Raw genomic sequence first — 142,012 nt, forward strand, 5'->3', positions numbered from 1 at the left:
ATACATTTTTAACACAATCCTCTATAACATTTAGTAATAATGTTTGTTTTGTTTGCCATTTCAAAGTGCAGCGTGTGGCTTTTTCTTTTTCAGTGGTTCAAATTCAGTGCAGAAAAGAAAAAAGGACGGGAGGATTTGGTTCGCTGGCAATGTTTCCCACTGTTCCGTGTCACAGCAACGCCTTGTCCTTCCTCCTTTCACTAAGACTCGGGAGGGGGCATCGGGAGGACATTTTTAGACATGAGCAGAGCAGTGTGTTGCTATGTGTTCTGCCGCTGTCAGCACCGGTGGCACCAACAGAAAGTTACATGGCGGGAGACAATGGATTTTCAGTATCTAGGAAAGAGAGACCAAGCAACACGACCAAGGAACACTTTGCTTACTAGCGATCCAATATCCACGTATAGCTCATCGGGGACACTTTGAATGCCCGTCAGTAGCAACTAGAAACACAATTTGAACTTAATCTAAACGTTGTCTAAAAACACAACCATATAAATAGTTAGCATAGCACGGATTCCTCCAAAGCGTTCAAACGTCAATGTCACGTTAACAAAAGAAGAATAAAAGACAAGCATGGATCCGTATGGATTCTCAGTTTGGCCGGAGGAGTGCACGGTTACTTGGCATGAGAAGCGAGACACAATGATCTGCGATTTCGACCCCCTTTTATTTGACGATGTTGTCAGTCTGTTTGAAAGCTTTTTTTTTTGTTTTTTTGAAGAAACCTTTTTGCTGGTCTTGTAAAATGAAAGTGAACGCAAACAAAAACATATTATTGCACAACACATACTTAAGTTGTTGGGAAGTAATGGCACGTCAAGACATTTTATGATGGTAGGTTTTACTTTTTTATTTTCTTGTTACATTTTACAAATCACCTAATCCCTTATTTATTATTTTCCTCGCTCCTCGAAATCCAGTTCAAACTGGATTTGGTTCTGTACCCCTACATGGACGGCTGTCCAAATGGTCACACAAAGGCCACAAACCACTTCTTCATTTGTCTTTACATGATGTGAATTGTCCCGCAGCAACTTTTATTCTTATTATGAGTCAGCGAGGACATTTTTTAATCATTTTTCATCATTCCTACTCAGTCACGTCAGGCTGATCATTCCTGAGTGTCCAGTTTGATGAGTTATATCATTTCAATTTCAACATTGAGCCCAAGAAACCCGGCTTCTGATGGAATAATAAGTTCAGTTCAAAACATGCATTTCAACCATCGACTACCGTCTGCAAAGCAATCCTTTAGTCGAGCAATTTGCACTCCAATAAAGGAGGAACACGCCAAATAAGCCCCAGCAGTTTCCTTACCACTTACATTTTAAAGGTTGTTAATTCTGCTTTACAATTGGCACAAATTAAAATGACACAAATTTGGTGCAGATGTTTACATTGTCCCCTGCTGTGTAAACGCCTCAAACCACAATATGTTCTTTTAATTAATGATGTGATTTCTCCCTTCTGCTCTTGCCGTAACAACACTCACTCAACAACTTGGATACGAGCAAATCAGTAATCAATTTTAGATTTCCAGATACAGCAAGCTTTTATTCAAGAGTTACCGAGGTGCAAAGATGCTCCACGGAGATAAATCAGCGATACATGATAGAATTTCCCTTACCTTTAAAACGTATACTAGATTTATTAGTACGTACCCTACTGCACAGTTTAACATGGTCGGCCTTTTCAAGAACATACCTCCAAATAATGGTAAGGAGGATGCTCTTGAGCAGATTGAGCTGGATTAGACTTCTATTAGTCTGTATTAAGGAAATGTTACATGTAAAACCGCCAGAAGCTCGGATGCATGCAGTGCACCTCATGGGCTCATATTTGTAGACGCGCTAACTCATCGAGATCTATAGAACCTTCCACTCTCCATCTTAATCAATTTCTCAGCTCCAGCGGCAGAAATGGTATCGACTACATTAATGTGGCAACACATCAGTAATGGCAGTTATGGAGGAGGAGGGAGGGTGGTGGGGGGGTAGCAGCATGCCATTTGTGGCTTTATCAAACTCCTATTCACATCCCCGACATCGCTAGTGGGTGGTTTGCCGGCTTGGCACACAGAGTCAGAGTGCACCAGAATCAATAGACTGAACAAAGAGGAAGTTAAGATGGCTCCACTGGAACATGATGGAAATACCTCTCTTTCTCCCTTCTGCTCTTTCAGAGTTCTTGGAAATGAGGAAGCAGGAAGCAGTGCATTCAATCTGCCACCGTCCATTAGCTCAAGAAAGATGTAGGGCTGTCCGCATTTTGAAGGTGAAAAGAAAAAATAGTGGACTGTATTGGAAGCGTCAACTATTGCATGAGTTGCAGAAATTGCGTCACTCGAAGAAGGTTCGGCTCAATCTCTTACACGTAACGCACGCGTATACACATTCACGAGAGGAAATCAGAGAGGGAGGGACAGTGTCCTTCTCTTTACGAGGGTCTGTGGCATCTCTCCCTTCACTCTGTCAGTCAGTAAGAGAAACAGATCTCAGCTGCAGGAAATAGTCCAATGGGCTTGAGTCCCTGCAAGCCTGTGCATTCCAACCACAATGGAAAGAAGGCAAAGACGAAACAAGCTGTCAAACTTTCCTTAAACTTGCAATCTTTATTGATTTTATTGTACTTTATTTTGCTATTTGTGTCCAACGAGAAATGCGGTTTGTTTGTATGTGTTGTGATGTCATCGGTGGGAGGTACATCCCCTCCCAGTGGTTGCAACAGGGACTACAACCCATCATGGCATCTGGGGAATTAACTCCAATTCCCATAGTCAGCAGGGCTGGCAGGCTCAAGGCTGCTGTCCAGCTGAAAGAGATGAGGCGGATTACCCTGAGGGGAGGTTGGAACGTTTTTGTTGGAATTAAGTTTTGCTAACGCAAGATAAATACAGGACCAAACCACTGTTTGTCGTCTTGATTTGAGCACCAACGCCTCACCTTACGATCCCGACGGAATACACAGTGTATTTAGAAACAGGGAGCAACGGATTTTCAAAAGAGTAATGAAAGAATACTGCGTTAACTCGCAATAAAATAATTTTTGACCTCAATGAATTAATGCGTTGATGCGATACGAATGCGCAAACGTGGTCCGCATTAATTTTTTCATATTTCATATTTCAAAACGTTTCTCGCTGTCAAAATTGGGATGGATCGTATGTGGGTTTATGTCAAATCATCTGCACGATAAGTATGGCAAAAAAGATGGAATTTAAATAATGAATCTGTAATGTATAGGCATCTCTAGGCAGGACTGTTTAAAAGGTACTAAGCGAAAGCTATACAAAAAAAAAAAAAAATCTTATCACGACCATAAACCAATCTGATGTCCCCTCATTTCAATACAATCTGGGGCAGCAATCGGCTCTTCGGATGCAAATGGAAATCCCATTCAGTCGCACACACCCGATCGCAGCTTAAGACTATTTTTTTTTTTTTTTGTTAATGGCAAATCCAGCACCTCTGGCCTTCAGTGCCACACCTAAATTGCAAATCAGCCACGACACCGCAAGCCCTCAACATCTTGTTGAAGAAATTATTTATGTATCACACCAGTACTGGCCATAAATAAAAGATACCATTCAGTCTGTTCCAGAGTTACAGAAGCTTTGGAAGAAAACAGTTTTTCCTCATATTTCCACATGCCGAGAGGTAAGTGTGGGTTTGTGATGGTCCCCAGTTGTCATTATAGAGGAAAATAACATGCCATTAGAATATCTAAATATAAATTGCACGCAGAAACTGATATAAATGTCTCTTCAGGAACAACCATTTAGTGTTTTTTTTGCTCAACCGTATTTGAAATAGGTAGAAGACAAGCTGCGACCGCACCCCACATACCAGAAGTAATTGAGTTTAGACTCAAGCTGTACTCAACTTTTCACATAATAAGTCATGCTGTGAAAATCATACACATATTGATTGAATGATCTACCCTTCTACCGCATATTCAGAGGGGCGGTAATTCAAGTCATATATTACCGCCGGTGAGAGGTGCAAACTACGTTCAAAAATGAAGTGCAACACGTTTTGTTAGTATAGCATTATTTTCTGAAGAGCAGCAAACACCGAACGCACATCCAAATACCTGCACTCATTGTTATCTACATGTGTACGTTTTTCACAATGGTGACATCTTGAAACGAGGACGTCAGGAGTAAGTTGACATGGCACCGTTACAGTACTGCACAAACACAGATAACAATGCCTGCAGGTATTTTGATGAGTTTCACTGCGCGCTGCCCTTCATACTCCCCTTCTCACGAAAAATCGTCCATTTTGTAAATCACAAGTCTTCCTTTTCAAAGGGTGCTATTTCCTGGGTAAATTGAGGTTCCCTTATCAGTTAAGGTCGGCAGCAGAATAAGAATATAAACCTTCTATTATTGCTGCAAACTTGCCACATCCTGACATTCTTTGGACAAATATGTTATTTTCACCTGCGTATTTGTTTGACATTTGTAGCAAACTGCTGGTTAATCCAGTGTATTAGAAGAAAGAGAGGCACAGCTGATGGTGGTGGTGGTGGTGGTAGTGGCAGAACATGCCAAAACAAAGCACTGGGATAAAGAACCAGTTAGAGAAGAAACAGACGGACCTAAAGATAGTCAGAGATACAGAACGACAGAGACATGAGAAAGAGGCAGAGAACGGGCGCGCACGCCAAAGAACAGAAAAGTGATTCAAGTCACAGCCGCGAGAAATAAAGGAGGGAAGACAGAAGCCTACATCACACAAGTCCACCATGAAAGATGGTTCCCTGATGAAAAGAGGCAGCAGTAAACACCCTTGTTTGGCAGACCTGGAGGAAGGGAATGGAGGGGGGAGTTGGGGATGGGGGGGGGGGGGTGGGGGGGGGTTAAGAGACCGACGTGCCCTGCCAAGGCGGCGTCCATGACGAGCTGCGCCACCTTGTTAAACCCGTCCGCAGGAGTCACAGGCAGATGCTCTGCTTTTTCTATGATAATGGCCGTGCTGCTAAGCGGCGGCGGCGGCAACGCTTTCACGCTCCTTTGAATAACCGCTGACCTCAAAGCTGTCACTCGGTTTCGCGCCAGCGCTGGTTCCCGCCTCGCCACGCTCACGAGGGGCTTGTTTTAATGCAGGCCCTCAATGCGTGAGTATTAATCTGAATCAAATGTGCAAAAAAATACCTTTCTGGCGGGATGTGGTATTTATACGTTTGTGTGAAGCTTCTGCGCTGCATGTGGGAATTAGATCGAGGAGCCAAAGATTCGTGATCACCAATTAAGCCTTAAGTTCTTTTAAAAACAGGCTCCCCAGACTGTGCAAAGTGGCATGAAGGATATGAAAGTGTTACCCATTAATGCACATTTATTCACCCTTTTACATTTAGCAGACCCACCGCTGTCAAGCATCAAAGCGCAGTCAGCCCACGGAGCCACAAGTCTTGAGGAAGTAACTAGGGTGAGGGCGAGATGGAGGGGGAAACAGAGAGCTAGACGGAGGAGAAGAGAGCAGCAGCTCTCAGAGGGATTAGCTCATTTAGACGGCTTTGATCTGTGAGATCTTAATTGCCGGGTAGCACTGATTGAGTCCTCACAGCGACTTAGCAACACACTATCCATGCAGGGAGTGAGGCGGGTGGTCTTGTACTTACTTCGTCATCCTTATTTTATTTTTATTTTTTTTCTCTTGATAAACTCATCCCGATTCCTGGACATTATCTTTTTTAATTGCCTGTCTATTAATGACAAAGAATAAGCGTCCGCGGTCACAGCAACGCTGAAAGCTGCATCCTAGAACGGTTATATGACAGCAAAGGAAAGATCACTCAGATTTGTCAGAATCCAAATTGTATGTCTATGCAGCTAGCAGATGCAGATGTATATTTTACTGGATAACTGACCAATTTAACCAGCTGATTGCGCCAGATACGCCTTCCTAAACAACCCAGCTAATTACAGAATGACTCAGAAGACCTTTCCCAGAAACGATCTGATCTTCCACTGGGATCGAAGGGATACAGTTGAGATTTCTAATGACGCTTTGGAGTTCAGTGAGGAAGAGCTTTTCTCTAATTGAATTTCTGCTTTTTCAGCCACCTGTAACCTTACGTTCCACCTTCACAGAGCTCCTTTTGTTCTCTCATTCTTACTCCATTGAATCTGGCCAATCATCATTCTTCCCAAATTCCATGAGGTAATCCAACTTTGGATGCTGGGCTTGAATTGTGTTTGTGATCCTCTGGACACTGCTCAGAGCCAACCACATCACTTTTAATAACTCATTTTTGGTCAGAATACTATGCTGGTTTAAATACCTTGCATTTGAAAGACATTTTGAATTCTACCTTTCTTTATAATCTCTCCTTATTTAATCTTCATGGTTAAAATAAATCCCTGACAGAAGATGACAGAAGAACGAAGTGGACATTCACTATACTGTACCTGAGAGATTGGCGGAATCAGAAAGGTTCTGCAGATTTTAATCAAATGGATTTTTTAAGTCTCCGTAAAAATGATATCACAGTAATAGTATTCGGTAAGTAAACTTCTGATTTTTATAGCATCATAAGGCCATTGAATAGTTTGTTAGCTTCTATGGGATGTTTTTACTCTTTACATTGTTCTCTGCCGTCATAGTTTTAGATTCTGTAAGGGTTGTCGGTCACAAGTCAGCAGTTGAATACAAATCTCACAGATAAAGTCTTTCGGAGAGTCGAGCCCTTTTCAGAGGAACGGAGAGCTCACCGTATTTGAGGGCAGATGCAGCTTCTGCTAAATCCCTGTTTAAACCCCATATAGAGATCCAGAGGGGCTGACTGGCAAAGACGAGGGGTTAAGCAGATCATTCAGACAGATGAAGATGATGCATGGCTTCCTCCCCTCTCTCCGTCTGCCTTTTGTCTCCCTCTCTGTCTCAGATCCACACACATATACCCCGACACAGCTTCCCCTCTGCACTTTATCTACTCCGAGAAAGCTTGCACACCCATTTCTCCCTCTCCCTCTCCCTCTCTTTCTCCCTCTCTGGATGCTGTCCAACTTCTCTGTCGTTGTCTTTCATCTCTTCGGCTAAGACAGGAACGGGCAGATTAAAGAGAGGAAGCGAATTAAGGGAGCCATTCTTCCTCCCTCTTTGTGACCGGTGTGGGGGGGGGGGGGGTGGGGGTTACGGTTAGCACAGCAGAGCCCTCCCTCTGCTGAGTTTGGTCATTAGAGAGGCTATTCTTAGAGGGGGGGGGAGAAGCCTGAGGGAGAAGCCTTGGGAGTGTCCAAGATATTTCTTTTGAAAACCATAAAATAAAATAAAAATCAGTTAACACGTTCAATTATTAAGTCTTTTATAACCGTAGATGGAGAAACTGACAAACATGCCAAGCAGCACTAATGATTAAAACAGGTAGACAGCAGCTAAAAAACAGCGCAGACATTAAATCACAATTACTGGATTTTAAAAAAAGACTAGAAATTGTTTAAAGGATTCAAAGTAATCCAATTGTGAAATGTCATGGCAATAAAAAAATGTTGGAGGAAATGCATAAACTGTATCCAAGAAGAGGAAGATGCAACCGTCTAACATTTAGTGAGCTAATAAATCAAGTGAGAAATCGGGTCATTTTCTCGTGAACTTCTGTACAGTTGGATTCCTATTTGGAACCAGACGAGTCGCCTCCTGCTGGCCATTAGAAAGAATGCACGTTTAAGGCACTTTCACAGCCTCAAAGATGTGAACCCTGATATTCTCTCCTTAACAACCTTCCTGTTTGTAAAAACATGTGTATGTATGTTGATATAGAATCTAACACCTGACTTGTCTGACGCAGCGGCGTGCAGACTGAGCTAGAACCACAGAGCACTCATTTACTCCTCGACAGGTGTGACGTTTCCCTCCAAACAGAACAAATGCATTGGTAACAGGTGTGGTGGTTTTGATTAGTGAAAGGTGTCAAAATGACCGAGAGAGTAATAGACAATGTTGAAAATAGTTTGCATATTGAACATTTTGTGTTCAAATTGAAGTATTGAAATCTTCACAGCGTTGACATGTTCCTGTAGCGCAACCTGCTTTCTGTTGACCTTCTTTACTCTTCCGATTGTTTAGCCATTATTTGAGCGGCGTCAGTTCTCCGCTGCACCTGCCCAACTCTGACAGAAGCAACCATAGTTTGTGACGCACCCGCAGAGCTTTTGCTCCTGCAGTGTAACATCTGTCTGAGGGAAAATAACTGATTGAATTTAAAAAGTACAATTCATAGAGTATGCATGAATTAAATATTGATGTCTCACGCACATGGTTAGCGGGATGTTAGGGTTTGAAGGAAATGCCCTTGTGCTACCTTGCTCTACAGTGAACAGATGTTACATCACCTTTGAATCATTTATTCTGAAACCCCCCCCCCCAACCAAAAACTGCAATAAAAGGAAAAATCTCTGGAATGTACAATGCCTCTCTGTTCTTCGGTGAATGATCAAAAGATGACGCGGCATGCAGTAAAGTATCGACCTATACTTCCAATTAGCCACACCATCCATCCCACACACATGGCCTTTAAAAAAGTATTTGGCTTATTGCTTTTGTGCATTTCTTTTTCTCTCTGGCAGGTTTCACATGTGTGAAGCCAGACTGAGCCTCCCTCTTCCCTTTTGCTGCCATTAAATAGGATTGACCTGAAATATCATCAGTGTCAAGTGACAAGTGTCAAGTGTGTGTGTTCCGTCTTCCTTTTGATAATTGTTTCTATTCACGAGCAATATCATAGGGCCACCTGTTTGGTCTTCAATGAATACTTTTGAATATTTATTTCAAAGCAATTATTTAACTACTCTTGCTGTAAGTTATTTGTAAATTAAATATATACATTAGCTACAGACATCAGCCTTAGTTTTGCCAAAAATGTAAACTACTAGAATATTTTACTTAAGTAACATTCACAAGATATTTTCTAAAATGTTGGCTATGGTTTGTTTCAAAGACCAATTCACTAATAAAAAAAGTGCACTAAAATGTCACCATGTGCTGATCACACCAGAGAGCCCGTGTGTTTTTACCAAATTGCTTTCCCATTGCTGCTCTTTGCCCCCTTTGCAATACAACCACCTGACAAGTTATTTCAGTGTAAAGCCAAACTGGACTTAATTACCAAAGAGGACAAAAAATGGCCTCTGCTGAAATGTCAATACGCCACACATAGGACAGGCTGAGACAACACAGAGTTTAACAAACAGCACAATGAGGGTCGCAATTTAATCACAACTTCTAATGCATGCACGCACATGCACACACACACAATGCAACGTTCCTAAACAATATTGATGTTTTTGCTCTGGAGTTACATCATCGCCATGTTTGTTTTACTCACCTGTCTGTCTGACGGCTCTGTGGGAATCCCGAGTCCCGACTTCTATTATGTGATTGTTTTCATTCTGCACGGAATATCACGAAGAATGTACGAAAGTATAATCAATGAGGATAATACGTATATAATAATAATAATAATAATAATATAATAAATACTAATTCGGATTGACTGCCAGTAACCCGCAGAGTCTCCAGGAAATCTCTTCATATGGAACAAACAGTGGTGGAGTTTGTCGTTTTACATTTGAGCAGGAGGGAACAATTGAAGTTTTTACATTTTCGACGCCCTTCCGTACAATTAAGATGCTTTTAAAAGAAGGTAGTGATTCAAATAAGCAATGATTGATAAGAACTCTTACACAATAGGAATAAAATCTTTATCAGCGATGGATTTACACTTTAAACAACATTCAGCCACAACTACTTTGTCCCAAGATGTCTCGCTCTATAACCAAACCGTTCCTTCCTTCTTTTCAAACAGTGTTGAATCTTTTTAGCGATTGCATTTAAATATCACATGTCACAAATACCACCGTTTATTGTCAGTCCAGTGATTTCAACTGTTTTTGACAGAACGCTGAGTACAAAAACGAGTACAAAAATCTGTGCGGCGGCCATGTTCCGACAACAGTCCAAGCTCCTCGGCTGCTGCACTTCAATTAGGCGAGGTACCTGGACGCTGCGCTGTCAGCAGGATCCGTGTTCCAGTCGTGCGACTGAGTCGCCCTGGTATTGAAACGCAATGACAGCGAAGGCGAGTCTCACACCAGCCAATGGAGTCATCAATAATGAGACAAGGTGAGCTGAAAGAGTGGGTGAAGGGTTATCTGGCTACAGCACACGCGCTTCCCATGGGGCCGCAGGGAGTGTGTGTGTGGAGGGGGGGGGGCAGACGGGGGCCACAGAGAGGCAAGATATGGCCCGACGCTCCTGGAATCTGTGATTGGACATCTGCTCTGTGTGAGAGTCTGTCAGAGGGCAGGAGAAGGTCTTTGAGCGCATCTCCGCTTCCTCTTTAGTCTAACACTTTCATCACAGAGATCTGACTTGCAGGGCCCGCCGAGTGTCTGAGGAGCAGGGCACTCGCCGCTAAACGGACGCTGACGGCACTCGTTGCACAAAATCAGTCCTCTTCCTCCACGTAGGTCGAAGGGAACCAGCCCATCTTAGAGGAGACAAAACAGGCAGCGTCAAATATATATTCAACAGGATATATATTTTTTATGAACTTATTTTTATTTCCTCACTGTTCCTCCCAATTTTGAATGAGCCCCCAACTCTACTCTTCGTTGATCTTACAGTAAGGATGTTCATTATGCACACACATACAGAGAAGATCAAAACCACTCTGCATGCCGCTGCCAAGAACACTTACCGTCCTCAATTATGTCCAACATATAAAACTTCATCATGGTCAAAAATGACTGATTGAACTTTAATCAGTTTAAATACTGACATGTTTGTTACTTCGCTGTCATTTACTGCAATTAAGACAATTAAACCTGCATAACACTTAAAAAAAAGGAAGTAATCTTGAGATAAGAGGCCATGTTCTTCTTGAACGTAAACACAAGGATATTTGAAATTTCCATCAGTATATAATGAGAATTTCACTGAATATAAATTAATAGATTTATTTAAACATGTTTGGAACATTTCCAAACCTTACTTTTGGTTCTGAGAGGGTATAAATAAATAACTTGTATTTAAATGAACTGACAACAAAACATTAGGCCACAACACATTTGTAAATGTAGTTCTACAATAGCTGCTACAGTACATTTAAAGACCCCAGATGGCACAAAACACCAAAGTAAAGATTAAATGTATAAATCTTTTTGCCACAATGATAGGATCCTACAGCAGACCCACCCGGCCGTCGATCTCTCCCTTCCACCACCCGTTGGACATCTTGGTGTAGATCTTGATAATGTCTCCCTGCAGCAAGGAGAGCTCCCGAGTGTCTCTGGAGCAGAAGTCATAACGTGCCACTGCGACGCCCACCACCCTGGGAGAAAACACTGGGACAGAGGCACCTTGCGTCACTACATTTCACAGAGATTCTGATGCTCCCAGACATTTAGAACGATCTCTATAATTGTGCAGCTCTCTCCTCTCATTGGTCCACGTTGGACCACATATAATATGAAAGTAACCCAAAGGTATGTTGCATAGATGCGCTTTGATTTGTCATCTTTGGGACACTTCAAATGGAAGGTATGCTTGCTGACTAATTGGAAACTTTACTTTGAACTGATCATGATTTTATATTTGAACACAACTTTGACAAAAAAACATTTTTTGACTGATGGAAAGTTCACAGGATAAACTCGGCTCAACGTAATGCTGTTTCTCTACAATAGTATATTGTCATTATGGGGCTTTGCATGTTTGTAGTCTGTATGAGGTTAATAATACAATGACATAAAGCACATTTCTCACAGGTACCATCCGCAGTAAATTGACTATGTCTCATCTCTTAAGGACGATAAGGAAGCAAAGAAACTCCAACTCTTAGGCCCGAGTGTAAAAGCAAACAGTCATAAGGGAGAAATATGTACATATGAAACATGCACAGTAAAAAAGAGAAGGCATTGGTTTTTCATCATCATGTCTGGCCCAATTAAAGTTAACGTTGAATGCAGCGCTTATCAGGTTGTACAAGGTTATTCCTGCACGTGCAGGTCGGGGCCTCACGTCAATTGGGAACGCAGGTGTGCGTAACTTTGTTTACCTTACCTGTGAAAAATAGAGGTGACACAGCTGGGAATATATGGTGGATGAGAGGAATACACCCCCCCATGCACAAACAGGCGCATCATGCCAACACAGATGCTTAAGCACACACACACACGCATGCATGTATATATGCTTATGCACAAAGAGGCAGACATGGACAGAGGTTGACTGTTGTGCTGGATATGTGCCGTAAAATGGAAGAAACGCACACTATTCCAATGTGGGAGCATTTAGAGGCATTGTTAGCTTTATAGTTGCACTTATTTGGGTCTGGTCTCTATTTCTATTGTGTAACATATTTGTTTCAAGACCACTTTTAATTAGTGATTATGTGACAATGTAAATGCAAGCAAAGATGGTAATGCCGATCTTCACATGGGAGACATTGTCAAATTGTCAGAAATTCACAATACAATAAAATACTTTAAAAGAGGGTGACGTGTTTTTCCACGCATTGGCAACTCTCAATATGACGCAAAAGCAGAATCATTAGACTATATTACTTAACAGAGGAAGGAAAAACAAGAAAGTTTGTCTTTGGAAACCTGTAAATGTGGGCACACAGGAAGGGAGAGACAACGTGAGTAGAAAAGATGTACCTGTACCTGACCAGAAAGGCGAGGAGGAGGGAGGAACAAAGCTGCAGCCGCCAAGAGGAACTACAGAGAAACGGAGCAAGTGAGGGCTGGATGGGGGGTTCAGGCCTTGGTGGAAGTCAAGAGAGAACAAAGAGAGAACAAAAGCAAAGTAAGTTTGACAGAAAGAAAGTATGAGAGAGGGTAATAGAAAGAAAGAGAGAGAGAGAGAGGAAAAGTTGGTCAAAGAACAAGCAAAAAGCAAAGACTGTAGCAGAGAAGAGTGAGGGGGGGGGGGGCAAAAATGCTGAGACAGCATCTGCGGTTTCAGATACTGACCAATAGAAGGTGGATAATATGTACCGGTAGTTAACATCGATACTTAACTTAGAACCATATCGATTTATTCATGTACTATGGTCTGTTTGTTTAAAAAAAATATACAGTCTGAACGACTAGTTACTGGCTGATGTTCTTGTAGCTCAATGGGAACAAAACCCTGCAACCAGGTCTCAAATATTGCTGACGGCCTCCTGGGAGAAGTCGGTGCTGTCAGCATTACGTAGCAGCATATCACGTGTCCAACGGTCTGCATACCTTTGGCTGAGTCGTGCGGCCTCTGTAATCTTCCCCCAATCTTACTGCACACCGCAGCAATAACACCGTTTTGAGCGAGCAAAAGCAGCAGCATGTGGGGGGTTGGGGCGGGGGGATAAGTATATGTTTAGGCACAGCACGTCGCCCTGACAAAGCCAGCCAACGACTTCTGTTTCCATATGAAATCCCATCGAGCCAGCGGACCCTTCCACTCAGAAAACCACCTGCTGTCATCACAACCATATGGTTCGCTGAGTTTTTCCTCTTCCCCACACGGATTAGTGAATGCAAGCCAGAAAGGTGTCAACTGTTTGTCTGACCGGAGGGCACGCAAACAGCTATACAAACACCTGTAGCGTGCAGGAAGTGTATACAGCAAAAACATAAACAATATGTAAATAAAATATAATATAATATATATAATAAAAATATATATAGTATGTGTGCAAAATGATTTGATACTACACTTGATACAGTTCAGTATGATCAAAGTAAACTTTTGCTTTTTTATCCTTTTTTTTGCCATATTTTGTAAAGCGTCGACTCATCAACCTAAGAGAACATATATCTTAAAATCCAATCCCTAACATTCAAACACAAATATAGACGGAACAAATTAAAGATGCCGGCTTCGCTTCCTCCAGACAAATCACTCCAAAGTTTTGAGGGGTTTTCAATAGTTCTGCATCTTCTGATCGTTTGCTCAGCCTTGCATTCTGTTTTCTTTGCTTTGAGGTGTCTGATTTGGGATTCAAACCATTGTGTGTGTGTGTGTGTGTGTTTGTGTTTTTTGGTTTTGGCATGACATCTGTCTTTCCACGTAGGCTGTTTACCAGACAGAGAACGCGGTGCCCACACTAAGTCTGTCTATGGGGGTGGACGACTTAAGGCAATAATAATCTATCCCAGAATGCATTGAGGATCTGTCAAGGCTTTCGCACAGAAGGAAGCGCGGTGAATGGCAGCGATGCACAAACACACACCTCTCGCAGAGCTGCTTTGACGCCCGATGCGCTGGTGAGACCGTCGCTGCCAAAGGAGGCAAAGAGGGACACGGATGGAGCAGAATCTCACATCCGAACAGACACAAAAGGCTAACTTTGACTTTGTTCCTGTGTGCGTCTGCTTGCTTGCTGCTGCTGCTGCTGCTGCGGCGGCGGCTGCTGTGGTTGTTTACGTGCACGCCCCAATTCAAGTTATGACAGTTTACCTCCAGCAGCTTTCCGCTCTTTTACATCAAAATTATATCTGCAAACTTTTCACAGTTTTTTGCGGAAAACAGGCGCAGTCCCTCCGTTGGACCGGGGGTATCCCCTAGGTGTGTGTCAGCAGCGGGCCTCCTCCGCCCGCCAGCCCGAGTGAAATGACATGTCCTGTCAGGAAAATCGGGAAGCCGCCTCGGAGCTGAGCAGCATGTGGAGCGCGACGTTTGGAGTCGCAGGCTCCTGGTGCTTTGCCTGGGGCGTCGGGGCCTAACAGGGACCTCTCTGCCGAGCCGACTGAGCAGCCATGGCTCCTTTCTACTTCCTTGACTCGTTGTCTCCCCCACTCCTTCCTCGGTCTTTCTGTTTCTCCGACCCCTCCCCTATGTGCCCCCACGCTGACTTTTAGCTCCATTTAGACTGGGTATTAACTGGGAAACAGTGGTGGAAAGATGTTGGTCTGCTTTCTTGCTGGGACTGCTTGATATCACCCTGATGGTAATTCCTTTGCTTAGCATAAAAAGAATATTGGCCAAATGACATGTGTGTGTTTTAGTCCCGCTTTACACTAAGCTAGGGTTAGGGTTAGGGTTAGTATATATCATTATCTGTATTTACTGGGAAGACAGAGTGGTATCATCCAACTCTTGGTTAGTTGAAACAAAAACATGAACTCTATTACAAAAAGCTTCAGATGACCCTTTTAGTGTGGCCGTTGTCTTTTTACTCATAACCCCCATATCTCTTTAATTTTCTTTACTCTCGCTCTACCTCCCATTTCTCTCACTGTTTCCCGTTCTTACATCATTTCCTTCCTCCCTTACTACAACCTTTTTGCCTTTTCCACCTCTATGATCCGTCTCTCTCTCTCTCAGACACCCAATTCCTAACCCGCCTCTTCCTGTATTCTGCTTCTTCCATAAGACCTTTCTCCTTCACGTGCCTCCTCAGAGTGAATGACCATCTGCTTCTGTGTCCGACCAGGCTGATATCAAAGATGGTACTTTTCCTTTTACAACCAACCAACCACTCTTTCTGTAACAGTTGAATCAACTTTTTGTAGTGTGATTTCAACTCTGCACTTTGCAGTTTGCCTAACTCCGGAAAATTAACTCTAAGAATTTTGCTGTGTGGTGGCAACCCTTTGCCTCTGCCAAATGTGGATGTTTTGTGAAGCAGACTCACTGCCAGCTCTGGTAATGGCCTTGGGCAGGCTTCCATTGGACAGTTCCCTGAATGGGACCTGCAGATTGGTGTCGAGACTGCTGAAACCCTCCTTCAATGAATGCCGCCTGTAGTATTCCACCAAGTCCTGTGTAAAACAAGCACAAGGAAAATGAACATATCCGTAACAAGAATAATGCAGTGAGTGAGGTAATCTCCTAATGAATGGATGAGTGTACTCATTAATGCTACAGTAGTACAGTCAATCCATGCAAAGTTAAAACCTTTACCAGCACAGTCTTGAACAGCTGACTCTCAGCGATGTAAAAGCAGCCGTCCTTGGTCAGAATCTTAATGTGCTTGACTTTATCGTTGAACCTGTGGAGGATGAATAAGACATAGGCTGCTAATCAACTATGGATGCTTCCCCATCAATCCAGTCTCTATGGTGAACCGTCACGAAGGTCCGTCTCAGAGGACTGCCGGTTGCCACGCTGAGCTGCGCCAAGCAACTTTGTTCGACAAGAACATCTCCGGTTTTCTCTGCTGTGGAAATAAGATCCAACACACTCTAAATCTTATAATAATGGAAACATTCAAGGATTACTGAGCTTATAAAGTGAATTAATATATTGTTTTGGAAGGTAAACCACTCAGCTTTTAAATAATACTGTTTAATGCACACCAGAAGAAAACACAAAATCAAATCAGCAGAAGAAATGTATTTTGTAAAATAACTAAATGTATGGTTTTAATCCAATAATGGTTTCTTTGCTAAACATTTCAGTAGTGTAGACAAACTGTTCAAAGTAGTAGTAATGGGCTGATTAGTATCATGTGTGGATGGCCGCTAGCTGGTGCTTTCCGTAAATGAACTACAAAGTAGGAATTTCTGAATTCCCAACCTCGCCAACCTGGACTGAAAATGCTGCTCTGCGCGTGTTTCATTCGTGTCTCATTACCTTTCCAGCAGTCTCTGCCATCGACCTATTAAAATGTGGCTATAGTGTTTGTATGTGCAAAATACTACATAATGTGTTCTCATCAACTGGTATTCCTTACAATGGCTAACCTGCGTGGTACTGACAATGTTAACTTCGGACTTGTTTTGATGTCATTCCCAGATCCATTCTACCATAAAACGGAGCGTCTTACATAACATCTACTAAATCTACAGTCTATAATATCTGCCGAGCAAATGAAGAACCTTCTGTATAAACTGTAAAATATGCAAAAGTCCACACCGGTGTAATGTCACCGCCATTATATAATTAGTACCTTTCACGGAAAACATCACCTTACCAAAAAGAGCTGCTTACTGAGCTCAACTATATCGAAGTATAATAACTGTAAAATCAACCTTAGAGTATGTGAGAGTGTATGCTATAGGTTTAATTAAAGAATGACCTTTTCGTTGTCAACTCAATACGAGAGTTGCGTACCGACCTTGAAAACACACACACACGCCGTTCAGTGCACATACAGTCGGCTTCAATGGGGCTCTACTGTCATGCCAATCGAAAGCACAATGTTGAATATTACACTTCCACCTGGTGATGTACAAGTTACACTGAAAAATTGATCGGCACTGTAAATCTCCCAGTGCAATGTATAAGGCACGAGGAGCATATGATCGTGTTGCAAATTCACATACAGTAAACATTATTAATACATGGCGAGCAATACATTATTGATTTATGTTGAGTTATATGGAGCAGAACACATGGAGACGGATGAGGTTTGGTGAGTATTCCCTTCCTCCAATAGGCCCCCAAGGCTGCGCACGCAGACACACACGAAAGTCATTCAATGCACGCACAAAGTGTGTGAACACTTCCAGAGGATTAGTAGCAGCTCACATGTAAAGCTCCATTATCGGAAGCGGCCATTCTGATAACGATCTTAAGCAGTGAGACGGCCAATTAGGATTGGGTTGGGTTGGGAAAGCCGTCTTGTTCATCCCAGTTTTGAATGAGGGACGGTGTGAGTCAACCAAATGGGCCGGAATGGTGTGTCACCGACTAAACAGTCTAACATCCAAACACTAGGAGGGCAGCCTCAATCACGACAATCTCTTGGAGCAGTCATTTCGAGTCGGGGGACTTTTCTATTTTTTTTACGACGGGACGATCTTTGATGCAGCCTGAAAGATATTCGCCGGTTAAACGGCCAGTGTTGTATTTCAAAAGACGGCTACGGATGCACTCCACTTGCAGATAAAGCAGCCATGTGTCGAGACCTAAAAGGATGGATGACTTATCTTGAACTCCAACGCATCTCTAACCTCTTTTTGAAATACATTTCTCAGACTGACAGCCAAAGATCAAAAAGTACGATGCAAAGCTATCGGGCTCTCCTTGATCACATGTCTGGGCAGAATAAGACGGACAAAAGACAAGACGGTAAAATAGTTAATCTAATTCCACCTCCTCCTCATGCTACATTCAGCGGAGCCGCGTCAACAGAGCCGACCGTCGCGGTAAACTAAAAAGAACCTCAACAATGTTTGGCATGATGCAGGTTCAAACAAACCCGGTACACAGATGTATTCAAACCGGTGAATTCTCAAATCATCTCAAAAAAGTCTACTTGCAGTGGAGAAACTTTTCTTTTCTTAGGTTAAGGGATATTCATCTCACTGTAACTGAAGCAGAATTTAATCTTTGATTCTCACATGTAGACACACACATGAGACGCTTAAACCGTCCTTCTCAGGCATTTACAAAATACGCAAGCCTAACTTTAGCAACAGTTGGAGTCAAATCTTAGTAACCCGGTGTGCAAAAACAGTAAACTGCTAAGTGACTGACCAAGAATAGAATTAAAAGCAAAATCATAGATTACTTGTTTTGAATTGAGGTTGATCCCAAACAGGAAATGCATTAGCTGACGTTATGGCAAAAACATCATGCTGCTGCAGCTTCATATGACCATGAGAGTTCGGTGACAAAGACATTAGTCTAATGCACTTAATTGATTCTATTTTAGCTCTCATGTGAGCTAAAGGTACTAAAGTAACTTCATGAGTAGCAATACTTTCTGACTCATTGCACCTTCTTCATCAAACCCAAATCCTATTTATCAATCTAGAGCTAACTTTTCATTCTGAAAGTTAAATCCTCTGATAAATGTCGTAAGATAATTACTGCAAACCGTTCATTTTCAGGGGCCCTGAGTTAAACAAACAAGAGCATGAAACAACATTTCTGTGAAGAACAGCATGAACTCCTTCTGCTGCGGCCCATCCATTTTTTTTTACATTTGATCAGCTGCTTGTTTTCATACACAACACCATTGTTGTGCTGAGCTATTATTTGCATGTGGGCATTTTTTTTTTTTTGCTTGAATGATTCTCGCCTCTCTGAGTAAGGTGTTTCTAGCCCACACTGCTGCTGACTGTACGTGTTTTCTTTATTCCGCCGTCATTGGTAAACTGCAGCGAGTGAAAATTGTGGTTTAAAATTGAGAAGAGAAGGAAACAAGCCGTCGTGTCACTTACTTTATACTAATGGCGTATTCAGTGCACTCTTTACTCCTGTGTCGAACCAGATACGTGCCGTTGTCCCGGTCCAGCAGCTCCACCTCAGCCTGGTATCTCTCAAAAGGACCTGCAAACCTGAACCACCCATAAACAACTACTGCCCTTAGACTGCAATCAACCATTCTGAACACGAGGATGACAACAGTCAATACAATCAATGAAGAGTAAAAATGATTAGTGGTTGAGCAATCTACAGCCGTTTGTTTTCCCCGCTTACCAGAGCTGTGAAGAGTAATCGACGGGTTTGGGAAGCTGGCATGGAAAAGAATTGTGGTTATTTGTTGCTTTTATGTAGTTGATATACGAGGGGTGGATTTCCTTTGTGGTCTCTCCGACATAAAAAGTGCCGTTGAAAAGCAAGGCGTCAATACAAGCAACTTTGCACCAAATGCATCGTAATCACACTAAATGTGTGTTATTGATTACACAAAGTATGCACACTTACACACGGGCACGGCCTCACAGCGTCACTTGGGAAGAAGCCAATCTTGCTTGTTGCCAGAATTTTTCCCTGCAACAACAACACAGGCTGTTAATCGCATTATAATTGTCTGGGAGCTAATACACTGCTTTCTATCTCTTTCCCTCCTTTCTTCCTTTTCTCTTCCCCTCCAATACTTTGCTTTAATAAATCCTCAGCAATTAGCACACAACCAGCACTACATCTAATTTACAGCGCAAGTTAATTAAGGTTCAAACTCTGCCGGCAGTTAGATTTGTACCGCATCAAAACAAGAGCCTCGTTTAACACTAAATAAAGGATCTTATTCTGGTCTTTGAATATCCAAACGGTGACTAACAATTGCATGTTTGCTAACCTGCCTCAAGCACAACACAAGCTTTAAGTGAAATGAATTCATTCCTACAAAGCGCAGAGAGACCTTTTTTCTCGTCTACCACGATTTTCAAACAAACTTTCAAACCTGCACCAACGGATAGACGGATAGATCTTCGGTCGATATATATATATATATATATATATGACATATATATATATATATACAGTCTACAATAAGATAAGATCATTTGAGTTACCAGTTTTGAGTTCGAGGTCAATTTGAAGTCCATTGAATCCCAATCTGAGAAGACAGTAAGTGTCCAGGGCATATGGAGCTCCTCATTCAGCTTCCTGCCCTGCTTGTGCTTTCCTCCTCACTCCTCTTTATTAGAGTATGAAATGCTTTTTGGGACCGTGCAAGCCGCGGCAATAACTAGATTGTAAAGCGAATCTTTACCCATCTCCATGATTCATTCTGTGTAATAACATTTCATCAAAGGCTTTTTGAGAACCCCTCTCTATTTGTTATGCCTTTGATAAGCGTATGATAAAGATTAAACTTATTACTCTGAAGGCATAAATAGGCAGCCGCCAAAGGATCAAATGAAATTACAGTGATTGATTGTATTGTTCTGCCAGGGGGTTGGGGGATAATTGGCTCCTGGGTAGCAGGGGATATGAATTCTCAATGTTCTGTAATTCCATCCTCTGGCACCACAGGCGACGCTGAAGATTAAAGGTACCCTGTGGAGGTTTCATTATAAACAAACAGGGTTTTCTTTAGATTCAGTGTTTCCCACCAAAACGCATTGTGCGTGAACCTAAGAGCTACACAAACTTGTTCAGAGCACTTGCGTCGCTTTCGTTTTTGCATACGTTGAAAATGAGGTCTTGTTTGTAGTCTTGCTTATCATCTTCTCTTTTATTTACAACACACTGCAAATACTAGAATGATTTTATAATTCCTCGCACCTGTCTCATTCATATCATTGCAAAGATATATATACTTTGATGGATAGCTTTTTTGTATTATAATTATGCACAGGACACAAATAGGCATTCTATTATGAGCATAATAAAGTTTAAGTCCTTTAATTATCTCCTCCTAGCCTAGTTACCATGGTGACAAACCGTACATCAGGTTTGCAGCATTGCATTCTGTTTGCCGTTCTATCGGCTTACAAGAAGTCTACTCTCATGTCCTCACCCTGCACCTTGTGTCTCTGCCACAACAGAGAGAAACATGGAGCATAGGGAATCAGGCTAACCGCCAACTCCCAGCCGTGCCGTTGGCAAAGACTGCAGTTTGATTGGAGCAGTACCAACTGGAGGATGAAGCTTTAATGCCACCGTAAAGCAGAGTAGGAAACGTTAGGGAGGCTTCCATGAGATCCCGGATAAATCGACCATCCTTTCAAAAAGAAAAGGATAAGGTCAAAACCTTGTCAACCATAAACTGACCTCATGAGACGGTTGCTAAATGTGCCTGTATATGAGGTTGTGCACCAACCATTAAAACATCCTCCAGAGGCTCCAGTATCCGCTGTTTTATTGTCTCAGTGTGACACTCAATTACTCAACTAAAGCCACTAATTGGTTAGATCATCTGTTGAAGGCCGTGATTCAATCTGAGGAGTGAAAGAACAGACATATACCCTATTTTTAATGCAACTGTGCTTCTGAAGAGTTCATACAGAGCTTTGACTGATATTTATGGCTAACACTGAACTCATAATAATACCACATTATACTTGACAGGACACAGGCCAACCCCTAAATCATTTGTAATTTATTAACAATAATGGCCAAAGGGAGATAAATTGTGGATGTCACCGCATTAATACGTTTTTTCAAAAGCTTCTGCAGATAGTGGGACACCCAGCGGTAAGAGAGGAGAGAAGACGCGCAGCGCGGCTTCAAACCCGCGACACTGAAGAGACGGTGCGTTATTCTTTCACGGAGTCGCAGATGTTGAGATAAAACCAACATGAGCTGAGTGACACGCACCTGCCACCAGGAGCTGTGCACGTCGGCAAACATCAGTTCAATGACATCCCCCGCATGAATGCCAAGTGGGGGCCCGCACTGTGGAACGGGGATGCCACTGTAGTCTCTGATCACCAACATCCTGGGTAAACCTAAAGAGACAGGGAATGAAAACACATTTAGGCTCACACAAAGCGTTTACCAGTCTTAAATACAGCAGGTCCAAGAGTAAAGCACGATTCATTACTTTTAGGTAAAAAACAACTGCAACCATGTGTGACATAAAGACACAGACCCCCCTGATGAGATCTAGGAATAAATATGCTGTGCAGCTGTATTCGGCTAGAAACGGGGAGTTAAACTTTCTGTTTAACTACGTGGACCTCTTACTCTAAATAGAGCAACCAGTGCACTGGTCGACATGTCAAACAATATCTATGTATTTGGCAATTCTGGCCGTTTTTTTTAGTATCATTTTTTACTTTTTTCACCAGTCATGTTGTACAAAACAAATTCCCTTGCTGTCATTGTCTTATGTAACACGCTTGATCCCCAACATGCACATACATGTCTCAATCAGCAGAATGGCACCGTACTAAAAAAGCAGCGATTTACTCTTGCGGGAAATTAACCTGTACACTGCAGCTCCAATCTTTCCTCGGCATAGGAGACAAACACAGCCGAGACCAAACCCCCCCACCCCTCCCTTCCAACTTAAAAGACACAGCCAGACTCACACGGCTGGCCCCCTCAGGCACATCTCCCTGCCAGCCATGGCTCCCCTGCAAAACCAGCCCGGGGGAGCCATTGGCTGACGCTGACCTCAGATGAATTAAATATCTAGCATTCATGTTTTTAATGAGAACAATAAGCACGGCTGTGGCTGTCTTTCTCATAAAGCCCCTTATGGAAATTGATTCAACACAAAGGCACAGCTCAGCGGTGGAGGCCGCGGCATATAGACCGCTGCAAGTGCTTTTCTGCCAGCTTCTCCTCCGCCGTTGTCCTCATAATGATTCCACCCACTCCAATTCATTTCAACGAGGTTTCGGGTTTAGGCATCACGGCATGCGGCGAGAAAAGGGCTTTTTTTGTGCATTGGGAAAAGATTCTTTCTGCATCCTATTGTTAATTTGTTATTCTCATTCAAATATGTCTGTCAAAAGGAGACTGTTGTTGCTTATTTCTTCCTCGGAACCCTGTGTGTGAGCAGGAGGGCTTCATCCTACTTACTTTCTTTATTTAGGTTTGGGGAGTTGAGGAACATCTTCCGACGCGACAACATGTGAAGTTTAGCTTTAAACCACTGTCTACTCCAGGTCTCATGGTGGCCTCCAAACAACTATCTCCTTTTTTAAAAATCTGTCTGCGTTTCTGATCTGTTGCAGAGCCACAATGAAAACAGCTTAAGAGGCGGCACGTTAGGTCTTAGCAGGCTCAACAAAAGTGATGAAGCGGTCAAGCCGTACTGACCTGGGTCTGGTGGTGTGGTGTTTTCCTGTGGGTGAAGAGCAAACGTGAGAAAGAAAAGGCAAGGAGAGATTAATGGAGGGGCAAAGAGGATATAGAGAGGCCGTTTTGCAGGTACAGTCTGACCTGAAGAATATGTCAAACTTTTTGTATAATCATCTGTGTGTTATACTCTTTAGATGTGTGGTCTAACCATTTTGAAAGTGAAAGACAGACATCAAGAAAGTGAAATCATTATCCTTATTTTGTCTACAACGCACCAGGGAATCATAGAGGGTTCGGTTATTAGATTAACACAAACTAAAGAAAGAAGAATGTCTGCGAGTGAAACTGTTGTGAGAAGTGTTAAAGTAGGAAGGTCATTTAGCCGATCATGGGTTTTGAAAGTAATCATTTGTGTGGACAATAAGATACACAATGGTGAGAAACTTTGTCATAGTCCCATCGGGGGTTTTGTGACAGACAGAAGAGGATTCTGATCTATATATATCAGAGCAACATTATAATGCACAGCTTTGTCTTAATATATTATGACTTTTTTCCCATGAAAATTAAAGTTATTTCAATTCAAAGATGTTACTTCCTCAAACAAAAGACAGGAGGACCATAATGTTTTATTTTTATTTTGAACTGCCACCTGCATTTTGTGTCTCCGTTTACAAAAAATAAGACCAATCATCAATTGGTGCAAAAAATGTGGACCGCAGTTTGACGCTCAAACTTTTCAAATAATTATTCCCCACACAATCCGGCTTCAATGCACCACCTCAACTTTAGTGAAGTGGTGTAATTTTGTCCACACCTTTTTAGGATCCCACTAATAAATCTAATAAATCCCACTACAGCGATAGTTGTACCACCTTTACATTTAAAGACGCGGTAGAAGATCACATGGGCCAGCTGATATGTCTCGATAGGAGTCTGGCCAATCAGAACTGTGTCATATTATCTCATCCACTATGTTACGCTTCACTTATTATGTTTGTGTCTTAAGTCAAAGAGAAGAAGCAGTCGAGGACTTACCTTGGGTTTCGGCTTGGCAGGATCTGCAGTCATGTGAGAGACAGACACGGGGAGAAGAATGCAAAATGAGTTTGTGGTGGCTTCCTGGCATACAACCTCAACTGTCAACCTCTGCTGGCCCCCCGTCACGCCCCAGAATGCGTAAAGACCCACAGTACGTCTGCTCAGGAGGCTTGTCCAGGGCCTCTAGCCGTCTGTGTATTCACGGGACGGGTAACGTACCTGGACGAATACGCTGCAAAGCTTAACTTCTAAATATAATTATGGCATAGCTTCAGCTTCAACCCCTAAACATCAAGTGTAATTTGCAGTTTTTATAATAACAGAATTAAACGTTTCTTTGAGGGGGAAATGAAGACAATTGAAAATGTTAGCATGGCAAACTAAGGGAAGGTCAAGGATCATCCAGAGGGATGAATAAAATATATACAACAAATATTAAAAATAGATAAAGAGATCCTCCTATAGGGAGTAAAAATGCGCTTAGTGAATTTCAGAGAGTTTGATATTTTGGCATACAAGTCGAAATATAGGCCCAGATGGTGGCGCAATAGGAGAGGTCAGCAAGAAGTTGACATAAGGGACATAAATATACACTATTGGTTCTCACCTGTTTTCCCACAGATTCCCAGTCGACCCAGACACTCCTTATGGGCTCCCAGCTTACATTTCACACACTGGTAACCTTGGTTAAAGATGCCCCTTCACACAATAAAACACAGGATATATGTCACGTGTAACAGCCTCCTTATGAGAAATACCATGACATTTAGAGTTTTCGGGGTTCGGTCACAGCCGAGATAAGAAAAATAAAATGGCACAGAAAATGCCCTTCAGCTTTCTAAAACTATAAAACGATACTGAAAACTGAGACAGCTAACAATGGGGAGTACTTGGTTATTTAAATTGAAACACATCGCTAACAAAATATAAGTGTATTTTCTTTGGACAACAACATGTGTTGAGTTGGAGTTGATTTTCACCCTGTCTCCGGTCGACGGGTACTACCAGCTCTAAATCATTGTCCGAAAGAGTATTTACATAATGTATGAACATTACCTGAGCAAGAGGTGGCAGAAACTACAGGAAGTGATCCTTTCAAAGGTGTGCATTTTGAACTGGTGGGTGTTGTGGTTCGCTTTATCCGGTCGAATATTGGATCTGGGGGAAAAATAACAAAGTATGGTTAAATAAATTTGAGATGAAAATAAGGGTCTCCAACCATGCTGGCAGCTCTGTGATGCTGCATGTAGGCCCGTCTGTGCTTTGAGCTAAATAAATAAATGATAACTTCAGCACCCCTAGTGTTCAGAAATAAAATACTAATGTGCTAATGCAACGTGAACAATCTTAGTCTAGTGCGTTAGCATGCTAACTTCTTTTATATATTTTAATATTACAGAGGTTAAGGGGAATACAAATTAAATATTGGAAAACATAAACGTGAGGTGATCAAAGACATAGATATCAAGCTCCCAGTGGAGCAAGAGAAGCAGTCAGGCAACCAGATTCATCCTCTGGAGACCATGAGTGTCAGTACAAAATCGTATGGTAATCCATCTATTTTTTTTAGCTATTTCCATCTAGAACAAAGTAGAGTCATGTCAGTGTCTCTCAGTGGAGTGGAGTATTTTTTTCTCAATAGTGTCTTTAAAAAACAAATAAATAAACGCATTGGTTGTGTGAAAAAAAAGCTTATTTATTTCTTCACTCTAGCCTTTTCCTTCCTACTTGTGGCTGCAATAAAACCAATTTTATCCCCAGTGTATGTTTACTTGTAAATGAAGAGGGCTTGAATCAGCTCACACGGATCCACCACGGAGCTGCATGTGTTTAAATGTGAGACGGGCAACAGAAATAAGCAACATTTCTGGAGCATGGACAAAAGCTTTTTTTGCATTGAATACACCGTTCTAGGCCATAAGCGTTGCCATGAGTGCTCCCATAAGTGAGTCCTTCATCAGGAGCCCACATCCTCTTCAGAGGAACAATTTTCCCTCTCTGAATGGACCCCTTCTGATGTCATTACTCAATGCACAGAGGCACACAAACAGTAGACACAACCCCTGTATCTGTGCAAAAACAACTGTTTTCAGAAGACAGGGGTGGAAAATGGTGATTTCTTTTCTCATTTGAAATAACACATTAGGTTTTTGGAAATATTAAGGTCCTCGTAGTCACGTCGGTCTGTGAGCTCATGTGTGACTAGTTCAGTTCAAGTTAGAGAAGAAGAAGCACTGCAACTGCACATTGATGTACATCCCTAAAAACTGTAGTGCAGTGCATATACAGAAGAGCGAAGTGACAATGTATTCGGGAAGGCCATAGCGGATAGTCAGCGTGCATATCAGAAATACTGTTTTCATACACATCCACCAAAAACACAAAAGCCTTTGTTCAGTCAATCAGCGTGTAATATCAAAACATCTTGCACCACTGAATCAACATCACAAAGGAATGGAGACGACATGTCAGCCCAACTCCCGCTGTTGCAAAATAATAAAATAGAGATTCCTGCATGAACAGTTTTTTTCTACTGTGTGTGTTTGTGTGATATTGTACCATTGTCAGCAGTGTGTGTTTGAATATAGCTAAGACCTGATCAAACAGAGTACATGAAAAGTCCTCTCTTGGGCTCCGTATAACATGCATGCAAACAAAGACCACTAAATATCATACTCTTATGACCAGGTGCATCTATCTATTTTTTTCCTGTGTTTGCATACTTACATGGCCATTTCAAACTGTTCCAGCCACTTCTTCTTCAGTTCCCTGGTCTTAAAAAAGAGCTCAAAGCCTGCATGCCCCTGCTGGTGAGTCACGTAAAACCCGCAGCACCACTGTGGAGGACAGGAAGAAGGCATTTTGTCATGAATACATATGCAGATTCGTGCTTGTATGTAGCCACTTCCCTGGTTACACATACGTGAGTATCTGACATTGTACTCTTCAAAGATATGGGTGGCACGAGAGTTCAGTGGATTGTCTATCTTTTTTGGAGTCGTATTTATATCATATAGCACAGATACCTTCTGCAGGATGTTGAGATTTATTATAACTGTGAACAGTGCGTGATACGTAATGGTCATACTCTTTAAAATACTGGGTGATGCATAGCGAGTTAAATGCTGTTTGCGTTGCCACTGTTGGAAAAAATATAACAACTTCTAAGCTGTCATTTTGCAAGTAACGTAAAAGTGACAGGAATGTGGGCAAGATTTTTATTGTCAAATACACACCCCCTGTGTATAGAAATTCTTATGCTTGCCTTTTCTAGAAAGCCGACCAATTTAAAAATTAAAATAAAAATACAATATTTACATAAATGTACATGAAATAAAAATAAGGCAGAAATGAGGTAAGGGGAAATGCGCAAAACTGAGCAGGTTTGTGTGCAATATAAATTAGGAGTACAGTACACTTAGCCGGTAAGTGAATGTAAATGTAGAATCGAACATTCACAACAGTTCTGCACAAAAAAGTTGAAGTCAATGCGGCAACATTTCTGAAACATTTCATAAATCTTCCAAAATGCTGTAAGTTGATGATGATTCCTGACAGTTTTTTCTCTTTAGCGACACATTCACAGCCTGCCACGTGCTTCGACGGTCGGCCAGAGAATACCCGCTAGTACTGCAGCACTTAACGCATTTCAATCAATTCCCAAACCCTTTCATTTTTGCCACCCTAACCTGTTCCAGCTTGTTGTGTCATTTCCAATAACAGAAAAAGTGGTAGGCTTTACCCGGCAGTGATCGGCCAGCCCTGGAAGGTCCTGAGTGTTTTGGAGCTCTGGCGAGTGTTAAATCATTGATGACTGTGTGGGAGCTCAGTGGCACCACATTCACACTCTGAAGTTTCATTTAGCAGAAAATGATATATAGCTTCGAGCAGCCTTGGAGGACTGCACACATTCATCACCTGATATTAGCATCTCTGTCCGGTGGTGTGTGTGTGTGTGTGTGTGTGTGTGTGTGAGTGTGTGTTGAGGTGAATGTAACGTATGTAGCTTATGTAGCTTGAACACATAGTTTCTCTTCGTCTGTGGGTACATGTCTTTTTCTGAGTTTCTGTGTCCTGCGTACTTATGTGCAGAAAAGACATATCCAAGCAAAAGTTTGTGTCAATTCATATTTGTGTCAAAACACACTGTTTAGAGGAAGATGGTGGATTTTTTAAACCGTGAATAATGTCAACCTCACACGGAGTCACCAAAAAACACATCAAGACCATGATCAGGCTTGTTAAAGCTGGATAATCGCTGGACAGCCACATGTGCCACACAGACAGACAACACTCAAAAGACACGCACATCATGGTGTGAACAATCGAGTAAACGAGGATGATAATGGGGTCCCCTTGACACCACAGAACCATCTTATTCTAACAAACTGACTATTTCATATCTGCAGTCAGCACCAGTGGGAAGACACCATCTGTGGGCAGCCCCCCCCCCACCCGCATAAAAACAGTGTACTGAATAAACCGCGTGGGGTGACTGACCCTCCAACAGGACGGGAGAAAACATCATCGTGGATCACTCTCATTAGGCATCCAACGTTGTTTTTTCTTAATCTGAAGCCAAGATTTGGAATTCCGTCATTTCTCTACATTATTTGTGCAGTTTACTGATATGAGCCGAATCACAATTTGAGGTAGATATGGACCCGATCTTCAATGCACCGTAAAGTGGACAAATACTAATATGCAAGGGCATGATCCTTGTTCGTTGAAGTATATTGTGCTTTGCAGCCAACTGACCTTTTTACCCTCCCTGTCGGTGGTGGGGTTGTTTGTGATCTTGAAGTTGTTGAGGTCAAGTATGTCCTTCATCTCATAGTTGTCTCCTCTTCTCTTGCAAACAATGACAGCCACATCAAAAAGAAATATGTGTCTGTGAAATAAGAAGACAGAATGTTACTTATTAGTAAATAATAACAATGTGCTCTTTAATTATGGTAAATGTACTCAATAGCTGAGTGACCTTCATCAGTTGTTTAGTGTGTTTTTCCTGTCTGATATCCAAATTTCTTTTTAAGTACAATGAAGTTGAAATAGAACAACCTGTCCTGTTTCCTCTTGTCAACACTGGAGACCATGCGCACCTCTCCGTCACCTTTTGGCCGACCGTAGCTGATAAGAGGCTGATTCTAAAAGTGAGATAAGAGGGTAAAAATGAATATGTTAAATTGAAAATGAATTATGCATAATATAAAGGCGTTGAAAGAAATGCATTAATAAGTCAAATTCCCATAATAAATTGGTTCAAATGTGTTTCCATGTTACATTTCCAGCTTTAATGTGTTCTGCACTGAAACCTCTCAAAGTCTCACAGAGAAAGTAAAAAGCTGTTTAACTTTATATTTTAATGACAGTATTAATTCCTTATTGGGATGCTGCTGATACAAACACAGGTTTGGGGCTGCAACTAACAATTATTAATGAGTTTGCTGATTCTCTTCTAAATTGATTATTAGAGCATAATGTCATGTAATCAAATGCTAGTTTTTGTCAAGTCAGCATCATTACTGTTAAGAAAAGGAGCAAATCAAAATTGAGGAGCGGGAACAAGGGAATGTTAAAAAAAAAGGAAGCAAGAAGACTTCAAAACTAACAGGAGCTGATAGAAAAAGATTTGAATTTACCAGGTTTTCAATGGACCTCTGGTACTGGTCGATCTCCCTCAGTGTCTCATTATCTCTCTTCACCTCGTTAACAAACTGAGCAAGGTCCTGGGCAACAAACACAAACACAAACTGTTCTGCACATTGAAAGCAATGGTTTGTTCATTTTGGCAAATACAAATACACATATCCACATAAATGACACTTTTTCGCTTTCTTGATAGATAAGATCAATACCACCCTCGCATCTGACCGATCAATGTGAAGCTGGAGCCAGGACAACGCCAGCATGAAGGCTTTTCAAACCAAACTGTCAAAACTGGATTTGAGCAATAGTGGACGACATAAAACCCTATTCTTACAAACAGATGTAATGTTTATTACTTAACTTTGTAAGTTCTTTTAGGCAAACAACATTTCTGATCTCAATGCTAAGCTAAGCTCATTTAACCTACAGATATAGTATGTTACGGGCAACTTGTGTATATTCATGTGGAAGGCAGCATGTTTTCTGTGCTTCTCTGAGCTGAGCGTGCACACCATGTAAATATCTTTATTTTATAAGCATTAAACTGAGAGTGGTCCCTTTTTATTGGCCTTAAATCGGCCGTCTATCCAGCATTGGCTACCTTTAAAGACTGGAAAAGCGAAGCCCTCACCAGTGTGGTGTTAAAAAAACAATTTACACCCACTTGAAGCAGAGAACACTGAGTGATTTATGACTCCTTCTTTTGCCTTGTGATAAAAGTTGATAGTTGAATGGCAGACGTACTTTTTCCACTAAATCCTCCAGCTATTTGAAAGTATTTTCAGACCATTTACCATCAGTACTGCACTTACTTTCATGGCATCAAGAGCAATCTTCAAGTTGCTCTTGTCAGCGGCATCGTGGGTGTGTTTGACTAGTTCCTGTAAGAGGAGGACAGAAAGGAAAGTAAAGGCTGTGTTCACACACCAAAGACGCACTTGAGCAAACACGTTTAGCATAAGTAGTTGGGTTATTGGTAGAAATAGATCCCTTTTTTATTTTGGGGGGACTTTTAGCTGATTATGAGAAAATCCTTCAAAAAGCTGTACGTCAAAAGTGAGATGCTTGAATGAAACACAGTATTTTTACTCAAGTAATGTTTTGCTTATTCTTACAAGTACAAATATGAAGAACTTTTAATTCCCTAGAGTATTCCCATTGCATTCTACAACATCTTAGTGTACCTTTTGACCACTATACTTAATACTTACTTTGCAAGTAAAGATTTAACTTGCATGAAACAGGCTTTACGTTAACCAGCTGCAACATGAAAAAGCTCATGAGTGGATCAGTAATAATAATCAAATCATGTGATGTATAATGAAACACTTGTGCTGTTTTGTTTGTTTTTGTAAGCTTTACATTCAAGTAAAGAATGTGAATAATTGTTTCTTAATTGACGCATTGCTGTTATTGACGGGAGAGTAACTTGCACACAGGCACTGTGAAATCTCCTGTGGATGACTTTGGTCTTATTACTGTCAAAACAGCAGTTAAACTGCTGAGAAGACGATGAAAACAACTTAAGAGTAGTCCAGAGTGAGACATTTTCTCTGCAAACATAATTACATATCATAACATAATGCTGCAGCAGTTTATTTTTCCTACCTGGGGCCCCAGTTCTACCGTTTTACATTATATTATTACCAGATTTGTGCTCGATTCTACATAGCTGTTAATAAAATGCCGCCAACACTGTAGCCGATAATGATATCATCGAGGCTTAAGCAATTTACATCAATATTTATATTAAACATATGATATCTAATATTAAAGGTGGGTGCAATCCCTTTAGGCATGCTTTTCCTTTATCATCTCTCTGATTACATTACAAAGATGAGTTATTCCTCTAGAGTGCTACAGTGCTGTTTGCAGCATCCACTCTCCCTTTATTTCTCCCTTTCTTCTTCCCTTTCGAATCTTTTTACCCACTTCCCACAAGTCTCTCCTGGGGGGCCGGCTGATAACGGCAGGTTCACCGCCATTTAGCCACAGAGGCCTTAACCCCCCCCCCCGCAACAATTCAAAGTGTCTCTCTGGTCGTCGCCCTCATCCGCCCTGCCAGCTATGGTCTGACCTCTGATTCAGACCAACCAGAGGAGACGGTGTCACACAGTCATCAGTAGCTGGTGATATTGGGGGCCTTTTTTTAATCGCTGCATGTGTGATTGCAACAGGAAGCGAAGAGCACGACAACACCGCATCGGTTGGCACAATCAGTCTCGGGCGTCTTCCCTTTTTAAAGGCCCCATGTCTGAAGAAAATTCTGGAAGCTCAGATGTATTGGGACGCATTGAAAGTATTTTTATTTATTTATTCACTGTGCTTTTATTAAGAGACGTTACATAGAACATAAGAAAAGTTACTGCAACGGATGAAGTCGATTTGGTTTTGCATTGACAACCTGCTGAGAAGCTGGGAGGAGGGAAGTTGTGGAGAAGGCCGCCCTCAAGTGGCCTCTTCTCTACTGAACGGAAGACTTTGTTGTTTTGAATAAACGAAGATCGTTTTGAGAAAAACTCGCCGAGGTGAAGCTCTGAGAAGTAAAAATTAAGATCTTTTATTGAGAATAAAGGTTTAAAAATTGCATTATAGTTTGAATGCTTTAGATAAAAAGGTACAATTTTGGCGAGTGAAGTGCTCTCATTATTTTATCATTGTGACCATTATCCTTTTTACAATAATTCATGTCCCAGTGATTGTTACTGTTAGATATGATGACAGCTGTTTGTATCGTTGTTGTTAGAGGTTGTTGAGACGTTGATTAGAAATGCCCATTAAAGTTCGTCGGACCAATAACTTTATGATCTACTGTGCATTCCTGAAAACACATTGCAAGGACACCACAATGTTGTTTTGACCTCTTATTTGACCCCCTGTCTGCAGGGTGCATGTTATTAAGACATTATTTTACCGTCTTGCTCATAGTGTGAATTAAAATAATCACCTGCTGTGCTTGCTGCTACCTGCTTCATATTCTGTTATTTTTAACAGTCAGATGTGCTGCATTCACACAATATAATCGGAAAAGAATGAATTCATTATAAAATAACACTGTCAAATTACACTGTACACTGTAGTGTACATTCAAATCTCTGAAATAAACGTGTTTCTTTTGAACCCTGAGCAGACTCTAGAAACTCTTCCGTTGAGTTAGTGGAGTAGACCTTCCTACCTGAAGAAGCAGGTGGTACTTGAGGACTCTCTGCATGGGGACAACCAGCAGGTCCCTCAGCGTAAACTTCCCATTGTTGGCTCTCTTTGAGCACTCCTGCAAAAAACACCCATTCATAACAGCATGAGCGACGACGCATCCGTGTGACTGCGGTGATTCGTGTGTTTTTCTGGGGCGGGTTAAACATTGTTAATAATCAATTGGACGTGTGGAATATTTTTGTATCCTGTTTGGTTTTATAAAGCACACACAAAGCTCAGCTAACCTTACATTTACTTTTATTCAAAATCTATCACATAAAATCAGCTATTTTAATTCATGATGCAATAAAACATGTAATGCGATGTATATGCAGATCACAGAACTAACACTAAGGGTGGCTTGCAACGACAGCTCTGTGTGATCACGTGCGTTATTCAGCTGTCTCACCTCAAGCTTCAGACGGACATCCTCTTTCTCTTTGGAAATGAGGTCTAGCACAGCAATGGCGATCTCCACCTGACTGCAGTAAGTCCCGTAGATGAGCAGCCTGTAATGCAGAAGAAAGACAGCGACTGTCTCTGTGAGTTAGTGATACTGTGCTTAGTCAAAATTAGAAAGTGTAACTCATAATGTGCTGCGATCGTGTTACTCGTGATGAAGATACCATCGATGGATTCCCTGATAAAGAAACAGTTTCAGACGGTCGTCTGGATTACATCCTGACACGATTGAGAAGAGAATTATCCTTCATCGAATGCGACGCATTGCATTGTGCTTTCAGTTTAACTCTGAAATTTAAAATTTAAAATAAAAAATGAAAACTGCATTAACACGCAGAGCAACATGCCCATGCTGGATGTATAAGTCAAACGTATAACTGTATTGTAGTCCTGGTTTTGTAAGACAAGACCTTCCAATGTATTGACAGTAAATTGTAAGGACAGTGATATAGTGAACGTTTAGGCCGATTAATGAGACCGAACTGCCGCTGCAGTTGCAACTCGCATAGTTTCCTTGCAACCACACCATAAACGTACATGGGTGTTTTCGTGGATACCTCTCTTTGTAGCTGATGAAAATCTGGTAGAGATTTAAGGCATTTTTGTATAAGATGGAGTCCTGCACGTCACCCATCAGGCTCTTGTGAACTTTAACCAGGTCCTGCATTAGAATTAAAAAAAAAACATTGTTAACTGGAAATGAGTTTTTATTTCCATTTCATGTGACAAGTCGAGGAACTCGTAGGACTTACTGGAATGTTGACAAAGACTTTGTCGATTTCAGCCGCAGAGAAGAAATTCCTGAGAGGGTTCAGGAAATACTGGAAACAGAAACAATTGAACACCAGCATCAAACATCCCAGCGTCTCGGCCCAGGCGCTCACACACAGATTGTTTTACTGGTGAATCATTTGAAAATGTAGTGATACAAATAATAACAGCTGTCATGCACAGATACAGAAACAAATAGCATACATCTCTTTAGGTAGCCAGATAACATCTTCATAGCAGCGCAAGAAATAGTAACAGCGATGACATTTTAAAATGCTTTGTCTAACTTTCTGATTTATTTAGAAAACTGTGTTTTTCATGTGACAACATATGATCTCAGTGCTTTATAGAACAGTAGGATGTTAATAAACCTTCTCGATGGACTCCAGGGTCTCCGTGTATTTCTCCTCCGTCTGTTTGATCTCTGTGAGGCAGCAGCTCCGCACATCCACCTCGGCCTGCTTCTAGGAAGATGCACACCTCAGAAAATGTTTCCTAAACACTCGCCATCTTTCCTTTTGCTCATCCGCTGACACTGCAGAGTATTTAGAATATTCACTCAGAACGCTGAAATGAAACATCTGAAAAAACGTTTTTATTCATAGAGGAACGTATTTTTAAAGAAGCCTGCGCAGACTTCCTCCTGCGTGCATGAAGCACAGTCATAAGGTGCAGAAACGAAGCGGATGAATAGATGACGGCTAACATCACTCTGAGATCACAGCTTCTGCAGGATCAGTGATCGATACACACGTTCGGTGACTTGGTTTGTCACACACGTTAAATCCATAACTCTGATTGTCGCCCATGACAATTAACAGGGACATTACGCTGATATGTGACGATTAAAAGTAAACATGTAGTGTTGTCTTTAAAAGATGATGTAATCCCCTTTTAATTTGTCTCTTATGACTTACTACGAGTGAATGGAGTTGTCTGTATCTACTGTATCTAATCCTATCCTAAACTTTTTTAGTGATACTTTTATACTGAAGTTAAGGCGCAACATTTGAGCAATTAGGATAGTAGGTGTGTGTGTGTGTGTGTGTGTGTGTGTGTGAGAGTCATTGCTGTACCAAAAGGGGATGCTGCTCATTCCTCATGAGGTCTTCATAGATCTCTCCGCCTGCATAGTCTTCTTCCACCCCGTAGACCTCTGCATACAGGCCGTCCTCATCATCGGGGGCATTCTCGCTATCACACACGCAGGCACATTAACAAATGACTTATTGCATTGTGTGGATGATGGAAGCAATATAATGCTACATGTAATGTTGAATCAAAATAAAAACTACACATAGACAAAAGGCAGCACCCTTTCTGTGGAGTGTATATGTGATTACAAAGCAGTGTTCTATCATGGGCTATTTTTTTTTTTAACATATCCATTGCCTCATCATAATCACTGGATGCATTTGATACAAAGAGGCCATGTGACATGAAAATAATGCAAGTATTGTACCTGTTTGACTCATTTGAGTCAATAAAATGTTATTGATGAGGGTGGTATGCAAGAAGTCCTCTGAATCATGCAGTGTTACTCATTCGTTCCCTCCGACAGTAAAAGAGAGACGGAGCAAAGCCTTTTACCAAAATGTGTGGGTGTCCAGACCCCCGGAGAGCACGGATAATGAGCAGAGCTGGTTCCCTACTGGGCTAAATAGTCACGTACTATCAACACCAGTAATGATCCTGCAGAGAGGCGCCTCATACATACTCAATCAAGTCTTCCAGATTATTGTAAATGTCCTCGTCTTTGAGGCTTTCCTCCGTTGGAAATGGCCTGGAAATGACAGCAAAGTGTGAGGCTCAGTGTTCAACAGATATGAATGAACACAATGAAGAAAACCAATGAGTTGCTTTGGGCAAAAAAACTAACGTTTGATGTATTAGAGACATTTTCAAATATCTAGGAGAGTTGAATTGCGTTCGTTCAGCAAAAACAGGCACAAATTGGTAATAACTAGGTTGGACAAGTCCACAAAATCCAACTTTTATTGGGACGGAGATCTGCAACTTGCTCATTCTCACATTCAAAGGAATGAAAGATGCCATTTTTTTAAATACTTAGAATGTTAAACTGTTCAACAAAATGCAGAATATAAAGTCACACGCGGATAAATAACACAAGTGACAAGTGACTAGATTTTTAGTATTGAGTAACTTACTTGATTACTCCTTGCTGTGCAATTGCCGTGTAGGACAGCTTGGATAGTGTGTCCACAACCTGGTAAGGAAAAAAAGAATAATACATTTAAAAATAGCGGCAAAATATGTCTAGTAGAACAATACATGAGACTTCACCGAGCTCCTTCAAAATGTTGTTGTTATGTAAAAGCATTTGTAATGCATATACGTAATAGAATAAAATATTTTCAACCACATGTTTCTAAAGCGCCGTTGTCTTTTGCGCCTGGATCCTTGGAGCAAAATGATACATTACTATTTTTATTATTCCTATTAGTTATATTATGCGAATTATTTTCATTTGTATCATTATTATTATGATTATATCAATATTATGCCAATAATTATGATTGAAATGAGATGGAGAGCAGATGGAGGGGGAAATTTAAATAAATAAATAATTTAAAATTGTGGCCCGAATAAGCTTAATAATTTCTTTATGCGGCACAGAGAAGTTTGGAATGACCAAATGACTATTTGAATGTGGTTAGCTATAACATCCTGTCTATCAGCAGTTTATCTCCTCTTCGTTTGAATGAGTAATGTGGCTTTGGTTAAAGTCAGGTGCCATTGTGACGTTGTGTCTTGAAGACTCAAGTTCGTAGTTTGAGACCAGTTTTAAACTCAATAATAAAAATCTCTCTGCCATCTGCAATAGTTTTTAATGATGGTAACGAAACCAAACATTTGATTTTAACTGCTGTGTTAAGTGTTTGCAGCCAAAGGGTCTCCTTCATTCAGTCGAGTGAAGAAAAGGATAAGTGTTGGAATTTCCATTGGCTTTTGCTTTGACAACATCATGTATTAAGAGAACAAATGACATGATCGATCTGATATCACGGGGGGGGGGGGAGGGGGGTGTAGTAGTAGTAACTCAGCAGAGGAATGAATGTAGGTTAAAGAGCTCTCAAGCTCTATTCAGTGGACTAATGCTCAGTCTACGGGCAGAGTTGGCACACTTCAACCCGGGTGGATTAGACTGGCTGAGATCTGAGATGTTCTCTTTTGGATGTTTTTCTGGAAAATAGGGAAGAGATTGAGGATTTCTTGTTCGCATGTACAACCCTTCCTGGAGCCGATCCATCCCGACCCAATCGGCGAACCTACAGACGCCCCTTTTCTTTTTTTTTTTACTAAAAACAAGTTATGCTGCAAAACAATCATCCCCCTCCGGAAGCTTGTTTGCTAGATGGAAAACTCTTGAACATGACTGAGATTATGCAGCCCAGTTTGTATGTACTGTACATGTTTGCAGGCAGCACCTCCCATACAGGATTATCAGCAGCCAGATTAACTGGAAGCTTCTGTACAGCACAACACAATGTTCTAACATTCTTTACACATGGAGTTCTCAATAGCAATAATGTGTAAATGATTGAAAATGGACAAAACTGTCAAAATAATTACATCCATGAGAAGAAAATATTGTTGAGGTTGTACTTGTGAACCGAGGAAATGGAAGAATAAGGCTGGTTCAGAGTGAGGCTGCTTTCTTCGGTCAAATCAGGCTTTGCTTTGCTGCCAGCTCACACAATAACGTGACAATAAATCAATAAATGCATATGTGGACGTCAAAACATGTTGAAACCTGTTTTAGTAAAGTATTAAAAATGTAAAATGTAGAAAAACTGTAAAATGATCTCCTGAAAGACACCTAATGTGCTCACTTCCCTGTCGAAATGCTGGTTTAAATCAAGTGTTATACCCAAAAGAATCGAATACTTTCATAAATCATGAAAAATGTGCATCGTTGGAGAAAATGGAACATGGAAGAGGATGCTACCTTCACAAAGTCTCGAACATCAAAGAGGTCGAAGGCTTCAAATAAGTCATTTCTCTTCATCCCAAATACATTGCAGCAACAAGTCAGGAATGTACGGATGTTCTTCAAGCACAGGAACTGCAAAGGGAAAACATTGACACATCGTTAAGCATAATGTGTATCTATATTGCATTTACACAAATATGTGCTTCTTTTTTGCTGGAATAATGTTACTGAGACTAATTGTTCATGAGCTGTTTCATAAAATAACTTATGGGTGAGCCCCTCCAAACCATTAAAAATATTCAAGTTATTTCGTTCAGGAATTTCTTTTACCAGATCAGTTTTCATTAAAAGTATTCATTCCAAAGAACGAATTGATATTCCGGAAACAATGATATTGCTATATGATATTGCTGTCTTAACTGAGACGGACAGCTCCGCGGCTCCGAATCCAACCACAAAGCTCTTAGTCTGATTACTAACTTCAGTTGAGTTTTTTCTTTTTGTAATTTAAAAGAAGTCTTTCTAACTTTTCTTAACTGACATTTGCTATACAACGCAGAGAAATTGAAGTTGCCTGTATAAAAGTGAAGGTGAGCAGCACACAGCAAACTGAAAGTGAAAGCATAACGTTTCACATTGACAAAACCGCACAACAAGCTTCTACGGTGTCACTTCCTGTTATGATGTGTGTCTGGAACTAGTGAAGTAAAAGAAAAAACATCCTAAAGGTAATTTTTGGGTCTTAGGAAGACGCTGAAAGTCGATGTACTCAAATAGTGGTGAAAAAAAGCAAAGCATTCAAACAGTTAACGTCGATCTCCCACATTGCTGTGAGATGACTAAACGAGGGCCGCAGTGGATTCTTGAGACTAGATAGGCTCCTGCTTATCACAGCAGCTCATCGTGGTGACGCCTGTAATCACCACAGCGGGCCCCCTGGGGCCATGTTGGTCTGCAGAGGAAGTGCATGAACACGATTGCTTTGCACAACTCCTGAATGATTACAGTCACAGACCTGGTGCATAGTCGCTTTCTACTTTGAGAATAATCCCTGCACCAAAATCACACACATACACACAATAAAAGTGTAGTTGTTCCTCGGCAGGGTGTGTTTATATAGGTTGAGAATTTTTCACTACCAAAGAATGAAAGACAAAAATAGAAATGACCTTGAGATACAAATTACAATTTATATATAAGAATTATACCGTCACATGCCATGTTTCCCATTTGCACCAAACATACACATATAAATAGCACTTCCGGGCACAATTTCACTACAGCACACTGCACCCTCAAGTCCATTACCTTCACAGCCTTGTTTTCATCTGCAAGATCGTGGGTCAGCAGAGCCCAATGAAAGGGGCATTTAAAATGTGGAGCCCAGTGACACACTTGCCTTTCTTAGACATATTCAGACGGCCTACAGCTGCAGGCTTTGGCTATTCACTCTATTATGCCCTGGTTTTGCTATTAGAAAAGAATGAGACGAACATACACAGCAATGCAGTTTATAAGCACGATCAGCACCTGGCTCGGGAACTGGCTTTTTTCATTACAGAAGCAACGGTTTTCAAAGGGAAATCTGAATATCCCTTTAATCGGATGTCTCCATTTATTGATGGCAGTTTGTGAGTGGTAAAATCCAAAAAAAGGTTTCATGAAAACTGTGTTGGTGCATCATTGCAATGTTTACGACAACTACTTTAATTCTGAAACGTTTGTGTTTGTGTGCTTCACACGATGCGCTTTTTAAGTAATGGGCCTTCTGACCTCACTTATAGGTGTCATCATTGTTTATGTGTCTCATGCATCATTTTAATCATCACCCTCAATGCCGTCTGAAAGTCGTTTAAAGTTTGTGGTAAGTCGAGGTTAAGTGAAACATTCCTACAAACATTTATATCCAACTGTGAGGAGTTGCACACATTGTAAAAGTAAAACACCAAACAGTAAACGTTTCCTCACAAATGGGTGGATCAAAGCCAGGATTGTATCAGGCCTCTCCAGTGACAGAAGAAGGAATTATGATCATCCCAAGCACAACCATCTAAAGGGGTAAGTTGAGTCACTTTGGACTGACTGCCACATTCTATACGAAAAGTAGACAGATGAAGACTTCGCTTTACACTGAACATCCTCACTATTTGGATGGAGTAACCCAGAGGCAACACTCACCTCACATACCACATCGAACTTGAATAAGTCCCCTTTGCGCAAAACCTATGTTGCCATTGAGCGGGCTAAAATGTTGTTGTTTTTTTTAAATGAACTTAAATTAACATCTAACCATCACTCTGACACATTCAATTGGATTGCACGGCAGTTTTGCGGCTGCTCTGTCTGCGCACGTTACGACAAAGGAGCGGGGTTTGAGAGCTGCGCAGAAATGAATAGTCTACCTGTGACATCTGCGGCCTCAGATTGATCTCCTTCAGGTTGATGGTGTGAGGTCTCAGGTTGTTGAGCAGTTGGCAGAGCAGCACCCCGTCCCGCAGGGTTTGCGCCAGATCGAACACCTGCGCCGTGTCGGCCGTCACCCGGTGGTTGGCGGGCAGCACTTTGCAGCTGATCAGCCACATTGCACATTGCCTCCAGTACTCCATGTTCTCGGCGAGAAGCGTCGAAGAACGGCGAGTTTTTTTTTTTTTAGCACCAAATGGAACGACCTGGTCGCTGTTTTGAGGCTGCGCGCGGCATGGTGGCTGCGCTCAGCGCCGTCGGGGCGTCTCTCCAAACTCCAGCATCGCCTCCGGGGGACGCGCGGGGCTGCGGCGATTTAGGCAGTGCTTCATGCGGTGGGCTGCTGTGAAGAAGACGTTCTGTGAACTTTCCGCTTCCTTTACATGTGCTGTGTCGTGGAGGTGGTCGTAAAAAAAAAAAAAGTATTTCCCGTACTTCTGAAATGAGGCGTCATTGTAACGAGCCAGCGTTCTCTCTTTTTTTTAACTTTGGCTTTCACCTTTGATTCATATGGAAATCTCTGAAATGAAGATCAGTGGTTGTTGTATCATTCCAAAAGACACTGAAATAGTATATCTATAGAAATAATACAAGCTCACAAAATCAAATCCAGGCCATTTGCTTGATAAATGGCTTGATCAAGCAGTTAAGCCTTTTATTTGTCAATTAACTGGTTAAAAGACTTCAGATATATGCAGTTGTTGTGGTGCACACACATTATATCTCATTTTATTCTAACAGTATTTCGCCCACATTCTTCCACTCCCAGCTGACATGTGTATTATGAACAGCTTTGACAAAAGGTTTTTGTGATGTGTTTAGCGTTTCCATAAATTCGATAGGAAGAATCAAGGGATCTAACAGTGCAGGGGGGGAGGACATCCTTTTGCATAATGTCATTGAGCCCATGACATAAACACAGGAAGGAAGCTGGAAGATCCCATTTTGTTTTAAACTGAGTGACGGAGCCAGATGTTTCCTCAGACAATGAGCTGACCCATAAACTTAAACTTAAACTGTCAAATTAAGCTGCTCTTTTTGTTACTTAAGTCCAATTTCACAATTGAAATACCAATGACATTTTTTGAGCTAACAGATTTTTACTTTTTTGTAAACCTTTGTGACCTTTTTTTTTAATGTTATTTTTCGATGACATTTTACACCTAACATTATTTTACTTTTTTTCAAAACCTTTTTCGATATAATATTATAGAATTATATTAAATTAAATATTATACTATTGACTAAATTATTACTTTCTTTTGCAGGACATATTTCGACCAAATCTTCTTTGAACATTTTTTTGACCACATATGTTTTTACTTTTTTTTTCAAAACATTTATTGCTCGTATATTTTTTAAAACATTTTCCAACCATATATTTTTTTGACATTTTTTTCACAATATTTTTGACCTAATATAATTTGATTTCTTAAAAACTTTTAAATATATATAAATGAATGTGGAATCTGTTCAGTTTAATTACATTAGTCACGATTTAAACTGCACAGGTGACACATATTGGGTTAAACAATTGTTTTATAGTGTTCTATAGTATTTACTGTCGTTAATTATGAATCTTTTTTTAATTATTACTACCATTGGTAGCAGTAGAGTTAATCAAATACAGATTATTATTTTGCTTATTGCGTCTCCTTTGTAAACTTCCGGAATAAAAAAACTCGAACGGCGCACGACACCGGAAATGGAGCCCCCAAAAAGAAACTGAACCGTCAAAACATAAACAGAGCAGTAAACCTTGTGTGAACGCAGTTAGCTCTCTTTCTAGTTTGTCTTCTGCTAAAAGCTGTATGCACGCATTCCTAATGTCGTGTATTTACGGTCAAATAATTCCTAGCCGAGGCACCCAAGTTAGCCCAATTGCTAAGTAGTCAGGTGGAGAAAATAAATCTGCAATAAAGATCAGGACTAAACTAAGAAGTACGCCTCGTCGGGCCTTCGGATCGAGGTAACGCAAGCTACGCTAGTTAGCCACCACACGCAACGTTAGCCACTCGTACGCGTTTAAAGCCCACCGGTTTGTTACTAAGCACGACTGACAGTAATATACTGTCCAACTCGGTTAGCCTTAAGCGGGCTAGTTAGCGTTAGCTCACGCCGAGAGCACCGCGCAGCACAATGCACCGCTAAGCACCACACAGCAAAACACGGCGTGGGTCGGGCCTGTGAGCTCGCTGCCAGGCGAGTAATTTAAGTTTTATTAATGTCGCAACAGGCAGCGGTAGTCGGGGGATTAAAATGAGCCCGGTACTTTAGTTTAGACGGGCACCCCGCGGCGCACACTGCGGCGTCCCTAGCTGACAACCGTTGAGGGTGTATTGAGAACCGATGCACACGCGCCTCCCGTTGTCTTAATGTGAGCCCGGGTTCTTTTTTGCCCAATAAACGTCCCAACTGTGTCTGTCGCAGGTCGACGCAGACAAAGGGGACAGGATGTCTGAGGCTGAAGGCAAATCCACAGCGCTTAACGGTAAGGGGTCAGTGCAGGAACACAAGCGGCTCTTTGCACCGACTGCAACTGTGCGAGCTGCAACCCTCAACATGCAGTCAGCCACAAGCAATGTTGTTGTTCTTGTCTTTTCTCTTTTTTTACCAGGTGGCGAAAAAGAAGATCAACATAAGGAGACTGATGCATCCGGAAGCAAAGATGGGGAAACGCAGTCTTCCTCTCAAGACGGTAAACACACACACACACACACACACACACACACACACTATTCCAAGTTGTAGACTGCTAACTAAGCTATAAGGCTGTAATACTTATTGTAATCAATGTCAAAATGTCATCTCTTTACTAATACAAATACCCCCAAAGGCACAGGAGAGGCATCTGGAGACAAGCCAATGTCAGAGGTGGGGGAAAACAGGGAGGAGGAGGAAGAAGACACAGACAGCATGGACGGCCGTGGCCATTACTCCCTGACTGAAGACGGTGAAAGAGAGAGTGACGGAGGCAGACGGAGGAGAGCAAAGGATAAAGACGGCGGGAAAAGAGCCGCCAGGAAGCGGAACAGACCTGGTGGTGGCCCGAATCGCCCCACCACTTCAGATGAGGATGAGGACGACGAGGATGAGGACGAGGACGACGACGAAGAAGAACACAAAGACGACGACGATGAAGACGATGATGAGGCCATGGAGGCCTGGCTGGGAGCGGAGCTCAGTGACCTGCGAGGCCCTGTGTGGCAGGCGATACCCTCGCTCCGCTCGCGGGAGATCGGCAGGGACTCCCACCAGTTTGTGAGGCGCGTGTGCGGGGCCCGCGGCCTCGTGCAGAGGCTGGAGCTCCAGGGCCGACTGGAGAGGCACACGGGCTGCGTCAACACGCTGCACTTCAACCCCTCGGGCACACGCCTGGCCTCTGGCAGCGATGACCTGCGGGTGGTGATCTGGGACTGGGCTGTCCGCCGCGCCGAGCTGGAGTTCGACAGCGGCCACAAGAGCAACGTCTTTCAGGTAAGGGGCGAAGAGATCTTCGGTTTTAACAATGAGGGTTGGTCATATTTATCTGCGGTCAATGATAAACCTGCAGGGGAGTGAGCCAAAGAGACTGCCGCGGTAAGGGACCTCTTCTCTTCTCCCCTCCCCTCCCCTAACGTACACACAGGCAAAGTTCCTGCCCCACAGTGGAGACTCCACCTTGGCCATGTGTGCCCGAGACGGTCAGATCCGAGTGGCTGAGCTCTCTGCCACACAGCGCTGCAAGAACACCAAGCGGGTGGCACAGCACAAAGGGGCGGCACACAAGGTGAGCGTCTAATGCCTCCCGAGCGCTCCTGTTCCCTTTGGTCAGAACCGGAAGCCAACTGTAACTTGACCGGCTGGCGTGCAGTGGCCAGGTGGTAGTTTATCGTTTCTGCTTATTTTTCATGCAGCTGGCCCTTGAGCCAGATTCCCCTTGCTCCTTTTTGTCCGCTGGAGAGGATGCTGTGGTGTTTGGTATTGACCTGCGTCTGGACCGGCCTGCTAAGTGAGTGATGCTGTTCTTGCCGTTTACCAAGTTCAAATTCTGTCACCTCTGCAAATGGATTTTAACTCTATTGACTGGCTTTTGCAATAAGTGGGAGAAATATCATAAACTATACACACGTTTGGATGCAACGTTGTTCTTTTAAAGGCAGTAGTTTGTAGTGTCCCGCAAATATCCTGTACACCGTTTAACACTTTCCTCTTTGCCAGTTTATATGTGTTGATGTCCAGAGATAATATTCTTGTTTTTCTGTTTTCTTTTTTTTAAACTTATATGGCAGTAAACTGGTGGTTGTGAAGGAAAGTGATAAAAAAGTGGGTCTGTACACCATCTTTGTCAACCCAGCAAAGACGCAGCAATTTGCTGTGGGCGGAAAAGACCAGTATGTGAGGTATGAGCTATAAGTTATAAGTTATTCTTATGTCTTAATGCAAAATGGCATTGAATAGAATTGGTATAATCATTCTTAAAATGGTTGCTTTCTGTCTCTTAAATGATATTCTGAATTCCTTTTTCGTTTTCTCACCCTCTCTAGGATCTATGACCAGAGGAAGATCAACGAGAGCGATAATAATGGAGTGCTGAAGAAGTTTTGTCCTTCACATCTGGTATCCAGCGAGTCCAAAACCAACATCACCTGCCTTGTGTACAGTCACGATGGCACAGGTAACAAGTACTGTCGCATTGAAATCATTTAAAGAAGTTTAAAGTACTAAAAACAACATATCAGGAATGAAGACATGTAACTGTTGGCATGCCGTGTGTATGGTAATAACTGAATACCCCATAGCAAGATTTATTATCTCCCTAATGTTGTTTCACATTTATCTTTATCTTCTTTGTATGACAATCCATCCTCAACTTTTTTAATTTTGCAATAAATTTATTTAAGAAATATTGAATATTCAGAATCCTACATGCCTGTGTCAATGTCTTAAAACAATACAACTTTTGCCCTTGTAAGCCTTTCCGATGCAATCATGATGAAATATACTCAAACGAATGCGCCGTACTTTAAAAAGCTTTTTTAATTATTACTACCATTGGTAGCAGTAGAGTTAATCAAATACAGATTATTATTTTGCTTATTGCGTCTCCTTTGTAAACTTCCTCTCAACTTTTTTAATTTTGCAATAAATTTATTTAAGAAATATTGAATATTCAGAATCCTACATGCCTGTGTCAATGTCTTAAAACAATACAACTTTTGCCCTTGTAAGCCTTTCCGATGCAATCATGATGAAATATACTCAAACGAATGCGCCGTACTTTAAAAAGCTTTTTTAATTATTACTACCATTGGTAGCAGTAGAGTTAATCAAATACAGATTATTATTTTGCTTATTGCGTCTCCTTTGTAAAATATACTCAAACGAATGCGCCGTACTTTAAAAAGCTTCCATGTGCGCTCATCCAGTCAGGTCGGATTAGGAGCCAATTACAGGAATACACTTTGGTTCAATAAAATCAGTTTTTCCGAGTGCAATAACTTAGCTGAACTTGTCTGAATATTTCCCCATGATAATAAAAGGACCGGAATCTGCCTTTATGGCATTAAAGGAAATTAACAAGACCTTTGACTCCTTTTGCCTGCAGAGCTCCTGGCCAGTTACAATGACGAGGACATCTACCTGTTTGACTCCAACCACAGCGATGGGGCGGACTATCGAAGGAGATACAAGGGACACCGCAATAATGCAACAGGTGTTCTATTTGGGTACCGTAACAAAACGATGTGTTGCAGTAATGAAGTGGTGCCCTTTGCTTTTACTCCCAGTTTTAGAAATGGAAAGCATTTGCCGGCTGATTAATCATTCTTATACTGCAGAGAGATTTTGATAATCATGCAGACTGAATCCCACATTTTTAATCCTCCCTCCTCTTCGCCCCTTGTCTCACAGTGAAGGGGGTGAACTTCTATGGGCCACGCAGTGAGTTTGTGGTCAGTGGCAGTGACTGCGGACACATCTACCTGTGGGACAAGTACTCTGCTCGCATCGTCCAGTTTATGGAGGGAGACCGGGGGGGAGTGGTGAGTCCAACAGAAGGGAAATGATACCTACTTTTATTGGACTAGGCTGTAAAAATTCACTACGTTTTGTGTAACGTTTGTATTTCCTTTTACGACTCTTTTGCTCTCCAGACGTCTGTCTTAACATTATTTCTCATATAACTTTATCAAGTCGTCTCGGCCATTTTCTCTACACTCGACAACCACAGGTGAATTGTTTGGAGCCCCATCCCAATCTTCCCGGCATGGCCACCAGTGGGCTGGACCACGACATCAAACTGTGGGCCCCCACGGCTGAGAGCCCCACGGGACTGAAGGGTCTGAAAGAGGTGATCCATTCGGCTCTTGTTTCACACAATCCGCTCTCTTTTTACACGGTGAACGCCGCCACTTTTACTGCGGGCTGCATTCAGTTCGTCACACGCCACAGCAGAGCTCGAAGCAGACACAGCTTTCAAAGATGTGCAGTCAACCGGGTAGACCTTTCTGCTTCTGTTAGTTTTGGCAATCGATTTATTGGTTCCGGTGACCTTTTTACCTCCTGCTCCTCGGGTGGGACGAGGGACGCGGTGACTCCGCTGAGAAAACCGCTTGTCAACACGGTCTGTGCGATAACAGGTTGCCCCGAGCCGCGCAGAAACAAATCCAGTTTGATATGAAGTCTTAAAAAGTAAGCAAAGGATTAACAGCGATGTTTGTGCTCCTCATGCATTGCCCCCTGTTTGCCGAACTTGCGCCCGTTCGCTGTGGTCGTCAAGGTGATGAAGAAAAACAAGCGGGAGCACGACGAAGACAGCGTGCGCCACGGTGACCAGTACGACACCCAGCTGCTGTGGTTCCTGATGAGACACATGAGGAACAGACGGCCTCAGAGGGTGAGCACATCTCTTCATTATTATTTTCGGGTGTGGAGTTAAAGAGAAGTGAGATATTCCTTTCGTATTGGTTTCATACAGGAAATGAAAGGATACAGAGTTTGTCTGAAGGTTGTTGGTACTACTCTTTGATTACACATCATTTGGTATTTGGGTAGGAAATGTAGGACAATTAGTTTTCCAATGTGTACACTGGTAATTTAGCACCAACAAAAGGACAGTACTAATATTCTAACATGAAGGGTGGCGAGATGTTTCCACACTATTTCAGCCCCAGAAGAGTCTCATTGAAATGTTTCTCCGTTCTCTTGTGTGTGTGTGTGTGTGTGTGTGTGTGTGTGTGTGTGTGTGTGTGTGTGTTTGTTTGTCGATGCAGGCTCGCCGCGAGGGGGCAGACACAGACACGGACGAGTCCTGGAGCTCTCCAGATTCCTCTGACGAAGAGGAAGGAGGTCCAGACCACGTCCAGTGCATGTCCTCCTGAGCACCACACACACACACACACACTTAGACACGCAAACATACACTCGCACACACTTCGTTGCCCTTTAATTGTTGCACATAGACGAGCACCCTTGACACCGTGGCAACTCAAACACGGACGAGCCACAGGCGTCTTTTTGTTTGTTTCCTTTGTACACACGTACAAACTCACACTAAATGAACTTACTTACTTTTTGAATTCATAGTGACCGAGCTTCACGGTTGGCTTGTGAGTGCAAGCGACGACTACACACTGCATACGCACTTCCAGAATCCTGATTTTTGACTATTGTACAAAGAGATTTAGTGAATGCTTGCATCCCTATAAACCACTCTGGGGGGGGGGCTGCTCGTGCATACATTGTCTATGTGCCCTGTCTAGCCCCGGAACAATGTACTGTGTACGTATGGCAACAAGCACCTCCTCTTTAGGGACCCTGTAGGAAGCTATACATCACCAGCACACAATTCCTCCTCTTTTAGGGATAAACACATCTCACTCTTCAGCTCTTTGGCTTTGAATCGTACCATCAAACCATCCCCTAAATGTGACTTCCTTTTATCATTTGAAGGGTCCCCTTCACTGCATTGCCCCAGTCTCTTGCTTATTTGTGGCCCTTAGCTTGTGCAACTAGTTGCGTTTTTGTCTGGAAGGACTGCTGAATCCCTACATGCTGCATCACCCGACGTGCTCCCCTCCCCTTTCCCCCTTCCCCCTCACCAGTGAGTGCACTTTGAATCAGGGACGCTTTAGTTTTGAGACACAGACAAAATGTGCACTGAGTGTGTCATTCTTGGGGGAAGAGCTGTTTTATCCCATTGGAGCCCCCACGGTTTAGTTTGATGTTATTGATTTTTTTTTCTTTTTTTGGGGTGGGGGTATTTTGCACTTAAGCATATGTTTGACTGAGGAAAAGGAGGTTTGTTTGTATTCCATCAGCCTTTCTTCCTCCCTGACTCTCCATCTTTGACAGGAAACCTTGGATGGTGTTCAGCACACGGATAGTGACTGATGTCGGGTTCTATTGGGGCAATTGGTCATTTAGAGTCAGACCCTGACTTAGGCAGTGTTTCCGTTGGAATTTGATCTATGTGCTAGTTGAGATTGGAGTGTAGTAACCATGTGTTTCATGAAAATGCCTCTGATGCTAATCTCAAATTGATTGCGGAATGTCTGTCTTTCAAACAAGCATTGGAGCACCACAATAACTAAGAGGAGGGAGGTCATAATGCTTGGCAGTCATTTGCTGTACGAGAGCGATAAAGTCCAGCGTTTCTCATTTTCTATGAGAACTGTAGTTGAATTCATATGTACATATATAAATATATATTAAAACTGTAAAAAGAAAATCAACCTTAGCAAATGCAGTTTGACTTAAAGGACAAAAGATGTCAGAACATTTGATTGGTATCGATGCAGAGGTTTATATTCTATATGAGGACAAAGTACTTTTAAAATCCAGGGGGGAAAAAATTGACTTGAGGCACCATTTTTCTTCTGCTTTTCCTTTTATGAATGGCATCCTTCTGTTATGAGCAGAACAGCTGTCGAGTATTAAAGTTATGATTCTGTTGTTCAAGAAAATAGGTTTCCGTTCTCGATCATCACCCATCATTAGAGACAGTTCTATCCAGATTTTCCCACTGGCTATTTTTGGCATCTTGTATACATGAGGCGTTTTGATGAACAATTTTCTTTTGTCCACAACTGCCTAATATTGTATTCTACCAGTTGTTTGAAATATGTACGATTCGTGCAATAAACAAAGACAGTGCTCTTGATGTTGTAAATTCATGGTCTCATTCTGTTGCATTGTCACTCTGAAAAACACTGAAACCTACATTTTCCACAATGCAACTTCACCTCATCCGCAGGACCATCCCTGAGTAGTTACGATCTACAATTCACTTTTCTGTAAAATGGATTGTTGCGATGTCTCATGTAACTCGACACATTTTTGCTTTAAAAATAAATTTTGCGTGAGACATTTTGTGTAAACTAAATTCAACAGTTAAAAGAAATGGCAGGAATGTTTCAGGGGAGGAAAAGACAGCTACATTTTATTTAACTACTTGTACTCCTCACACTGACTTAGCGGGACAACAGGAAATTGGGCCTTAAAGCCACGGGAGGGTCTGTGTTCCTGAGACAATAATTCAGGTCTTTTGTATCAATGGGTCTTTAAAGATGGTTGTTTCCAGTGAACTCCTTTGGACAAGCGCTGCCTTGAGTTCATTCAATCCCGGCTTATTTTAGGGGAAGAACAACTGCAAAATGATCTTAACATTTTTTTATTCAACAGGTGTCTGAGGGGCATTTCAAAACTCAATACTTGTTGGTAATGACGCATACTCCCAAAACTTGATACCAGTCACACCAAAATCTCCTTTGTTGACATGAAAGCCTTATTTCACAGGAACAACATGGATGCCAGTTCTCCAGGCTGGTGTTTAGGACAAAACCAGTTGTAAAAAATGATTCTGCAGGACCCATATCAGACACCTGCAAAACTCAAAGAACACAGCATCTTTCTAATCACGCCGATATCATCCACCCCACTTTCAAAATGTTTTGAATTCCCACGGGCAGTAATTCCTTGAGACGGACCGGGTTTAATACCAAAACACATGTACATAATTTACAACCAATGCAGCGCAAATAGCCCTTTACAACTCATCCCACTAAATGAAGACCAGGTGTGACTTCTTTGTAATACAAATAAAGCAAATGTCTTTCGGAGTTGCTCATCTTTACAGTGAGCTAGTTTCACTCTCCCAAACACCGGAGGAAACAGTTGCGCTTCCAACCGGTCTGTCCGCCAGTTGCCTCCTGCGTGTTGGAGATGATATCTAGCCAATTGGATACAATCCGCACTGACATAGTATAGACATAAATATTAAAAGAGGCACTATCATGGGCTTTCACTTGTTGCCTCAGTTTTGCTAACGTGTGTCACCGCAATAAGAATCTGACAGCAGAAGAGCGTCACTCGTGCTACTCCTTGTACTCCAGAAACAGCTGCAATCTCTTCCGGTGCTCTGCAGACATCTTGACAGCACTGCGGATAAAAAAAAGAAAAGAAAATACATTAAGAAAACTACACAAATGGTAATATTTTTGGGAAGTCCTTTTTAATGCGAGGCCTTACTTTAAGTGATTCCCAAATGTAGTTGTTATCCTGTAGATGGAGGTCTTGAGAGTGGCCCTCAGAGCAAAGCGCAGTGTTTTGTGGGTCGATTCCCCCAGGCTGCCGGCCGACCTGACGGGCTTACTGGAGGCGTGAGGCAACTTGAAGTGTCGATCGACCGCCTGAAAGCAAGTCAGACCGGAAGCAGCTGTGGTCAGTGGGTGCACGGTGATCTTGTGTCTGTGTCACTATGGACGGTCTCGGAGGGAAAAAAAAACCTTAAAGCACCACTTGAATCAACAAAGTGAATGTCAGAAGATAAAAATCTGTTGCTTTTCTGACTGACCCACCCAAATTCATATCATGCAGATATTTCTGATGTTTCATCAGGAGTTAGATGAACTCGCCCCTTTAACTTAAGCACTGCTTCTGTTGGTCTTCATGCCAAAGTTTCAAACAATGTTTGAACTTAGGAGAACAAAAGGCAACATTGCTGTGCCAGGAAATGCAACAGCGGTTGCAGAAAAAAACAACTCACCTCTTGCAAGACCAGCATGCTACCGAGAATGCTGGGTAATGTAGTCTGTACAACACCAAACTGGTCTTCTGAGAAGGAGGCTTGAACGAGGTAAGACAGCCCTGGAGGACGACATAATAATGTACATGTTGTATCAGCAAAGACAGCTGGTATCCACATGGAAATTAAACTCAGTGTGCAACATCTGTTCCCACCTTCTAAAGCCCAGATGTGAGCCTGACTGTCTGCAAACAGAGCTTGACTGGAAGCTTCTGGAAGCTGCAGGAGACAAAGTTTACTTGTACGAGCTTCCTACTGTACAGACAAACACCTATTTACATATAGCTTATGAGGAAGTTGTTCGATCGGACAGGTTTTAATGAGCATGCATGTTCGAAATACGAAAAATACGTGACGCTCGGAGTCAAGCAACCAAACTAGTTTCTACAAATAGGAAATTCAAATGCAACACAAGCACAATCCACGGCGGTGGTAAACTCATCACTACCTCAAACTCCTGATATAACAAGATAATCTCCCAAAATTTGAAATACAAATAACACTTTGAGTTCTCATGTTACTTGCAAAACAAGTGGTTTACGCAACTTGTAAAATAATCCTTTTAAAGTAATTAGTGACATTGTATCGTAACTGATAAGTGAATGGAAAAGAGCCACATTAATAATGTGTGCACAATCGAGCCCAGAAGCAGGAGTTGAATTAGTGATGCTTAGAGGGGAAGGTGTTTAGATTTAGTAAAACTATACAAAAATCTACTGTGTGAGATGACAGCATGCAGGGAGCCCCTCACAACATGCACATGCCACACATCCTTACCTTGTTAAACAAATACATTATCAGCGCGCGCTTTGCCAAGAAATTCTTAACCTGTATGGGACAAGTATAAAGTTGTTTGGCTTTCAAAACTACACAACAAAATGTAACACAAGTGTAGACATAATGGCTTTACAGACTTGTAGACCTTAACAGTGGGCTGAAAAAGATGGACGACCACTCAATCATTATTAGCCCATGTCAATACTAATAAGTATGAAAAGACATCCCTCAATGCTGTGTAAACATAATATTACATGTATTGTATGTTGGGATTCTGTGTACCTGTTCTTTTCTGTTCTGAAGGAACTGAGCCAGGCGACTTGGTTTAGACGGTTCCTGCTTGGGACTGGGAACTGAGGCAGGAGATGCTGGGGGACTCCCATTGACCTGTGAATCTGCACAGCGAGGCAAAGCAACAACAAATAAAAAGCTCAGATATCTGCCAGTCATCCATTGGCTACCAAACGTATCTGATGATACCCTCGCCTATAGGTTGACATCATGCCACGCCGGACGTTCCAAAGCGTCTGTTTAGTCATATGAGGTGAACAAATACAGAAACGGGTACAAATTACACCTCAAAGTTGACCCTAACCGCATTGGTTTCCGAGCAAGAACAGATTGAACAAAATTACACGTGTCCGTCTGATTGCAGTGACTTGATTTCTTCCGTCAGCCTCCTCTCACCTGTGGAGGTGGACCAGAGCTTTGGAGCTCTCCTCATGATGTGCGGGCTTTGCACTGTGCCAAACCACGGCGAGCATTGGTCCATAGGTGCGGTGAGACGGCGCAGGGCGGGAGAAGAGAAAGGGCTGTCCAGGTCAGGAGTGAATGGCGCCGTCAAAGGGCTCTGTGGGAAGCCACCAATGGAGCGTGCGAACACAGAAGCGGGAGTTCTCAACAGCATGGCGGGCCTCGGGCTCATCAGATCTTCTGGGCCCGAGGTTACTTTGAGAAAGAAAAAAAAAAAAAAAAGAAGGGGTAAATAGTAAAAAAGGGAACCAGGCATGGACATTTTTTTTCAATTTATGTTTTTTAAAAGCAACATACCCGATGACTCAGATGAAGTCTTCCGTTCACTCCCGGAAGACAGCGATTTGGACCTGCCATTGGTTGCTACGGTGTCATGGTAAGCTACGAGTCTCTGGGTCAGATCAGCCAGCAGAGACAGACACTCCTTAGTGATGGCGTTCCAATTGTGAGGATGGCCACCTGGGAGAGACAAGAATGCAAAGATAATGAAAAGATTGCCATCAGGGTATCATCAGCCAATAGTGTACAAATACAATCAGTCAGTCACAACTCATGTAAGGGTCACTTGTCCGTGTAGACAGCCATACAGACCTGGCTGACTCAGACTGAAGACCTCACAGCGTCTCGATGGGGAGTGTTGGGACAGCAGAGCGAAGTCCTGCAGAGCTAGGAACTAAAATTTGGAAAAAAAAGTTACAACACCCCTGTGTGATCAGCAGCAAGCCCAAATTAGAGGGAAATCAAGTATGCTACCTTCAATATCATTGGCTGCTTGTCCGTAAGAACTTTAGGGAGACACTGATGGGCATCCTCGGTAAAAGATGACTGCACAGGAAAACTGTACACCTGCAGAGAACAGGAAACATAGTCGATGACATTTTATCTGAAAAGTGCTGAAGTGTAAATTGAATCAAGAATGCGAGATGAGCTCTGGTCTGGTGCTCTTTGGATACCTGAGAACTCAAAGTAATGACAACACTGCCCCCTAGTGTCTATAAATAATTAAAAAGCAAGCAGAAGGGGTTTCTGCAACACAACACTGCTGTTAAGCCAATTTGTGTCACAACAGGGCAATAACATGTGATTGGTCGGTCACGGCCAGTGGGCCCTGTTGTGGATCTTGAGCCTTTTGATGTAATTGAGTCACATACCTCAGTGACAAATATCCTAAAAAGCAGCAGCGTGATGTGCCATGTGAAGAGAAGGAAGCTGGCACTGATCCACTGGTGGTAGAGGAGGGAGGGGTCCAGCAGTCCAGCTATGCTGTCCAGAGGGTGGACAGAGCTGGAATAGGAGATCACAGACATCACTAAATGAATACAGGCCAGGAAGCAGCACTGTGTGCCTGCCAGTCATTTTGTTTGTACAAATTGCAAAGCCAGAAAAAGAAAAGAAAAAAAACATACTGACCTGTTTAAATGAAGATTCAGTGTTTTACAAATCCATGCTTTTGGAATGTATCCTGTTAATAAACACATTGAGATATTGTGTCACTTCCAACAAGACAATTAACAAAACAAAAACACAGCTCAGGTACAAAAAAAAGTTACTAGAAGAGAATTTAATTTAGTTTTAGTTCAGTGTTATCGAGGTTTAATTTATAGACAGATCACTTACCCAAAAAGAAATACATAACGATGTAGTTCCTGACACAGTAAAGTGCTTGAGTGGAGCTGCACCTCACCACCAAAAGTAAGGATCCTTTAAAGCGAAGGTATTTGTATTGCTGTGGGAAAATATCAGTAGGTTAACATCAACGCATATTAACCTTTAAAAAAAAGGTACCGGTTCCTCTTTTCTACCTAAGTTTAGCCCAGAATGTGTTGCTGGAGAGAACACGGCTTACGACATAATCAGTAAGCGTGTTGATTGGCAGGAGTGTCAACCAGATCTCACGTAAAATTTATACAGATTCTAAATAAAAACAGATGGCCGTCTTTGAGCGACCATAACAACTTATAATTGGCCAACCCCCCCCCCCCCCCCCCCTCCCTCAACCCCAATGGTGGCTGTAAGGACTCCCCCTAAGTTGTTGGTGAACTCATATCACATACCTGAACAGTGTGAAAAGAGACATAGTTCATGTTGTAGATCACACCGAGCAGACTGTGAGAAAATCCAACAAAGGCTCCAGCGAGCAGCAGGATGAGGTGATATTCATTCAGACACATCTGAGGCAAACGGTCGGTGCTGGAAAGAAATTGAAGAAATTAAGATTGCGGACACAGCATGTAAAGCTCTACATGAGGAGTTGTACGTGACAGCGGCTTACTCATCATTCTGTATGCAAGGGCCTCCGATTGACTCATATCTGCCCCCGATAGTGACAGCACAACACCAAGCCACGATTGTTCCCATGATGCAGTGGGCCAAGGAGTGTACGAGCTGGCGAGGATGGAGCAGCTGACCCAACAGGGCAATTCTTGAGCATGCAATTGTTGGGATGACTAAAGGGAAACAGATAAAACACAACCAATTGTTTTTAGCCGACAACACCCCACATGTCAACATCACTGATGTTACTCGCCGACACCCATCACAACTGTAGTGATTTCTTTACTTCATTATAGTAAAAAAAAACATCATGCATTTCTGACCTTTTTACATATTTGTCATGGCCTCGGAGAAGGTTTATGATAGATTTGAGACTCGTTGACTTGTTGAGTTTTACGTGACATCTTGAAAGGTGTAGTGTTGTACTTTTGGTAGCAAGTTGCACCGTTTGGAATTTGTTTGTTTAGAGCGTTTGGGCCAAATAAACATAAAAAAGTGCAGGGGTCTACTTTGTGAGGACAGTCTGGTCCGGCCGTGGGACCAAAGGTGGATTTACTTCATGGGTAGTCATTGTAAAGAGTGGGGATGTCTGAGGTTGATGCGTTGATTGCATCCAAGGAGATGCTGGATACGTTTACTAAAAGGAGCAGTTGCTCTTGATTGCTGATATTTAGTGTTGGTTGTGAGAGTTACATACTCTTATGGTGAATGACCTGTAGCCAGACATTGAAAAAATAAAAAATCTTCAAGGATTGTAAAGTGACATACATCATACACATAGATAAACTTTTAATTGCTAAGATGTGGCTTTTCTCGGATAACTGGAAGCCAAATAGACCCAAGGACTGTGTCAGTGGAGGAAATAGTTGATATATATTATTTGCATATATATCTGCCGCCCACCTGTATAATACTCCAGGTTCAGGAACCCCACCATGATGATCACTCCACACATCAGGATCAACGAGAAGATGGCACTTGCACATGTTGCGAACGACAGGCATTCTGCGGGAAAGAATCCACCGTGAGATCCACACTTTAGATTATACGTACGAGCCAAACGTCAAACTCTGCTTTGTTTGTGGTGACTGACCTGATATGGTTTGGATGGGGTGGAGCAGGCTGAACCTGCTGAGGATAACAAAAAGCGCTGTGATGGGAAGCAACAAAAGGACAGCCCAAGCAATACTGGCCACAGCTCTCCAGCAGACCACCTGAAAAGAGCAGTCAGATTATTAAATAAATAAATTATTAATCCATTTTTACTCGGCAGTGGCTCAAACAAAAACGTATCCGGCTTGTTGGTGGTCAATATCTTAATAATAAAAGAATGTTAGGAAATTCCAAAAGGTCTCTGGAGATATGTTTGCAGACCAATGATGTCTTTTGCTGAGTGATATGAAATATAGTGACAGTTTATTAATAAGTTCAAACAAGACTTGTTGGCAATTTTACTATTCCACAATGAGGAAAGATGTTATACATGTTTGAAATACATCCAGACACAATTATTGACAAACAATCGCATGTTCACTTCTACAATCTTCTCAATTTGATCATTATATAAAGTAGGGGTAAAAATACATCCCCTTTTATAGATTACTTTATAATTGCTTTTTCTTTCCGAACAGGTCTCACAATGATATCAGAGTAACTTTATAAACAATCACGTTAACTTTAACTATAACGCTGTATTTCAAAACCGCGGATGTAATTTAACAACAAGATTTATCTGCTTGATAATCCTTATTGTTGCCTTCCTCTGTTTTTCCTGCATAATGTTATATGCTCATACGTGCAGAATTTAACTTCTATTTGTTCATTGCGCATCTCTTTTAGGAAAGTGTTTTTGTATTATTTCTGAAAGATGCATTAGCTTCGCGAACAATAACTTACCGACGAACTAACGTTAGCATAACCAGGCTACGAGAGGTTAGCACGCGAGCACTCGTAGTACGTTTTGTATTTAATGAAAGAAGAACTTAAAAGTGTAGTGACTCACCTTTCGGACAAACCAACAACTTTGTTCGTTAGAAAACATGCTGCTTGGATGAAGGGAGAGCCAAACAGCGTTCAAATCTCTTCGGCTCTCCTGCTGTCAAACTATTTCCCCACTGTTTCCCATATCGCGCCTCATGCATTCAAAGGACCCTTGAAGGACCCCGATAAAAGGTGTCCAGGCTCCTGCCTGGTGGCAGCGTCACATCCACCCGAATTCAGTTTGATAAACGTATTTTACTGCAACAAAACAAATATTTATCAATGTTGACGAGGCAGTCTGGTCAATGCAGGATGGAATAAACGGAATAAGCTCACAGACCATTGCTTTTGAAAGCTGCTTGAGGTAAATGTTTAAATGTAGGTTTAGTTACACAAATAGTAAGATAACTACATTGCAACAGAATCAAATTACACAATGCACCAAAAAAAGCCAGAAATAATAATCAATTAAATAGTATTCAATTTGACTAATTTGGTAGTTATTTTCAGATATATTAGCTACATCTCCCCCTTAATTTCTCAATCCAGTGTGTTAGTGAATATCAGTCATTGAGCCTATTCCCTTTTTTATTCCTTTTGTTTCATCATGCATGAAAGCCTTCTCATCATGATGATAGCCATTTCCATAGGTCGGAAAACTGTGCTTATCCAAAGTGGTTTGGTTGACGTCCCGAGAGAATGACTTGCTCTCAAAAGCATTGACTGGAAGCTTTTGGGATGAACTGACGGACATCTCAGTTTGAACTACTTTGTGGACAAACGCTTTCTGCACAGGTTTCTGGGCAATTGCAGGGAGGGCAAGCTGCTCCCTTTGCACCTTCTTGTCTTCCCACAACTTCAGCAAGCGGCGTTGATTATTTGTCATATCCTTGAGATTTTGCTGCAACGATTGCACTTGTTCCTCTAAGAGTGTTTTAGAGGTGACGGTATTCGCCAACTCTGAATTCAAATCATCGATGGTCAGATTAAGTTTGCCGCTCTTCTCCAGCAGGAATTTGCACTCACGGTCCTTTTCCTGCAAGTCATTGATTATGTCCTTTGTGGTCTTTCCATTGAACTTAGAGCTGCACTCAAGTCCAATCTCCGTACGCAGAGCCTTCACTTGTTTCCTCAGCTCCTTGTTGTCCACAGTCAAGCTCTTCAGTTTCTGTCTCACGGCTTCAGATGAGCGCACCTTTGACTCGTACTGTCGGAGTTTCTCTCTGAGAACACTTTCTCTTTGCATGGCATCATCTCGTTCTTTTCTGCATTTCTCCAAAAGTCTCAACGTCTCGAATTTGGACCCCTTTTCACCCTTCCCATTTGAGTGGGCCATCCTATGGGACAAATTTCTTTTTCAAGTAATGACTTTACTCACGAGTTAATCGAACTTTCTTGAGCATCATGTTGGTAAATCCACCTCACAGGCACAAGCGGCTGCATGCATGTGGAAGACTGAGGCAGGTGACATTCCTCTAATGGGGTTATCCGTTTGAGAGGCAGCTCTTGTGTAACACAAAGCTGGGGCTAGAATGACCATTAATTAGGGCAGCAGCATCCATGTGAAACCGTTTCAAGTGACATAATTTATCTTTTTAATTTGTTAAATACTCTGAGAACATGACACAAGTCGGTGACCACACGCTGGGTGTCTGTTTAAATAGGCCTTCACATAAGTAACATAAGTAACATTTCCACTGCTGGTGATCTTTACATCCAAAGAGCGACATAGTAGATTCTATCAGCTTGCTCAACCACACAATAATTAAAATGGATGAGTTGGAAAAACAGTAGCAGCAGCCAAATGTCCACACTTAAAGTTAGACGTCCTCTTTGTGAAACCAACATTTCAAAGGTGTATTTCAATGACCAACAAACCCTCCCTTAAATTTTTAAAAAGCTGATTTAAGACTGTCTGAACTAAAGACTAAGTAAGGAGGTTTACAAAGGTTTTTTACTGACATCTTAAGCATATGATGGAAATGTCCAGTCACTTAAGTCCGATCAAAAAAAGTAGAAAAGTAAGAAACAAGATGTTTGTTTTTTTAAATTCATTTGAATGGCAGTTGGTGTTAAGCTTACGTCTCCCTTGTTTAAAATATGGAGAAAAAACTATTCGAATGAGGTTTGAAGAAATAGACATTTTGGAAAATGTCTTGAGTATCTACTTGAGTTAGATGATAGGGTTCATTTTACTGTCATAGCTTTAGCCTTGTATTGAATTGAAAGATAACAGCCACTTCACTTACATGAAACTAAATTAAGTCAAGAGAATGCCAGAGCAGCAGCAAAGTGTCGTCAAAATAAAACGGACGGAGACAGTTTAACTATCAGCGGGAAAGTGCTGCAAGAAAATAATGGCAACCAATCAGTAAACAGCATCCTGGGACTCCTGCAATATGTTGACCTGTTACATAAATAATTTCTTCCTGTCTGCAACATACAGACACACATAATCGCTGCCAAAGAGTCTAACCATCATTTAAAGCCACAATTAGCCCCTGTCTGGTGTGATTCTGGTGCAATGCTGGGAAGTAACACATTGTAACAAATTTAAAGATAATTTCCTTTAAGTGGAATTATTTCTTTAGTATGCAAAGACAGTATGCAATATATCCGTTTAATTTGCGCTTCAATTCATTTTACTTTCCTCCTCTAAACCCTCATTGAGAACAGACAAATTCCATTTTACACCTTTGATCAGCTATATAAAACCTAATTAATTAAAACAAGTTATTACACATGTAAATACCTTGGACATTTAGGATGGGTCTTTGGCATTAGTTGTGGGCACTTGCGGTTGAATCAGTTCGAGGAAAATACAATTGCACTATTTGTACAAAGGTTTAAAATGTTATAATACACATAATTACTGTGCTGTTCATTTGGAATATTTTTACACAAAATATACTGACATGTACCCATTTACTACATATAAAAAAAAAAAATGCATATACAAAATGCCTATGAAGCTACCAACGTTGCTCCGCAGAATATTACCTAAATATTTCAACATAAGAACTATAAAGGGGAAAGCAACGACCACAAGAAATCGTATGTGCGGTGTAACACCATAACCCATTATCTTTATGGAAATGTAGAACCCATCCCATTAGAAAAACAAACTTGGAACAACTGCATGACCTCTGAAAATAAACACTTGCATCAAGAATGCACCCTGGGTTTTAAAGGTCTTGAGCCAGAATGTTCGAGTGAAGGTGAAATCCAGACGATCCGTGACTTCATCACCACAGCAACCCAATTCTCTCTTAATAAGGCCACCGGAGAACCTGCAATTTAAAGAAGAATGACACTTGCTTTGGAAAGGAGAAATCATGTAAAGGAAGTCAAGGTGGGATGTCCCGCCCCCCTAGCACCCCTCCCAAATAAAAAAAGAAACAATCTCAAGCTTAAACTCCTAAAATAGGCTCACAAACTGGCCATGAGAAAGTACAAGTTGGAGGAATATGACATACGCGTATCGGGTATTTATTAGTGTATCAGGTCAATGGGATCATGCCTTGAAAAGCGCCTGAGTCACTATTGTTTACCTTTAGAAAGAGAAAGGCTTTCATGTTGTGTGGGGGGCTTTGGTCACTTCTGTTGCGGAAGAAAGTTCACCTGGTAGTAAATCTTCTGGTTTGCTGAAGAAATAGGTCTGAAAAGCACAAACAAGGAAAGTAAGAGTATTAACAACCCGACAAAGAAACATCACAATATTCAGAGAAACTACCGATCCATCCAAAACTAAACTCAGTGTCTCCGTTGTAATGAGTGCAAGAAATGTTTAGTGTTACAAGAGACACTACAGCATAAACCCGTTCAACCGTCAGACCATCAGGCTTACTTTGTAGACTAATTACATGAATGTGACCAGACATAAGATACCTCTCTGGACTCGACAGACATGTACAATCAGGCGGTCTTCCCGCCAATTAGCCAATGCAGTCACAGTTTCCAGTGAAGAGAGTCTCCCCAGGGAGAGTTAACGTGACACTATCAGGTATGGTCGTTACCCAGAAACCACACGTCGGTAATTGACAAGTGGCCGTGCCACTGAGATCACGGAGGACAAATTGAGAGTGGTTCCAATCATTGTTATCTACACCAGGAGGGACAGGCAGCTTGAATTAACTGGGTTGATAAATATATTGTTTGCCAAAGTAGGACAATGGATTTTGTATTTTATTTCTTCAAAGTGATTGATTTTCCATTCCTCACAAATTTGTAATTCATCTTAAGAGTAAAGTTATGTATCAACATCATAGAACATAATTACCTTACAGCCGACAGCAAGCAGGGCGTTTAACACAACAATGGATGACATAATTGCTATGATAACTTTAGGGTGGTCATCCCTGACCGCCGGCCAGAAAGTTGTCCCCAGAACTGAGCCAGAGAGGAAGAGGGCCACCACGATGGTGCACCACCTCAGCCATTCGTAAGGGAGAATCCATAAGACCTTATGTTGGAAAAGTGCATTAAATAACATTTTAAGTCACATTTTATGAGAATTACTAGAAACACAATGAATGTCAGAAACGTTTCATGACACAGGGCAACTATCAAGATTTGTTATGAAGCATCAATGATGATGTGTTAAAGGCTAAATTAAATCATTAAATCGAACGGTTCAAATCTCACTGTAAAAGGTACATTGAAAACTGAAAAAACATGCTGTGTGAAGAAATAATAAAAGAAACAAATGTTACATTTCATAAAGTGGAATGTTACAAATAATTATATATATACAATAATATTGTTTTCATTACAATTCAGAATGAGAAGACAAAATCCACCAACTAATAGTGACTGTGCACCAAAACTCTGAAAAGAAAATTGTATATCTTACCACTGTTGGTATGTAAATGAAAAGGGAATATCCATACACACAGGCGATCTCCATGAAGGAGTATGACACCAAGTTCATGATCTTGTTGTTTCTCCATAGCAGGAAACCCCACAGGGCAAGGGGAACAAACCAAGCATAGCTGAAGATAGCTGTTGCAGCTATAGTCACTAGAAAACACAGCCAAATAAGAGTATATAAGCTAAATGTACGGTCTACTCTTCCATTCAACCAGCAAAAGGGAGCTATTAAAAACAAAGAAGTACCTTTTTGAAACTCTGGGGTATACTTGTAATTTGGTTTTCCCAAGTGAGTCAGAAAGTTTGCTAGGTTTCCACTGATAGCAATAGCAAACACAAGGGTGGTGCAAATCCAGAATGGTCCTGCAATCACACGTATCAAGAAATTTTAACTTCAGTTTGTGTCCCCCTCTTGTTAGGACATACATGTTAAATGGTTTGTGAGCCTACCGTACAAATCCGGATTTCTACGAAGGTGCGTATGAATAAAATTCTTCCCAGGCCACGGCAGCACTGATCCAATGATTCTTTCCTTCACCTGAAAGAGATAAGAACCATTACACATGTTAAGGTAGTTGAGGCTACATTTGTTGAAACAACCTCTATATTAAAAGACAAAATGTAACAGCAGTTAAAATTCATTAAAATAAGTTAAAAATATATTACGTGATGGGTCTCGACGTCAAAAAATCTTTGATAGTACTCAAATGTCCAGAAGGGGACACTTTTCTTTTGCCCAGAGAGAAGCTTAAATTGAAAAAAAAAAACACAAGAGAAAATAGAAATGTATCAGACAAATATGTGATTCAGCAACACTGAACAGCTGAAGGAAGTGCTATTCTTGTGCAGACCTCCGTCTTGTCATCACTGGCAAGTGGGTCCTCATCCTCTCCAGCAGGAGAGAAAGCAGCAGCTTGTCTTTGCTTCTCGGGCTTGATTTCGTCATCTTCAATGCTAATGGTGGTTGCATCCCTGTTGGCTTCCAACAGATTGCCCGCTTCTTCAAATTCTAAATGTCATAGGAGGGATCAGTTGGAAACGTTAATCCAAAAATGTGGATAGTTTATATGGGTGAACTGTGCAGTTTCTTCGACCAATAAGTGCAGTACAGGGAGACTAAGGAGGAGTGGAGGATATTTACCGTGAAACTGGAATGGGTCATTGGTCGACGCCATTTAAACGGATCACCTCGCAGTAAAACGTAACGTTTATGGGCAAGTAATGACAACTTACTCTGGGAAAGCTATGGAGGAAAGAAAATAATATTCATCACCCCGATGCTTAACTACTCCCTCGCCGTAAGCTTTTTAATGAATACATAGCAAACTATATGCAATACAGAAAAACAAAGTTAGCTCAAGTTAGCCCTTAATTGACAGCTCTTCAACAACATTAGCTTAGTTAGCTAACTGTATTTGATCATTAGCTAACGTTAGCTTACTAACGTAACTTTAGGACTAAAGGCCACAGTTCTATTTAAAAATCAGAGCGCATTCAAACCAATGCATCCTTACCAGATAAACTACCAAAACCTGTAATAATTTCACTTCCGTGAGGTTAGGTTGGAACAGGACATCCTAGCCAGAGCCGTTTAATAAACAGTCACGTCATCTCATTGGAAGCGTCTCAACAGATCCCGGATGTTAGTGGCGTCTAGCAGCCAATGGGATGGAGCTGTAGTGCTGGAACAGATCGCGCATTAACAACTCTTCTACTTCTTCTGGTGTTACGGTGGGTGCATTACCGCCTCCCTCTGGTCCAGAATGTATCCCTCATAAAAACAGCGACAACGTACGCCACGTTGGTCGATGTTGTATCCATCATTGTATCCTACTGCAGAAGAATTCTCACGGCACATGTTGGAAATATCTTCTAGAATATTTAGTGCTAATCAGACTAATGAATACACTTTGGAAACTATGATATTTTGGTTTGTTTGAGCTTAGTGTTCACACTCCAGAGGACAGGGGGCGGTAATGCCTCAAAACAACGGTTGGCCAACTACCACTAAAAAAAAGAAGAAGAAGAAGAAAAGTGTATTTGGAACAGTAACGTGAAGTCGGTGGAATAAATCAAACAGGTTAAGTTAACGGAGGGGAAATGACCCTCGTTAGAGGTTTACGGCTATAAAAAAAACATTTCCAAAAATGTACAACGTTGCGCTTTAATAATTCACATGGGACCCGATAGCAGCTAACAAAATAAGTGTTTTAAAACTCGGGAGTCTCATCCGTTCAGTCAATGACCATGGATTAGCTAACTAACGCTAACCAGCGAGCTAACGTCACCTGGATTGTTTTTTTTTCTTGTATGTTTTTTTTTCAAAAACGCTTCAGCCGTCTAAACGCAACTTCGTGACCTCCATACTCGTCCGCCTTTCCCACGGGTAAAGAATGACCTTATTATGGACGGCAGCGCCATTTACGTCCGAGAAAGGGGCAACCTGCGTCGTGTCAGCGACATAGTGCTGGCGCAGCCGAAGCCGGTGTCGTCATGCAGAAGGACGAATCCGTTTGTGCTGCGGAAAGAGCACTTCATATTCACCTACAACGCGGAGGGCAGCCTGAGGTACACCACCAAGTCTCTCTTCGACATCGCCCTGCTGTTCGTGGCCGACAACATCCACCACGTGGATTCTCTGGTGGACTTCCCCGAGCAGATCGGGGACCGGCTGTTCGCGGCGGCGGAGGAGAACCGTGTGTTTTTAAACGCAGACATTTCGCCCAAAGCCCTGCGGCTGTTCGGTGACGCTTACGGGGAGATGGTGCTCGGATCACTGTGTCTGAGAAACCGGTAAGTGGCATTGCCGACTTTGGTTGACCTCCTCAAAGTTGTACTCGCCAGAGAAAAAAGGCAAAAGCATCCGTCTTCACCGTTTCCGTGTCCTGCAGATTTCCCCTCCTGCACGAGAGAATGGATGAAATCAAAACCTTCCATAGTTTGAAGTCTTTAGACCTGTTCGGCTGCAGACTGGGTGACAACCACGAGATATTCCAGCATCTGACATCCGGCTCGTTGGCCAGGTACTAACTGATTTATTTCCCCCCCCTACTTAGGTGATGTCGATAAAGGTCAATGTGACTGACACATCTGCCTTTTCTTCCTCAGCAACCTGGTTCAACTTTTCATTGGCGGTAACAGTCTTTCGGATGTCGGCCTTCAGCGGTTGACCGCACCGATCCGGATGCTGAGGAAGGGACTGGACTCACTTCAGTTACTGGATGTTTCCTGTTAGTAACCCAAATGTAATCAGCTGTTTTAACACCTCCTGGTAAAAGAGATTAGAAATTGACGTTGGTTTGTTTTACAGATAACCCCATTACTGTGAGAGCTTTAGGATACCTCACATGCTTCCCTAAACTTGAAAACCTTGATGCATCTGGGACCAGTTTAAAGGTACTGTGTTTGTGCGTAACACTTTGGTGCTGCTTGTAGTGGTGCTGCCATTTAAAATGGGTTCTATACCTGCAGCTTGGGAGTGGACTGAAGACGACCATATGGGACCTGCTGGGGCTCATTTATTCCGAGAAACCACTGGACACCTTTGATCACTCGAGATGTAAAACAGAAGGTTGGGCAGAGCAGGTAAATGTTTTCAGACGCTGATAATAGTTGACGTATGTTTCTTTAATGCAAGCCATGTAATTTAATTAGGGGTAAATGTTGCAGATACAGAGCTGTTTGGCATCCCACATAATCATGCATTGTTTCCTTTCCAGGTTGTAAACCAGTGGGAGACAAATAGTTCACAAATGCCAAAGCTGAAGAAGATGGATGAATCCAGAACATCAGCACTCCGCTTTTGTACGATCGTTTTGAGTCAAATTTACAATTTTAATAATTCTTTGTAAAAGTCAAGATTATGAGGTATTATGGAGGGGGGTCTCATGAGTGTTTCTGTTCTCTAGTCGGCCGGCAGAAGTTCGTCAGAGAAGTGCTGAGTGCAGCGTCGTCGGCACGTGGCGGCGAGAAGGAGGCAGAGAGAGAGAGACTACACTTCTTCAGACCCGCAGAGAACGATCCCCTGCCAGAGAGACCGAGTCCTTCCACAACAAACCATCAAGGCAAGCCTTCCTGGCACAATCTCAAAAAAAGGCAGCGCCAGTCAGAAAAACGCGACGGTTCGCATCAAAGTCCTCCAACAAAACGTTTGTCCTCGTCAGCTCTTTCCGCGGAGGACAATGACTTGTTGAACAGCTATTGAGGTGTGTGACCGTGCAGCACGCTAGGCACAGCTGGGGTCTGTCGGCGAACCCTCGAGCCCAGATGAACAATTCAGGCCGGTGAACTGAAAGTCCCTTTTCTTGGATGCAGTTGGCGTAATGTTTTAGAAATAAAAGTTTTGTATTATTTATACGTCCACTTCCTTGCGTGACTGTTGATTTGAGCTAGCTGATTTTTAGCTGGTCCCTTATTGACTTACCTTCCGGTTTCAGAGGGACCCTAGATTAGGAGTCTTTTCATATTTGTTCATGGACAGTGTTGTACACAATGGGGAGTAGAAGGCCAACTGATGCAAATAACCTTGAGGTAATGTATCACTTTGCACTGCTCCCTCACAGCCACAAACCCCTTTAACCAGCTTGTTTTCTCATATGCAAAAGTACTCAGACTATTGAAACAATGTTTGTGCAGGTCTGCCAAAATCAAATGAGCACACAACAAACCTGGTTATGGAATATAGCAACGCAGGAACAGTACAAAGGGCAAAGAAGGCTAATGTCAGTTATTCGAATCTTTTGGGGGAAATTGCTGTCATTGGACCTTTTGAGACGACTTCAGGAGCAGTTTTGACTAAAGGGTTCTTTAAAATGGTTTCTTCAGTTAGCCTCAACATTACTAAAGTATGCCAGAATAAAGTCACCTGTGTCAACGACTCACTCCATTGTATTTAATCCTGATCAAGCATTATGAGAAAAAACAGTGAAGGAGGAAACACTTAAATGTGGGAAGGAGCATCATTTTATTGTAAAATTAATCTGTAAATGATTACAGTACAAACATGAACATACAGGGAGTCTGCAGTATTAGCACAAATCTATAGGACAATAAAAGGAGTTTGGGTTAATATCACTTCAAGTCAAACATTGAATTTATCCATTTAATAAAAATAAGCACACCGAGAGAATACCAATGCACACATTGAAGAAAAAATTCAAAAGCATATTTCAAGTGTACTGCTGATTAAGTTAATGCCTCAATTATACCAGTATACAAAAAAACCTTTTCATCATTTGTTTTAAAAGCATCAACAAAGGTAGACGAGATATTGTATCAATTATACAAAATCTTCTGAGAGAAGACCAGGTCCTAGTCCAGAGGAGGAAAATCAAACATCTTATTCTGTGCTGAGTCTTTGGCTTCTAGACGTCTGACCGGCTCAGGTCGACTTTGGGAGGGAGCGGCCCGGCCTCTTCCTCGGATCCTTTGGAGGTAATGATCAGCAGGGAGGAGGCCGGATATGGAGTCAGTTTCTTTTCCATTATATTCTCACTGTCCCCATAGATGCTCAATTTCTGAATAGAAAAAAAAAGAGGTTAAAAAAAGCAAAACTAACATATCCCAAATAAAACTGAGTATTTCAAACAGTCCGTTTCACATATAGGCGTGAAGTTAATTCTTAAGTGTTTTGAATTCCCCCCTGAGTTGGATAAGACCGTTGCTACTTTCTCAACTAGTCAACCTGCTACATTGCTGCACAACGACAGGGAGCCGCCAGCTTGGCAAAGTCCAAAGATTAAACCTTGTCTATTCAAAAATTGTGCAAAAGTTGCAGTGCACAAATGCTTGTCAACCAGCGGAAACAAAGTTGCTGATCCTGAAATATTTCGCCAATTAAATCCAATATTATATTATGTGCTGCTTTATAATTTGTGGGCTTTATGGGGGCGGAACAGAACTTACCTCAGCAGGTACATACTGGTCCACAGCAGTTGCCACAGTGGCACAGCAGATCCAGATCAGCACCACCACAGACAGGATCAGAGTGGTGGTTAGGATCCACCCTGGTAGCCAAGGGTTCCTGAGGAGATAATTACAGCTATGAGACCCGAGTGACTAATTGCACGTTCTTGGAATCGAGTTGACAATTGAACTCCCTAGAAAATGGGGAGATATGAGTTTACAAACCTGGAAAGACAGTTGAAGAGGTTGTATTGATCATCATAGCCACGGTCCCTGGTCATATCTCGGTCCCTCTCCTGGATTAAAGTGCGCTGATAATCTTTGTAAACTGGGCTCATTCCAGGAACTTTTAAATGAGAATTAAAAATTACTTGACATGCAGTGTTGAAACAGAAAAAAGATGGAATCTGTCTGTTGCACTTAAAAAAAGGGACGATAATACTCTTGATAACCCACACGGCCATTGTTGATTATAATGAGGAAACGTGTACATTTTTACATGCGTAAAGGTATATGCAAAATCCAGTTCTGACTCTACAAGCAATACTTTTTGGATAATTATTGGATCGTATGAAAACGGAGTGGAAAACCTACAGCTCTTCTGTGGCTCTTCCTCTTTTTCCACTTCAAACAGGGAGAAAAACTGGACATGTGGTTCAGTCTGTTAAACAGAAAACGGAGATGGATTTTCAACACTGTATTTACAATTGGACCTTAACAAGATGTTTGCATACAGAAGGTCGAATTGCCTCATGTTTTTTTCCCTACCCGGTTCATACTCTGTGCAATACCTGGAAAATGACAACTTTGCCGTCATCAGCCTGGAGGTAGAACGTCCAGGTGGAAGTGATGAAGCTGTGGGCCTGATTCATCACATCATCCCAAAAGCCTCTGACCAGAGTCATGGGGTACAGCATGTGAATCCTGGGCATCATGGCCTCCAGCTGAAAAGGGAATAAAGCAACACAGAGTGAGACGCATGCACCGGGTAGGTACCGCCCCAGAATGTAGCAAACTGGCATTACCTGCTCATGCCGTTGCTCAGCAAACGGAAGCTGATTCTGACAGCCCAGGTTGCACGCGTACTGCTCATCGGAATGGCTGTAGGCTTCACGGCAGGCTGCGGGAGTTTTAGAGGTGGGAGGTGTGAGGGGGGGTCACAAATGTTAAAAAACAGGAATCGAGCGGGTTATGAAGCGATATTAAATACGACCGGAGGCTCACTTGATTCACACTCGGATTTCGTCTGATTGAGATCGTCACCGTCGCGAACAAACTGGCAAATGGAGAACAGACGGCAGCCTCTCTGGCAGGCGTAGAGTTCCTCCTCCTGCAAAACAAATAAACAGGACCAGCTGATTGCCTTGACAAACCAGAAAAACAACAACCAGCACCACCACCACCACCACCGTAGGAGACGACTCGCGTTTAAACGCTCATACAAATGTCCTCCTTCGCAAGCAACATGCCAGTAAACTAAATTCCCTTGTGCCGAAGTGCCAGCGGGGTCCACTTTGCGTCCAACAAGACACCAAACGTTAGCTGACGCTAGCTGACATTGTCACTTCCTTCCCGGAGAGGCGAGTGCGCGGCACTCACCCGCGGAAACGTGTGCAAACTGTACGTCATTTCACATGACTTGTGGCAAGACGATGTGCTTCCCAACACGCTGTCGAACACATCGGCAGATGTCGATGTGCAGGCGAAGAGCGCGAGCAGTCCCAGCGTACAGACGGAGAAGGCAAGCGTCCCCATTTTGTCAGCGAAAACTCCAAACAAATAACACGGTGTTGTGCCTTCCTCTTCTTTAATCGGCCTGGAATCTCGCGGTGACTGCGACTCTCGCGAGACCGTTACGCAAAGCGTTACTGCGTTTAAGTGATGCTCGTAAACAATACAGGTTGTACAAAAATACTTTCTGTAGCATGACAATGCAGAATGTAACTTTATTTACTTGATTGCACAGTATTTGTACTTGCCCCTAACAAAAGATAAGCAAACCAAAAATGGTTCAAATATACATCCTGAAATACACAAATTCCTTCCCTACATTGGTTTTGCTTTCGAGACATAAATGAGCCTTATGTTATGATTTTGTTCAAGAAGATTGTTTCAAGAGGTAAAAATTGCAAAGTGTATTAAAGATAGTAACTTGAGGATTGAAATAAATTCTGGAATAGTAAACTCAATAATAATGTTTTCACTGTAAGAATAATGTTATGTTACCATAATATCGGTGTGGGGGATCATTCTGTAATTATTAACATTCATTTAGTTAGGCTATTAATATGACTAATACTTATCTACTCAATTATATAAAATGACTACAAAACGCAAAACCATTTCTCTGTTACTCACATGTTAGGTGGGCTCTGTTATTTCCGACAGCATTTGAAAGCAGCATTGGTCCCTACTGTTTACCATCGAGTGTCAGCTTCAGCTAGCTAGCCTTACCAAACAGAACCTTTCAACGTTGTGGTCATACAGGAGACCATCAACGGGTGGAGGGTGGCCAAATGAGTTAAACCAAGCTAGCAATGACTTTAATACATTGTTTTTATTCGGTAATAGTAGTCGTCCAACAGTTAGGTAGCGTTAACCGAGTAACTGTATGTAGCAGTTAGCATTTAGCACTGAGGCTCTCTGGACCCTCCTTATGAACTTTTTTATTGATACGCATTTCCCCGTTATTATTATTGAAGTGTCACCAGCTGTAGGTTCTTCAAACCACCTGCTAACGCTAAGTAGCTTGTGTGTTTTGAGGATGGACAAGTTTGTAGTGCGGCTTACCAAAGGGGGGACGCCTGCAAAACCAAAAGGCAACGAAAAGGTTTACAAACAAGCCACAATCGAATCTCTGCGGGTGAGCCATCGGTCCTGCGTGTGGGTGAACGGTTGATGAACGTGTGGGTGAACGGATGAAACGTTACTCCCTGACAGACGCACCTACACGTCCCTGTGCTTGGTTCGTTACAGAGGGTGGTGGTGATCGAGGACATCATGCGGTACAAGTCCATCATGGAGCTGCCAGACCAGAGCAAGGACGACCTGCTGACCGCCTTGACAGAGCTGAGCAAGAAGATCCCATCCAGGGAGGTGCTCAAGTCCACCAAGATAGGTAGACCGAGACTGCTGACACAATGCACAGCACATGTAGAACGCACAAACATGTACTGTGAGGTTGAGAAGGGTTAATATTCAGTTTAAAGTTCACACCTCAGGTGGTCACACTGTTCAGTTTAATGGACAGTTCATAGGTTGAACACACTGAACGGTCACAGGCATTGCCAATTCAAGTAATAACAATGCACATTGCTCTAATTGGTTCATCGCATTATGAAAACCTCCCTGTCTCCGAAGGTCACACGGTCAATAAAATGCGCAAGCATCTTGATCCTGAGGTGAGTTCGATGGCTGCAAAGGTTTACACCGACTGGAGGACATTCATCGAGGCGAATTCTAACAAGCCGGGTATTGAAGTGCGCTCGGACACACAATCTGAAGGCCTCAGGAGCAACGCAACAAGGCTGCTGTCTGAGGCCCTGGAGGTCAAGGTGAGAAAGAGCGCCCCAGTGAAGTCCTATGTGGAAATTAGATTTTACGTCATATGTTCAGACATGGCAATGGATGGGATTTTTTGGCAATAGAAAATTGATGGAGCTATTAAAAATAGTGTTACTTTCAACGGTTGCTTAAAAAGAAACACAAAGTATATAAATCCTTTGATCTGTTTGCTTATGCATTTGTGTTTTTTCTGTTCTCATCTAACCAACAGGAGGATTCTGGTCTTATAGACAACATAGAGAGAGAAGTGTTTCACCAGAGCTCCCGGTTAGTCAGCAGCTCATACAGACGGACTGTTAGAGCGCTGGTGTTTGCCTTCAAACACAACACTGATATCCGAACTCAAGTGAAGCACAACACAATATCAGTCAAACAGTTGGTCTCTAAATACAAGAAATAACTGGCATTGAAATGTTCTGGTGTGTTTTTTCAAAGTTATGTTTTTTTAATGCATACATTTTTCACTTGTTCTCATTTTCTTTATTTTCTGTTAAGTGGCGTATTGTTTGGTAATGATATTGTCATCGCTTTGTACTGGGACTCTACAGTTTTTTTTCTTACTGTTAGAACATTTTTATACAAAATACAATTGAAAATAAGACAAAGAAAGCCTCCGAGTTCTTTGTTAAGACCACACGAGACCATATAATTGTGTACTATATATCTTAAAGCAGCACTAACCAAACAATAGCTATCACCATGAGAATAACGGCGAGAACACAGATGCTAATAAAGACGATGTCGCTCAGGTCGCGAGGCACAGCTTCCGGACCCCCTGTGTTGTCGTCGCTGCCACTGTCGGTTTGCTGGGCAGTAGGGCCTGCTCCTCGAGACGTCGCTCCTCGGCAGAAATGATCGACACCGATGCAACCTTCCACAAGGCTTTGCACTGCGCTCAATATTCTCTGTACCACCGTGCTCTCTCAAAACTATGGTTAGAATTTCTTATGACCAAATTGCAGAAGATATTCAGATGTTTTATTCAAATGTAAGTTTTCTAACCATCGTTTTTCTGTGGATACAAAACATTTTTAAATTTTATGGCACATCAGCAGCTTTACAATGCTTTATCGTGGTAATGATATTGTCATCGCTTTGTACTGGAACTCTACAGTTTTTTGATCTGTTTGTTTATATTACTGTTAGAACATTTTTCTACATACAAATTGAAAATAAGACAACGAAAGCCTCCGAGTTCTTTGTTAAGACCACATGAGACCATAAGCGTGTACTATGTATCGCTAAAGCAGCACTAACCAAACAATAGCTATCACCATGAGAATAACGGCGAGAACACAGATGCTAATGAAGACGATGTCGCTCAGGTCGTGAGGCACAGCTTCCGGACCCCCTGTGTTGTCGTCGCTGCCACTGTCGGTTTGCTGGGCCTGCTCCTCGAGACGTCGCTCCTCGGCAGAAATGATCGACACCGATGCAACCTTCCGCAAGGCGTCGCACTGTACTCTATATTCTTGCACATTCCTCTGCTTCCCGTCAGAGAAATCAATGAAGAGTTTATTTACCAGCACCGTGATGTTCCGGTGTTTCTGCAAGGGATCAAGTGTTAATGTTACAGTGTTATTTCGAAAGGAAGTTGTGAATGTCTCGGCCAAAATCCACATCTTTAAAAGCTAAAGGGTTAGTAAGTGTATTGAAACTGTAGCTAGTCACCTGGCCGGCAGTACCACAGTTGACAAACTGAGCGAGGATCTTGTATGAGGTGGCCGTCAACTGAGCTGCACAGGTTGGGTCTCCCAGGTAGATGTTCTCCCGGTCCAGCTGAGGTAAGGACTGCTGTGGTATCAATATGGTGAATTCTGATCTTGTGCAGCTAACGTTTACAGGCACCACTTGGATCGGCGGGATGGGAGGGAAGACACAGTACACTGTTTTTTTGTCAAGATAAATGTTTTAGCGTGAGAGCGTAAGAGTTTGACTGTGGGCATTTTGAGCAAAAGGGGCGAATGACTTAGACGTACAGCTCCCATAGCATACATATAACCAATAACCACACAAAGAACATTTACCTCCAAGATAAGAAGCAGTGAACCCTCTATGAGCCTCATTTCTGTCCGTGCTGAGGACCACCAGCAACTTGTTGCCCTTGGAGACGAGAAAGGGGGGCTGGTCCCTGCCACACCAGCGGCCCAGCAGGGCGTCGGCCTGAGTGTCTCCATCGTAAACGGCGACAGAGTCGTAGGCACACTCATCTGACAGACCGTTGCGGTCTTCCAAGTCCATGACGGGGAAAAAGAGTTTGATGCGGTACCCCGCTGCTAGAGTGACGCTCCAGTGGCAGTTGATGTTGTTTGGGTAGATGTTTGGGAAATGCGGGCTGCTGAAGTTGCCATTTACAGCCGACAGGACCTGCTGACATTCACCTGTTAGGGCACAGTTGATCAGAGGTGAATGCGGAAAAAAAATCTTTCTGTTTTAGAAGTTGTGTTATTATTGAAATTAAGTCCTTTTTAGTTTCATGTTTGCACATTTTAGGGAAACGTGCTTTCTACCCGACAGTTTGATTACAAGATCAAAACCACTCTCAACTGGCAGAGATGGTCTTAGTCTTCTAATATAACTTTTAGCAAAAAACAAGATTTTCACTCGCTTGGTAATTGGTTCATGCTCGACAATGTGAAATGGGGACAATCTATTATCAGCTGTCCAAGACGTATTCTCTAGTGATTTCCTTTGATTCAAGTCCCTGGTTTGGCAAGAACACTAAAGAATGTTTACTTTCTTACTTTTTCTTGTTCGCGGTAGTAATGGTGTGAGACTTGATGAGCTGTGCTCTATTCAGAGATGGTGCTTAGTACCTCGTACTAGAGGTGATATTTCTTGTGTCGTGTTTGAGGTCTTTCTGTGTACCTTGTTTCTTCCCATATGATGTATGTGCATTTTCTGTTGCTTTTTTTCTTCTGAATAGGAAAAATTTCTGTGAAGTGTGCTTTACACATAGATCCCAATGTCTAACATAGTGACAGTAGATATACTGAGCTTTTTTCAGTTACAATTCCTGCAGGTACATCAACAATCAAGTCAAGGGCGTCAAATTCTGAAAGCAAGTGATAAGCCTTTTGCATACAGATGTGTATTTTCAATACAACTAATCCCACCAAATTGTCCTACCTGAATAATAGTAGGCCTTGAACCCACGTCCACCAATGTTGAAGTCGGACTTGAACATGACCAGGAGATGGTTTGACGAGGACACTGTGTTCGGGGGTCTTTCTGCCCCGCAGTATTTACCCAGGTGGCGATGGGTGACTGTCGGGCCATCAAACAAGGCAACAAAGTCGAAATGACATCCCTCGTTGTTTTCCAGCTGGAAGTCCAAGAAGACCAAGGTGACCACACTGTTGTTGGACACGCGGATGGCCCAAGAGCAGTCGGCATTGTTGCTGTACTCATGAGGGTAGCCCGGGCTGGAGATTACGCCTGAGAGGCCAGTTAAGACTCCTCCACACATATCTAGAACGGATGGGAGGAAAACCGAAATGCAAAAACACTCTCAACTCCGTTTTTGGGCAGTTGGCCCACTGATCCCTGTCATATTGCGTCAAACACAACGAGTTACCTTTCCTGTAGTCAACACTGAAGCCTGTGTAGGCCACATGGCGGTCGGAATGGAAGAGGATGGACATGACATTCCAAGAAGAGGTGAACTGTGGAGGAGGGATGTTGCCACAATATCTCCCAAGGAGGTTGCCCTCATCCTCAGCTATGCCGTTGTAGATCTTTATGTAGTCGTAGGCACAGTTAGCATGGTACTCCAGCTCAAAGTGGTGAAAGGTCAGGAGGACGGAGGAGCCTTCTGGCACAACAATAAGCCAGGAGCAGTCGATGTTGTAGGGATACAGGCCTGGGAAGTTTGGACTGGAGACGTTGCCGGATGGTGCAGAGAGGATTCCTCCACATTTCACACCTTTTTAATGGAAATAAAGTCGACTTTCAGTTCAAGAGAAAAGTAGTCCAAAAACGATTCATGACTCACTTCTTGCTCATTTAGTCATTTGACTTCTTTTTTTTCACAGACTGACATTGACCAATAGCGCCCAACTTTTGTATATAAAGTACCCGCTAGACGGAGTATTTGCATCACAGTTAGGCTTTGCTCCATCAAGATAACAAATAGCCACTCACCTTTTTTGGAATCAGCCTTGTCGACAAGCAGTAGAAAATTAATCAGGAGAGCCACCCTGAGACTCATGTTGATGTTGTTGATTCGGCTTTTGTCACGCCTTGGCGACAATATCAGCAGAGACAAACAACGCGAGTGTCAGAGAGCACAGCTTCGAGAAATCAGCAGCGATGCCTTTAGAGGTAATAGGACTTTGAAAAATTCATTCACTGCCTGAATGAGAAACCCGATACCTCCGTAGGCCACGCTTTGCCCTCTTCGCTAAATTTTAATGACTGATACCCAATGAGCACGGGTGGCTTGTCAGGAGACTGTTTGGAGAGATTGCATACATTTTTAATGACGGTCTCACACACGGTGAACATCAGCTGCAAGGCGAGTTGATAAAAGAAACAGGAAAAAAAGAGAGGAGGATTTGTCAATAGTATAAATGGCTTTATTTGAACAATGTGAGGGAGAGAAGATCCCAGAACAATGGATGTTGGGGACTAAGAAGCAACTATGTGGACTTTTCTTTTCTTTTGTAAAAGCAGCTCACGCACAACACAAAGACATTCACATCTCAACCTTGAACATTACTGTCTATAAATAAATGTACTGTTTTGTTAGATGTGTCTAGATTAACAAAAAAGAGATGAACATCTCAGTTTATTGCATCCTTTTTTAAGCTTATTGGACAATGTATTGTCCTCTACATTGTAGATCAAAATCGAAGTGGGTGAATGTTGGTTTATACATATTATAAAAGCACATCAGCAATAGAGTAAAGTCCTTGCGTAATTACGTTATATTACATGTCATTTAGCTGATGCTTTTATCCAAAGCGACTTACAATAAGTCCATATCAACCATGAGAACACAAACACAAAAGAACAAGAAACAAGAAAGTGCAATTTCATAAAATAAACTGATTTACAACTCGCTATAGATATGAGCCATTCTAAGTACAATTTAAGTGCTACGATTTTAGTCTTTTTAGTCGAGGTAGAGTCTGAAGAGGTGTGACTTTAGTTTGCGGCGGAAGATGTGAAGGCTCTCTGCGGGCCTGATGTCATCAGTCATCAACATAATCAATTGTTCCCTGTTGTTACTGGAAGAGTGTAGTTCTTAATCTTCTGTTAAATTTTGGTTCTAAGTAGTTAGAGAGATGAAGGGCTCTAAATTAAATCAAGCCTGAAGACCATTACAAGACTAACAGCCATAATAGAAAAGACTCCTTTTTCAAGTCTTGGACGGGTGGCACCGACAGGTCTTGACAATTATTGGACCTAAGATTGTGGGTATTTTATTCAGATCACATTTACACGGGCAACCTGCATAGAATTGTAACTGAATCTCGGAGGTATGGAATATTACTGAGCCTGAGATGAAAAGTTCCAGAGAAAGGTAGTTAAAAGGGACTTGATTCATTTGCAGACTCGGTTAGTCGGTTGCTTGTCAAACGTTTGGTGAGAAGTTTGATGCAATGCTCATGGTCGTCGATTGAATATGACGCTACAGCTAGCATAGCTTAGCACAGAGACTAGAGGCCGGGGGCAAACAGCTAGCGAGGCAGGTAAAATAAGAGTACTACCACCTTAAATATACATTGTTAGATCTGGGTTCAGGTCTGTGGGTAACTAAAAACGTATCTCACGATGATCCTTTTAAGTGTCACCAATATTCCATCCTTAGTTGTCATCTTACATTTGAATGTATGTATGTGTTACAGCATTTGCATTCTATTATAATAAAGAAATACTCTTTAACCGCTGCAAGAAATCCTTCTTGTCACTATAGTGTTTCTGTTGCCACTGAGACTCACACATGCAGCTTGCACTTGAGTAGAAAACAACATCCCTCATCTTGTTCACTCTGCGCTTATAGCTGTGCATCCTACTGTGTATTCAATTAACTCACATTATGTTTTAAACATGTAGGTCTTCTTAGCTGTCCAAAAAATGTAGTTCAGCATTATTACTAAATAACAGTGACTTTATATATAAAAACAGAATTGTGCCGCTTACACTTTCCTTTTCCTACTCTTTTGATTGAATTAAACAAATAATTCAATTTTTTCTATAAGTTTTTCAATTCCAGTTTTTCAAATTGAATTGGTCACTGCAAGGTCATCATCTTTTAATGCAAATTTTGTTTAAACTTTAGTTTTCCTTTTTTGGGGACCAATGCTGAATTGCCTGTCAGGCAGAGATTTCTCAAATGCCTATCAGCTCACCTGACTCATTCTTCCTCGTTTTTTCTTTTTTTAACTGAACAGGGCAGACACATGTGAGCAATCCTAACTCAGCGTATAACAGACAGGGAGATAAAGCACTCAAGTAAAATCCTGTTCTGCAAACGCGTGTTTGCTATTCCAGCGGTTCTGTGAAGGCTTTTAGAGTGAATATGTAATGGCTTTAGGGAGAAACCCTGCACCCACAGAGACCTGCTAGATGGTGCTGTTACACTGTGAAAACACTGTGAAAATCACCACTGGCTTTTGAAAAACCATGCAGCTCCATGATGAAATAAATAAGACTATGATTCAAATCAGTCAAGTGTTTTTTCTCACAGCAATCCCTGGAACTAAAGTTAACCGCCCCGCCTTTGAATTCTTTCCTTGCTGAAAACTCGTAATTGTTCAAGCATGTGAGCACCAGGCAATGCTGAAATGTGTTTTAGAAAGATATCTTTTTTTTTGAAGAAATTCAATCATCTATTAGTAACTAAATACTCAAAAAACACAAAAATTGTGTTACAAAATTCCAGTAAAATATAGGGGAAGGTAAATCAAACAAATAGCAGCCTTTAGAACTCAAGCAGTTTGATTCAATGGTTGTTCAATAATATAGGTTGTATAATACTATAGTTATTTCTATCTATTACCAACTAGTTGGCAGGAGGAGTGTTGACATATGTGTGTGTGTGTGTGTGTGTGTGTGTGTGTGTTTGGGTTGTTGTTGTTGTGGATGGGGGCACTTTAGCGGTATGGCGTCTGTCATCGTTTCATCCACAGATGATGCAAATCTAGATTTTTCTGTTTTCTTGGAGACATTTTAATGAAATGTAATTTGTTTACAAAAAATCTTTTCCAGCTAATACATATTACGTTCTACTACATGCCGCTACACCGGAACCGTTGGTAACGGCTCACTCTGATGAATGTTCTCTCAAGCTCGTGACAGTCGGGTGCAATGAGATGAACGCATAAACATCTCTGTCGGAGGACAATAATGTTTCTGACACAGCCGGCAGCCGGGTAGAGCATCTCCATGCCACCCCCAGGTGCTCAGGATGATATGATGTCTTAGGGAGAATGATTTATATTTTAATAATGTTTAATGTATGGAGTGTTTCTGCAGAAAAAGCCTATAAGGATAACTCAATTTCATAATGCGTACTGTTTGACCGTAGGACGGTGTTTAGTACAGTAGTGTTTTAGTGTATATTCTTTACATATCTAGCTGGATTCTTGTCACCTGTTTCAGCTGCTTTTTTAACTTCAGCATCACAACCAAATTTCTAGAGCATGTGTGGCAATTTTGTGCGCCATCCAAACTGAGTGTATACAAAGGAAACTGTACTTTCTCCAGCTGGTGCCAATTTACAGACAGAAATATTGTTTCTTCTCTCTCACAGGGATTTCTCTGTACCACCTTCATCACGTTTCCACCCTCTCTCCCTACCAAGGACAGTATTGATATGCCTATGCACCTGAAATTCAGGGAGCTCATAGATTGGATTATGGACCATAATGAGCTAAGCCTCTTTCCATACTTATGAGGGCAATGAAATCCGTTATCTGGACTAAGCGACAAAAGGGAGAAAGATTTGACTTCCCATGAAAACCTCCACTACTCTCAGCTTAAACAGGATGATGTGTTATGTTGGTGTTTGTTTTAGCTATAATACAAGTTATATTTTTATAATGTGAATACGTATCAAAGGCATCACAAAAAATGACGCGGAAACAAAGTAAAATGCAAAAAAGGAGATTGAGGAAAGGATTTAGGATTTAGCTGGCTCGATTGGAACCTTTTTATTACTCATAAAACATATTGCATGTAAAAGTAGTTTATTTACTGCTGCAGCAAAAATATTCTCTCAAAGATTGATGTTTGGCATATTTGATCTCAATCATTGTTACAAATACAAAAACTACAATTTTGAGAAAACAATATAAAATGAATACACAGTACACATACTTTTTTTCCAACCAATGGACAGCAACAAAACTGAAAAAGTAAATGATTATCAGATCTGTCAGATCATTAATTCCATCACTAAGTAATAGCTTTAATTAGCTTCAATACAGATGTTATTTTTATGAGATAGTGTTCAATCAAGTTTGTTTGAAAAGAGAAAGGCACAGGTGTAACTGACTGTTAGCCATGGCTGTTTCATTTGATTGCATCAGTAAGCCTCATCATTGAGCAGTACAAACTAATACCATTAGTTTACTTTTTCTTGTTAGTCAGAAAGTTTGTCAGAAAGTGAACACAATTGAACGGGGCAGAAATAGAGGCAACCGGGTTTTTCAGACCGAGTGATGCGTACGTTGCTAACAAGTTGGCTCTTTTAAGAAGAAAATGAAACGCAGCTTTAAAAAAAATTCTGAATACATTTATTTATTTATTTTTAAATAAAAAAGCTGGACGCTGAACAAATAACATTATTAAACAAAGTATACATTTGATTTTATGTTTAAGAATTTAATTTAAGAATGTTTTAATTGTGTGTTATTTTTTTATACGACCATGATTGTATCCCACTTTTTAATTGTCGATATCAACAGATAATTCAATGTAAACCAAACCTAATTTTAATTCGACAGAAGTCTTTTGATGCTAAGCCAATCCAACTGCTTCATATTCAATGTTCAACGTGGCATCGACCTTCATCTAACTCTCAAACAACCCATCTCCTGCTGATCCGTTAAATATCAACAACACTCCAATATACCATGTGTCATCTTGCATTTGAATTCAAATAAAAGTGTTACAGCATTTGCACTTTAATGTAATCAAAAATAAAAAACCCCGCAGTGAGAAATTGTCCTGTCACTACTGTTCCTGTTGCTGCTGGGGCTCACACCTGCAGCTTGTACTTGAGAAAATAACAGCCTACATCCTGTTCAATCTACATGTTTCATCAATATGACAGATCATATCTATGTATACATAACGTGAAATGATGGTATTCTGGAAATTATAAGTGTAGGTAGACTATAATGACATTAAAGTACATTTTGTAGAATATTAAAACGTCTGATGTGAGTCTACAAAACAAAGTACCGTTACTTTCAACAAAATACATATGAAATCTTTTGCACCTTTAAGAGCAACAAATATATTTGTTTACTATAACTAATAAGCAGCAAATGACAATGGGACTTATCCAGACAAGGTGTGTTCAGGTACAGTAGTCAGAGTGGGTCAATTGCGAACTCGCAGATCGTACTGCAAAACGGCAGAAGGTAAAATGCACACTTTCTGTGCCGGTTGAGTTCTTTTAGAAGCGCGAGTGGAACGCGAACTTGGAGACTCGATGGAAGTCAGAACTATTTCCTCTCAACTTGACACTCTATAAGAGTTTCAGTTCCCGATTTAGCTGCTTGGCCCTTGACCCTTGAAGGTTAGCCGCTAGCTAGCTGGGGAATAACCTGGAGCACGTAGCAGCTAGCTAGCTGTTTAACGTATATTCCACAGGAGCTGGTAAAATAAAGTGAGAGTGAATACTGGAATTATATATAATAAGCTACTGTTAGCAGAGATGGTTCGCTCAACGGTCCCGGCGTTCATACCCAATGCTAGGCCGAATATTATCGCAGTACAAATAACACAAGTGGAGCATCATGGCTGTTTGACTTGAACTGAGTCGTCTTTATTGAACGCAGGTTCACTTGACCTCTGTTAGGTCACATGTCCATTCAGGGGCATCCTATTGGCTACCGCTTAACACACAATACTGTATAGGAAAAGTAAATATAACAGATTGTGACAATGGAGGGCATATACTCATATATGTTAACAGCTACAAAAAAGCAAGACCTAAATGAACGTGTCTCTATAACAAATGGACAATAAACAACGGTGAACAAGTAGGACATGTTCATTTAAACAATGTGTTTTTGCTGCCATCAAGTGGCCAGAAAAAAATGTCTTACTAAAAAGTTGAATTCTAAACTCTGGCCTTTATTGTTTGCTGAAGTCATTTGCTCATGTGCACCTTTTCTAGCATTTCATTAAAAAAAGACTACCGTTAGTCCAGACGGCTTGGCGAACAAATAATTGCGGGTCGTCTTATCAGCTGTCAAGCAAAGGTAAGTGCTGGCTTGTCACAAATACATCCTGAGCCATGAAGTGTTATTCTGTCCAGCCAGCAACACTGCTGACCTGCTGTAATGTGGCATTGTATTTATTTGTGTCCGGCATGTGTAATAAAGTGTCATGCTGGGAGATGAATAATAACATTGTACACCCGGGGTCCCCGGTGGAGGCAAAGATTGCGTCTCTGTTGGGATGCAGACACCATTGCTACCTCTTTACACAGCTTTTTCAAACAACTATTTGTTTAATTATTATTTATCCCGTGTAATATCGGCTTCATGGGAATCTTTTGTGACACCTAGGGTGGGTTGTCACAATTCCGATAATGCTGCTTATCGATGGCACACGGCCTTTTGATAAAAGAAATGGTTTTCCTCCCATCTATGAATTTGTGTGTCATGCCCGAGATGAAAGCTCTGCCGCGTAGTCGGAGTGATGGACGTTCAGCCTGAAAACAGCATGTTGCTGCAGGTAGCTGTGAGATGATGAAATATGATTCGGGAAGGTAGGTCTGAGTAATAGATCTGTGAGGCTTACCGGACGCCAAAACCCACCAGAGCGGTTTACAGCACTATAAGGAAATATTTTAGAAGTCTGAAGCGCTGTCCTGGTGACGTTTTATCCCTTCTGTTGCAATTACAACAAGGAAAACAGTGGTTTACAAGGAATAAAGCAGTTCTTCTTGCTTGTTTCCTGTAAGGAAACAAACACACACAAATGCACATAATTATTTCTATCTAATAATAGTTTTGTGGGAAGCTCCGCTTGTTTTTTGTCACATATAGGTACCTAGTTGTAAATATATGAAATTCAACTCTGGGTACAAAGCAATCTTTGGGCTCAGTATCGTCGTATCTGTTGTAAACAAAATTAGTCGTCATACCAAAGACCAAAACACAAGGTTGGAATCCAGCTCAAATGGTATAAAAAGCCTTTAAAAAGACCTACATGGGACAATTTACGTACTATTTGCTGATGCCGTTTGTTTACATTGGTGAATTCAATATCTGATCAGCTTTGCTAATTGTGCAGATTAACTTTGAAAGGCACAATTTGAGATGCTCTTCATCCGTGAAAAGGAAAGCGTTGCTCTTCAGCGATAATATATATCACACAAAAGTAGAGCATCAAAAAGCCGAGCTCCACAAATCAATCCCAACTGAGGGGTCTAGACGGCGATGTTATTTTGTGCAAAACGCGACAGCATTTTAATTAATCACTCGCGCAGTGATGCAGTGTAAGTACTCCAGATAACAGAAACTAGAGAGAGACAGAAACGGAGGCATCCTGGCACATAAATAGAATACAATTATGGCCCTTAGCAAGAGCTCTTGATTAGGCGGTTTTAGTACCCTTTACTCACTGGGTACTAGACATCTGACTGATAATGCCTCAGCCATGGCAGAAGATTACTCCTGCTATGATACTGCATCCATATTCACACAAGAAATGAAGGGATGGAACGAGAATCAGTGAAACTAACGGCCCAGGTACTCCATGACAAATAATGGCAGTGGGTGTAAAAAAAAAAGAAAAAGAACTGTTATATCACTTATGTCACATTCTTTCATCTTTTCGAGTGAGTCTTGTAATCTGTCACTTTAACATCCTGAGACTGTCCTCCCTGATTTAACGCGCTGGTTCTCTCTGATGCTGATGTCAAAAAAAAGCACCGGATGTTTACGCCCGAGCGTCTAAGTACTCTCACACCCGTGTGAGTTATGTCTCTTGTCCATCGGGACAAGAGGGACGTGGTGTAGAATCTGTGGAGGGGGAAGGTCAGGCTGCGGGCATCTTTGTCCTTCAGCCTACGCAAACCTTCACTGAACATGTACCGTACGCGACTCAAAAGGGCCACGACCGATGTGTGTTTTCTGCTTGATAACGGCCAGCACCTCGCTGAGTGAGCAGGTACCAATCCAGCATACCGAGCCCGGTTCAAGGTCAATTATTAATTATTATTTTTGAGTTTTGCCTCAGTGGAGCGACAGGAAAAGCACAAAATACACGCAATGGTCTTTCATTGGATCGCATTGTAGCCGTGTGGAATCCGTAAAAAAAACAGTGTGTCTGGCCACAGTTCGCCTCCCCGCTGTTGACCCTTTCTGCCCAGTTGGCCTGTTCGGGTCTGAATGTGCTCGTTGCTTCCGGACAGATGGCCTAGTGTACCGGTCATTTCCCCGGCCGTGGGGGGGGGGGCACCAGGGGCACCAGCTGTATGTACTGTATGAACATATGACAACCACAGTGCCCTTCTCATTCTCATTCAAAATTCCCTTTTTATTTCGTTGCAAATAATGTGAACTCTCCCCATTTCACAACCATGTGAAAAAAAAAAAAAAAAACAATCCCACCCAGTAGTACTTGACAAAGGAAAACGCCGGAGGCGCGCCATCCGAACAGTTTTCCTAATGCAGTAATCTGACAAAACAACGTGTTACAAACGCGGAGCAGCCTCGTCGTGTTGTGACTGTCTCTGATATTAGAAGTGGCTTCGGACAGCGAGAAAAGTGTCAAACAGGAGATGCTCGCTCGCAGCCACAGCGAAAACAAAGTCCGTGTTTTGTGTGCGAGGAAACCAATTCACACGTGGAATAATCACCCCGGCGTGAACAAACAATTGGGGATAATCCACCGCGTATAGAGAAGCAACGGACGCGGCCATTCGGAAGTGACGCCCACCGGCGTGGTAATAGTTCGGGCGACAACGGCAGCGATGGAGACAGAAGGTTAACGGCCATTGGCCCCGCGACGCTCCCTGGATGCGGAATGGCCAATTACTGTGATTAATGGGAGTCTAATTAAATAAGTCTCCCTCCTAAAGAATCACCTCTAATAAAACAGCGAGGAGGTATTGCATGTTCTCGCTCACATTTTATTACTCCTACGCCGTCCATATCCGCGAGTCTCTGCGCCGTGGGTGGATCGTCAACGCCGCCCAGAAGACATTATCGTTATTTGCGCGCGGACTGATGGGAGTCTGTTTGTGTGTGTCCGTGTGCGCATGGGGTTGTTTGTGCCCTGTTCCCTCATCCATCAGTGAGCCGCTGCCCTTCTCTGATGGCCACTGAAGCTCCATTAGCACCCACAGTCCTGATTGATGTTGCGCAATACTGTTTCGGAAAGGCCGTGATTGTTCTTCTGAACCGGCGACATGCTTGTTACGCCATGCAGAAAACGGACGCCCCGGGGCCGCGATCGCGCTGATGACGGCCTCGGCAGAATGTTCGAAAACGTACCACGGCTCTGAGCCACCGTTGGGTTTTTGGAAAAAATAGTTCCGACAGTCGGGCGTGTCTTGAATGATTTTATTCCGAATTGCTCCTTGATTGACCGTCCGCACAAGCTCCCCTGATTCACATGATTCACAGCTGCTCAGTGGTTCCGTTCGAGCCCGTGTGTCAGTTCAGGCGCTGCCCCCCCATGATTGGAAAGACTCAGGCAGTCATTGTGAGAGCTGTGACAGGTCCGGTCCCCTCGCGATCAGCCTTTACGGGTTCACCGAAAACAACGTGAAAGTGAACAACGTTCTTTTATTTCAAATGGTTATGAAAGGCCACAGAACAAACGATTGCAATGCGTTAAACGTTCCTTGATGAGACGGAAATGAAAAGGGGCTGTCGAAGGGGAGATTGGTTATATTGTGAGATCAGACCCTGGTTTGGTTCCACAGTGTCACCTGTTTCCCTTCATAGTGTCAGTGAAGTCGGACAGCTTGAGAGTTGTGTTGCTGCTCTTCAACGTGGCCTTTGAATTGTTGTCTGCATTCGTTAGTGGGAATCAATGGCACCGCGAGCACCAGGGGCCGGCTGCCAAAAACATCCACGCCGCGAGACAATGAGGGAGAATCGCCGGCCTTGTAGCCTGCTGATGAGTACACAGTCTCTTTGATTCCGCAGTTGGAACGGAGATGTTGAGCTTGTAGCCCGCCGGACTGTCAAAAAGAAGCTGGTCCAAATCACTCAAGTCTGGGTTTACTTTGTGCCAGCTTTGCTTTGTTTGTGGCTCTTTGTTGTCATCATCAAGGTCATCTCGCAGAGGGCGCGGATGGAAAGGCAAAATAGTCGACGCGTTGTCTGGTTCCTTAAAGGATTGCTTGCTTAAAGTGTGCGTTACTGATGATTACGATTATTTAGTTCCTGTGTACGGAGATGCAAGGAAATACGAGGGAGACGACATGCGGGAGAGGAGAGTGAGATTCAAACCGACGTTCATAACTAGCTGAGCTTCCTACGCGCAAGCAATTCTTTTTTTTTATCGCGAAATGAGTGCTGTTTGGCGGGTTGCTGTACATATTTTCTTCCTACTTGGCTGCAGTTTATGCATAGCCTTATGTACAATCACATGTGACAAAGTGCAGTGATTGCTTTGCTGCATATTGAACGCAGCATTTTAGTATTCCAACGCCGCACGTTATTACACCCGTTTCCACACATTAACCTTTCCTGAGTTCTTTCCTCGCCGTTGTGCCCATGTGTTCCTGGACTATGATTAATATGCCTCCGCCCTCATGTGATAAAATCCAGCGTGTCTCCCCCGCCCGGCCCCCCTCCCTTCCCACCTACAACTCCAGTCACCTTATTATTTTTGAAAGGTTGTACGGCCACCGAGCTTAGATTATTCCATTCCCTGCTCTACAGCTTATGTCCCTTCCTCATTCAAATGTGCTTTTTCTTCTCCAGGAATGGAATATGGAAATGTGTTAGAGCGTGTATGCAGATGATGTTTCAATATAGCGTGTTACCATTTCATCGACTTCCCACCAGGACAGCTCGCGTGGATGTCCTCGGTTGGCCAGTCTTCTCCCGGCTGGCTCTTCGTGGCTATACAGCGACGTGGGGCGGGATTGGACCAGCCTATGTGACAAATAATGGTGCGGTGAACGTTAATCCTTTATTCCACAGCGACTCTCTGTTTTAGTGTACGATGATGTCATTTGGCTTTAGGAACTTGAGGTGAAGGCCTCTTCAAGGATAAACATTATTCTCTGTTTTTGAATGTCAAAAAATCCAACGGAAAGGAGGAAAGCATCAATATCATGAGTAGTCTAAATATTTTTCCACCTTCTATGTCATTTAACTCAAGCTCAGGCCAACAATTTGTTTCTACTGAGGGTAAAGTTAAAAAAAAAAAGTGTTTATTTTGTCTTTCTACGGGATCCTATCGTGACGACATCACACATTTAGATATTGTGCTACAAATGTATCTAAGTGGATAATAAATAGTCCTCTCTAAAATAGAAAAGAAAAAAGGATTATATTGAAATGTGTGTAAAATACTCAATATTACAGTATTTAAACCACAAAGAGTATGTGGTGCATTTATTCACTGAACTACATGAAAATATATAATTATCAAGATTTTAATGACCTAAATCATGACAAAAGATGTGAGCAACGCCCCTCAGCCCGTCTGAAGATATTCTTTGGTTCATCTTCATGAAAGGAAGAAGTCCACACACTGTGTCCAGGCTGTCGTGTCGAAATGTCATTACAATAAACATGAATAATTGACACAGGTCGTCTAATGAAACATTCATAGAAAAGTATCAGCTGGATCCGTTATTTGCGCCCGACAAACATCGGACCCCTGGAATATTCTATCTACGATTATCTTTTATGCATGACACCGTCTATTATTTATTAATTGTGGTGTTTTTCTACATGATAGGGAAAAGAAATGTCTCTCGGGCGACACTCATTGCTTCCCATTATCACTAATCTGAACTGCCGGAATGGATCTTTGCTCTATCCATCAAATTATGAAACAAACGTAACATTACCGTCAGGCTGAAAACTATTGAATGAGACTTTTGGACTATTAGGATGAAAAAACATTCATTTCTGACCTCGGCAGAACTTTGCACATTGAAATGTTCTGGTCTGCGACGCCTCCGGCAATGTGGTCACAACACGGACGGCGAGGAAGCCGCTATCAGGTGTTCTTCTCTGTCCACAACTGAAGCAAACCGGCTTCTCTCTCTCGAGTCCCAGGCCCGTCACTTTGAGAAGAGCATTTTGTTGGTGTGGACCGACCCGCTCGGCAGCTCTCCGACACGTTGGCCATTTTCACGCTTCCCTCGAGTGAGGTCGTGAAAGATTCAGTGTTTCACAATGTGTCTCTGCTGGAGTGCTCTATTTCTGCTTCTATGTGAGGTGTCCAAGTGGCAGCAGAGGAAGTGGAACTTTAAAGGAGGATTTTGCTTTATTGCTTTATTGCAGGTGTTATTTGTTTTTCTAGTTTTCGCCATCATTTCTAAAAGTATTGTCTGAGATAAAGGAGCACGGTCACTTTGCTGGGAAGACGTCTTAGAGGGAAAGAAACATAGGCGGGATGTTCGAATGTTACACAAGGTTTTGTTTTTAAAAAGCTCCCCGGGTTATAATTCATAACGTGTTTTGCAAAACTTTCTGTCTACAACCCTGGTGATCACGTGACTGTGGCAGATCCCAGGGATGTTTAGTCAATCAATGAAGACTAACCTGCAGCTATGTTGTTTTAACAAAAAATAAATTCCTGCTGTTTGCTTGTTAAAATCTGCAGCCGTTAGGGTTCGCTGCTCTTCTCTGCCTTACATCGTGGCAATCAAATAAGTTTAGGTGTATTTGAAGATGAGCCAGTACTTTATAGACGATCAATTAAAAAAAATAGTTTGTGAATAATATGAAATTATTTGAGGAATTAAATCAATTGTTGATTGCGATGATAACGCCCTGTTCCTTACTTTTCACACATTAGTTTTATTGGGTATGATTTTATTGTTACTGTTAGAAATAGAAGCCAAATCTAGACAAAAGGTCAGTACTATTCAACTGGAATTATTTCAAGTCACACAAAAGGATTGGAGGACACCTGTGGTAGCTTTTCATTACTTCTCCTCATCTAGTACAAACTATTGATGATAAGAATGGTAATCATAAATGATCACTGTGTGTATTGTGTGCTGTCCGACCGGAGAGGGGCCTCGTATCTCACTCCAGAGCGCGCGTGTGTGTGTGTGTGTGTGTGTGTGTGTATTCACATGTCTCGATCTGACCGTCTGATTTGGGCAGAGGCTTTTCAGAGGCGTTCACGCGGTGCAGATGCCCTTTCCATCATGGCAGGATCTTGCTCCTGATGTCCCCTTTGTCACCGTGACTGACGGCATCGAGGGCAAGAGCAGGAGGGGTCACCCGCTCCCTGGCGCAGGACCACCTGTCAGAGTCAGCGGCGCTCAACTGATGACGTTTAAGATCAACCTCGGGGGCAGTGGACTTCACTTCAAGGATGAATGCCTCATAAACTCAGCGGCGGAGCATTCATTAGCTCCATTAGACCCAAACTTTCAAAGGGGGGCCCGTGCCATTGACCCGAATGGAGCGAATTTGGTCGGAATCATCACTCACCCAATGTCCAGTGTTTGATCCTTTCCTCGGGGGTCCTACTTGTCAACATTTTTTTTGGGCTGATGGCCCATATCTGCTTTTTACGGTATGATTAAATTCGCTTTTGGCTTTTGGTGGGAAATCACTTTTTCTGCACATTTGGTGTGTGTCGCGGTAATGGACGTGTGATGTCACTTTGTCGGGGTATTTCCTGGGAATAGGTGGTCCCTTGCCTTCCGGAGGAAGTTCAGCGAAGCAGGAAATTGAAAAAGGTGGTGCAACCAGATTGAAAGCCCATCACCTTTATTAAGCCTTGTTTGCGCAGACAGAAAAGTGAGCGTATTCATTTCACGCCTAAAGTTACAAGTGTCAGCTGCAGCCGTTTTCTACTTAACCGGGAATGGGGAGCCGAGACGGAGCTGCTGTTATCGTCGCTGGCCTTTTAACAGGTGTGGCGGATCACTAGAACATCACCTCGGCGAGCTTGCCCGTTGATGTACGGCTTATTTTGCACTCCAAGTCAGCAATCAACATAACCGGAGAGGAATTTTATGTTGATACGCCGATAAAAATCTCCCTGTGATCCCGATGAATCAACCTCAGTAGAAACAGGATCAGAGTATTTCAGAGGAACACGAAATCACAGCGACATCGGTGAAACTTGCACTTCAGGAATGATTCTCTTTTCCTGCAGTGTGGTTGTTAATATTCTCTTTTGACGTCTCGCTGTGGAGGCATATTAGCAACAAGGGGAAGACAGCCAGCTGCAACAGTGGTCCGAAGTCACCCTGTGAGAACCCCGCAGAACCCCACACTTAGACAAGAAGCGGGGGCCATGAGGGACGGGGATTTAAAAGTGGGTCACGAAAAGAACGTCGAGGGGCCGCTGTGGAAAAAAAATAAATAAGAAAAAAGTAATTTGCTGAGAATTGAATTTCTCATGATGCTTGAGGGAAATGGAGCTGTCAAAAGTATTCCAGTCGTGCGAGAGCCGCACTTTCTACGACCCCACAGGGACACTGAGGCAGCGTGGGAGGGCGGTGAGGGCAGGGCTTATGGAAACAAATGGCACCACGGTAATATCACATATAATTGTGATTTATTGCACCTCATGGTCGCTTGATGAGGCCCACTGTTCTTAGATATGTCAGAAGGACATTTTAACGCCGTGAGAAGCTTTATTGGAGTATCAGGGCAAGAAGTTAACGGTTATTGATTAAGGAATGCGCATTACTTCTCCTACCCAGTTAATCCCAGATACAAATGTTAAAGGGAACGCATCCCTTATAACCTTTCTGCTCTTTGCACTGGTGCTGGACACCTCTGTCCCAGGACCTTGACTTCGAAACAGGAAAAAAACTAATAATTTGCTCTTTCCAGGGCAAAATGATTGGTAAGAAGAGACAATTTGAGGAATAATTAACGTGTCTTTGTCTTTTTTCGGCAGCGTCTGTGCACTGACCTTTATCTCAACCAATTAGGCCTACTGATCAATTGCGAAACATATTTCGGACAAGATGTGTGAAACTGTCGCCTTCTTGGACTTCAGTCAGTCTAAAGGAGCTATTGTCAATGCCGAGGCGGCGTTAATGATTGTTTGCTCGTGGGGGTGATATTGACCACAGATGACTAGGCTTTTGTCCGTGTCCACCTTTTGCCGGTGTCCTCTGTTAAACTCTCTTTTCACTCGACATTCTTCTCGCCCGGGTGCATCTTGCAGCTGCCGCCCTGTATAAGCCCCCCCCCGTTATAGGTTACATAAGCACGAGAGGTGCTCTCCAGTTCGAAAAAAAACAAAAAAACACAAGCAAAGTGGATTATCTGTGACTCATTCCAACAGTCATGAACACTCGAAGAATTTTCTAATTTGTTTGATTATCTTTGAAGTGACAGTCACGCATAGTAATCCCGCTTCATGCTAATGTGCTGCTCCCCTTCCTTTCCTCGCGGACCGAGGCTGAAGACTTTGGCATCTGAGGATTTTTGACGTGCGCGTGTGTGGCAACGCAGGCTCTGAAATACGGAAATGCAAATGGAACCAGTGTGATCTGTCAATCTGAGTCCGTCAATCCTGTGCCATGGGTGCTGCTCATTGGCCGAGCGGTGGAGGGGCTAATTAACAGCCAAAGCCTGGTGGTTTGGTTGCCAACATCCACAGAAGGGCACGTTCCCGATGCCAGCTGGTACCCGAAGGGTAACTGGGTTTGGATTAATGGAAAGGATGCAGCAAAGGGGTGAAAGGAGCGTCTTAGGGGCTCACAGTTATTCCAAAAGCCACCCACCCGACGACGTCGGCCACAGGCGGCAACCTCGGGTTTTGAAAAGTGCAGCCAAATGCGAGTAAAGTTCCTTTATTGGAGTGCGACTGCTCCAGGAGCAAAACGTTTGCGTGTTCTTTAAGAAAGATGTCACTCGAATTGTTACTTAAAGTCAGCACTTTATAATCACACATAGCACTTTTGTAGTTTGGCTCTGTTGAAGAACTTCCTTGTTTCTTGTTGTTCTGGTACTGTTCCTTCTTGATTGAATGAACCTATTGTAAGTCGTGTTGGATAAAAGCGTCAGCTAAATGCTAAACGTAAAAACGTTTCCCTTGAAAGAATTCCCAAATTGCAGCACCTGCGTGTGCTTTGGGACATCAATGAAAATGTTTGGCCCTTGATTAAGGAAACATGCTGTTGACAGATTATTTAAAAAACTCAGTCGATAAAGTTATATTAAAAGCAAATGTCCAGCAGGAAGGAATTTAGGCTGCCTGGTTTATTAAGCAGGAATCATGCGTATCTCGGTTGCTTGTACATCACAGAAAGAATACTACATCCGGTACCATGAAACCATGCAGTATTTTAATGATATCTAGTATTCGGTGCACAATTACCGTTTGCTGCTCAGGTTCACTGTGCTTCCTGAAGCATTACGTTGGGTTGAGGAAGGTGACGGCACGAGCCAAAACTCGTCATGTGGGTGATGGAAAACAAGTCCCCGAGATTCATGGGTTGCTGAGCAAAGGGTTCTCCTGTGTAGCCAACTCGAGGCTCATCTGAGAAGAGAATTACACCGGATACCGTGCCAGCAGAGCACTGCGCTCGCCCTCCTGGCACTACGCAGATAATGGTGGCTTCTGATGACATCTATCAACCAAAGTAAACCATCACTTTTACAGAATCGTTCAGTTTTCTCGCTCTCCTGGTGTTTTCAAGCTCTGTTGTGCAGCTCGACCGCCAACATTATCATTTCTTTTTCAACCATGTTGCTCCTCGTCGAGCTAATGAAAGAAAGGGCCCGACTCTGAGGTGGTTCGCTATCCATCAGCTGAAGGCGACAGAAACGTTTGTCTTTGTCAGCTGAAGAAGACGTTTGGAACATCAGAGGAAAGTTCATACACATCCTTTGTGCAAAACGGTGCATAGAATGTGTTAGATATTTGATTCATAACATTAAATGTCATGTAGTTAGTAGTAAATTGTATTCTCCCTTTGGCTGCTTATACCGTGATAGAACACCTTTGCTATTTTAATTCGACTTTTTACCTTCTGTGGCAATTATATTTAATATATACAAATCATTAGTATTACATTTTTTACAATTATAATATTCACGGATGAAGGTAGCACTTTTGACTCCATTATACTCACCACCTAGCTGCTATGGTTTGCTGAGGTCATAATTATAGTATATGTCAAACTGAATAAAAGAACAATTCATTACAAATTATGTGACTATGTGTGGTCTTGTTTGATTAAACAGACCCTGTGCAATGCTCTTATATTGAGCTGTTCCATTTCTCATACGTCAACTTGAGTTATTTACAAAAATATATTCAGCTCTAGATTTTGTAATTTTTGTCTTTGTTGCCTTTTAGACCTCTGTGGTTTATTTCTTATCGATGATTAGGCGGGTGGTGTGGGTATGGAAACATGGGATTTCTGTGGTTTGCATACTTGACAATAAAACATTTTCAGCTTTTTTTGCTTGCTTTTTAGGTGGGAACCCCATTGATTCATTCATCCGGTCTCAAGATCTGTGGTATTCCTGTTTGGAGTGCAGCCGTTTACATGGTTCTGTGCAGATGCCTGGGCCACGCCTGTGTTTACCACCCTGCAGATAGTCATCTTTAATCAGCCAAGGCCACAGATGGATTCGCCTGCTACATGTAGAGCTGTGTCAGGCGTTAACATGCTCCCCATTCGCTTGCGGAGAGAAGATGTGGAGGGGGGAGGGAGAAGATAAGGTCAGCAGTTAAATATTATCGCTAACCGCGAGAGAGAGACCTGCGAGGTCTGGTGGAGGCAAAGGGGTGGAGGGAGGAGGCAGCCACCGTGCCTAAACTGCTCCAGCAATAAATGAGGAGTAACCAGGGGCCCCTCGGAGCCACAGCAGGCATCAGTCTAACAAAAGCTAGGACAAGGCTAAGGATGCGCAGCAAAAACCATCACACTCACCTACGTATCTCCATCTGTGCCAAATTGCACCCGACAACCGGGGGTACGGAAAGTGTGAGCCGCTGGTGATGCTGCAAAAGTTCTATTCTTAATGCTTTTCTGAATGACAGTCGAGAGGGATTAAGGCCGAGTCTTTTTCTTCCTATCGACCTCCAAATTGGATTGAAATCAGGGGCTATAACAAGTAGACTGTTGGAATGTAGCTGCAGGGCGTATATTTATTTAAACATCTCTGTTCACACCGGGTCTGGTTTGTTTTTCAATCAGCCGGGACACCCATTCCATCTTCTCCAAAAAGCTTGTAGTCTATTTCCGAAGCCTGCGTCACGTTCGGTAGATCCCTCTAATAAGCACAGGTCAAATAGCCTCCATAAATCATAAAACATTGCACTTTTCCTCTGGTTTCACTGGAGCTCTGCTGTAATGGAACAAGGAACCAAGATAAATTGTTATTACTGCTCCAATAGCGGAAACCACTGGTGAAAAAAAAAAAAAAAAATCAATTGTATAATCAGTGGTGGAGGAGAGGAGGAAAAGGGCGACATTGAAGTGTTCCTCCATTTCAGGTCATTCCTCTTATGGGAGCTAAGCTCTGTTCACAACACAGGTAAGGGGCAAAACAGAGCGAAATACCGCCAAAAATGATTCATACTCAACAGCTCTCATCCACCTCAAGCACCCAGCAGAGAATGTAGGTATGCGACTTTGTGGCTGCCATTTGCACTTGTTTTTGCAGGAAGTCATTTTCATTAGCAGAAGCTATTTTGCCCCGAAGTTCTCAACATGAATAATAAGCAAACTCTTGCAGGGATGGGGGGGGGGGGGGGGCAACAACGAAAAACCTGCTCTTAGCAGAGCTCTGGAAATATTTTGGGATGCTGTCTTTGTTGAGCTCCAGGTAAGAGGTGTCATAGTTTGCAGAGCGCGTCGTAATCACTCGCCTGAGGAGCATCCGGCTAGAGAGCTAATCATCACCACTCTGCCGGCTTGTAGAAGGGAGGCTGGCGTTCGGGGGGCACATTTCTCCCGCTCGTCTTCAGGCTGTTTTCGTCTCTGCGTGACTGCTGCCTGTCAAACAAGCCACAACTGGCTGAAAACGGCAATGTTCACATCAAAGCCGCTCACAACACAAGTTCATTTCCGAGCTGCAATGAAATATTCAATCAGAGCCGAGTAGCTTTTTTCCTCTGCAAAGAGTTTGTTTGCCCCCGAAAAAAAAGCTGCCCTTCACAAGTACCCCGGCAGCATCGTACTGCTCGGATACATGTTTTTATCGAAAGCTGAAATGTAAAAGTAGATGATCGCTTGCAATGGGACTTATGGGACTTACCGTGGACGGAGATTGTCTTTTGCTTCATATTTGTATTCTGTAGTCTGTATCCACTTCTTCCATGACCATGTCAACTGGTCCCGCTCAACCTCAGCCGCTCTAATTAACAACTTTTTTGAGACCTAAAAAGAAAGTAGGTGGGCAAAATAATTTGGTGTAAATCCCACATGGATCATCATCTCCTGGGAGTGCTGAAGAAGATAGGAGCCTCTTTTCACCAGACAGTAGTTGCCCTGATGTTTTGCTCCAGTGTCCGTGTGTCTGAAAATACTTTGTGATTTACCGACGCGCCCGGGATGTTTGGCCGGTGTACAGAATACAGAATCCATCCAGAGAAGCGCGCCTGCTGTTCGCACAGTTCGCCGGTGAAGAAGGAAGTGACATAAAAGTAGGCCAGCGGTTTGATTACTTCTGATCAAATGCTGATAGCTCGTCTTTAACATTCTCAGCAGCGCCGTGTCCACCCCTCAGAGCGACTAGATCAAATTCTCAATTAGGCTCGTTGCAAGTGCGCCATCGACCTTGAGAGGGGGCTTTTTTTTTTTTTTGCAGACCTTACCTGGTTTGAATGTTAAGCCTTTCGAACCACTAGAGAATAAATTGTTTATGAGTGACAAACACAACTGAAGACATGTAAAAATACAAAAGCAACTTGTTTTTTTTAGTCTTTCTTATTTTAATAAATTATACTGACAATCTGGGGAAAGCTTTGTTGTCGTAGCTCCAATAGCCCTCCATCTCATTTTATTTACAACAAATGAATTACAGCAGGTACACAATCAGTCTGTAATGGAAGCACAGTTTGTCAATAAAAAGCAAGCGCTTGTATGTTTGTAAGTGTTGAAACTTGGGAGGAAGTGATTGCTTATTAAACAGGTGGGACGCTCAAACACCGGGGTGATTAATTCCGTCACTGAGAAACTTGCATTGAGGCGTCCTCTGAAACGATGGACCTAATTGTTCCAATTTCCACCCTGAGCTCGTCTCGTCTCCTCCCTAATTCACTGTCAGTCCCCGGTGCAGACCAAGTGGACTGAAACAAAAGAAGTGACAGATGCACTGTAGCTAGTAGGTGGAAACCGAAGGCACCGGGATGCTTTGAAATGAATTAAACTGGAGCAATTATCCAGTGTAGTGAAACGGTAATTACAGGCAAATGATCTCGGGATTCATTGAAGAAAACGAAAACGTTGTTGAAGTCTCAGTGCACCCGACACACCGTGCGTTCCAGCCTCGGTGCCTTTGGGAATATCAACAAATGTGTTGGAGATTCCAGCCAAGCGGCTTCATTTGCACAAACACTGACTCCGTAGTCGGGCCTGAGCCCAGTAGGATCCTTGTTTTCACCAGCTGTCATGCAGATACAAGTCTATGGTGTATTTGTCTAATCATACCTATTGGTGTTACATTTGGTTCAGCTGCATTGAACAGTACATTAGTGTTATTAAATCTCAAGGGCTTACAAGATTTATTAATAATTTTGGACAATTTCACTTGAATAGAATCGGCTTTGGGGACATTTTGTAAATTGAATTATGTATTATGAGCTGCTCCGAGCGGGTCTCAAATATCGTTGTATAATCCTGTGAAAACGTTGTCTTCAATAACTTCATTTATTCAAGTTTATCACCCAAAACGACATTTTACAAGATTAGGGTTGACAATTTATGAAATGTGTCCTTTCGCTGGCTTTTGTCCACCACATCACCTTGAGTTTGCACATGCAAATCTCCTGGGAATCCATTGTGCCTTAAATGGCTATTGAAGCAAAGAAATGCATTAGCACGGGCTGATAACAATGGCTTGAGATGTACTATATAAGGCCATGTAATACAGCAATTTCAGCCATGTAATGTGTGCTGTGGGTAACACAATATAAGCCCCGGTGCCATGTGGGAAGTGGTGCACTGTACAAATCATAAATGGAGCTCAGCAGCCACCAAAGGCCATTCACGATAGGAAAATGATTGCTTTCCTCCCCTTAAAGCAAATTCACAGGAGCTGCTATTGAATGGAAATAAGTAATAGATTAGGGCCTTGATGGCCAAAGGAAAGCCTCAAATTGTAATATTTCATATTTAAAAAGAAACATTTTGCAACGCTGAAAACGTCAAATGAAAACACTCGATGAGTAACACGCAAAGAGCTATCACAGGATTGAATCGACAAATTGATACGATTGAATTTATAAAAAGATAACAGCTGTCCAGGATTTATGCAAGAAATTCAGACTTTCCTGAAAGCTGAAACCTCCCATGCGCCACCTCGGGGATTCCTCAGAAGTTCTTCAAAGGTTTTGTGGAGCCCCGCTCCCTAAAAAATCAATGAGGGGAAATATGCCACTGATGCTCTTGTCTCAGAGCTTTAAGAAAGTTGTCACAGTCTTGTTTGGGATTTCTCGTTATGCTCAGATTGGTGAGACTCCAGGAGACACAAGATATCTGTCATCAAAAGAAGCCGATGGCGGTGCCAATCGCCCTGTGACATAAACCTTGAGCGCCATTTCCTCGGCGGCTGTACGACGCCTCACCGCCTCCTCGAACATTCTCAGCGGTGCCGCCGTTCATTCTCGCCCATATTTTCATTAAATGCTGAGTCGTAATGGAATCAGACACGTCCTGCGCCCGTCATCCATCCTTCGTGTTGGTTTCAGCAGGGCGGTTGTGTTTGGTGATTTGCTCCTGCAGCACCAGATAATGGACACGCTGGAATGCGCGTAATTGATTTGAAGCAACGTGCCTTTTTCTTAGGTGAGCCCGACAAAGTGTTACAGATCGGACGTTCTTTTGAGTTAATGGAGGGGCCGTGCCTTTCTCCGCCGCGCGGTTTCATGAGATTGATGACGAGGGGCGAGCCCTTCCTTTACGCCCGCTCATTACTGTGAGCTCATCTCCCCGTAAACAAATAAAACGACGTGAATCTCGACTCTGTCACGAAGCTCTAGAGACCTCCACGGATCGGTGGGCCGTTTGTAATTTCCTACCAACAAAGGTTGAGAAAGAGATGTTGGTGGTGACTGATGAGTGTGGAGTTGGGGTTATTAATATATTGCCGTGTGTAATATATGCCTTTTATTCTCCAGAGGAGTCTGTGTTGTTACCCTACCGGGTAAGGAGCACGAACTGTCGCAGCACAGACCGTCCATCTTGTTTTGTTGTGTGGCTCTCAGCCTTTAAACAGACAAGACATCGGTCACGAAGGGCCGGCGACTCCTACATCCGAATCATGATGCCACAGGACTCTAATGGGGGTTAGAAAGGGCCGGGCCTTAATGCGGTGAGATTCTTTAGCAACTTGCATTAAGATATTGATTTTACTAATGCGTAGTGAGTTTACAAAATGTTTTCATTCACCATGAAAAAAGGATTTTTTGCTTTCAGCTGCATTTGTTTTGTTCCCTACCAAACAGAACCTCCATTAAATTTTTGGAGTATACAAAGTATTTTCTAAATTGATTGATCAAAAGCATTTCAGTCGCTTGTACGATCCTGTAGAGTCGCAGTGGGTCCATGTCGAAGAGCAAAGTGAATACAATCATGCATGTGATTGTTTGACTGTGATGGTAGTGACAAAGCAGAGCTTCAGCACAGAAAGATTGCTGCTCTCAACAACTGAACTGTTGCGAAATGGAATTCAATCAGCTACGCTGTCTCCTTTTTTTTCTTCGTTTTTTCGCCAAAGTGATCAGACAGGCATTTGCTTTTGCACAACGGATCCCATGAATCAGCCTACAATTGTGTAAATGTGCTTTCAAAGGATCTGAGTCACTTTGAGGCTCTGTATTTTTTGAGGTGATTCCAGGTTTTGGAGGTTTTAAGAGTGGAGAAGTATCGACAGACAGAAAAATTGCCACGCGTATTGCGGCCAAAGTGCCTGCAAACTCTTTGCCGAAAGCAATAGACGGCCGTGTTCCATATTTCTATGCGGCGGTTTTGTGATTGAATCAGCGCCGTCGTCCAGTCGTGCAGCGAGGACATTGTCGCCACTCGGGCACCGGGGGCCTCCGCCGAGATAGAAAAAAGAGAGCGAGTCGAAGATGTGATCGAGGTGTAATGGAGTTCTTCACAGGTCAGCGCAGAACCATTGACCCCTCGGCGGGGCCCTCTCCGTCCTCCACTCATCCGCCACAACATCCAGCGCTCATCAGCAGTCCATCAGGCCGGGTGGGGGTTGTGGGTGGGGGCTTTCCTGGAGGAGCCGGGGCCGTGAATCACACCACCACCGGTTCCATTCGTCTTTCCTTCAAACATTGGGCGCCAACTTGGGGCCGCCGCCGATGCTCGCAGCGCAATCAATCAAAGTGGCAAATGGTCATCTGAAGAGATGCGACGGCGGCTTACACAAAACAACTGGCCGGCACCCAAGCACATCTGTCTCTGTGACAATTTTCTCTTTATCAGCAATTTTCTCTCGCTTATCGTGCCCCATTTGTTATTCTTTCTGTTTCCCTTTGCGTTACATTCAGGATAGGGAGGGGGCCGCGGAATTAGAAGTTATCCCTAACGGCCTCCATGCTCGTATTGAATTGTTTCGCTTTTTTCGGTTCCCTGCATGTTTTCTACAGCAGCTGATTTGTATGGAAGCTGTTTTACCCGACGGTGAGCACATGTTGTAATTCCGCTTGATCCTATTGGACAGATGTTATGTTGTCCGCGTTCTTTGTCCTCTGATGTACTGTACTTCTGTGCTCTCGGTCTTTCTATTTCTCTTCTACACCAGGAGAGAGAAATACAAGTTATTTACGTTTGTCTATTGGTGGAAATGAAAGTGAAGCTCAGCTGAAAACATCAGCATATTTCCTGGAAAAAAATGTCTTCCATGAGTGATTAGTTCTCACTCAGCAGAGGATTATAATAAATAACATTGAATATATTTAGTGATTAGGCTGGTGATTCATTGTTCAGATGTCAACAGAGTCCTTGAAAGATCAGACTCAACAATGCGTTCTTTACAACTTCTTTGTTCTGTTCTGCTCCTGCCAGGGAACCGGACACATGTGCAAGTTCACTTTCCTTTCGCCCCGGCGGGCGCGTCTGGTCACTCTCTGCTTTGGACAGATTTACAGCCACTTGAGATCTGTCGGACAAACCAGACCGGCTAATCTAATACGGGGCGTGTTTGAAACGATGACTGTCCGTCTAAAAAAGACAAAAAGAAGATTGCTTCGGCTGATGTGGAACTTTCTGTTTATGGCTGCAATCTCGAATCCATCGGCCTGAGTGAATATAACACGAGCTCGCAGATTTGTCTGCTTTCCTGGAAACTAAGACCACCTCATATCTTTTCTTTTCGATTCTGATGTAGAAAAAAAGGTTTAGGAGCCCCGTTTCCCAGACACAGCGATGCTTCAGCATGCGGGCTCATCCCTGCACGCTCGCTCACTCGGCGCTATAATTGGTCGGAGGTCTATCTAATTGCATCCGGGGGTATCTTCTTAATTTGCTGTCTACGCCCCTTGTAAAATGGAAAATGTACTGCGATGTTCAACATTCATTTTGCATTTGTTATTTGGTCAGGCGCTATCAGGCTAATAACACTCTGCCAGGAGTTATGAATCCTTTTAACAACTATAAATGTATCGTACAGGTACTTCCTGAGGCCGCGGGGCACTGCAGATGTTGTCCAAAAAGGACCATTTAAGGACCATTTTCAACTGTGAATTCCTTTGTTCAACGCTTTATGGGAAACGTTTTACAGCGGCAGGGCGGTTTTAAATATGTTCGTCATGGTGAGGAAGGAACAACCCGGTGCAGCGGTTTCTAGCCAATGTAGCATTTAGCTACACGACTGCTCTCTGCCGACATTCACCTCAGAATGAACCTAAATATGTAAATAAATAATCCTGTGACATTGTCATCAGTCCCAGCTGTGCTTTGTGTGTTCATCTCCCAGCTAATGTGACCATGTAAATACATTAAACTAATGGTTACTATGGTTTGCATGTTATTGGTTACAGTGGAGGTCTGTGGCAGGAAGGAATAACTTGTTTCTTCCAAATATGCCATGTTCAATGTTAATGTGTGTTCCAGCTACACAGGAGATACTCGTCAGTCAGATCAATTCATTGTTGGTTTTTCAGGGGATTTTTTGACAGTAAGGAACATCCATCTTTTCCTTTTGAAGTCACAAAGGAAAGAACTGGGAATACAAGGCGCTCTGGTATTTCACGGCTAAAATCCTTTATTTTTCTCTCTCCCCCTGTTTCCTACTTCTCTCTCTCTCTTTCTACTTTTTTCCTGATTTGCAACAAAAATGTTATCTTTGCTGTCCCGAGCCAACGTGTGTTTGGGCCTCAAATAAGGTCAATAGAATGCTGAGTCCTTGGCTGATGTTTGAATAAGAAAAAAGAAACACCCGGTTTAAGGACGAACACAAAGGAAAACGAATAGGGGACATGATAGTGAGGATGTTCACCGTTTACCGGGTTAGAGTACATGCGTTAAAGGACCTTGACTTCATCACAGAGGCCTCCGTTGCAATTTGTACTATTCATGCTACATTACACAAACAGCCGTTGAGCTAAAGCACTCTGAAGAACCAATTTTTATTCAATGGCACCCTCTACACTGAAGCCTCAGAATGTCTATCATAGGGTTTTGTGAACTAATTTATTTCAGGTTTGGATCCTTGTAAAGCGAAGGATGGGGTGGAAATTACTCAAGTTTTTTGTGTTTGTCGATAAAAACACGGTCCCAACAGTTACCTCGCGGTTCCAATTATTGCCGGCGGTGGCCGGTTCTCGGTATGAAATAAGGAAATGGCCGTGTGATGACAGAGTGAACCCATCAACGCGGTGACAGCGGAGGCAGCCAGCGTTAATGAATCCTCAACATGAGACACGGAGCAATTATGCATGACGTTACTATGGCGTCTGTTCTTCGCTTGTGAAGAACCATCCAATTATCAGCTGATCTTAAAGTTTCCAGGGGATCACGACAATTGTCACTTGTAATTTTGTTGAGACTCGGATGATGAGAAGTGTAACTTAGCAACAAAATGGGTGGCTTTACAGAACTGTGGTGCGCCGGGGTGGTTTATTGTCACACTCTAATTGGATCTGACAAGTATGTCGCGCTTTACAATTTCTATTTTTCCCTGCCATTGCTTCTTTGCAAACAAAAAGTGACAAATACGCCGATGCACTTTTAAGGGGCTTAAGCAACAAGAACAAATAAAAGAAAAGGTGCATGTAGTTTTATTGTTGTATCGGTTGTTCTGTTAAAGAGCCGATCGTTTTTATTGTTTGTTCCATTTGGTATCCTGTATCTGCTCTTGTTTTGTTTGTCAATTTTTTTTATAAAGAGCCCTTCGGCACATATCCTTGGAGCTCTATTATCAAATGTCTTTTACTATGCTGATTTATTCAAAAATTCTTTTGCTACCATACAGTTCCCGTGATATTAAACTCTTAAAAGTCTAGTCAGAAAATTCAGGGTGGAAGAAAGTTAATGAAAAAAACATGCCCTCATTGCACCGTTGTCAACTTAATATGACAGGACTGAAATGAGGGATACTTTCCATCTTTCCCTCTATAAACCATTATTAAGATATCATAAAGAAATCAGCACAGTCGGCCAGTCGGCCTCTGGATTTCTCTCTGGGGGAGCGTCTGGAAGTGAGTCAGCCGTGGCGTGCTGCTGGCACAGCACCTGAACAGCTGCACATTCCCTACCGGCACAGAAGGAGAAAAGCCCTTTACCTCATCCAGCGTATGCTTCCATGTATTTCATTTTCATGTTATCGGATTTGTTAGCATGTCACATGTTCCATCTGTTGGCTTCTCTGCTCTGTTGTACCTATGAGGAGCAATCGTGTCATCGCTATTTTAGTGGCGGTGCACTGATGGTGATGGAACATGAACAGTCATTCATTGAAGACAATCTGCAGTTTTGTGCTATAGTTGTTATTTAATCATCGCTTTTTGCTTTTCAGCCTCGCTCCAATCCATCTCGAGGTTGTCTTCGAAAGTCCCTGCTTTTAGCACACAGGCCACCAGGGGGCAATGTCTCACCTGCGGTCCCACTCTGCCCGGCGGACTGGTTTCAGTGGTGGGCTCTCGTTGCCTCGGCCGTCTCTGTGCCGTGTGACCCATGTGTTCCCATAGCCACCCCATGTGTGTCGGGTAATTGTAGGCACACACCCTGAGGCCAGGTTACATTTCAGACAGGCAGCAAGTTAAATGCTCAGGCCGAGAACCAACTGAGGCCCCCACGCACGCGGAGTTAAGTGAGGGAGGTGCTGCTGTTTCGGGGTTCTCGGTGTCGTCATTCAGCCCTGACCTCTGACCCGGCCTCTCTGCAGAGTGTAGCTGATGGATGCCTACGGTTGTTCGCAACGCCACACTCTGCAGAGGGAAATGTTTTGATACAAACCCGGATGATTTTAGTGCCAGAAACGTTGACTATTCTTTGAACTAAGGAGGGATTGCGCTCAACTTCATCAGTCACTCATAATGTGATTTGCTGTCACACCAACATTTTTCTCTTCTTCTAAAAGTTGAATATTTCCCTTTTTCAAATAAATCTCTTCAAACGCACCCTATAAATCTGCCCTGCTCGTGAACCAATGGATGCTCGGCTTATTTTGAGGCTGCGCTTTTATAAGCGGTCTGATGTAATAACTGAATTACTTCTCTATTGCCTTTCCCCCACCGGGAGCCTACTCTTCTTTTTCTATACATAAATGCATGGCTATTTAGATGCTTTCAAGCAAGTGCGCTCCTCGAACATACACCGGCGCCCTTACATGTAGAAGCTGCTATATGCAATGTCCTCTAACATTCGTCATTGTGCGGGTATGGGGAAATAAAAGACGGGCGCGTGGAAGCGCTCTCTCCCCGTGTAGGGCAGTTTGTCAAGCGTGTGGTTTTCAGCTGCAACTTAAATATGCATGCTGTCACTCTTAAGCACCCGTGTGCTTATTCTACAGAGCAAGAGTAAGAATGCACGGCATGGAGAGGTAGATACTGTGTGCGTGACACCACCACAGGGACACCGCGTCCTCCATAGAATAGTCTTTTATTTTCCGTCACAGTCCGAGCAGCACGTGAGCTCTTGTGCACAACTGGCAGAAAGTCACCCTGGGTGTCCGTCTAGTTTGTTACGTGCATGTGAGGTGGGGTCCACTTGTCTGTTCCGGTAGCACAACCACTTTATTCAACCATAAGATGGTCAGGATACATTGACATATTCTACTTAAGATTTATTTTCTAGAGCACAAATGTTGGCCACGGTGTTTTATAGGGAGTTGCAAGAAGAAAGGAAAAATAGAATTGGATTTTTTGCAAGAATCGCCAAACATATAGGCAAGAAAATAGATCGATAAACATGAAAACATACATGAAAGGCACGCTTTACAGCCTGTGTTACAATTCTGTGTTTGAGGAGCGCACTCAATAACTATGCTTATATACTCATAGTCACATAACAAAGAGGATGATCCCTTGTTTGGTTGCTTTTGAGAACTTCTTCTGGGAAGTTGTGTACATAAAACACCAATATGGCACAAAAACATACAGAAAGCTCACGAAAAAGAGACGTGTCTGTCGGAGATGTTCATTATGAAATGATCAGTGGGGAAGATTAGATGGAGCCTGCTGTTAAAAATGCTCAATCAGACTGAAGTGCAGTGATTGGTCAGCAGAACGGATGCTACATGCAGTGCTTTTAAAAGAAAACAAATGAAAGAAACTTTAAAAAATGTCCTCCATTGTTACTGGTAATCAGCGAAGGGGAGAAAAGCTTGCTGATGTCTCTCTCTGTTATCCCTCACTTCTCGGCATATTCTGTGCTGTGAGTTGGATATTAGTTTCACTACGTTACGGAGGGTGACTTTGGGAATCAATAACCTGCCAGTGAGAGAGACTTTGCATATATCCAACGGAGTGCGGAGAGTCATTTCCTCTCTGTGGAACGAAGCACTGATCCCGAGAACACAGCTCAGTATTTAGGCGGAAAGCACGGAACATTTTACACCCCATAGCTTTCTTTATTGAGGACAACAAACAGCTTCTGATGGGATCTTTTTCCTCTGAAACAGTTGAAATTGTCGCTTCTGCGAAGTGGTAAAAACGCTGCAGAGGGATTCTGGTCGACTGTGACATCTCTTTTTTTATGGTGTGAACATCACATTTGATGTTATCCCAAAGGTGCTGTTTTGATAAGAGATAGGGGGGGTGATTGTCATCTTAGGACATAACACAAAAAAAGGCGATGCATCATCTGTTCTTTTTTAGAGCGGAAGATGGTGTTCATACTCAGGGCTTGATTTGACTGACTGTAGTGTGGGGTCACTCTGTGGCCAAATCTCTCTGGCGCCTCATTTACTTTCAAAGTATGTGTCTTAATCATCGCAACGGTAAACATGTCAATTGTGACGTGAATTTACTTTCACATTCACATGACAGTCTGTTCTGATATCGCACATTCACACACGCTATCTTTTATGTCAAGCCTTAACAGCATTTGCAGTACTCAACCATTGATTTAATCCGTTTTTATAATTGTTATCATTCTGAATATGTAATATGTCACTTATTAGTCATATTTAGCACTCTTTCCTCACACTTTACTCCCTCTGTTGACTCCCACCTCAGAGCTCTGAGCAACAGAAGGAATCATTTCTCTACTTCCTCTTCCTGACTCTTGCACCTTTTACTACTATATAAACGGCGATCAACTATAATACTTTTTTTGCATTGCCTTCCCAGATTCGGTTGAGAAGGTTGGCTGCCGGCTGCTATGCGTGTGTGTAACTGACACTTGTGCTGTCGTGCGTTCATGTGCTGTGGGAACCTCCAGCCTACAAAACTTGACAGCCAGCTGCACGGAGAGTCTCCTGTTTTTAAGTGTAGGAAATGTTGTGTTTATATTACGGCAATCATGTTCGCTTGTTCAAGTTAGATTTTTTTTCTGCCGATTGGATTTCCACAGCTTCCCACCAGCAACAAACGCTACAGCTACCGGGTTCTCTGCGCCTTCTCTTTCCTCTCCCTCGTGTCGGCGAGACTGCATTCGTGAGCACCGAGGCTCTGCGCAAGCTTTGCACCAGCTGACCCTGCTCATGAGTATCACAGTATTTACTGTGATTGTGGGGGCCTTATTCTCCTCCCCTTCGGAGCGCTCATATTATTATTACTATTAGCTGGAAGCCAGCAATGATCTCCAGCTGTCCGATCCACTCCGAGCCCTTGATGAGTTGTTTGTTTGGAAATGCTCCTCTGCACGCCATTGTTTTACAGAGCTGGGATTTGCATAGCATGCCCCCCCCACCCCCCCCAACCCCACCCCAGTGTGTGCAACCAGCCTGGAGTCTTGCCACCCCCCCTCACCCCCTTCATCTCTAATCATCACGGCATTCAGCCCGCAGCACACCAACCTAGAATTTGGGGTAATTGCAAAAGTCCAGAGAGCAGCCATTTCTGGAGACCTTCGGGTGTTTCCCAACGGCAGGAAATGACGCATCAGCAGCCGTATCGGACTCAAGGTCACTTCGACCTTATGTACAGACACTCCTGGCATTCACTTGAACACTAACCACATTTATTAATTTTTTTTCCAGGCTTTAGTCACACGTGAGGGTGGAGGAGCAACGTGGGCGTGAACACCAAGCCGTGCCAGATAAACGGGCGGCGTACGCGCGCTGTACTTATAAAGTGTGAGTCTGCTTGTTGCACCTTCAGGGGTGGATGGCTGAGCCGCTCGGGAGGGGAGCCGCTTTATTTACCACCTGCTACGAAACAAGCCTTCTGTGAATCTGTGATAGTGTCACACCGAGTGAAGTGAAAGCGGTGCCACTCCATACCGGTCCGTTCTGTTTTTAGAATAGTATTTTAGAATGCATGAAAATGACTGCTTTTAATAGGTTGCGTGCAAATGGTGAGTGGAGGAAAGAGAGACAGAGAGAGACACTAATATCCATGTTTCAACATGCCTTCATGTCAACAAAATAGCAGCAACTTTGTTCCATTAGTTGAAAACTAATGCGGTCCAATATATATATATATATATATAGTTGTCGGCAAAGGTTTGCTTTAGTCTTTCTTTTTATTGTTTTTTATCTTTCACTTCTTCTCCTTTACTGGCTGCTTATAATGGCAAACTGACACACTGCATTACCATCACTAACTGGACTACAGTCAGTGGATGCATCAAAAACAAAAACTACATAAAATGATTTTCCCCTTTGCTAGTGTTTTTTTCAGTTTTATTTAGTTAAATCTGTCACGCCCGCACCGTATGCCTCTAAACCTATTGTTGATGTGAAACTGCTGGCTGCGCAGCACTTCATACACTGACCCCCTGGGATGCTCAGAACTGCCTTGGGGGCCCTCAACAATGCGATGAGTCAGTCAAAATGGAAATTATCTTCTGTATTTTTCATAATTCCAACCAAGTTGTGAGACTGTGGTGTCTCTCTGAGAGAGAACTTTTCAAAAGAGGTATATTTCCTTCCATGTGCTCTGATTTCACGTAGAGGAGGATTACTTTTCTTCAAACACGAGTGCCCTTGCTACATTGTCTCATTGTCCAAGTACACTGGGCCAAATCCCCGTCTCTAGTGTATGTTGCTCCCATGTGTTTTGTGAGGTCTCATGATGGGTGAAGAAAGGCTGAGTAAGTGTATAAAAACGTAATACTCTTTGGGATTTGCGCGTTCCCCAGCGGGGCTCCCGGCTGAATGGGCAGCAGCCCTTTGGCCTTGCTCAAGCGTGGAACTTAAGCATGGCCCACACGGGCTTTATATCGTCCTCTTCTGTACTGGTAACATCGGGGAAAACCCTACCACGGGCCTCTGCTTCTGATCTGATAGGAAACTGTCCATCGGCCTTTCTGTTTTGCTTCATGAGCTCAATTCAGGCAAGCCCCTCATGATGATGCCTGAGAATTATCATCAAGTCTTTGCTCTCTTCAAACCAATGTCCTGAAGGTCCACAGGGAGTGGATTCGGTTTTTCGGTGATCACTGCTGCTGCGAAAGTGCGGTAAAGCCGACGGAGAACAAGCTGTAAGTTTGGTGGCGAGCGTGATTCATGGGACTGTTGACCTTCCTTTAAGGGAGATGATGAACAACCTGGTGCTAGACCCCGGGCCTCGGGCCGCGCTCACCCTCCCAGCCGTCTGCGGCTTCACCTTCAGCTCACATTCAATCACTCTGGCAGCCATCGCCTGATAAATACGCGCCATATGGCTTCCTTCCTCACCTCTTGCTCCATCCGGGAAAACAAACAACAAAATGTCACCAATCCTGCAATGGTGCCACCTAGGTCTCTCACAAGCACCATATCCCTTCCAATTTACCCCCTGTGCACATAATAGCCTGCATTAGTGCAGGTAATGGAGGAGGTGAAAGACAAATTGGGGCCTGGTTGACCTTGCGGAAGTAGGTCTGCTTGAAAATGCAATATTGGTTGTACATTTGATATTGTTTTGGAGTAGGATTTATAAATAAAAGTTTTATTTATGAGCTGCCCCTGGTATTCTACATGATTTAATTGAAGCCCTTTTAGTGCATCACCTTGATGAACCTCTCAAACCCGTGTACAGTCAAGCCCGGCAGTTTTTTCTCCTCAAGGCCTGCATTGCGAGACCGCCTCAGGGTCTCACCTGTGAAAGGAGGCTGTATTTCTTTGTATTTTATGAAAGAGGTCTGCGTAGGCCTGCTGAGGCTTTTTCTTTTAAACCAAGTAGCATAGTGTGGGATGATGCTGGCATGTCTAGGGAAACAAGAAGAGGCAGTTATTACAAGGCCTGATGCATTGGTGCCCAGCCTTGGGGATGCTGCCTGGGCAGGAGTTGGCTCGAGGGTCCTTGGCAAAATCATCAGCACACGACTCACGTTTAAAGTGTAGAATTATTCCAAAATGACAGACGAGCCTGCAGAGTGAAAAGCTACTCCATGGCAAGACTTTCCTCTTTATGGAGAAATGGAAATACTGTAAACCGTTGACATATTTTGATTGCATTCCCAATGCATTCCCTTCGGTTTCTGTGCTCTGGTCAGCCAGACTTGTGCAAAGTGTTTTGTTGCTGCTGTAATGAGACCACCCTGTGAGCAATTAGGTTCCAGAGGTTTCCTTGGAAACCCACATTAATTATGATGCTCGAATGTGAGCACATTATTCAGCGATGCTGTGCAACAATTTTAATGTTACTATATAAATGCAAATTTTGACTTAATAACCCCAATTGAATTGCAATGAATAGTTTCAATATCAATGTTCTTATGCCTTTTTATGTTCGTGAAAACATTTAACTTGCTCCAACATTGCATCATGGTTGCTTATTTTGGTAAACAAACTAAAGCAAAGACCAAAAATGCTTTGTTGCGTATCGCGTGGTGCTTGCCCAGAATTTTTCCCTATTCATGCAATGCAGCCAAACATCAAAAGCAGAAACCCTCAAATCGATTCATACTGTGCCACGAGTCAATGACATTGCTGTGAAACGGTCCCCACAGAGCACTATCAATAATTAATAGAAGAAATAAAGGCAAAAAAGATTCCAAAATAAAGAAGCATGTCTTTGTTCTCAAAAAATTCATAATCGCTGCTATGCCCGGCGTCATGGCGGGCCCCGCCGCGTGCTGTCGAGCACACGCCTCACGCGTAACCTTGGCCGATCCTCCAGTCCCTGCAGGGCTCGAGCCGGTCAGAGTGGGTTGTAATACGACTAATCAGATGCGTTAACTTTTATGTAAATTGCCCCGGCTTATGAATCTTTAAAGAGGTGATGTCAAAGACAAACGGGGGCGGGAGGAGGGTAGGTGAGTGAACGGTAAACTGTCACAGATGTGAGCTCTAAATCTGATTAGCCATTGTCGCTTTTTCGAAGGCCGCTGTCTTGCACACTAATGAAGTCATATAATTAGAGCAATTAGCGATGCCGCTGTCAAAACTAGCCACGGATAAATCTCCAGAAGTGCCTGTTTTCTGCTTTCTGTCACAGCTCGAGTCTGAAGCTGTAAAAAACATTTGACATCATCCTGTTGTGCTTATTGGCCCCATTCAAAGGTAAAGAAAGAGAAAAGGGATTGTTGTGCCTTGAGGTGCAATGAAGCAACATCCATATATAGATAACGGCAGATTAACAGTGACATACAGATTAACAGTGTTGCTCAACCGAGCTAACCGTAATTACTGACCTGCATTTTGTACTACCCAAGGCTCCTTTTTAAGCATCTCATGCGCTCACAACCGTGCATGCACACACACGTACACAACCAACCGTGCACGCACGCAGTGTACCGTTGCTGCTGCTGCAGAATGATTTCATGATTCAGGTCAACAAGAGTCCTCGGGCACATGAACCAAAGTCTTCCTTTCTTTCGCATCTTAATTTGTGAGGAATATTGGCTCAGTTGTAGAACAAGGTCGTAGTCTTTCACACGTTTTGGCAAAATGTATCAGCCTCAAAAAAACTGGGCTTCCTCGCTGAATAATTTACGTCAGTGTAACTCTATTTGTCAAGCACTATAACTATGTATGAACTCTGCTCGGCGCCATTGTTCCAAATATAAACCCACAGCTCATGTTGTCACGTCGTACAAGGATGGATAATATTCAGGTAACCTATAATATAACCTCTCTTACAGTGCGGCAATAAACTAGCATGTGGAACAAATAAAGAAGTGATATATAAAACATGAAGTGTAACTTGATTTATTTTATGTACATATATCTGTCTTCACGGTTTACATAAAGACAACTTTAGGACGGGTTTTGGTTAAATATTGAAAAAAACAAAGTGGGTTAAAGCACAACATGAGACGCATTGGATATTTGAATATGAATCTATAGTGTTTTTTTAGGAGCTGGACATGAACCATCCAGCCTCCCCATTTCCACGTTCTTTCTGTGTAGTATAAAAATGGTCTCACATACTGGATTGGAAAATAACTGGACCACTGACCACATAATCCAGTCCAATTATGTTTTTCCTCCAAAATAACAAGTCTATGAAGAGCGTATGAACGTATTTTGCGGGTTTGTTGACCGATTATTTGGACAAAAATGTGTATGCATTTACTCTAAACTGCTCTGAAATGGTGAAGTGTCAAGGCTGCCTTTACTTTGTTATTGGATCTTCCCTCTAACATTATGTACACCGATGAGCACCTACACCATAGAAATCATTTTGCCTGGAGCGGAAATGGCCAAAAAAAAAAAATCTTTATCAATCCTCGGATATTACGTGAAAGAACATTTCCTGGAAACAAAGCATAAATAACGATTCAATAGGAATCCATCAGGTCCCATAAAAAGTTAACTATTCTTTTCTTAAACAATTACAATGGAACCTTTCTTTTAAAATAAAGAAACAAAGTAGAAGTTAATGGTTTCGAGCTGCAGGATTGAAGTATTGTGAACCGGGAAATGATCCCCGGTGAAAAAAAGCTCTGTTTTCTATCAATGATGCTCACTTTCATCCGGAAATTCAAGCGTTGTTAAACAATTCCGTTCACTTGCATTTTTATACTTCTTTTGGTCCTTGTGTTTTGTGTTTGTGACTCTCTCCCTCTCTTCTGGGGATGGTCACGAATGCACGCGCGATATTTTCCGTGTTCTTCACTCAGCCCTGATGAAATTGTCTTGGGTTGCCTTCAAGGCTCCTGTGTAAATGGTCAAAAACAAAAGGTCATGAACTCATCTCCCCAAAACGGCGCTAGAAAACGAAGTTTGCATTTAGAGTGCTCTTTTTCGGTCCCTCCCCAACTTCATCTTTGCTTTTTGTAATTGGGACATGATTGGATTAAGAGGGGAAATGCTGGGGACAGAGAGACTATTGCGGTACTGAATATAATCCACTTTTAGATCCACTGTATCTGCTGCGTCTCTGATCCATGGAAATGTATTCTGCATTATATGTGCTTCTCTAATGACAATTAGAAACAGTGAAAACATAATTCTGTTTTAGGGTGTCAATTATTTTACTACGAGTTTAGAAATAGGTCGCACTCAATGTATATTTAGTCTAAGAAAATACAAAGGTGACGCTCGCGTCTCGACGTTTGAGTGAAACGCTATTTTAGGAATAAATAACTACGAATAAGGGTTAAATATACCACAGATGAGGGTTGGGCTCCAGCAGCACGTTCAATGTGCATCTGTTCCAATCCCAATGAATCTCATAGGAGACATGGATCCTTCCTCGGCGATGTTGAAGCACGCCGGTAACATCCGCAGGTGTCTCCTTCTCAGCCTGCGCCAACCGTTAAAAGGGCCGATGTCTCCGGCTCAATTATAGCTGTTGCTAATTGGTGTTAAGCCACCCGAAGAGTGAAGAGACACATCACACTGCGGATGCTTCTCTGTTGTCTGATCACGCCATCAATGGATGTGCCGATGCAGCATCACAAGGGTTCTTCTTCTTCTGGGTTTTTTTTTCCCACACATGGAACAACAATTCCTCCCCAAAACAAACACGATGGCAAGCACCCTTTTCAATTTTTTTAATAAAATTCCTTTCGGGTTATCGTGGAAGAGTGAAGTGGAAGCGAGTGGGAAACAATCTGAGAAAGAAGGTTCACCCAGGTGTTTGAGAGGGACGAGCACTCCATGTTGGAGACATTCTGACTGATCTCGCAGAACAAAGGCGGTATGAAAATAAACCGCGCTTCTGGCAATGCGCTTCAGCCCAACTTATTTTAGAAATATCGGCAGCTAGTGTAAGTCCTCTGAACAAAGCAATTATGGCCTATATCAAATGAGAATCTTAGGTCAGATGTTTTTGCAGCTTGCCGTTTGATTGTTTTGCTTATTGCGTTATTGCACAGCCGGGATAACACTGACACTGACTGGAGAAATGGCCCCCTGTCAAAAACCATTCGCTCACTGCAAATTAATTCCCGTCCCTTTCCCCCTCTGCAAGTTTGAGACCAAAATGAGGCGCTTTCCAATTTGGGCCGCGGCCTTTGCTGAAAGGGAGGTCATTTTTTTATGAAAATGAATAATAATAATGATAAAAAAGAAATTGTCTGATTTTTATGCACTCCTATGTGGATCTATATAGCCTGAACAAATGCAGCAAAGTGCACAAGGAAAAAAATAACCGTAACCCGCTAGTTATTTTAAAAAGGGCTCCTTAGTCCATGCATTGGGTTGAAAATATTGAAACAAATACAGCATATGCATTAAATAACAACTGCAGTACGACTAAGTTACTATCGTATACAATCAGATTAATGTGGTTCTGTGAATAGCAGACAAACATTTTCATTTTCTATTCTGCCTCCGACAATATTGAATAGGATATTTTGGTGTCCTCATTGCCTGCAGCAAACTGGTTAGTTTAACCTGCAAATGCAACCTTAATGGAAAAACAGCTCATCCTGGGACTCTTTCCCGTACGAGAATAGTAAACATATATCTGTATAACTCACGTTACTGTATGTGAGGTGTCTTGAGAGAGAAAGTTTGTTTTATAGTTTTATTTATTTATTTTTTGTGCTCAATTTCGTCAACCTGCTACATTTCTCAGAATCCCCTTTGGCAGCCCCAGAAAACTGCTGTAATTTTAGATATGGGTTTTATGTGTAAGTGGAGAATGATAAGAAAGTAACAGCAGGAGAGTATTTCATACCTTTTTCTGTGCTGCATGTGCATCATGTTGTGTGGCTGCATTGAACTCTTTTCTAGCAAAAACTGTTTCTTCTTCTTCCCTTTTGTATTTTCTCTAAAGTACAATACTTAATCTACATCGGATGTTTTAGACATCTGAATAATTCGACTGGGTTGCAACACTTTTGCATTAACCAGGGACAGTAGACATGAATTTCTATCTGTGTATTGAGAGGTTGGTCCACACTCGGGGCTAATTAAAAATAATGAGCGATGGTGGCTTGTCCATTTATAAAGGGAAATCAGTAATATATGAGCAAATTATTCAGTTGACATTATTCTTGTTGTATTCCAACCGTCTGCATGAAACAAATCACATGTATCCAACTGCTTAATGAACAACATAATAAATAAAATATAGTACATCTTACACTGAGTTGTACGGTACGGTTTAGACGAAATGTAATTCCTCCCAGGATAATGTATTAACATAAAATGAATTAAGCATATATTCTAAACCATAATCTTTCCCTTCTCTTCCGGCCTAAACACTGAAAATACTTGAACCAGAAAAGATTTCACGAGTAGACGTAACCCTGGTCTGGTTCCCAAACACATTAGGGTCGAGCCTCTGCATATTATTTAAATGTTTTTTTTTGTTGTCACTTGAATAATTGGATATGACGAAACATCCTGGAACCAGTGTGTCCAATAACGCAGCCTACTGCCCTCAAAGTAGGAGACCTTGACCTGTGACTTATATAAGGAATAACCCTCCTCTTACTGACTAAAATAAATGTAAAAAAGCAGGGACATTTAATAGTTTCTATCTGCAGCCTAAAAGCTCTTTGAACAGTGTGCCGCTTTTGTAAATCCAACAAAACCAAACATCAAGGCATTACCGAACGACGGCGACGATCAATTCTTAAATCATAGATTCAAATGAAGACATGAATTACAACAGAAAACTCGGCGGATCCCATTAAAAAAAAAAAGAGAGTGTTCCAATGTCGAGGGCGCATTAGAGTGAATAACTATCAAGGTGGAGAAGTTGCTGACAGGTTGTTGGGTGAACAGAGATTCATGTTGCAGCTGACAGCCGTCACCAGCGAACGCCGCATCACCTGCCAATTAGATGCCATATTTTCTGATGGCCACTTTATTTTTGTTTTTCTCTGTGCTCAGGCTGCATTAAGCTCTGCCTGACTCTCCCACAGAGAGGTGTCCGTGTCGAGAAGAATGCAACACTTTCTTCATTACAGTGATTATATTTTCCCTTTATTCTTTACAACCGAGTGCACATTCTGCACAGTATCCGTATTTCTCTTTTAAGGAGGGTATTTCTTTGTACCCGCGGCTGTATGATGGTGGGGAGGAGGGGGGGGGGGTTGTTTGAACTATCCATCCACTAAGGCTGTTCCGACTCCTTAACAGCCATCTTATAAATCTCTGCACAGTTTGCAAGATATTATGTAGCTTTAGTTCTTAGCGGTAGTTTAGCTTTGATCTCCACATCTGTCCTGGTTTGGGTCCCAGTTCTGATTCTACTCTGCCATTGAATGTTTTTATTGTCTCAGAATATTCTATCACTTGACAAAGCCACATCTGAAGTTTGTTTCAGGTCGAAACCCGATTTAAACTAAATCTGAAAAATGAGTCTGAACAAACGCCGGCTTCTTCTTCTGCTCCGAGGAAAAGATCAACCCAAGATAAGATGAGATACAGAGTTTTTTTTATTCTCATTGTAGTGATATTAACAGAATTGTGTTTGTCAGCCCTCAGCCAACCAGCAGCAGCAAACAACAGCAACAATATATGCAAGATAAAATACACGGAACAAAAACATTTCTAAAGATCTACAATTTGCACAGTTTGAACAGTGTAAACATCTGTTTTAAAAGTTTAAAGTGTCTCAGTAGATTTGATGAGTTAGCAACCTCAACTTTGGTTCTTAAGTTGCTCTCTGTAGTCCTTTGACTAAGGGGATGATTGTGAAATGATCTGTGGTTTTGTCAACTTTGCTGAGAGTGCGCTCTTAACACCGAATATTTATCGACTTTCCATCTCGGCCGCGTTACCCATGATGCATATCAATGCCGCTACATCTAACGTGATTACACTGTGTTGGTTTCAACCCATCCGCTTAACAAGAAAGGACCCATCCCTCCTTTCAATCTTGATGTGCAGTCTCTGAACATTCATGTCAGTCGTAAAATAAAACGTGTTACTTGGAGAATGTTCATGGCTGAAGTGCCGAAGTTAATTGACTGCACAGAATGAACCGGAGTGGCACATTCATGACAAGCCACAATAATCATGTTTTATGCTCAACACGTTGCTTGTTATGATCCTTGGATCAGCAGAGCGGCCTCGATTGAGTGATGACTTCTTTCTAATTAGATGTGGAATGCAAATGAGGAGCGCAAGGAAAAGCTATGGAATATATTACCAACTTTCCCGATATCCGAAAAAAGTCTGAACCAGACATGCTCGTGCTGTCGTAAGTAACGCGCTCCCAAAGGGAGATTTTTACATAGACAAACAAATTAATATGTGATATATCTTCCTTTCAGATTAGTCTGTTTCTGCTCCACAACAATGTTCCTATAATAGGAGAGTGAAGCTGTGGCTGCCAGTCAAGAGTTCCTCAGCTCTCCTCTGGGAAAGGTTTGAAGCGCTGAACACTGATTAGTTGGCTGTATGAATTATGCTCCGTGTGCCAGTAGCTCTCAGCAAGATCGTGCTGTGTGCCAAAGTTCAAAAGGTCAAAAGTTCCACCATGTTTGCTTTGAAAATGTTCCCTATTTTGATACATAATTCTAATAATTAGCATTTAGAGTTTGAAAAATATATAGAATACTATCATACTGTTTTCATATAGCCATGAAAAGACACCATTTAAACACTGTATAAGACATGAATTGAAAGAGTATCTAGACTTAGCCGCTCATTTTGGGATGCTGACTCACCTCCTCCGAGAAATTTCTTTCAACTTTCCGTCGTACATTTATCATTTTTACAAATTTAACTTGGAGAGAAGTGAGACAACAACTCACGCTGGAATCGTGTAATAGTATCGGCTTTTTTTTTTTTGACAGGTTGCGATCGGGAAAGATAAAGCTGTCCGTGTGAGTGAATAGTTTGTTTCCCTCTGACATCTGTTATGGGATTTGGGAGGCCTGGGGACACTTAACGTAGAATACTGGCGCCACGGTTTCGGGTTTACAGCTCTCCTCATCGAGAGCGGGAGATGAAGAGACCCAGTGTGTCCCCGAGGAAGAGCTGGACAGCAGGGATACTAACTTGTATCAGTTCACCCTGATGAAATGGCAAAGAGTCCCAAGTCTAAGAATTAAGGCCAAACCTGTTCTTCACAGTCCGCTTTTGAAAAGCTGGAGCGGGGTTTCTGTAATAATTAAAAGCGGAAATAGCGCTGTGGTTTCTCAGCAGTACAGGCTTCTTGAGTAGTAAAACTTGGCCCACGCATTTAACAGTGGATCCGTTTAATGCCCAAGACGTGTCGTTCTCAGTTCCTCTCTTATGTTTCTCCGCCAAAACTAAGAGCCAGGTTTTTTTTTTCTTTCTCTCCACTTGTCACATCCAGGAATTTTAATACTTTTATGACTTTGCCGGACCAGATGGAAAACCTTAATAGGGGTAAAAAAAAAGAAGAGAGAGAGAAAAAAAGAAACCTGAATTGATATTCCCCATTTTCCTGTCATCGTGTAGAGGATGCGGCGTTCATCTGAGAAGACAAGGATCTAATTCTGCTCCGACGGGCCCGGCAATCTGTTTGCTTTCGGGAAGATGTTCTGCAACAAAAAAAATTAAAAAACGCACATTTCATTTTAATAAACAATACATATGGATCACGGGATTGGATTTTATTGTCGGGCCAGCGTTAAACACAGTACAGTCGAAAGACGTGAGGGGAAACCAATTGTCGGAAGCTGCCGCGAAGCCTTATCAAGTGTGTGAGGTGTGGAAAAAGCCACCTCACTCACACGTGTGCACGTATAAAAATTCAATTCTGCTTCTGCAGACACAATCCAGAAAAGCAATCCACTAAACATGGAAATTGCCCTTTCACCTGTTTGGAGGGAATCTCAGTTAAGAGGCAACTACTCAACAATAAAGGAAACCACCGAGCTGCAGCATTGACTTTTGGTAAAAAAAAGAAAAAGTGCTCCCTTCATGAACCCAGACCATGTCATTTCCCACATATGCTATTACCCCCAAATGAGATCTTAAGCTTGGATTGCATTTGGTTAAATATCTTTATTATCTGCCTTTTATTAAATCATAAATGTTCCCAGTGAAACTGCGAGTCTCCCATGACTCCCGTTTTTGTGCTACAAATTGCCATGAAAAAGACCTCATTCCTTCTCTGTTACGTGACGGATGCAGGCGGCGCCTCCGAGGGCTACCGGGTCGGCGCTAAGCTATTCTCCCTGCGTGCGATAACTTATAAGCTCCGCGTGGTGGAATGGCGTGTGAAATATGGACCCCCCCCCCCCCCCGCCCGACCCGTTTCGACTCGGCAGCCAGTCAATTGACCTCAAAGGCCACTCAACATTTGAGTGTGTAATATTTCATCCGATGGAATTTGCATGAAAAGCACCACTTTTCTGCCTACCTCTTCATTTACTTGAATCAAAGCACCAGAATGGGGCTTTTTGGTTTGTTCTCTCGTCCCCGGCCGGACCCATTCTCCAGTAATAGCGGGGATTCCGTGATTCCCACCCCCGTCTTCATTTTCTGCCGTGCATCTCCAGCACAGTTCGGCAAAAATATCTTTTGAAAGAGAAATGATTTAAACACACTGCACTAACATTAACCTTTCGGGAATTTTCAAAGATATCAATTCCTTCCTGTAGTCCCCCCATTTGAACCTCTTTCATATGCAATATTAGGAGTAATTGCGTGTGTGAAGCAGAAAGCTGCAGGCGGCATGTAACCTGATGTGAGGTGTACACGCTAAAGGGATTTGGGAACCTTCCACTGTAACTGGAAAAAAGCGACGCCGACTTGAAAGGCAAACAGTCGTTCCTCCGATTGCCGCCTGCCTCTGTCGAGAACCACTTTAAGTCCAAATGAAGAGGAACACACAGTGAATGATCTGCATAGCCGGGCCCCTTCCGTGGGACACGTGAGAGCCCATTGGCTAAACGAAATCTAATTAGGTTTTGGAGCAAACCACATTATCGCCTCATTACTGTTGACTGACCTCTCGGAGACCCGTTACTGGAGCGCGGGAGAGGATGCAGACAGAAAACATCAGGAGGTTACGTTGAGAAGACTGCGAGGAAGTGAATGGAGAGCACATTAGAAATAGAAATGACTCCATTCATTCCACCCCCCCCCCCCCCCCTTCAGGGGATTCTTACACGTTGCAGTTTTTGACCATGAAGGATTGGATAAAACAACTAATAAATAGGGTAGTGAGGAACGGAGACTTAAAGTGGGGCGTCCCGTTATCAAAGGGGAGCTGGAGAAGCTCATTTTCTTTCCCCTCAGATGTGCGTTGCCCGAGGCGTGCCTTTGAAACCTTCTCGCTTTTCAACTAAGGATGAATCGGGGGGGCGGGAGGGGGGATTTTACTAAGGTGCAGTGGTGTTATCTGACAAAGACATTTATATATTATTGTTCTACGGGCGGTGCTCTTTCAGGTCAGACAATTTCCACGGGGCGGTTCAAGTCAAGGTCGCAGGCAACTTCCACGAGAGTGCAGTTCTTTTGGAACATAAAAGGGTAAAACGGCTGTTTACAATACATGTTCGGGGACTCAAAGGAATCCCATACATTAAAAAATACGCCTAAAAAAGAGAGGAATCCCCTTAAAACAGCTCACATCAATAGGCGTCCATCGCTCCGGGCTGGCTCCCATCTCGCTTCATTAAATTCTCATACGGGCCTCATCAAAACCCATCTTTCATCTAGACACAGCGTCGAGTCCAGACTGCGCCGATGAGTCTGCACGTTGTGGAGCTCGCTGCTCACACGGTGGGATGAGCAGGCTGCTTTTTTGTTTTTCTCCTCACCAGACAAAAGGGGTCTTTGAAGATGTACAGAACCTTCTGAAGTTATTCTTCCAGCAACAGCTGGTGTCGCCTCGGACGTCCACCAACGTGTGCGCGCGCGTGAAGTTGAAATGCATCACGACTGAGGGAGAGAAAAAGATGGGTAGTCTGAGAAGAGAGAAAGCCGGTTGAAGAGTGAACCTAAAGACACCCAGGTCAACGTTAAGCCAGGATGACATCTATTATCATTCTAATGTTTTGGAATTAATGTTGTCAAATGTTTGTTTTTTTCAGCTTTGCACTTTCTGATCAGAGAAACTGTGTTTTACTCTCTGGACATTATCTTTGAACCGTCAAACTCTCTACAAGTAGGGATGCCTAATTGGGTTTTTATATCTCCACATTCCATTTGCTGTAACCTCTGTTAGGTTTAGTATGTGGCTCAGATTATTGATTTCCTCCGTCTCTTCGGCTGGAAGCCAGTGGAGAGTCTAATCAATTAGGAGTAGCCCAGGTGTAATGAGTGCTCATGGACGGACAGACATCACCGTTTTCTTTTAGACATGGACTCCTTATGTTAGAGGGACAGTAGCCTGTAAAGAGCTGATCATTCTCATAAATGTCAACGTTGGTGTGAATACAAATATGCCAGCTTTATTCTTGAGAGTTATGTTTTTTTTTCCATTGCAATTATTAAATTAGTAAACCAAGTTCGAAATTTTAAACCAAGCTATTCAAATGGATGGATTTAAGACAATATTCATAGAGATGCTCATTTGTTTCATACCTCAGTAGTCCTAAAAAGCTTTAGTTGACTTTTCTCCTGAAGTTTCTGTACGGTATTGTACCTATAGCCTTTTGAAATAGAATATTTTGTCAAGTTCAGCTGCTGACTTTTTTTTCACTTCACCGCTCCAGGCGCGAGCGTCCATTAAAATGTTACCAATGCTTGAATGGCCAGCCGCATTAGAGTGTCTCTTGGGGGGAAAAGATGAATCCATTGAGTTTTTACTGTGAGATGTGACCACGCCCCGGTGGTATTTTCTGATATTTCCATCTGGACTGAGGGACTGGGCATCCCTGTAGCAGGTACTGCTACTGCACCTTGTCAGAATCGCCGACCATACTGCAACTAAAGCATTAACCAAACACGACAGACAGAGCAAGGCATTGATTTATGTATGATTTATGGGGACCGGCAGTTGCCGAGACTGCAGAATAAGTGTATTATTTTCATATTTTTTGGGTGGCCGAAATTCCAATCTTCAGACGGGTGTCAGTTTTTTTTCTCCTGTTTCTTAATAACGGCTGCGTTACAGTATATTCTCTCTCAGCCCCGATCTCACCCCTAAAGTACCTGCTACCTGTGTGTCTCCCGTCTCATTTTCGCGCGCCTCTGACTCGGCTACTCTCACCCGTTGTTTCCGAGTGAGGTGGCTGCGTGCGTCCCTTGCCAATCAGCAGCGGTAGAAGCTGTCAACAAACATAAAAATTGTCTGTACACTTTATGATGAAATTGATAGAAACTTCAATGGGTTCACAGCAAAGGGGGTTTGAAACTTTTATCGTATCAGAACATTGACCCTGCAGAATACCTGTGAATCTTCTCTCTTTTAAGATGCTGGAACATACAGAATTGGTTTAAGGGAGCAGAGATTTTTCTAAAGAAATAATGAAATAATGGATGTGGATGAAATATCATTCTTGTGCATGTATATATATACTAGACTATATAACTAGACTAAAGGATTGTTGTTTTCTTTCCTCGCTGTGTTCACTGCCCAAGAGGCTGTAATTACCCCCCCCTGTTCGACTGCGTGCGAGTGACATTTCGGTCTTCACATTTCCCTTTCAAGTAGTGTTGTTGTGTGATGAAAAAGATTACTCTTTTAAGGAGCAAGAAAGCCACACTATACGACTAAAGCAAGAAAGTCGAAGGTGGACGTGTTCCAACATTAGACCTCAAGCTTGATTCAACGAAAGTAGAGCAATCTATTGCTTTTAACTGTTGCTTTTATACAGAAATGGTTGGCACATTTCTTTAACTCTATTATTTACCCGAAGGAAGAGTGACACCAGCAACGGGTGGAGGGAAAGCTTTACGGGTCTATTTTCCCGTCATCCTGCCGCATATTGTGGACCTTCTTTTCAAATTCATGTTAAGCCCTTTTTATTTGGGTATAATGTTAATAAAAGGAGCCGGCTTCTTCACCAGCTGAGCTAAACGGACCTTGATATGCACACACAAACCGTCTTTTATCCCTCTGTGCCGTGGCAGGCGACTTTATGAAGTCCCCAGATGAAAGGGATGCGATGTGCCGAGCTCGCGCGGACACAAAATTCCGCTTTAGCTTGCTGCTGGGATTATTTACAACATAATGAGAGAGGTTGGGTTCCAAAAGATCTGCAAAGTCTCTCTGATCCACTTGGTTCATCTTCAAAGGATCTCATTGATCACAGATCAGAGTTTGGCACACTTTGAATGTTGTTTTTTGTTTATTGGTACATATATCGTTAGCATAAGGTAGGAAACGCATCTTGTTGTTGTCGTGTTTTTAGGTCGGTAAATCAGATGTGGTGCCAAATCTCTTAAAATCATAATAATCTAGAACCCTTCAAAGAGTTTCCTCTGATAGAATTTGGCAAAAAAAAACTGAATCGCTATGGTTACCGATTGCTTTTCGTTCACGGCGCCTGCTCGAATCACAACTGACATTTCTTTGAAGTAATTTGTGTTCTGATGTAATTTACTAACACAACACATCATCTGGTCAGTCGGTGCTCATTTGTAAAAAGTAATTGCACTCTGTAATTTCATTTCGTGAATATTCATGCCGCTACAGTATTCAAGCATCTGTTTGGTAATGAAAATGTTTATGATTGCCTTATAAGCTAACAGAGGTTAGCAGGCATAAACAACAATAGGAGCTGTAACATGCAACAGCAGCCCTTCATTGATCATTGTGTCGGCCCTTAACAAAGACGGAGCTGCCATCGCTTCGCCTTTCTCGGAACGTCCATATAGATATATGTAAGAACATGAACCTATACAACATACACAACAATGACAACAATTTAGGTGAAAGTGCAGCGTGGCTGCTGAATAGACCCACATTTGATTGTTCCATGGAAAACAAGTCAATGGAAGTGTATGCTTGAACTGATGATTGTAATGCATTTTTTAAACTTCAAGGATAAATATCACTTTTCCACCCTTTTTTCGTCTCAGTGTCTTGTGTGCCTTAATATCACTCTCTATGAGCCCTAAGCCTCTCCCCATAGAAGCATCTAAATTAAATGAAAACAGGCCTTAATGGATCTCCCTAATGGCTATCCTCTAAGCCCGACAGTGACAATGGGAGTGTTTGATTTGTTTTTTTGAATCAGATCGAGAAGAAAATGTATTTCTGTGGCGATGTTTCATCAGTTGGGCTTTCAGTGACGAAGGAAAACCTTTTAGCTCCTGGTCACATCCATCGCGTGCAGCGCGCCTGCCTCACAACGCTTTCAATATACATTATCTTTGAGGAAATGCAATGTACATCACATTTAGATGCATGTGCACAAATGGAAGGACTAATTGCAAGAGAGTTCTCACATCTAGGAAGTACAGTGAAGTCTTGATTCATTTTTATGTAATTGTCTCTCTTGGTCCCAATACCGTATTAAAGTGCATAGACCTCTTTATGTAGCACTAAGTGGAGCACAAATCACATTGGAATTTATTCAAGTACCCCTCCTAATCTTCATCAAAGTCAGTAACCACCGACACGAGAAATATTACAAAGGGCTCCATGATGAAGACGTACTCATAACAATTTCAGTATCTCTCAAAGTACCGCGGTTTAGAGACTAAATGCTGGAAAACATTCAAAAATGTGTGTCATTTAGAAGTGTATGAAACTGTAATCCTGTTGAATAATTTGCTGAGTGATGTTTCTTTTTTTTTTTCAAAATCTATTCCTGAATTGGTTTTCAACCATCGTAAAGTTAAACTCTTTCATACTGACCACAATTTGTCACCAGATATTGGACCGTTGGGTACGAGCATGTAGGAGGATCCTGACATCCCATCTGAAATGACTCATCAACAGATGCGTTCATTGCTGTTGTTTTTGCAGAAAAAACAAATCTACATGCTGACAGACACAAAGCCTGACACTTGATCTCCTTTTGAAGGATTTTGCAATGCATCGGCACACAGTTGCCTATTTTATTTTTGTATTAAGTTGTGTTTATGGCCACTTCACCAATGTTAAGTGCAACAGTTAAGCTATGTTTTGAGGGGCTTAAAATATGCGTCCTTTGGCTTGATGGACGCTCGGTGTTCCTCACAAGCACGTCCTGGGCTTTGTCTGTTTGGCTCCTGGAGACACTACATTACACTACAGTACATGTCATCCAGCTAACGCTTTTATCCAAAGCGACTTACGTTACGTTTTTACAGCAGTCAGGGGTTAGGTGTCTTGCTCAGGGAATCTTCGACATGGGTGACACGGTGGCCTGGACTTATTATGTACCATATAGCCTAGTTTTCATTGAGGTATCTAACTCCAAATCTAGAATAAACAAAGGAAATTTACTAGTTAGAATATAACACATTAGGTGTCTTCATTATCATCAGAAAACACAGATTAACAGTTTGTCGATGTATCTTCTTGGTGAAAATGTTTTTGGTTGGTTATTTCTGAACAGGCCTGTGTGAAATGCATATATATAAAACCCCAAACCCCTTTAAACACAACATTATAACGTTTTTTAAAATTTTGCCTCATCTACACACAAGACGAGGGCCATCATCGCGGTAGTGGCCACCTTCAGCATTGGGCCAGGTCGATAATATTTCTGGAAAACCATTATGGTTGTGTATACCCCGGGGGAAGGTCCGATGGTGGAGAAAATAGCAGCAGAGCAATGAAAGTATCAAGTGATCTAATCGTTTCTGTTGCGAAGCGCGATAGTGAAAAGGGATTTCTTGTTCTGTCCGTGTCAGTCTTCCAGATACGCGATGGAACAAAGATAGCAGTAATGAATTCCCGTCGTCGAAATGCCCAATTTCAGTTTGTGTGAATATTGTCTGCACTTTCTGTGTCTTTGCACATACAGTACCTCACACCGTGCAGTTTGTGAGGAAGTAATCAAACGCCACTTATCTCCATCCTCATTATAATAAACAGACATCACGGTCACATATGGTTCTGGGAGACAATGGCCACAGATGGGTGATTAGTTGAAGTGTTCTGAAGGCCGTGCTGTTCTTTCACCAATTGATATGGAGCTGGAGGCCCCTGGTGTAAGATGAGGACTGTAATCACAGATCCTTCAGAGCTGTAACTCAACGGTAACAAACAGCATCTATTTTTTTACTCTTTCATTTTCTGCTCCAAATGTGGCCACTTTAAGGAAATGGTGATGCATCGGAGACATCAAATTTCAATCTGATTCTCATGTATCACCATCTAATTGACTTATTATGTTAATCTGTTTCCTTTTAATGTATTCATGTGGCTTCAAAGATCCTGTTTAAGTGTTAGAAACATTTAAGGGCCATTACCTTTGACGTTGCTGGCTGCGTTTTGAATCAATCACTTTTCTTAACAGCATGCAGCTATGAGGTGACCTGACTTTTTCAGATTAGATACCAAGACCTGGGCTTTGGGTATCGGCCGATCCGACACCAGCAATTCATTAATGGCCTGAATGCAGTCCGTAAGTGACTAGGATGATTCTTTCTATTGTGAAAAATAGCTTCCCTAACTTTGCATCTCATTTAGAAATACATTGACATAAATGTACGGAATGTAAGGAATTGTTTATCAAAAGAATGGTGGTTGATACAAAATCTGCATATTACCACTGCTCACCAATCCAGCCGCTTGAGTCCACGTGGGACCATTATTGCCATCAGTGCCTCTCTAATAGAATCCTTTCCATTCTGCAATGTAGTGGGAAGCTCAGGTATCATAAAATGGTGCTTTAAAGCAGCTTTCCAGTTCTACGGTTGGAGAGGTATTAATGGCTTTGTGAATCGTTGGATGATTAGCTTTAGTTGAGGTAGATAGCAAGCATTAATCATACATTTCGATCATGTGGATTTGAAGAGAAACCCGCGGAGGTCATTAATTGAAGTGGACGGGGGGTCCACAGGAGAGTGTGATCCTCTATGCTGGATCCACAAGATGTGTTGATGAATTGTTAAATATACCTTTGGTACATCTGGGGTGACTGCTCAGTACATGTGTAAGCCTTATATTGACGGGTCAGGCTGTAGAGGCCTGACCGTCAATCCAGAGCTGTTTAAGGCATTTTCAAAGCCAAACTACATTTCGTACAGAAAAAAAAAAAAATCATGTTTTACTTTATGTCCCATCAAAGGCAATAATTTATGTGGACCGCAGGTAAAATATATTTTCACGTATAGGACGAACCACAATTGAGGTCTACTGCATGTAAATCTACGGGGATTAATGTCCCTCAACTAATGTAAACACAGAATTAACAGCCTCCCAGCCGCGGAGAGAAGGCTTAAGAGCAAAACCTGTTGCTAGGATTCTCACATTGAGATGGGAGAGCTTTTTTGTCGGTCTCCTCTGCAGAGAGAAGGCCGTGTACAGACGAGACAGTGAAAAGAAAGGGGATGTATTTTAAATAACCAGGCATGAATAAAAGGGGAAGGCCACACGTCGGGCCTAACAAAGTACTGCCTTGATACCTTTAATGCTTTTATAATAAGGTAACCAGCGACATTATTAATAATAAATAAAAAGTTGTCTTTCAGCAGAAAATAGTTGTAGCCACCAGAAGTTGTGTATTGCATTTTAGTAGCATAGAGAAAAAAATCTCTTTCATTCACATCGCTCACGACGTCCACCTGATTTGTCCTTTTTGGCTAAAAGATGCCCTAAATCGGTTGTGAAAGCTTTTGCGGCGTTTCCTTTCTTTTTTTGGCCACTGAGCTAAAAACTGATGTGACTACTGACTGTCCCGTAAAATCAAACCGTTGTTTTGAGTGCGCACTGATATGGAACGCTCAGGTCAGTGTTAACAGGTGTACAGTACATCATGGCTCAATACAGTACACGCCGTGATTCACTCTTAACCAATCAGAATGCTGGATTTCATCTACCCGTATTATACGGTTGTATAATTGGGCAGTTGCAGAGGGCTTATGTGGTAATGATATTTCCGTTATTGCTTCGGATCTTTCCTTATTGTGCAGTCAGCAGGGAGCCATCATGGCTAGTTTTACCCACTGCAGTGTAAACAGTCCATTCAAAGATCTTCTGGCAGCTCTAATGAGGGGATTGCAATTCAAAGGGCAGTTAAGCCCATGCAGCAGTTACAGGCATGGTACATTCCTGGAAGATAGTGACCTTGAATAACCTTCATAAAGTTCCATGTGTGAAATAAGTTAATATGGATTAATTCCCTTTCCGTCTGAAATGCCAATTAAATTAGGAATTAACTTAATTTCTTTTCCCGGCTGACTATTAGCAGTTTTTTTGATCTTCTCTTTGGACTCGACGGCTCTCTCATGCCAACAGTAAACGACTATCATCCAGTTCACTGGCAAATTATTAAGGATTACGGATGTTAATTACGTCTACGGCAACTACAGGATAAGCCCGATGAAGGGGTTCCATCGAGTCTCCGTGGTGACGGGTGGCGTTCCACAGCTGAGAACGAATCGTGCACACGTGACACGCATCTATTGCTGATTGGTATGACGCACACAATAAATCTATGCTTTTCACACTTCACATTAAAACCGTAAGAAGTCACTACTCATGAATAACGTCCGCTCACTGTGGGCTTTATCTGCTGATGTGTTCCGGGGGATTTGCATGCGGCTTTGCATTTAAAGCGCTGGGCTTATCGTGCCCATGTAAAGCTATAGGGTATATTGATCCGTCAATTACTACATGCACCTTGTAAAAGTTGCATTTCTTTTTGGTTTCTGTTTAACTTGATAAATAGTTTGATCTTTTGGGCTGAGATCTATATTGAGTGTGTTTCTGAGTAACTTGAGTGTTGTTGGAAGCTTTCTCACACTTGGGGTGGGGACGGAGTGCGGAGGGGGGCCTTTTCTTCCATTTCAGAAAGCTTTTGTGTTGTAACTGTACTGGAGAGAAAGAGAGAGAGAGGGGGGGGGGGAGTGGAATGAATAATTAATGGCAGGAGATTGATGGATTCCCCTCTGAGCAAAGCCGGTCCAATCGTGTGTTGTATTATGTGGAACGAGGGGTCCGCTGTGTACCGTCTCCAGCCCCACCATCGGCTTATTCCACGCCTGGAATCTGGACACCAGTCACTCTGTTCAGTGTTTTTTTTAAACACGGCTGTTCATTAAGTCGGGAAGGAGTTAATTGACGGTTTAAAAAAAAACGAAAAACTAAAGTTAGTGTTTTTCATGTCATTGATTCGAATCGGATTTATGATAATAATGTTGAATATCCAACTTTTTTTCACCTCAAGCTCCTCAGCTTGTTTGTACCTGTTCCTCCCAACTACCTCATAGCATGGAACTATTAGATTTGACTTAACTTGCAGTACAAACTTGCGGTCTTCAATGGGGTCACGTAGAAGACTTTGTTGTGGCTCTGCAGCACCAAAAGCAGGTAAACGCCAGCACAGCTTCTGGCTTCTAGCCGCCGGCTCGTCCCTTCGCCGGGAGTCAGGCGCAGCATAGCGTGACATTGAGAGAGAGGGTGTGAACGTTGAAGCAGACACCTCCGGAGATACGTGGCGTAGGAAATTGTGTCACTTCTAACGAAGTGGCGGCGCGGAAGAAGCCGTCTCCGAAAGTAAACATTTGAGCCCTGGGTTTGGAGGGAGGTGAGAAGAATAAGTGCGAGTGTGTGGCAAACTGGTCAGGAGATTGTTATTGGCAAGGAGCAGTTGTTTTACACTTTTATAACCGCGCTGAATAATAAATGAATGGAAACCTCGAGAAAAAAAACGTCTGGAGCCCAGCGCGTTTTATTTCCAGCATGTTTTTCGGTGACTGTCGCTGAGAGGGAAATAGTGAGCGTGTTTGTCTCCTTCTGTTGAAAACAGTAGAAGCCTTGGTGTCAGCAAAAAAAACAGCCTATCGCATATTTCTCTATCGGAGAATGTCTGTTTCCTCTTTTTTTTTTTTTTTATTGCACAAGACTGAGCTCCGGCATTTGACAAAGACAGCAAAAGAGCTTCTGCCAAGCTCGCTGAGGTCAGCAATCGCAGTGATTTCTTCCCATTTGGTCTTAAGCACTGCTATGAAATTTAACCACCCCCTGCTAGATTAATTACCCGACGAGCAAACCTTTTATGGCCAAGGTCTTAACACGGTGGAGAGGTACGACCCGAGTTACTTTTATTTCACTGGCGGGCCCTATTGGCAAAGAGAGATTGTTGATCATATTCTCCACCACTTATCCAATCATGGGCCAATCCAAGGAAAGATCGGAGAAGCCTTGTGGAAATGTGAGATGGTCATCAGTCATCTCGGTCCAACAGGGTAGTGAGACAGCGAGTGAGACAGTCTGCCTGCATGCCAGCGAGAGCTTTACGAGAGCACGCCAAGTAGGTGTCTAGGTAGCCATCTGCAGTGGGAAGTGGGCCGCAAGGTTTATGCTCCTCCCGCTTTTTTTTATTCCATCAGTGCGCTACAATGTTGGTCGTCCACAAGGTCATGTTGTTTCTGACGTGTATGCGTCGCATCCAGATGACTCATTATGACCCTCCTTTACCCGTTAGTATCAGCCAACAACGATATAACTGAAGCTGTTCATGCAGTTATTTCAGAAGAAATGATGAGAATGTGAAAATGTTAATAAGTTTAATGTGTACGGCAAATCATTGTCAAAATTTGAGAGCGCAAATCGGGTTGATGCGCGCGCGTAAGTCAAACATCCGCGAGCAAATCTCCGTCTCGCGCGGGCAAAAGTTCATCTCGCACGAGATATTTGCTCGCTCGCGAAACGTGAACTTCCTCGCTCTCAAGGTTAGTCTCTGCTCGCGCTCGAAGGTGTTTTCTACGCGCTCGCTGTTTTTCTTTTTGACAGTAAGGGGGCGGAGCCAGTCACCATGGTCTCTACATCTGATTGGTTACAAACCCCCGTCGAAATTATGAGATAAAACATTGTCAAAAAACAAACGCCCCCCTTCGGTAATCATAGTGGACCGTAGATGACAACCAGCTACAACCATCATTTACCATCATTACCAGCGCATTAAGAGCGTAAGAGCTCTTAATGCGTCCAGCTCGCAGACCGGTCCGTATTTGTAAAATACCGGGAAAAAAAGTCTGAATCTGTGAATATCTTGCCAACTTTCAATACGGATCGACTTTTTGAAAAAAATTAATAATGAGGTTGTAGTGAATGTGATATGTGATATACAAGAGCCTCAAAAGCAGAGGCACCATTCAATAGATTTAGTTGTGTGTCCATTTGGAGACGTTGGAAAACATTAAAAGATACAATGGTCTTTTATGGTTGCTGTTTACCAATTACATTAATCTTATATTGACTTTCAGCGTCAAGTGTAAAATATACTTTTAGTATTATGTTTGTAATGTCCGTCAGGCGCATGGCTGGGGAGAGCTTATGCCTTTGGTCCTTTTGTGTGTGTTTCTGTGTGTTCGTCTGTGAATATCCAGCCCTGTCCAATATGGTGGGACTACTTTGGGGTTTTGGTACAAACCTGCATGATTTTGAATGAAGTCAAGCTTTGCAAACCTGCTTGTTTTCAACAGTAAAACAATCCAGCGGTTGTTTCTCCTGACGAGGATCTGCCACCTGCTGAGGGCATTCATGTTGAAAAAGTAGGAACAAATGTATGCTGTCTTATTGTGTTCTTTTTCTCAAATAATACCACGTGTATCTACCTCACAAATCCCCTGTCGGTTGCGCTAATTCCAATATCTATTTATTTAACCAGCATGACAGTGATAACAGTGTTTGGGTGTTCCACTGTAATGTACGTGAGCTGCGTGAGATGTTCAAATCAAATCCAGAGGCAGCGAGAGGGGGAGATATGGTCCCCTTGTGAAGAGTCAAATGAGTTTTTCTATTCGATATTCAAGTAGATGCCAGATATTCTTCAGACGAAAGCTGAGAGGTTAAAAACGATGATACTAATCACACTCCTTTACTGATAATTGTCCAATATTATCGGGTTACGTGCCCCCAGTAGAGAGATATTGATTCTGCAGGCCGGAGGGATTACAGTGGGGCTGCTGTCCAACTAGCTGCAGTAAAATAAGGAATTATCTGCCCGTAGCTGCATAGTGGTGGTCATTTTAAGTCCTTTTAAAAGTTTAAACCTGGAAATATTTCATTCGATTCCACCATTAACATATGGCTCATGGCTGTTGAACATGGGGATCCAAGACACAAATGGCGAAGCCATGATTTAATCTTTAAAAGGGAGCTCTGTCAACAGGCATCAGGTAAGGTCAGGCCCTTCACTATCTCCATCTGTGTCTTCCCGCTGAGTTATGATCGCTCAATTATATTATAACATAAAAGATTTACCCAGGATGGGGATAATTGAGTTGAATTTATTAAAGGGAGAATAAAGAATTCACATTATAGTTTAATCCTCTATTACACAGACGGGGGGTCATTCAAACGTGGGCAGAAAGGAAGACCATCAAGGGTTTTTAGCTTTGTTGCTTAACTCTGCAGATTAGGATTTTAAATAAATCCTGTGGTAACTGTGAGCAGTGCAGGGTTCCCTTCTATCTAAAAGATTTGATATAGTGATTAAACGGAGCATGTGAATATGGCTAGGATCCCATCTTAAATTTAATCGTTTGCCATCATGTTTGATTTGATGCACTGTTTCATAAGGAACGATATGCTGGACTTGGTTTTCCTCTTCTTCCTTAGTGTACTACCGAGGTATTTTGTACATACTCATGTTATATGAATACACGTGTTTATCAGGAGCTGGAGTGACGTCACGCGATAATACAGACTTCATAAGGCGCTATAATAGACATGTCAGTGAAAGATAAAGCTTTTCATTGCACAATTTAAAGCAGCATTGTGTTTTTTATTCACAGGTGACCTTGACTTTTCTGAACAAATCCAAAACCTCACTTAAAAAGACTGCATGAGTCACAGCATCTGTTAACAAAAGCCTGTGCAAAAAAAATGCATTTTGCTTGTAAAAACATCTTTTAATCATCCGGTGCTTTATTACTAGCCGGATATTCTTTTTTACAAAGCACGAGCCAAATAAGATACCTTTGCTTGTGTAGCATCCGGGCCGTCTCTTATTATTTTTCAAGCTTTGTTTGTCTCCAGCTGAAAAGAATCCCCTCTGCTATTTCATCTGAAGCCCCATCTCCCTCAGAGAATTAAAGCTAAATAAAGCAGTATATTGTTAATGTATTCAAATTTTTAAAAAGAGCATAAGTAGAAGTTCAGGTTCAATCTGTGGTTACTCAGGCTCCTAATTAGGAGTGCTTGTTTAATATTTGTTTAATTCATGTGGGATGATTCATTCAGGGAATGCTCCCCTGTTGAAGGGTAAAAGGGTGTCTTTGTAAATCCACTAACGATGAAGGATTAGTTGGTTGCATCAGAGGTCAACACAGTACTGGGTGAAATATTATGTGTCATATCAAGGCTAATATAGTTCAATGAGGGGAAAAAGAAAGGTATCTATTTTTTCACAAAATGTCTATTTACACAACAAATATTCCGTTTTTGCCTCCTAACACTTCCTTTCATTTCCATGTTAACGAGTTGCATAACCCACCTCCCTGTTTGGTTAAGTGTGAACTAAACAGATTGGAAACATCAGGAACAACTTAAATTGTGCTCACTGCAGAAGCACTCTGCAGGAATATTCATGAGCTGTTGATGGCTGTCAGCGAAGAAGGTGTTAAATTTAATCCGCAGAAATAAATATTTATGTACTCCCACATAAAACACAAGCTTTCGAAGTTGTCATCAAGGCTATTTGCCCCATTTTTCATTTGTCTCTCGCATTCACACCACAGTTCCCTGCCTGACGACAAATAATCATCTATAATGAGTTGTGTCATGTATTTAATTGGTAACAATTAAAGTTAGTGGAAACAAACAAATGGAGACATCTAAGTTTTGCGTTCTCCATTTGGCATTTTGTATTCCGATCAGTAAAACTTCCTTTTACTCCCGTGCAGGGTCTCTTGTTTTTGCTAGATCCGATACTGAGGCCTATTAATTGCATGAGGTATTGATAGGTATGAATACATTTACCATGTCAAAGGTATCATGAGAATAGTAGCGCTACTAACTGGCCTCATGCTGTTGTTAAAAATCAAAGCTTCCAATAATATTATTGCAGCGCGGTTTATACCTCTTTGCCTCAGTGACATGCAGATGTACTCCAGTACTCTCTGGCTCAACTGTTAGGTGTTCATAAAGGTTCAACTGTCCACCATTCCTGTTTACATCATTTGCTAACTGTTGCCCACATCATAGTGGACGCATACACATAGTTGCGTATGAGACTTTTATGCTTGGATGTTTGGGTTTTTTTTTGTTCATTTTACTTGGCAAAGATCCAGTCAAGTAAAGTGAGGGTTTAAACACCGAAATGAATGTACCCCTGGAATAAATGGTTAGTCAGTTGTTCTTCCGGCCTGCTCACTTCCTTTGCAAACGCAGCGCTGATAGTTGACCTGTGATCTGACAAAAGTTGTTCGGCTGAATTTGTGCAGAATAACCCCAGCCGAGCTTCCAATTTCGATCACGTTGAACACAACCGAGCGCACTCCTGCTGACCACACACAAAGGACGGATGGATGACAGGGAATGACGTCTAAACGCATTGAATCCGGTGCTCACACTGGTGCATGATTTGTTGTACCTTGCCAATATTGCAGGAGATGAGGAGTTTGCAGACAGCGTGGTACGTTGACGTTAGTATTTCTGTCCCCTACTGGTCCAACGTGTCAGAGGGCTGCTTTTTATATAGTTTTTACCTCAGTAAGGCTACTTATGTCACAGAGGGCGAACTCAGAAAATACGTTCACTGAGTAGCAGAAAGTCACAACGTGTCAATACCTCACAAGCGACTGCTATGTCTCTTGCGAGCGTTAGTGGTCCCCTTCCCCCACTTAGCCCAACCAATTCCAACCAATTCCAAGGGTCTGGGCCCACGGGATGTCGAAGTTGATCCACAGACCCGAACAATACGCTGTTAGCGAGCCTGTGCATGTTCCAGCCCTTTGATCCTCACCATGGGAACCGTCTCCATCATCTCTGGGAGAGCAAGCAGCACACAGAAAATGACCCAGTGGGACCGGCCTCCTGTTGAGGACGCTCGGGGTCTGTTGACACTGGAGGGCTTTTTTTTTTTTCTTTCTCCCATTGAAATATTTATCACCACAACTTATCACCCCTTGATCAATTATACACCTGCCATGTACTATGGCAATGAATTATTAACATGTCCGTGATAAGCATCTCCTCCATTGATTTTTGTCACTCCTTTGAGATGGATATGCTGGTTCTCTCCCTCTCTCTCTCCGTTTCCAGCAAGAACAGCTGACCACAGCGGACGCTTCAGACTTACGCAGCGTTTCCTTGCCATAGCGTTAGGTGCACGCCATCATTGCTGATGGTTTTTTTACAATACGTAATGGTTTTACTTTTAACAATCTTCATGATGCAACTAATGATTGATTGATGAATAACTTGATCCCTGAAATGACACAAATATCAAAAGATTTCCATGACACCATTCAGACGTTGAATTGAAAAGCCCAAACATTTACGACGTACAACCATACTTGACAAATAAAAATGTTTATGAAGAAAACTAGCAAATTCTTAATTTTAATGAATCGGTAATGGGCCAATTGTTGGATATTGGATATTCTTATGTAAATAATGATTTAAATAATTAATTGATCATTAAATATCAGGTAAATTAATATGATTATAATCTTTCACTTTTTCAGGACAAATAGCATTATCATACAGCTCAACAGCACATATTCTGGTCTCCCTCACCAAAGAAGTCATTGATAATCCATCTCTAATTAAAGGGAAGAATATCCATTATTTACATTAGCATAATTATTTTCTATTCGACAGGATCACCGTGCTCCTGCTCAAAAAGTTCCACTTATCTTCTTCTGTGAGAAGTCCATTGCAGACTCAACCACGGAAATAGCCAAAAGTTTACTTCCAGTCTTGCCTTTGATAAAATAGATTCCGCTCCTTTTTTCCAGAAACTATTAACACAACTGAGTAACTTCTCAGAAATACGTCTGTCAGCGCTCAGGTTAGCATGACATTTTCATCAAATCTGTTGATGAGGTTTCTTTCGCCACATTTCCTGGTCCCCGTGGGCACCATGAATCAGAATTGAGAGACGCTGAACATTGTATTATTTCTTCAGAAGCAAGAGATGCAATAACACTCACGCATAATATACGGCGTTCGAAGCCGCTCATTCAAACCGGCAAAATCTGAAATGTTTTCCTTGGTGGTTGCAGGTAATACAAAGCAGCAGGCTCCATCACAACCTTCCTTTGTATCCACACGGCCACTGCAACCCTCAAGGATCTTTCTTTTTCTGAGCCATCTCAATTGAATTATTGTGTTCCTCTTATTTCCTTCCGCAAGAACACCCCTGTCTGCCATCCGTAATGGTTCCATCCACAGTGCCAAGGCTAACATATGCCTGGTGCCACTACGAGTTGAAGAGAGAAATTGAAATGTTTCTCTCTTCATAGTCACGGCTGCTAGTTTCGGCAGACTTACCCTGCCAGGGTAAGATTGATTGCCGTAGAGATTAATTTTGAAAGTCAGTTCGCACCGTGGATAAGGCACTCGACTTTTTCAAAATGATGTAGATGCTTTCAGATTTGGCAAGAGAAAGGTTGGATGGAGACCAGACTAATTTTTGTGCATGTTTCTCCTTTTCAAGTGTGAAACATCTCAGAGAAAAATATCCTTGTGAGCTGCTTCCATCGTGTTTGGTGGGTACCGTTTTTACAGGCGAGCCCCTGTCACATTTGTATCTACCGTCAGAGATCAAAGATTTGTGAATCCTAAGTGTCCAAACACACCTGCACCTCTAGTCTACCGTCATTGAAAAAACTGGACTCCCGAATGTGTTCAGACAACTGTGGAAGATGTCACGACTGCTCCACGAGGCATATTAAACAGATCAAAGACCAGGAGATTAATAGCTGTGCCCACATGAAAAACAGGGCAATTAATATGGAGCTTAACAGCAAATGTAATAGACGGCAATGCAATTAAGGAGGTGAGTGTTGATCAATAACCTTGACTAGCAGCCTCCGGGATGCTGCATCATACAATAGAACATAACTTATTTGGTCTATCAGCAGAGAAACATCCCTGAGTGAAACAGCGAGGGAGTGAGTGCGTGTGTGTGTGTGTGTGTGCGTGTGTGTGTGTGTGTGTACGTGGGTTAATGGTGTTTGTTTTGTGTGTCAGTTGAAGTGTTCCGGAGGGGGGATTGGGAGCATGTATGTGTGCATAATAAATGTTTTCAGTCAAAGTCTTTCAGTATGCCAGGATGAAAGTTTCCAGAGTGGAAATGAGCAATTAAGGGGTCTATGTATTAATTTATCATTGATAAGCACCCTCGTTGGTATTTATATTCACTGTGAGATCAGGAGCATTGGCCTTTGACCTGCTAGAAATTATCATTAAACTGGTTAATGACAAGTTGTTTTAAATTTGCATTCAAGAGGTGTAGGTGATCCTAATTGGTTGCAAAACAGACTTTGAAAAAGGATATAATTAAAGGATTTCATCCCAAAACCCTATGCTGTAATGTATTTCATTTTTGGAGAAAAATCTAAACTTATTGAGTATTTCAAGAACGAATTCATACAGTTTTTAAAGTCACCTCATTATAATTAATAACCTGTGAATACCAGCCTCCTTTCTGGATTATTATTCCAAATGAAAAATTAATAATGACAATACCTCCACCTCATAAACACATTTTTCTGCTGCTGCAAATCTAACAACCTTCAAAAGAATCTCTATGTTTATTTTTATAGGTACCCTGTGGATTTACATTAAAAAAAGTGTTCTATGCATCGTTAATGCTCAACAAAATACCGTATTGAATGTATTTAAAAGGAAAACGTTTTCTTTATACTGCAGCTGTGTGCTGCACTTTAAGATGGCAGGTCAGGGGCGACCGCTTGGCGTAGGAGAGCCGCCTTGTATGACCGTGATTCACTTGTTCACTAGAGCTCAACACTGTTTACAAAAACACAACAAGTTCTTAACAGATCGAGTCTAGCTTTTATCATTTTTCTCTCAGTCCAGCAGATGAAATGCATTTGACTTTTTACTGAATAAATCAATGGTGTCATGGCGGCCATTCCGATACCCCCAGAGACGATGACGGAGACTTGCTCGCGGTAAACTTGTCCTTTGACGCCTTTTGTCAAGGACGCAACCAGGCACATTTTCAAACCTGTGCTCATTGGTTTTACTGCCCGCAACTGCTCCATTGCCATTTCTCTCATCGGTATCCCTTTAAAAATCAACTGATGGTGCTTTAAGATACAACAACACAACTATTGGCTAGGAATTCTTAGTCAAATTGGATTGGTTGTCGTGACCTTTTCTTTCTTGCTCATGGATCACAAGTCGTTTCTTTAGAAAAACGGTAGAAACACCAACGTCATTGACTGATGCGCTCTGATGATGCTTTAGCCTTACGCGACTGTTCCGATTAATAAATCTACGCCTGTTCTTTGAATTTGAAGTAGCTAGTAGGGACAGCCGACCACCCAAACTCTCACCGTCTGTCGAAAAGCTTCCATCTTCTTAGCCGGCGTATGTTTCATTGTGTGGACTTGTTTCAGCTTTGAGTTTGCTTTGTTGAGTATTTCCACCTGATGTTAGCTTGAACCTGTCAAACGTCAAGATCTATCTTTGGTCTCTTTAAATTTCAGGGACTTTCCACTACTGGGAGCACCATTAACCTCTGAATATTTCTTTCCCCGTTTCTTTTTCAAAGATTCTCGCTGGATTAGATTTTTTCATTATTTTGTTGCCTTAGGAAACATTTTGATGGGACCGGGATTGCAATGGCATTATATATTCAGGTTTACACTTTGTATCCATGACAAACCCGTCAATGGTGTTTCTCTTTATTTCATGTTTTTTAAAGAGAAACTACAACTTTTTCAGAATTAGCTATTTATCCTATTGTATACGGCAAACAAAGATATACAGAATACATCGCGTAACCCCACACAAAATATTATATATATTACTGTCAGTGTATGTGATTTATAGAAATTACAAAAGATGCACCAAGTTGTCAACAGCTGATCAAAATGTGTTTTTCTGGAACTGCTGCCTAATTACATTCACTTTTTTAATCTCTTTGCATTGAAGATTTTAAAGGCTATGGATCAAAACGAAATAGTTAATGTGCCAGACGTTCATTTTTTAAAAGGCGCTTCATTGTTGAAAGAGAACCCTGAATACCACTTTCTGAGCTTAATACTGAGCAAGCCCCATTATTTCTCAGCAGACAGTATCTTGCCAACGGAATTTCAAAACACTTTGTCTCCACTTGATGTTTTATGGGAAATTAATCATTGCAAAAATATCCTCTTGAGAAAAGAAATTAACACAATGATGTTTATTTGAACAGTTTGAAACAACCTGTGTGTGCATTCAGCGTTGAAGCAGGACGTTTTTGCAGTCTGTTTTGCAATAAAAAATATATAAAATATTACTGACTTATTGGTTACTTGCTTTTTTTAATGATACTATAACCCTGTCTCTTGCACTTTACCCTACGCTGCAAAAAGAAAAAGAACCGCAGCTGCGGAAGCAGTATCATGTACAGTATCACCGGTCAATAAGGCCCTGTGGTCTTTGAGAGGGATACCTCGGCAACAGGAACCTACACAAGGCTGCGCGCTGCATAGTGTTGGTATGAGTACAGTAAAAGTAACCATTGGGCAGTGCTAAACTAATATTTCAATGTATTGGACGTAAAGGTCAATAACAGAACAACTGCCTCCACTGCTAGTTAGTCAATAGACCACAGGCACATTTAAAATGCAAAAATATCTACTGTAGTGAGAGGCCTCGTTCTACTTGTTCTGCCTTGAACATCAAATCATGGCGAAAAAATAATGGTTTGCCCGAAGGTTCCTTCAGTGTCTTTTTATATTTTTGCCATTTTTTACAGAGGCAAAGATGCAGATTAAAAGAGAACATCTCCCCAGAGTGCAGTATGAAATACCCACGTTGAAAAATGTGTTGGATTTTAACCGTCTTTGGGAATGTACGATGTGTCAAAATCTGAGAATTAGCAATTTTCTGCTATTAATGATCCGGTTTGATTTGTGCGTTACATTTCCGCTGATCCGTATAAGAGTGGATTTTAGAAATTGAACCCCTGAACACAGAATCTAGTTCCCCGAGGGTTTTTTCTCTGAGTAAATGATCCACAAACTCTCAGTGCATGCAGAGATAAAGGGAGGGAGAGAGAAAAAAGAAACAGGGAGTGTGTCTTGGGGGGGGTGAGGGGACGGAGTGTGTGACATAGGAGTGCATTTCAGCTCCACTGCCTCCCATCGTGTGCGTGTGACCGTGGAGGATGTGAAAACCTCAGCTACGCCCCACAGCAACGGCCAAGGAGAGGAATGTTCTTGGAGAGACTAAATTTAGACCCAATGTGCTGTACCATCAATCCTGATTAAGCTAACCGCGGAGCCGCGCTCGTCGGGGGAAGAATATGGCTGCATGTGGAGTCCAGGTTACATAAGCCTAACTTTGTGTTTGGCCCACCGCGGCTTGGAGATGAAAGAACTTCAATATTTCCGAGAGCCCTCTATTATGCCTCTTTAGGTCCCCTATGGGGCTTTATCGGGGCTTTATCTGCACTGAGGATATCTCCAAGCTGCCTCAATGGTAAGGAGGGATTACAAATAGGGGTTTCATAGATTTATATCCCTCAAGTTTAAAGGCAATTTTATGCTAGAAGACCAGTCTTAAAGTAAGAAATGAGTCATCCCAGTAGTGCCGGTACAGGAACAAGGTGTGTGGTGGCGAGGACTGTGAGTCCCGGTTTTGGCATCGCTTATTCCGCTTTAGTTTCTTCGAAGTGAAAGTTTGATCCATCGAAGATTAAAAGCACCCTAGGTCTCGTTTGGCTTCTTTCCAAGCCGGCGGATCAGGAGAGAGGCCAACCGACAGCCGAACCGAGTTCAGAACAGAGCAGTCGCTGCGAGAGTAGCACATCCCTCATGGAGATCCTGCTCTCAGACATTATCACAAAGACATGTTACAAGGGCGGAACGGAATTCCAACTGCTCAGGAAGAAAATGTTGATCAATAACTATTTTCTAAGTTCTGCCTTTGAGGATTACAAAGCTTACGTTTCGAGCTGTGGTTTTTTCACTGAACAGGCCTCTCAGGTTTTAACACGGTGCTCTCATGGCTTGTCCACCTCGATTACCCCAATGTTCATTCTCTGTCCATTGACTGCTGAAAAAGGCAGTTAACAGTAAAACCTTCCATGTTGCATTACAGTCTACATGTGTAATAATGCTCCTGGTGTGCTTTGTCATTCTGCGATGCCACAGACGTGCACATGTCAAAGAATGACATTCACTTCACTGGGCTGTGAAATGACATCACAGCCCACATGTCTGCTCTCATTTTATGCTTTGACTTGTATTTACGCACACGATTTACATGACAGGAACTATTCCATTTCGTCCCATGAAGGGTGTTTCAGTGTTGTGGCGTGTGTGCTTGTGCGTGTGTGCACAAACACTCACACACAATCATATTCATGCAAATGACTGGATGTTTCACTAAGAGCTCTATTACCTCTTCACACGGAGGCTTGTGTCACAGTCTGACATTTTCATTTCCATCCCCCTTATACATTATGAATGAATCATACAAATAACAACTGTTTGGTGCATTTAAACATGATAGTTTTCATTTCACCTCGAATTAAACGGACCTAGAAAGCTCATGATAACTGTTTTAGGTTTTTATATGGTGTTTTCATAAAAGACCCCGTCTTTGTACAATTTAGTTTTTCACACATTTGTGTTCTATTGGAGTTATACTCTGTAACACAATGCGTAGGGGTCTTAAATAACATCAACTCTGTAACAATGATGCTTTTGACTTTATTAAACTGAAACGTCTAGCTGTATCTTTGAGGTTGCACCTTTAATGAAAACGCCATAAAATGAAACTTTGAGGGTAGACAGATGGAGGGATTTCCTATAGTTAAATTCACCCAAAAGATCCTTTTTATATGTGATGAATGAAAATGCATTTTCATCTGCTAAAAACCTGCTTTACCTTCTCTACATGTAGTTTGTCAGTCAATCCCCCATCTAATCCAGCCATCTGGGCACTTGGAACCTACAGCCAATTTATTGAAAATCCCACCATTCTTCTTCAGTCACTCTTTACAAACAACTACCATGTCATTAATTCAAAGCTTATTGACAGCGGAGCTGCTCAACATGTTAAGGTCGCCATGGCAACACAGCAGGCCAACAATAATTGGGCTTGGAGTTCATCCACACACTGAAATACATCCTAGGTTTCATCGCCATGCTTATTTTATTTTTCTCTTTTATCCCACGCTTTCCCTAAACACCGTTCAGTCCCTTCTTGTTCTTTCAATCACGTTTAAACGTCTGCAGATTACACACAGTGGTATACAGACATATAAAAAGCAACGTGTTGATGTGGTTCTCCTTTGAAAGTTGCTGGCATATGCAG

General features: G+C 42.3%; 9 protein-coding genes across 12 annotated transcripts; 3 read left to right on the forward strand and 6 right to left on the reverse strand.

Moving 5' to 3' along the window:
* Positions 1-9,692: 9,692 nt before the first annotated feature.
* On the reverse strand, positions 9,693-41,327 carry LOC120816450 (guanine nucleotide exchange factor VAV3). 3 transcript variants are annotated; one of them, XR_013467054.1, is made up of 27 exons: positions 40,845-41,327; positions 38,458-38,574; positions 36,656-36,714; positions 36,205-36,270; positions 35,564-35,681; positions 34,859-34,951; positions 34,469-34,537; positions 34,274-34,377; positions 33,664-33,763; positions 33,235-33,330; positions 30,872-30,940; positions 30,053-30,139; positions 29,472-29,557; positions 29,169-29,301; positions 27,138-27,247; positions 25,467-25,568; positions 25,018-25,109; positions 24,408-24,430; positions 23,388-23,412; positions 21,936-22,066; positions 19,596-19,661; positions 19,368-19,402; positions 19,109-19,244; positions 15,900-15,987; positions 15,631-15,757; positions 11,205-11,353; positions 9,693-10,497 (listed from the first exon to the last, which is right to left on the reverse strand). XR_013467054.1 is itself a non-coding variant. In XM_078098655.1 (27 exons), exons 1-27 carry the CDS (start codon positions 41,046-41,048, stop codon positions 10,456-10,458), a joined length of 2,505 nt encoding a protein of 834 aa, XP_077954781.1. In that variant the 5' UTR covers positions 41,049-41,327; the 3' UTR covers positions 9,693-10,455. The 3 variants fall into 3 exon arrangements, 2 of the variants coding, with proteins under 2 accessions (XP_077954781.1, XP_077954780.1); XM_078098655.1 differs by having other exon boundaries at positions 19,109-19,225; positions 34,859-34,948; XM_078098654.1 differs by having other exon boundaries at positions 19,109-19,225.
* Positions 41,328-42,563: 1,236 nt separating this feature from the next.
* On the forward strand, positions 42,564-50,056 carry dcaf8 (DDB1 and CUL4 associated factor 8). Its single transcript, XM_040172066.2, has 13 exons — positions 42,564-42,874; positions 43,336-43,396; positions 43,523-43,603; positions 43,742-44,382; positions 44,534-44,674; positions 44,802-44,896; positions 45,177-45,287; positions 45,432-45,562; positions 46,493-46,600; positions 46,798-46,928; positions 47,117-47,236; positions 47,666-47,782; positions 48,159-50,056. The coding sequence occupies exons 2-13, from the start codon at positions 43,360-43,362 to the stop codon at positions 48,264-48,266; spliced, it is 1,821 nt and encodes a 606-aa protein (XP_040028000.2). The 5' UTR covers positions 42,564-42,874; positions 43,336-43,359; the 3' UTR covers positions 48,267-50,056.
* Positions 50,057-50,541: 485 nt separating this feature from the next.
* Positions 50,542-57,985, reverse strand: ndc1 (NDC1 transmembrane nucleoporin). Of its 2 annotated transcripts, XM_040172067.2 has the most exons (18): positions 57,777-57,985; positions 56,868-56,988; positions 56,678-56,779; positions 55,773-55,947; positions 55,555-55,690; positions 55,118-55,226; positions 54,911-54,962; positions 54,652-54,784; positions 54,254-54,346; positions 54,092-54,173; positions 53,798-53,959; positions 53,435-53,695; positions 53,030-53,142; positions 52,748-52,798; positions 52,126-52,189; positions 51,932-52,032; positions 51,415-51,575; positions 50,542-51,324 (listed from the first exon to the last, which is right to left on the reverse strand). In XM_040172067.2, exons 1-18 carry the CDS (start codon positions 57,813-57,815, stop codon positions 51,261-51,263), a joined length of 2,019 nt encoding a protein of 672 aa, XP_040028001.2. In that variant the 5' UTR covers positions 57,816-57,985; the 3' UTR covers positions 50,542-51,260. The 2 variants fall into 2 exon arrangements, with proteins under 2 accessions (XP_040028001.2, XP_077954782.1); XM_078098656.1 differs by lacking the exon at positions 52,748-52,798 and having other exon boundaries at positions 57,777-57,942.
* Positions 57,986-58,213: 228 nt separating this feature from the next.
* On the reverse strand, positions 58,214-59,215 carry LOC120816462 (uncharacterized). The gene has a single exon (XM_040172072.2). The coding sequence runs from the start codon at positions 59,088-59,090 to the stop codon at positions 58,308-58,310; it is 783 nt and encodes a 260-aa protein (XP_040028006.2). The 5' UTR covers positions 59,091-59,215; the 3' UTR covers positions 58,214-58,307.
* Positions 59,216-60,360: 1,145 nt separating this feature from the next.
* yipf1 (Yip1 domain family, member 1) lies at positions 60,361-64,178 on the reverse strand. The gene is made up of 10 exons (XM_040172071.2): positions 64,138-64,178; positions 63,765-63,866; positions 63,475-63,632; positions 63,290-63,370; positions 63,074-63,161; positions 62,870-62,986; positions 62,607-62,773; positions 62,034-62,216; positions 61,306-61,412; positions 60,361-61,044 (listed from the first exon to the last, which is right to left on the reverse strand). The coding sequence occupies exons 2-9, from the start codon at positions 63,796-63,798 to the stop codon at positions 61,326-61,328; spliced, it is 915 nt and encodes a 304-aa protein (XP_040028005.1). The 5' UTR covers positions 63,799-63,866; positions 64,138-64,178; the 3' UTR covers positions 60,361-61,044; positions 61,306-61,325.
* Positions 64,179-64,448: 270 nt separating this feature from the next.
* Positions 64,449-66,985, forward strand: lrrc42 (leucine rich repeat containing 42). The gene is made up of 7 exons (XM_040172068.2): positions 64,449-65,416; positions 65,515-65,646; positions 65,732-65,853; positions 65,934-66,019; positions 66,095-66,208; positions 66,343-66,427; positions 66,532-66,985. The coding sequence occupies exons 1-7, from the start codon at positions 65,028-65,030 to the stop codon at positions 66,825-66,827; spliced, it is 1,224 nt and encodes a 407-aa protein (XP_040028002.2). The 5' UTR covers positions 64,449-65,027; the 3' UTR covers positions 66,828-66,985.
* Positions 66,986-67,567: 582 nt separating this feature from the next.
* Positions 67,568-70,397, reverse strand: tmem59 (transmembrane protein 59). Its single transcript, XM_040172069.2, has 8 exons — positions 70,127-70,397; positions 69,752-69,857; positions 69,553-69,647; positions 69,319-69,471; positions 69,122-69,188; positions 68,753-68,873; positions 68,528-68,645; positions 67,568-68,139 (listed from the first exon to the last, which is right to left on the reverse strand). Exons 1-8 carry the CDS (start codon positions 70,280-70,282, stop codon positions 67,987-67,989), a joined length of 969 nt encoding a protein of 322 aa, XP_040028003.2. The 5' UTR covers positions 70,283-70,397; the 3' UTR covers positions 67,568-67,986.
* A 94-nt stretch (positions 70,398-70,491) lies between these two features.
* tceanc2 (transcription elongation factor A (SII) N-terminal and central domain containing 2) lies at positions 70,492-72,700 on the forward strand. Its single transcript, XM_040172074.2, has 4 exons — positions 70,492-71,390; positions 71,504-71,645; positions 71,888-72,081; positions 72,303-72,700. Exons 1-4 carry the CDS (start codon positions 71,184-71,186, stop codon positions 72,489-72,491), a joined length of 732 nt encoding a protein of 243 aa, XP_040028008.2. The 5' UTR covers positions 70,492-71,183; the 3' UTR covers positions 72,492-72,700.
* Positions 72,701-73,049: 349 nt separating this feature from the next.
* cdcp2 (CUB domain containing protein 2) lies at positions 73,050-76,301 on the reverse strand. Its single transcript, XM_040171885.2, has 6 exons — positions 76,235-76,301; positions 75,669-76,016; positions 75,221-75,562; positions 74,119-74,472; positions 73,763-73,941; positions 73,050-73,638 (listed from the first exon to the last, which is right to left on the reverse strand). Exons 1-6 carry the CDS (start codon positions 76,299-76,301, stop codon positions 73,333-73,335), a joined length of 1,596 nt encoding a protein of 531 aa, XP_040027819.2. The 3' UTR covers positions 73,050-73,332.
* Positions 76,302-142,012: the final 65,711 nt, after the last annotated feature.

The sequence above is a fragment of the Gasterosteus aculeatus genome, chromosome 3, assembly GCF_964276395.1.
Source record: "Gasterosteus aculeatus chromosome 3, fGasAcu3.hap1.1, whole genome shotgun sequence".
Lineage (NCBI taxonomy): Eukaryota > Metazoa > Chordata > Actinopteri > Perciformes > Gasterosteidae > Gasterosteus > Gasterosteus aculeatus.

Coding starts and splice junctions, on each gene's coding strand:
- LOC120816450 (XM_078098654.1), bottom strand. CDS start 41,048: ATGGAGTACTGGAGGCAATGTGCAATGTGGCTGATCAGCTGCAAAGTG. Junction 33,764..34,273: donor TTCATCAGCTACAAAGAGAG/GTATCCACGAAA, acceptor TCTGCATTACAG/GCTGCTCATCTACGGGACTT. Junction 11,354..15,630: donor GGCCATTACCAGAGCTGGCA/GTGAGTCTGCTT, acceptor CCTCTGTCCCAG/TGTTTTCTCCCAGGGTGGTG.
- dcaf8 (XM_040172066.2), top strand. CDS start 43,360: ATGTCTGAGGCTGAAGGCAAATCCACAGCGCTTAACG. Junction 45,288..45,431: donor GGAAAAGACCAGTATGTGAG/GTATGAGCTATA, acceptor CACCCTCTCTAG/GATCTATGACCAGAGGAAGA. Junction 47,783..48,158: donor GGAACAGACGGCCTCAGAGG/GTGAGCACATCT, acceptor TTGTCGATGCAG/GCTCGCCGCGAGGGGGCAGA.
- ndc1 (XM_040172067.2), bottom strand. CDS start 57,815: ATGTTTTCTAACGAACAAAGTTGTTGGTTTGTCCGAAAG. Junction 55,948..56,677: donor GAACCTGGAGTATTATACAG/GTGGGCGGCAGA, acceptor GTTTCCCTTTAG/TCATCCCAACAATTGCATGC. Junction 55,227..55,554: donor TCTCTTTTCACACTGTTCAG/GTATGTGATATG, acceptor ATTTTCCCACAG/CAATACAAATACCTTCGCTT.
- LOC120816462 (XM_040172072.2), bottom strand. CDS start 59,090: ATGGCCCACTCAAATGGGAAGGGTGAAAAGGGGTCCAAATTCGAGACG.
- yipf1 (XM_040172071.2), bottom strand. CDS start 63,798: ATGGCGTCGACCAATGACCCATTCCAGTTTCACG. Junction 62,987..63,073: donor TAGAAATCCGGATTTGTACG/GTAGGCTCACAA, acceptor GTGTGATTGCAG/GACCATTCTGGATTTGCACC. Junction 62,774..62,869: donor TACCCCAGAGTTTCAAAAAG/GTACTTCTTTGT, acceptor TGTGTTTTCTAG/TGACTATAGCTGCAACAGCT.
- lrrc42 (XM_040172068.2), top strand. CDS start 65,028: ATGGACGGCAGCGCCATTTACGTCCGAGAAAGGGGCAACCTGCGTCGT. Junction 65,647..65,731: donor ACATCCGGCTCGTTGGCCAG/GTACTAACTGAT, acceptor TTTCTTCCTCAG/CAACCTGGTTCAACTTTTCA. Junction 66,020..66,094: donor CATCTGGGACCAGTTTAAAG/GTACTGTGTTTG, acceptor CTATACCTGCAG/CTTGGGAGTGGACTGAAGAC.
- tmem59 (XM_040172069.2), bottom strand. CDS start 70,282: ATGGGGACGCTTGCCTTCTCCGTCTGTACGCTGGGACTGCTCGCGCTC. Junction 68,874..69,121: donor GGAAGAGCCACAGAAGAGCT/GTAGGTTTTCCA, acceptor CTCATTTAAAAG/TTCCTGGAATGAGCCCAGTT. Junction 68,646..68,752: donor CTCTTCAACTGTCTTTCCAG/GTTTGTAAACTC, acceptor TTATCTCCTCAG/GAACCCTTGGCTACCAGGGT.
- tceanc2 (XM_040172074.2), top strand. CDS start 71,184: ATGAACTTTTTTATTGATACGCATTTCCCCGTTATTATTATTGAAGTG. Junction 71,391..71,503: donor CCACAATCGAATCTCTGCGG/GTGAGCCATCGG, acceptor GGTTCGTTACAG/AGGGTGGTGGTGATCGAGGA. Junction 71,646..71,887: donor GCTCAAGTCCACCAAGATAG/GTAGACCGAGAC, acceptor CTGTCTCCGAAG/GTCACACGGTCAATAAAATG.
- cdcp2 (XM_040171885.2), bottom strand. CDS start 76,301: ATGAGTCTCAGGGTGGCTCTCCTGATTAATTTTCTACTGCTTGTCGAC. Junction 75,563..75,668: donor CAGTGTTGACTACAGGAAAG/GTAACTCGTTGT, acceptor CATCCGTTCTAG/ATATGTGTGGAGGAGTCTTA. Junction 73,942..74,118: donor CACTGCTTCTTATCTTGGAG/GTAAATGTTCTT, acceptor CGCCGATCCAAG/TGGTGCCTGTAAACGTTAGC.